Below are 144,179 nucleotides of genomic sequence, written 5' to 3' on the forward strand. Positions count from 1 at the left end.
CACAAGTGCCATACCACCACCCTTGCACTTTACCATTGATGGAATTCACTTCATTTAAGGTTACAACCAACTCCTCTTTGTTAGTGTTCACCTTGTCCTCATTGTTGTGGCTCTTTTAAAACCTAAAATACCTTGCGAAATGACCACTCTTGCCACACACAAAGCAAGGTCATTTGGAGCTCTTGAATTTCCCTTTATTCTTCATGGCCCAAGGGTTTTGTCACTTTTTTCCATGGGGCTTCTTATGCCCTTTTCCCTTGTTGTAAGGAGGTTTGGCCATAACATTAGCTTTGGAGGTCCCACCAATGGACTCATCCACATGTTTATCCCTAGAACAGGACTTCTCTTCAATTCTTAGGTTCATGAGAATCTTTTCTTAAGAGATCTCCTCATTCGTGTGAAGAATCTTCTTCCTATAGCCCCTCTAAGATGGAGGCAACTTGCCTATTATTGCACCTACAAAGAATTGCTTTGGCCACACAATCTTAAGGGTGGAGAGCTTGTTCATAGTGATTTGAAGTTCATGGATTTAGGGGAGGAGGGGTTTATCATTAACAACTTTAAATTTCATTTATTAAGTAAAAAGGAATTTCTTTGTACATTCTTCCTCAAATTTGTAATTTTGTAGAGACGATCCGGGGGGCGTTGAGGATGTGACCCCGACAAATGAGCTCATCTTCTTCATGTTTCTTCCTTTGTTTGATGACCTCTTGAGTGTTTTTCTCCTTGGGTGGATCTACGACCTTCAAATCCTTATCCAAATGTAATAGACATTGAGAGTAGTAGAAGAAACCTAATGTTATCTTGACAACACACAAAATAGATGAAGATTCATCTATGGTGATGTAGAAAACATGAAACAAAGTGATATAGAAAATTTGATTGTTGGGCAGAGTGAACTTACACCAACTACCTAAATAGATTCTAGATGAAACTTGCAATATAGAAAGCCAATGTTGACGCATTTTTTCAAAAACTTAGAATAAAATATAATTAAAAGAGTTTAGGCTTGAATAAACCGAATTAAAGAAAAATAATTAAACAAACCCATAACTTTTACGTGGTTCAGTGGTTTAAATCCACCTAGTCCATGAGTCAATATTATTTTTTAGTATTTTTCAAGAGTTTTAGGAACAATATGTCTCCATATGAGTTATGGAGAAGAAAAAAGCCTAACCTAGGCTATCTTAAAGTCTGGGGGTACCTTGCTTATTGCAAGAGCATGGACCATAAAAGGACCAAGTTGGGTTCGGGATCGTTAAGTGTGCATTTGTTGGCTATGCCTAAAATATCAAAGCCTATAGATCATTAGACTTGGAATGTAATGTTATAATTGAATCAAGAGAAGTGGAGTTCTTTGAGAACATGTTATATTGTGATAACAACTCTGAAGAACCCACATGTGTTGGAGAATCTCTTGAGGGGAAAGATCCAAAGGTTGATAAGTAACCTATAATACCTCGGAAAAGCCAAAGGCTTAAGTCAAGCTCACTATGTTGAGAAAGTGCTTGACAAGTTTAGTCCTCTCAAAATCAGAGAGGCAACACACCATTTGATTCAAGCATAAAGCTTGAAAAGAAAAATGGTAGAGTGGTGGCTCAACTTGAGTATGCAAGTTCATTAGGGAGTCTAATGTGTACCACTCATTGTACAAGAGCAGATATTTCATATGCATTTAGTAAACTAAGTAGGTATACTAGCAATCTAAGTATCGAACATTGGAAGACAATTGAGATAGTTCTAGTGTACCTTAAAAGGACCAAGAAGCTAAGCCTCCAATATTCAATGTGCCACACCCTGGATAGCCAAGACCATTACACTATGTATTTTAAATAGTGCAAGACTTGCTAATCAAGTCGTTTGGACATAAACGTGTCACTAAAGTCAACTAACGGGTTAGGGTTAAAAGATTTTGATCATAAAATAGTTGACTTTCATTAAAAATAAGAGTTGGTACATGGGATCCAAAAAAATAGTGTTTATAAGGCAATTACAACCTTTAAAAGTAAATACAACTGAAGCCAGCCTAAGTGGCAAAATACAATTTTGGCTCTAGTCCCTCTCAATCCCTTGGCTGTGGCGGCCGAGCAGCTGATGATGTACACACCGCCCCCAAAGCTCTCCAACTCACGTCTGGTCCAGCTATCCATTTCCCTTACCTGCACCACATAGCACCCGTGAGCCAAGACTCATCAAGAAAACTTAATTCACATGCAAAAATTAATAACATTACATATGCAGTAAACTCAGACCGATCAAGTCAATAATAGCAGCACATCATCAACAAGCTAGGAAATAATAAACAGTTTAATCCAACATGTAATTCAATCTCAACATCCAGTACAGTTAGTTAAGTGTCAGCACTCTTAGGTCGAGCCCTCTAGTTATTTAGCTGATCTCGGCTCCCTTAGGCCGGACTTTTAGATCAAATATAATAGATAAATAGATTGCGAAACACGCAATCGAAAACATCACGAACAAACATGCTTATCCAAATATTCTTAGACATAGATATATTTACAATCTCACATATATTCATTTACAGGGGGTCTCAGCCCCATTCATAACCCGGGTGTAGTTTTCTTACCTCGAATCCTGAGCTGAAGATGTAGAGCGGTCCAAAGCACAATCCTCAATCCTGAGCCTTAAAGGTAACCTAGTCACAACACATCAATAGTAACAATCCATCAAGATCTAAACCAAATAAGAACTTCAAAATATTATTCTAGCCTCTGGGACCTCGAATCCTACTAAACCGGGTAGTAGGATCCTTCCCTAGCCCTTAAAACCCCACATTAGCCATAATTCCCTATTTGCGTCGCGACGCCCCCAATTAGAGTCACGACGCTCCAGCAATTAGGGTCATGACCCTCTCTAAGTCAAAGAGCAAAGTCTAAATTTTCGTGGACACGCGCCGCGGTGTGCCCTACCAAGAGCAGCAACGATAAGGGGATTCAGCGAATCCCCAATGCCTCTTGAGATCATGCAGGCTGTGACGCTTAAGAACAGAGTCGCGGTGAGATCCCGCGAACCTAGAATTTCCACCATTTTCATATTTCTAAACCTCCTACAAATCGATCCAAACATGTTCCAATGCCATAATTGAGTCCCAAATCAGTTATACTATACTCAGAGCAGGACATAAACCCAAAGAAACTGAACAAAACCTCATTACAACATTCAACCACTTAAGTTCAAAAACCCCAAAACACTAAAAACCTAGAGAAATTCATAAAATAAAAAAACTTCCTCTAATCCTTACTTCTGTGATGATCTCGAGCCTAAGCTAATCCCCACCACTTCTAGCCTTAATTCCTCAGCAATCATAACCTTGATTCTGAGCTTTACCTCCAAAATTTCCAAGTGCACCAAAGCCTTAGAGAGAGAGAGAGAGAGAGATGAACGTGAGAGTGAAAGAGCTGAGGGATTCTGGTTGTTTCTAGCTAACCCCTAAGATTTCCTAAGTATACCCCATAATACAAAGACCAAAATAACCCTAGTGCTATCTCAGCCCTTTATTGCCCATAAGGGCAAACCCATCATTTTACCGCATTTTCTCTAATCCTCAAGTGTTCATATAAGTTCCCAATTAATTCTGACATGCCCAACTAATCACCAAATAATTGTCCGTTAACCAATAAATCCCAAATACGCACTAAGTGGTCATTTCACCACGTTGTGACTATTCCGCTAATGCACTCACGAGGACCGCCTCGAGTCGAATACTACAAATATATCCACATAATAATGTGGTCTCAATCATTTACACACATCTAATCACATTTATGCCCTCAACGGGTAAAATCACAAATATGCCCTATTTAACAAGAACGAGCCCACATGCATATTTAATACTCATAAACATGCAAATATATATTCATATTATCATATAAATCATGTATGTTATGTAGTCACACATTTAATCAATTAATTTCATACATATATCCAATTAGGCTCTCCCGGCACACTAATCAAGGCACTAAGCCTTATTAGCATTTTTGGGACGTGACACAAATTATCCTAAAATACTTTAGGGATATTCTGATGCAAGTTGGATATCGAGTGTGTGAGGTAATCTCTCCACTATCGGTTGGGTGTTTATGTTCAAAGGAGGAGCGGTTTCTTGCTGTCAAAGAAACAAACATGTATTTCACACTCAACCATATAGGCCGAGTTTATAGCTCTTGTGGTAACCAGAAAAGAGCCCAAGTGGCTTAGGGTTCTCATATTGTATATCCCAATTTCCACGAATGAGGTATCGATGATCTCGATACATTGTGATTGTCAAGCCACATTAGTTAGAACCTATAATGGCATATATAATGGGAATTCTAGACATATAAGTCTAAGACATGAGTATGTGAGACAATTGATTCAAGAAGGAATCATTTCGATCTCGAATGTGAGAATTAATAAGAACTTAGCAGAACCATTCACCAAACCTCTTAAAAGAGAGTTGGTAAGTTCTACATCTAGAGGGATGAGACTAAAACTCTTAGAATAAGAGATTCACCAATGATGACAACCCAACTCCAAACTTGTGAACATCAAGGGAAAAAGTTCAATGGGTAAGAATAAGTAATTGATATGTGGATAGTTTAAACACTAACATAATTATGAGTCCCATCTAAGGATGGTTAGTGTTGGTTTCTAACAAATTGAGGGTTATGCTTAAGGTATTTGATGAAGTTTAGTTGAGCGCAACAAGCATCTCTAAATGTAGCAAAGATGTTGTAAGAACTTCATCTATGTGAACTTAGAGGTTGTGTCACCTCTCATGGGAGTTAAATTTTCTCCCTGGAAAGTTCATGAAATGGATGAGCACATGGCCATGATGGTGCTAAGCAAGAAAAGTGGGAAAATGAATGGTCAAGTGGAGGTGTGTGAGGTGTTGCCAATCTTATCACTAAGGATTACTTGGTTCAATCTACAGAGATTGGTTAAATATAATGGTTAAAGCACTTTATTTTAGGCGCCAACACTATATTTAAGCTAGAGAAAGAAGTTTGTATTTAACCAAGTGGGGGAAGTTAGGATTGGTTAAAATACAAATCCCAAGTGGTATTACACAAGCTAGGTGTAAATCCTAATGGTTTCACATTAAGAATGTGTGAAAATTAACTATTTGTTGTAGTCATGTAAAAAATGTAAATTTAGGTCCAGAGTGATACATTGAGGTATCTAAGGATGCCCAAAATGTTTGGGGGCATTTGGAGGTATTTAAGGTAACTTTGAGAAGTTAGATCTGTCTACCTTGCGTTGCATTTCCTCCTTATAGGTGATGCTTCACCTAAACCTTGAAATCTCTACGAGACGTGGCAGGCGATGCATTGTCTGCTAGTAGGCAACGCATTGCTTGCTAGTAGACGACACATTGCCTGCTAGTAAGCGAAACATCATTTGGCAAGTGATGTTTTGCCTATAGTCAAGCGATGCATCGCCTGAATAGTCAGCACGATTACATGTTTTAAGATCCAAATGATGTGTTCAAAATCTCTAATCCTATTGGTTAGACTTAATGACTGTTCCTACACTATGAAAGGGGTCTTTTAGAGTTTTGAAAGGATTAATCATACTTTCAACTCTCTCTCTCTCTCTAGCCTCCAAGATGACAAGTTTTCTCCAAGAAAATCATAAAGAAAGTGCTTGTCTTTATGAATTTTAAGGCTTGTTCAATCTCAAATCCCTTTACTACTAGAGAAATCGATAAACATCCATGAAGGGCTTAGAAATAGAGAATTTGGACAATGATACATCTCATGTGTAAACCTTGGTTTTGATTCTCCATCATCAAAAGGACTTAAGTGGTTCTCCATCCTAGGGTTTGCAGTTTTCAAGAATATCAAATAGTTTGTTCTACAACTAGGGTTTGCATTTCTCTACTCTAATCTTTTATTGGACTACGTTAAGCGGAATTGAGTATAGATTCTTATTATATTTGTGGTGTAATTTTACTTTCCTCCCAACAATCAAATTCTCTATTCTCTGGTTCGTGAAGTTCTATATCATTCTTGAAATTTACAACTCAAGACTTTGTTAGATTGGATAGATTTGATGGAACTAATTCTGTGCATTGGCAAGACAAAATTAGGTTTCTTTTGTTTAGTCTTAAGGTGTATTATGTTCTAGATAAAGAATTAAAGGCCCTAAATACTGCAAAGGAGGATGACACTTAAGAATTCATCAAGGAAAGAATGAAGTGCGAAGAAGATGAGCTAATTTGTAGGGGTCACATCCCCAATGCCCTCTCAGACTGGTTGTATGATATTTATACCACCACCAAGTCTGCCAAGGAGATATGAGAGGCATTGGAAAACAAATACAAAGTGGAAAAAGAAGGTACAAAGAAATTCTTAATTACTCGATACATGGAATTTAAGTTTTTTTTTTATGAAAACCCTATTCTTTCTCGAATTCATGAATTGTAAATCATTGTGAATAAAATCTATGCCCTAAAGATTGTATTTTCGGAATAATTCCTTGTTGGTGCTATTATAGCCAAGTTGCTTCCATCTTGGAGGGGCTATAGAAAGAAAATCCTTCATAAGAATGAGGAGTTTCCTTGGAGGAGATTCTCAAACATTTGAGAATCGAGGAAGAGTCCTGTTCTAGAGATAAGAATGTGGAAGAGTCTAAGGGAGAGACTTATAAAGCCAATGTGGTGGCTAAACCTCCAAACAAGAACAAAGGAAAATAAGTTAACAAGCCAAAAGACAAGTGTTACAAACCCTTGGGACCTAATAAGAATGAAGGTCAATTCAAGAGTTTGAAAGGGCATTGCTTTTTGTGTGGAAAAATTGGTCATTTTGCAAGGGATTGTAGGTTCAAAAGAGCCATAATAAAGAGCCAAAGGTGAATTCAAAAGAAGAAGACTTAGTAGCTACTATAAGTGAGATTAATGAAATTCATGGGAAGGTAAAAGGTGTTATGACTTTTCAACATACAAAGACTACATTTACACAAACTAGGTGTAAGACACTTAATAATTTCACATAGTGAAGATGTGAAATTTTAGTTTTTATCGTAGGCACTTAAAAATTGTGAGTTTGGGTCCAAAGGGATACAATTATGTATCTAAGGATGCGCAAAAAATTTCGAAACATTTGGAGATGTTAAGGTCAATTTCGTAAGTTTTGACCTGCCGAGGTGGCGTTGCATCGCCTGAAACCTAGGGTTTCGGTAATACCCAATAGGCGACGTGTCTCCTGATGTGTCTGTACATACACGTGTTTTAAGCTCCAAATGATGTGTTTTAAGGCTCTAATCTAATTGGTTAGACCTAATGACATTGCCTACACTATAAAAGGGTTCTAATAGAGTTTTGATGGACTTGATCACTCTCTCTAATCTCTCTCTAACCTTTCTCTCTCTATCTTTTAAGATCTCAAGTTTTCTCCAAGAAATTCATAAAGTCTTGTTTTGTGAATTTAAAGGCTTGTTCAATCTCAATTCCCATTTCCTCTTAGAATGGCCTCAAGCATTTATTAAGGGCTAGGAAATAGAGAATTTTGATAGCGATTCTCCTCGTGTATAAGTCTTTGTTTTGTTTTCATTGAAGAAAAAGAATTTCAAAGTGGTGTTCTAGCAAGGGTTTGAAGCTCTCAAGAAGATCCAAGAAGTTTGGTCTACAAACTAGGGTTTGCATCCTCTAACTCAATCTTCTGTTAGTCTTTGTGAAGGACAATATTGTGTAGATTCTTAATATTGTGGTGGTGTAATCTATCTGTCTCCCAACATTCAAGTTCGCTATTATTTGAGATACATCATCATGGAAGAATCATCTTCGATATCGGCCTTGAAATACATGACACAAGATTTTGTGAGATTGGATAGATTCAATAGGGCTAACTTTGTTCATTGGCAAGACAAGATTAGGTTTTTGCTAACCACTCTCAAAGTGTTCTATGTTCTTGATAAAGATCTAAAAGCTATAGAACCCGCTAAGGAGGATGACACTCAAGAATGCATCAAACAAAGGAAGAAACACAAAGAAGATGAACTAATATGTAGGGGTCACATCCTCAATGCGTTATCGTGTCAGTTATGTAACGCCCTAGTTACCCCAGAACAGATACGGTGAACCAGAAATTTAACTCGCTACCCGAGTCCTTTGGTTAAAAACGTGCTTCTAAGTGTTATTAACAGGCTAAGGTGGAAAACCAATAAAAAGGAAAGGATATATTTTGTTAAATACATAAAACTGTACATGGGACCATCAAAAACTTTTACAAGTTATTTACAACTCAAAATGGTCACTACTGTTTTAGATTTACAAACCCGCCGACCTAAGCGGCAAAAATAGGGTAAACCCCCTAGTTTCTCTGAGAACTCCTTGGCCTTGGTGGTCAAGCGGCCGCATATGTACACAACACCACCTAAGATCTCCACTCAAGGTTGGGTGAGCTTTTCTTTCCCTTTACTTGCACCACATAGGAACCATGAACCAAGGCCCAGCAAGAAAACACAATATAGCATGATATAATATCAACAACGATCATAATAATCATTCAGGATTTTCAGTCCAAAACAGGTAAGTGACAGTTGCAAAAGTCACTAAGGTGGGTACAGCTCCCTTTAGCCATGTGACGATAGGGTCACCGGGGCTTAACAGATAGGTGAATGTTTCACTAGCTTAAACAGGATAGGTGCATGATGACTAGTCACCAACATAACCTTCCTCATGACTCTAGAGTCATAACTATGGAACACTGTTCCCCAGCCATGTGACAAGCAGTCACCTAGGCCTTAGGCCCTGCTCTGAGTAACTAGCTTAGACTAGTCAAGCGCTTATAAGTTTCATCGACCTTAGGGTCGGTCCAGCGTTAATGCCTTAGAGTCATTCAACGCTGATATCGATTATATCTAATCTTTTATCGGCCCTGCGTTCAAGACACTTATGTTGTTTCTGACTCTCAAGTCAATAATATGCGACCAATGTCGTCCCTGACTAATCAGTGCCATACATAAGTAAGCAAGCTCTGCTAAGCATTTAATATGCAATCAATGTCCACATTTATCAACCAACATGCTTCAACAACAATCATGCATGTCATATACACAGGGTGTAGTTTCCTTACATCTGGTTCGAGTGAGAATTAACATAAGAACGACCCTTGAGAACGATCTGTCTTTTTGTCCCTTAGCGGTTACCTGGTCATAACCAATTATGGGATTCCATCAATAAAATGAATAATAAAAAATTCCCGGACCAAGACCTAGCCTCCGGGACATCGAATCCCACTAAACCAGGTAGTAGGATCAATCCCGAGGCCTAAGGTTTGAATCCCTAAGTCAAAAACACACTTTTGGCCAAGATGGCCCTCAAGCGTCGCAGCCCTTCCCAAAAAACAGAGGCAACTTGCCTCAAGCGCCGCGGCCCTTAGGCCTCTTCAGCACTACCTTCTTCTTCAACAAGCTTGGGTCGCGACACTCTGGAACAGAGCCGCGGCCCCACCCAAAATTCATCGAAAAACCTCTATTTTTCTCCTTTAAACACATTTCAATACCTTATAAAATCTCCCCCAATATCACTAAGCAATGCCACCAATTATTACCACAACTTATCCACCATATAACCATCAAAAACCAGGCTTTACACCAATCAAAACTTCCTCAAATTCCCTATTCAATTATCAAAACTACAAACTTTAAAACCAGCTCAAAAACAAGGAAAAACACTATAAAATAGGACTAGAACCTTACCTTAAGCTTGAATCTAAGTCATTTTCAATGGTTGAGCTAAGTCTATTACCTCCAAGCTTTGATTTCCTAGCTTAATTCTTCAATTTGGGATCAAGAACTCCAAGGAAGATAAATGAGAGATGATGAACATGGGGGAGGAAGCTTGGCTCTGTTTTACTCTATTCTTTCTACAGGTTACCAAGGTCATATATATCCTAGGGGTGAAATGACTATTTTGCCCCTAGGTCATTTAAAAGCTTCTAAAGACTCCCAAGGGTAAAACTGCCATTTTCAACCTATCTCGTTAATCAAAATTAACGCTCTCCAATTTTTGCTATTCTCAAATACCAATTATTCTTATCCTGTTGCCCTTTAATTTCCGGTAACACTCTAATCACCGAAATACCCCGAGACTCACCCCGAGCCCCGAGCTTAAACTTGTTATGACCAAACCGATAGTTTATATTCAGAGATCGTCTCATGCTGAATAGCTTGAACAAATCCACATTATAATGTGGCCTCAACAATTAATCACAAGCATGCATCAAAACATAGAAATATGCCCTCAATGGGCCAAATTACCAAAATACCCCTGTAATCAAATGTGGACCCACATGCATGCATTTAACATCATATTATAATATAATTCACATAACACATGCATATAATCATTTAATGGTGTAATAAAACAATTATGGCCCTCCCGGCCTACTAATCCAGTCATTAAACCACATTAGGGATGTTGGGGCATTACAACTATCCCCTCTTTACAGAAATTTCGTCCTCGAAATTTACCTGAACAGCTCGGGATACTGACTCTACATATCTGACTCTAGCACCCAGGTCGCTTCCTCGACCTTGTTGTTCCTCCACAATACCTTCACCAAAGGTATCGTCTTATTCCTGAGGACCTTGTCCTTTCTGTCAAGTATCTGAACTGGCTACTCCTCAAATGAGAGATCTGGCTCAAGCTCCAGATCTTCATTGCTCAAAATATAATTCACATCAGATACATACCTCCAAAGAGCTGAAACATGAAATACATTATGCACGGCTGACAACGCCAGAGGCAAAACTAATCTGTAAGCCACTTTACCAACCCTCTCCAAGATCTCAAATGGACCTACAAATCTAGGACTCATCTTGCCCTTCTTCCGAAACCTTCTCACCCCTTTCCATGGCGAGACTCTAAGGAAGACATAATCTCCCACCTGGAACTCCACGTTCCTACGCTTGGGATCTACATAGCTCTTCTGCCTACTTTGAGAAGCGAGCATCCGAGCTCTAATCTTCTCACTGGTCCTTTGAACTGCCTCATGACCCAAGTATCTCCTTTCACCTATCTCATCCAAATGAATGGGAGATCTACATTTCCTACCATACAACATCTCATAAGGGGCAACCCCAATGGTAGATTGATAACTGTTGTTATAGGAGAACTCTATCAAAGGTAGATACTTACTCCAAGATCCACCAAAGTCCAGCACACATGCTCGCAGCATGTCTTCCAATATCTAGATCGTCTTCTCAGATTGCCCATCTGTCTAAGGATGATAAGCAGTACTGAACTTCAACTGTGTCCCCATGGCCTTCTGTAAACTCCCCCAGAACTTGGAAGTAAAAGTAGGGTCCCGATCTGACACGACTGACCTCGGTGCTCCATGGAGGCACACGATCTCTCTCACATAGACATCTGCATATTGATCAACTGTATATGTAGTCCTCACTGGCAAGAACTGAGCTGACTTGGTGTAGCGATCCACTATCACCCAAATAGAATCATGTCGACCAACGGTCCTAGGTAAGCCCACCACAAAATCCATCGTGATGTCTTCCCACTTCCACTCTGGGATATCCAGAGGCTGCAATAACCCTGCCGGCCTCTGATGCTCAGCCTTGACCTGCTAACATGTCAAGCACTTAGCCACATATTCCACTACATCCCTCTTCATCCTCGGCCACCAATATAACGATCTCACATCCTGATACATCTTCGTGGTGCCTGGATGCAAAGAGTAAGGAGTAGTATGAGATTCATCTAGAATCTCTCGCCTCAAAGCAGTGTCTAACGGAACACATATCCGCCCCTTGTATCTCAACAAGCCTAACCCAGACACTGTATAATCTCTGGATGCTCCAGCCAAAACATCCTCTTTGATCTTGATCAGCTGTGGATCACTCAACTATCCTTCCCTGATTCTCTCCAACAGCGTAGACTGTAGCGTAATATTAGCCAACTGACCCACTAACAACTCTATACCAGCTCTGGTCATATCATCAGCTAACTCCCTGGCTATCACCCTCATACCATGAATCTATCCCGGACCCTTCCGGCTTAAAGCATTAGCCACCACACTGGCTTTTCCTGGATGATACGAAATCTCACAATCATAATCTTTTACTAACTCCAGCCAACGCCTTTGTCTCATATTCAAGTCTTTCTGAGTGAAGAAGTATTTCAAACTCTTGTGGTCTACATAGATCTCACACTTCTCTCCATAAAGATAATGCCTCCATATCTTTAAATCAAAGACCATAGCCGCCAACTATAAATCATGAGTGGGATATCTCTTTTCATACTCCTTCAACTGACGAGAGGCATAGGCAATTACTCTCTCTGACTGCATCAGAACACAGCCCAAACCCTAATGAGAAGCATCGCAATAAATCACAAACTTCTCTTGATCTATCGGAAGGCTCAGAATCAGAGTTGTAATTAATCTCTGCTTCAGTTCCTGGAAGTTGTTCTCACACTTATCTGACCACACAAATTTTTGACTCTTGCATGTCAGCTCAGTCAATGAAGTAGCAATCTTTGAGAACCCTTCCACGAAATGCCTATAATAACCTGCCAATCCAAGGAAACTTCTAACCTCAGAAGCATTCTTTGGCCTTGGCCAATCTCTGACTGCTTCAATCTTTTCTAGATCAACCTTAATCCCCTCCTTACTAACAATGTGCCCAAGAAAGGATACCTAAGATAACCAGAACTCAAATTTCTTGAACTTTGCAAACAGTCTGTGTTCCCTCAGTCTCTGCAGAACCAACCTCAGATGCTACTCATGCTCTGACTCAGACTGAGAAAATACCAGAATATCATCGATGAAGACGATCACAAACTAGTCTAGATAATCCTTGAACACTCGGTTCATCAAATCCATAAAAGCAGCAGGGGCATTAGTCAATCCAAAAGACATGACTAAGAACTCATAATGCCCATACCTGGTACGAAAAGCAGTCTTTGATATATCTCCCTCCTTGACCCTCAACTGATGATAACCGGAACGAAGGTCGATCTTTGAGAATACCTTCTTACCTTGCAACTAATCAAACAGATCATCTATCCTTGGCAAAGGATACTTGTTCTTAATTGTCAGCTTATTCAGTTCCCTGTAATCAATACACATCCTTAGAGAACCATCCTTCTTATTTACAAACAGAACTGGCGCACCCCAAGGTGAGAAACTAGGTCTGATAAAACCCAAATCTAACAATTCTTGCAACTGTACTTTTAATTCTTTCAGCTCAGTTGGGTCCATTCTGTAAGGTGCTCTGGACACTGGCTCCATCCCTGGTGCCAGTTCTATCATGAACTCAATCTCTCTATGCGGTGGCAACCCTGGAAAATCTTCTAGAAACACATCCAGGAATTCACAAACAAGTCTGGTATCTTCTGGTCTCACTGGCACGACCTGAGTGGTATCCACCACACTGGCTAAGAATCTAATGCAACCTCCTTGTAATAAATCCCTAGCCCTCAATACAGAAATCATAGGTATGCAAGGTCCATGCACAGTACCAACAAACACAAAAGGATCCTCACCTTCAGGCTCAAAGGTGACCATCTTCCTTCTGCAATCAATGGTTGCTCCATACTTCGCTAACAAATCCATACCCAATAACATATCAAAGTCAGTCATAACCAACTCTATCAAATCCACTGATAACTCTCTGCCCTCCACTATCACTGGCAAAGATCTGACCCATCTCCTGGATACCACTAACTCCCCAGTGGGTAACAAAGTTCCAAACCCCACAACATAAAAATCACAGGGTCTACACAGTCTATCAATAATACTACTAGCAACAAAATAGTGTGTAGCACCAGAGTCAATCAATACATTGTAAGGGGTTCCAGCACTAAGAAGTTGACCTGTAACAACTGAGGGAGAAGCCTCAGCTTCTGCTTGTGTCAATGCAAACACTCGAGCTAGGGCCGAGCTGTCCACTTTTTCGGGTTCTTCTTTTCTTGCCTTAGGGCAATCCTTTTTAAGATGGCCCACTGATCCACATGAGAAGCAGGCCCTTGCCCTACATTCTCCCAAATGACGCCTCTTGCATCTAGGGCATTCAGGATAAGACTTCCAGGCTTCATTACCACCTGGACGACCCATTGAGATACCACGGGGCCGCCTATCAGGACCTGGAACTGAGAAGGTGTCAGGAACCTTCCTCTTCTGCTCACTGGGGCCTACACCCCTACCAGAACCCACAAATGGAGGACCTGTCCTCCTGAAATCCTTTCTGGTTGCACTGTCTCGCCAGATCTTGTTCTCTGCACTCTCAGCTGTAAGTGCCTTCTCAACCACCTGTGCATAGGTAGTAACCCCAGCCACAGTGGTGATACACACATCACGGGCTAATCAGGGTTGTAGCCCTTGAAGGAATCTCTCTCTTCTGGTCCCATCAGTGGGCACTAGTTCCATGGCAAACTTTGCCAAACGATCAAATTTTAAGGCATACTCAGTAACTGAAAAATTTCATTGAAGTAGCCTAATAAACTCCTCATCTTTAGCTACCCCGATGGCATAATTATAATACTTCTCATTAAATAGAGTTTGAAACTCTTCCCAACTCAGGGCATTAACATTTCTGGTTTGGGTACTTACCTCCCACCAAATTTGGGCATCCTCCCAAAACATATAAGTGGCACAAGCCACTCTCTCGTTACCAATCACCCTCATGAAATCTAAGATGGTGGTAATCATACTCATCCACTGTTCTGCCTTGGCAGGATCTGCACTGCCCTCAAATACTGGAGGTTGCTGCTTCATGAACCTTTCATAAAGAGGCTCCCATTTATTTCCAACCTCAAGCAGCTGCTCTGCTGCTGGCACCGACACAGGAGGTGCCTCTGATACACTGGCCACTACAGGTGCTTTTTGTTGTCTCAGGAGACGAAGTTCTTCCCTCTGTCTCAACACTGTTGCCTGCAGGTCACTAACTATCTACTGCCAGTTTATAGGAGCTGGCTATGGAATCTGTGACTAGTCATTCTCCTGACCCTGACTATTATTATTCTTCCTTGATCACTCTGGCCAGCTGAAGTATCTGTCTACCTCGGATTCATTCTTATCACTGATACCTTGCTGAAATAATGATCAATACGGCCAGTCAGGTAGTAATAACTAAACCTCTTGCCGCCTTACGGTCCAAGAACAAGCAGACAATTATCATATTTCCACAGTCATACAAATATACAAGCAGATAAATGTTTATAGCATTTAGCACTTAGCATGTATCACATAATAATTCACAATCAACAATGCTAATAAGTATGTTCCAGCAATTCCAGTACTAATTAGCACACATTTGCTGAGGATATATTATTTCAGGGCACAGGTTTAACATGGTGTCTCATGCATACAGGTAAAGCATATATACTATATTTAAGCAGTTATACATATAACCAAACCATGAGTCGAGCTTAACTTCAGTGATGTGTGTACATGCTCAGCCAGTCTACAGGAACTCTATCCTTGGCACGCTCTGATACCAAGTTGTAACGCCCTGGTTACCCCAAAACAGTCGGTGAACCGAAAATTTAACTCGCTACCCGAGTCCTTTGGTTAAAAACGTGCTTCTAAGTGTTATTAACAGGCTAAGGTGGAAAACTAATAAAAAGGAAAGGATATATTTTATTAATTACATAAAACTATACATGGGCCCATCAAAAACTTTTACAAGTTATTTACAACTCAAAATGGTCACTACTATTTTAGATTTACAAACCCGCCGACCTAATCGGCAAAAATAGTGTAAACCCCCTAGTTCCTCTGAGAACTCCTTGGTCGTGGTAGTCAAGCGGCTGCATATGTACACAACACCACCTAAGCTCTCCACTCAAGGCTAGGAGAGTTTTTCATTCCCTTTACCTGCACCACATAGCACCCATGAGCCAAGGCCCAGCAAGAAAAAACAATATAGCATGACATAATATCAACAATGATCATAATAATCATTCAGGACTTTCAGTCCAAAACAGGTAAGTGACAGTCGCAAAAGTCACTAAGGTGGGTACAGCTCCCTTTAGCCATGTGACGATAGGGTCACCGGGGCTTAACAGATAAGTGAACCTTTCACTAGCTTAAACAGGATAGGTGCATGATGACTAGTAACCAATATAACCTTCCTCATGACTCTAGAGTCATAACTATGGAACACTGTTCCCCAGCCATGTGACAAGCAGTCACCTAGGCCTTAGGCCCTGGCTCTGAGTAACTAGCTTAGACTAGTCAAGCGCTTATAAGTTTCATCGACCTTAGGGTTGGTCCAGCGTTAATGCCTTAGAGTCATTCAACCCTGATATCGATTAGATCTAATCTTTTATCGGCCCTGCGTTCAGGACGCTTATGTCATTTCTGACTCTCAGGTCAGTAATATGCGACCAATGTCGTCCCTGACTAATCAGTGTCATACACAAGTAAGCAAGCTCTGCTAAGCATTTAATATGCAATCAATGTCCACATTTATCAACCAACATGCTTCAACAACAATCATGCATGTCATATACATAGGGTGCAGTTTCCTTACCTCTGGTTCGAGTGAGAATTAATATAAGAATGACCCTTGAGAACGATCTGTCTTTTTTTCCCTTAGCAGTTACCTGGTCATAACCAATTATGGGATTCCATCAATAAAATGAATAATAAAATATTCCCGAACCAAGACCTAGCCTCTAGGACATCGAATCCCACTAAACTGGGTAGTAGGATCGATCCCGAGGCCTAAGGTTTGAATCCCTAAGTCAAAAACACACTTTTGGCCAAGATGGCCCTCAAGCGTCGTAGCCCTTCCCCAATCGTCACAGCCCTTCCCAAAAAACAGAGGCAACTCGCCTCAAGCACCTGCCTCAAGCGCCGCGGCGCTCTAGAACAAAGCTGCGGCCCCACCCAAAATTCATCCAAAAACCTCTGTTTTTCTCCTTTAAACATATTTCAAAACCTTATAAAAACTCCCCCAATATCACTAAGCAATGCCACCAATTATTACCACAACTTATCAACCATATGACCGTCAAAACCTAAGCTTTACACAAATCAAAACCTCCTCAAATTCCCCATTCAATTATCAAAACTCCAAACTTTAAAAACAGCTCAAAAACAGGGCAAAACACTATAAAATAGGACTAGAACCTTACCTTAAGCTTGAATCTAAGTCCTCTTCAATGGTTGAGCTAAGTCTATCACCTCCAAGCTTTGATTTCCTAGCTTAATTCTTCAATTTGGGATCAAGAACTCCAAGGAAGATAACTTACAGATGATGAACGTGGGGGAGGAAGCTTGGCTCTGTTTTACTCTATTCTTTCTACAAGTTACCAAGGTCATATATATTCTAGGGGTGAAATGACTATTTTGCCCCTAGGTCATTTAAAAGCTTCTAAAGACTCCCAAGGGTAAAACCGCCCTTTTCAACCTATCTTGTTAATCATAATTAACGCTCTCCAATTTCCTCTATTCTCAATATTCTCAAATACCAATTATTCTTGATTGTGATGGCATGTTCAAACTTTTTACCTTCATTGATAATTTGAACAATAAAGCTTCTAGTTCTTCTTGTTATATGCTTGACTCAAATTCTATTACTTTGTGGCATGTTAGACATGCACGTATAGGATTTAGTAAAATTAAAAGAGCAATTAAATGTGGATTGATTGATTGTGATAATGTTGAGCATGATAAATGTGAACTATGTGTTAAATCTAAAATGGTAAAGAAAATTTTTCCTAGTGTTGATAGAAATTCTAAATTGTTAGATTCAATACATAGTTATTTATGTGAACTAAATGGAATATTGACTAGAGGAGGAAGTAGAAATTTTATTACTTCCATAAATGATTGCTCTAGGTTCACATATGTATATTTTCTTAAGAACAAAGATGAAGCGTCTAATGTGTTTAAAGCTTATAAAGTGGAAGTTGAAAATCAATTAGAAAGGAAAATAAAACTGCTTAGAAGTGATAGGGTTGGTGAATATTTTTCAAATGATTTCAACTTTTTTTGTGAAGAGCATGGAATAATACATGAATGCACTACCCCATATACTCCACAGAAAAATGGTATAGCGAAAAGGAAAAATAGAACATTTCTTGAGATGATTAATGCTATGCTATTACATTCAAATTGAGTTTTAATTTGTGAGGTACAGCCTTGTTGTTCGCATGTCATATTTTGAATCGTATTCCCATGAAGAAAAACAATGTATGTCCATATGAGTTACAGAAATGAAAGAAACTAAACATTGGTGATCTTAAAGTGCGGGGGTGTCTTGCTTATTGAACACAAATCCTAAAAGGACCAAGTTAGGTCCAAGGGCTATAAGATGTGTATTTGTGGGCAACTCCTCAAATAGCAAAGCTTATAGATTATTAGACTTTGAGTTCTTTGAGAACATGACATGTGATGACAACAAGTTAATAGAACCTAAAAAAATTAGAGAGCCTCCAGAGGAGACTCCTAACATGGTTGGTGAGCAACCTCCATTGCCTATAAGGATTCAAAGGCTCAAAGATTTGGGATCAAGTGATAAGTGTTCTCAAATAGAGACACTATACCTTATAGAAGGAAATAATGAGGAAGTCACTTGGCAACATCCAATAGTACTTCAACTAGAGGATTATCACAAAACTTTCAAAGAAGCTATGTCCTTAAGGGACTCCGCTTTTTTGAAGGAGGAAATAAATGATGATATGAATTCAATTATATCTAACCACACTTGGGAATTGGTTGACCTTCCCAAAAGGTCTAAACCAATTGGGTACAAGTGGTATTTAGAACAAAATACCATACCAATGGCACCATTCAAACATTTAAGGCTAGATTAGTAGCCAAGGGATTCAAACAAAATGAGGGAATAAATTACTTTGACACATATGCACTGGTAGCAAGAACCACTTCTATTCGATTGTTATTTTCATTATCATTTATATATAATCCTTATAGTCACCAAATGGATGTGAAAACGACATTCCTAATTGGAGATCTCGAGGAGGAGGTCTATATGAAACAACCGGAAGGTTTTTTCTTCAAAGAAATGAACATAAAGTGTGTAGATTTGTTAAATCAATATATGGTTTGAAATAAGCTTTAATACAATGGCATAAGAAGTTTGATAAAGTCATTGTTTCAAGTGGATTTAGACACAAAAATGCGAACAAGTGCTTATACTCTAGAACTTGTGATGACTATGTCATATTAGCATGTCTTTATGTTGATGATAGTTGATTTTGAGTAATGACGTGAGAGTAATAATGGAAACAAAGAGGTTTCTATCTTCTACAATGAAGGACCTTGGAGAGGTCGATACCATTCTAGGTATCAAAGTTAGAATAAATAGTAGGGGTTTTGTCTTGAGTCAAACTCATTATGTCGAGAAAGGGCTTGAAAAATTTAGTCATCTCTAAATCAAAGAGGCAAATACAACATTTGATTCAAACATGAAATTTGAAAAGAATGAAGGAAGAGCGGTGGCTCAATTGGACTATGCAAGTGCAATAGTGAGCCTAATGTACGCCTCTCATTGCACAAGAGCGAACATTGCATATGCGTTCAGTAAACTTAGTAGGTTTACTAGAAATCCAAATATCAAGCATTGGAAGGCTACTGAAAGAATTCTAGGATCCCTTAAGAGTGCCAAATAATATAGCCTTCACTATTCGTATAGATTTCACATTTCTCCCCATAGAGATAATGTCGCCATATCTTAAGAGCAAACATTAATGCTGTCAATTTTAAATCATGTGTCGAATAACACTGCTCATACTCCTTTAGCTACCTAGATGTAAATGTGATCACCTTCTCTGCTTGCATCAATACACAACCCAGCCCCTGTTTCGACTCATCATAGAATACCACCAACTTTTCATTATCCGTCTAGAGACTCAACATAAGTGTTTTGATGAACTTATCCTTCATAAACTCAATCTCTTGATGTGGTGGTAATCCTAGTAAATCCTCTAGAGAAACATCTAAGTAATCTCGTATTATTCTTGTGTCTTCTGGCCTTGGTGTTCCAGTTTCTGCAGTGTTAACCACACTCACTAGAAATCTGATACATCCATGTTGCAACATTTTCCCAACTTCCAATGCTGAAATAATTGGAATCCTCAGTCCCGTTGCTGTCCCCATGAATGTGAAAGGCTTGCCCATTTTGGGCTTAAACACCATTATTTTCTTCTTACAATCGATGGTAGCATTATACTTAGTCAACCAATCCATTTCGATAATAACATCAAAATAAGGCATACTAAGCTCAATCAAATCTACATACAACTCTTTATCATCTACCCTCATAGGAAAAGCTCTAATCCACTTCCTAGATATTACCACCTCCCTAGTTGGTAACTTTGTCCCAAATCTTGTAACATGCATATCATAAGGTCTATTGAACCTGCCCTCTATTCTCTTAAAAAAAATGAATGAGTGGCACTAGAATCAATTAAAACACAACAATCAATTTTGGCAATAGAGATTTGACCTGAGACCACAGAAGTGTTATGTAAGGCCCTACTAATCCAAGATTGTTACACTGTGTGACTAAAATAGTGTTTAACTTGATAAACGAGTCATTTTGACTTAAGTATAAATAAAATTACATACAGATTTAGGTATTAAAAATTTTCGTCAAAAGATTAATCTTTTCACTAAATCATTTAAAAAAATTACATGGGATCCCGAAAAGGTTTATCAAAATACAATTACATTCAGAGTTTAAAAAAGTAGTTGACCTAAGCAAAAAAAAAAAAAATTGTCTTGTACCGTAATTCCCTCCAAATCCCTCAACCGTGGCAGCCGAGCAAACCGAGCATGTAAGTGCCACTCCAAAGCCCTCCAACTCATGGTTGGTCGACATTTCCCTTGCCCTTACCTGCACCATAGAGCACCCGTGAGCCAATGCCCAGCAAGAAAATTTCCACAAGACATACACAATAATCTCAGCATGAATATATAACAATTCATATAGATAACAGTTTGCATAACCCATTAGTCATACCTACCTATATTCAATATTCATATTGGCATTCAATATCAACTATACCAAGTAATTCGCATTATTAGAACCATATGTACGGTCGATGCCTAGAAAAATATGTCTCTCGGCACTAAGATTACGGTAATAACTGCATACTTCGCATCACCAGCACCATATGTACGGTCGATACCTTGTAGAGTGTGTCTCCAGACACTAATATTATAGTAATAATTGTGTGCCCATTACCAAATTAGATACTATTAAGCATAATAAACAAAACATGCAATAAGAATACACCACCCTAGCTCATTTCAATATTATATGGTTATAATCGATTCTAGACATTATATGGCCAATGCCCACTCTACGTGCAATGTCAATTTTTTCTTACCTTGAGTCCTACTCGGAAGCTGAAACGACCTCGAGTGCGATCCTTTTTCCCGAGCCTGGCAAAAACCCTAGTCACAACATGAATAATCAACTTATTAGGGATTAAATCCAAATCCTAAGTCAAAACCAAAACCCTAGCTCATGGGCTTTCAATCTCACTCAACATGGGAGTGCAAATCATTCCTTGAACTCCCAAGCCGGCTCCCAAAACAGGTTCTAAAACCCCGAACTAAATCTCAAAAATCACAGAAAACCACCACTTCAGGGCACTTGGCACGGTCGTGCCCCCAAAAATGTTTGGGTTCCTGGGGAACTAGTGCGGTCGCACTGGTAACTGGAAACCCAAAATTGAAATCAATATCCCCTACATTATGGGACACTAGCGTGGTTGCGCTAGGTCACCAGAAACCCCAAACGAGCCCACAAATCATAGTGTTCTTCCCAAATTTAACCATACGATTTCCCCTGCATTCTTAGCCCGAAAATCTCGACCTAAACAAATTTTTCAGCAGATTATAACCAAGATTATTCCCAAACTAGTTAAAACAACTCATATATTACCTCAAGAACCAATAAAACTCCAATTGCATACCAAAATCCCAATCTTGAAAATTTAGAGTTCAAAACTCAAATCTTGCCTCAAAATGAGAACCAGGCCTCAAATTTATGGCCACAAAAGGTGATTGAAACTATATAACAAGTTATACGCCTACACGCAACAAAAATCTATCCATTAAAGGAACTTAACAACCTCAAATCCAAAAATTAACTAAAACCCCAATTTGCATCAAGAACTAATGAAGAACACTAAGAAGAGCTTGAGAAATTCTTACCTCGTTTGTAAAATTCAAAATCCAAGTTTATTGATGATGACCTTAGCATCTCCTAACCTCAATTAAGCCAACGCTTTCACTAGAAATCTTCAAGAACTCAAGATATGGCTACTTTGGAATGGACCTTAGTGCAACATGAAGAAATGCCTAGAAAGTGAGAGAGAAAGGAGTGTGTTAAACGTGATAGGCAGTTGCACAACAACACTTGGCCATTTCTCTATTCCCTTGACCAAATGACTAATATACTCCTTCCCTTCTAAAAGTTTCTTAACCGAACCCAAGGGCATTTTAGTCATTTGGCTATAAATCCAATTACATCATTAATCTCCAAATTAATAATTCAACCCACTAAACACAATAAATTTTCCCAAATATTTCATATTCCAATAATTCCCAAAATATGTGAAATTTCCAATATTCTCCTTGGCTCACCCTGAGCCGAGTATTTATTCTCGTTGTGACTTTTCTGCTAAATAGCTCGAAAGGATCCACTCATGTCGAATGTCACGAATATCTACATAATAATGTGGTCCTAAGCACATAACACAAAAATTACAATAATACCCTCAATGGGTCAAAATTACGAAAATAACCATTTTTTTTATCAAAAACGGGTCATAAAACACATTTAATACACATAATCATGCATACTCAATTATATAATAATATAATCTACATAAATTCCACTCATGCCCTCCCTGCATTCTGATTAAGGTACTAAACCTTATTATAAGTTTTGGGACGCTATAACTATCCCCTCCTAATAGAAACTTCGTCCTCAAAATTTATTTGAACAAATCAGGATTCTAGTGTTGCACATCCGACTCTAACTCCCAAGTCGATTCCTCTACTTTTCTATTTTTCCCTAACACTTTCACTAAAGTGATAGTCTGATTCTATAAGAATTTGTCTTTTCTATTCAAAATATTTATCAGCTTCTCTTCACAAGATAAATCCCCCCTGTAATTATAGGGTCTAATAACTTAGAACATGTGTAGTATCTGACACATATTTCCTTAGCATCGATACCTGAAACGCCATATGAATCACTGCCAATGCTGGGGCAAGGCTAATCCGTAAGCCACTTGCCTAATTCCTTCCATGATCTCAAATGCTCCAACAAACCTAGCGCTTAATTTCCCTTTCTTTTCAAATCATTTTATCTCTTTCATCTATGAAACTTGAAGAAACACATAGTCTCCAACCTAGAATTCCACGTCCCTATGTTTGGATCAACGTAGCTTTTCTGTTCATTCAATGAAGCGACCAATCACACTCTAATTTCCTCAATGGTCTCACTGGTCCTCTGAACTACCTCCGGGCCAAAATACTTCCTTTCATCCATTCCATCCGAAGAAAGGGGTGGTCTACATTTCCTATCACGTAACATCTTGTACGAAACCACTCTGGTTATTAACTAGTAACTTTCGTAGGAAACCCAATCAAGGGAAACGTACTCCAGGGTCCCTCGAAACCCAATTCACATGCCCAAAGCATATCTTCTAATATATGAATCATCCTCTAAGATTGCCTATTTTTCTAAGGACAATAAGTTTTGTCGATCTTCAACTGGGTACCCATAGCCTTTTGCAAGCCACCCCAAAACTTGGAAGTAGATATAGGATCTTGATTCGACACTATAGACTTTCACGCCTCATGGACCCATACGATCTCCTTAACATATAATTCAACATATTGATCTACATTATAATTCATTCGCATAAGCAGAAAGTGTGCTGATTTGGCATGTCGATTCATAATCGCCCATAAGAAATCCTACTACCCGACAATCCTAGGAAATTCGTCCATAAAACCCATGGTTATATCTTCCCATTTCCATTTTGGAGAGTTTAAAGGTTATAATAACACTGATGGCCCCTAATGTTTAGCTCTCACTTGTTGAAAAGTTAGGCACTTAATCGTCGATATAAAGATTTTAGATCTTGATACATCTTTGTAGTGTATGAGACTCATCTAGAATCTCTTTCTCAATACTAGCATTTATCGAAATCACGTATCCAATCTTCATATCTCCACATATCAATAACAAAATAATAAAGTCCTTAGCCATTCTTGTTAAGACTTTCTCTCTATACTTCACCATCTGTGAATCACTCTTTTGCGCCTCTTTAATTCATTCCAGAAGGGTAGATTGAAGGGTTGTATCTGCCAATTTACCAATCATGAACTCTACACCATCACTAGTCATTTCCTCAGCTAACTTTGTTGTGATCTGTTTTGAACTATACACTTGGTCCGGACCTTTCCCACTTATGGCATCAACCACCACATTAGTTTTCTCTAGATGATAAAGGATTTCACTATCATAATCCTTCACCAATTCTAACCATTGTCTCTATGTCCTATTCGAATCATCCTAGGTAGCAGAATATTTTAAATATTATGTTGATGTGTATCTCGCACTTCTCCCTATATAAGTAATGTCGCCACACCTTAAGTACAAATACCATTGTTTCCAACTCAAGGTCAGGTGTAGGATATCTCTATTCATATTCTTTCGGCCAACTCAAACGTAAGCTATGACCCCCCCCCCCCCAACTTGCATAAGGACACATCCTAGTCCCTTTAGTGTCGCATCACCATACACCACAAACATCTCATTTTCAAACGACAAGTTAAGCGTTGTTGTAGTGATCAGTCTCTATTTCAATTATTAGAAGCTCGGTTCACCTCTATCAGTCAACACAAACCTCAGGTTCTCTCATATTAATTCAATTAAGGGTATTAAAATCTTTGAGAATCCCTCAACGAAACCTCAGTAACACCCAACCATTGCAATGAAACTTCTACCTTCTGAATCGTTCCTTGGTTGGCCTAGACCAATCTTTTATCGCTTCTATCTTGGTCAAATCTACCATAATCCCGTCCTTACTAATGATACGACCAAGAAACGTCATGAAAGGTAAGTAGAACTCATACTTCTTGAACTTAGCATCCAACTTGTAACGCCCTACTACCTTAGAGCCGTTACTTAGTGAGTTTAAAACAGAAATCATGCACCAGACTGACTCTACGTGGTTTCTAAAACCAAAAGTGTGACTAAACCAGAATTTAAGGCTGTACTCTTTGAAAATGTTTAGTTTCATTGAAAACATTAAGTATCAAACATCTGGGATCCCAAAAATAAGGTTTACAAAATATTTACAACTCAAAAATAGATTTACACCAGGTTAACTATCAAAAGAATAAGTTAATACAGCCATATACAAAATGCCCCCAACCAAAGCAGTCGGGCAGGCCGAACATGTACGCGCCGCCCCCACGCTCTCCATACTCATGGCCGGTTGACTGACTCCTTGCTTTTACTTGCCACACATAGCACCCGTGAGCCGAAGCCCAGCAAGAAAACCCAAACAGTATATAACATATGCACAGAATATAGCTGACATATACTCCATTGATAAATAGGAAAACCATCAGACTGATCAAGCACGGCCATGCCGCCCCAGAGGCCTTACCAAAGCCTAGGGTCTCGGTCCTCACCGTAAGGATAACTCATGTATCCCTTGGGTCCCACCCTGGCTATAAGCACCCCATGTGCTGAGTGTTACTTCCGGCCCCAAGGCCGTACCCGGCCTTCGCCGCTCTCGGCCTTAGCCGTTCATTTCATTATAATCACAGATATAGTACATTTTGAAATAATCATTCAAACATATAATAACTCATTTAAGGTTATACATTTGCACATAATACAATCTAGGGCCATGCCCTGCAATAGCACTGTGGGCCCATGCCCTGATCTCGGGTGTTACGGTTTTCTTACCTTTAAATTCGATAGCCTCGATCACCTGACTCCTTGAGCACGATCCTACTCGAGCCCTAGCGCTTACCTAAGAAAAATCCACAAGTCAAAGTCATCACCAAACCTCAAGTCCAAAACCCAGCCTCAGGAACAATCCCGAGCCCCTGGGAAGTCCTAGATCCCCAAAACAAAGTGGTGGAATCAAGCCCCGAACCCTAGGTCAAAATCCCTCAACAAAAACCCAAAAATCCCCTTCTGTGAACAGTGCAGTGCTACAGCGCTCTAAAGAGGGCGCTGTAGCTCTACAAGCAGAACCACCCCCCCAGAAACAGGGGCTAGCGCTACAGCGCCCACTGACTAGCGCTGTAGCGCTAGTTGCAGACCAGCAAAACCCAAAATCGCTTCTTGCGATTTCCTTCTACCATTTCAACCCCAAACTTGTCCAAATCTTTCCCAAGCCCAAAAACAAACTTATCAACACCTCACACTCATCCCAAGAACTCATACCCCAAGCTCAAGCAACCCAAAACTCAAGATCTACCATAATGAACCCAAAAACCAGAAATTCATTCAAACAACAAAGATAAAGTCTTAGAAATCATAACGTGGATAGAAATTCGACCTTGAGTTGAACCCTAGACCTCCTTAGCTTGCACCTTCACAACCTTGACCTGATTTCCCCAAAAATCCCATCTATTTAGCTCAAATACACAGCTTAAACCAGTCAAGCCCTAAAACTGAAATCTCCAAGAACTTACCTCAAATTTCTGATGTGATCTTGCTAATCCCTTGCCAATCCTCAAGTCTAGCTTAGGATCCTTGATGCTCAGCCTACCCTAGCTCTCCACTGAGCTTAACTCCAAGAAAAATGAAGGAAAATGGTTGGGAGAGCCACAAACCGATTCTTTGGAACAAAACCCTTCAGGTTCTCTCTCTTTTCCTTTCTCTTCCTTCTTTCTTTCTTTTTCAGCCTTGACTCTTTTTCTACAAAATGCACTAAGTATAAAGCTCCCTTTAACTTATCTCTAACAAGCCTAAAGACCAAAATGCCCTCCCTAATAATTCTAAACCTTTTTGCCCATAAAGGGACATTTTAGTCATATTACCCAAATTCTCACTAATTCCTCAAGTGTTTCTAATAATTCCCGCTCGCTACCCAATACCTGATTAATCACCAAATATACATTCTTCATTATCAAGATTAACCTCAATATATTTTCCAAATTCTCATTTAAACTCCCCAGGCTTAACCCAAGCCGGGTATAGATTCCCGCTTTGACTTTTCCGCTAACCCGCTCATTCTAGGATCGTCTCAAGTCATAGATCACAGATATCAACACAGCCATGCCCAAAATGGCCAAATTACAATTATGCTCTTTCTAAGATAATCAGGTCTACATGCATACTAATTCACATAGTCATGCATCTCAAATAATCAAATAGTCATATAACGTGCATTAAATCATAATCATGCATTAAACTCATTAAAGTCACACACAAAATCCCATTATGCCCTCCAGGCACACTACTCAAGGCCCTTAAGCCTTAATGGCGAATTTGGGTCGTTACACAACTTGTGTTCCTTCAGCTCTGTAATACCAAACAGAGATGTCGCTCGTATTTTGTCTCTAATTGGGAGTAGGCCAATATATCACTCATAAACACAATCATGAATTGTCCAAATAATCCTCGAACTCTCTATTTGTCAGATTCATGAAGGTTGCTGGAGCATTGGTTAGTTCCGGAGACCTCACCAAAAATCCACAATGTCCATACCTTATGCATAATACAGTCCTTAGAATATCTTCTTCCTTGATCCTCAACTGGTGATAACCAGATCGAAGGTCAATCTTTAGGAACATTGTCTTGCCTTGCAACTGATCAAACTAGTTGTTAATCCTTGGCAGTAGATACTTATTATTGATAATCACCTTTTTTAATTCTCGGTAGTCGATACGCATGCGTATCGATCCATCTCTCTTCCTCACAAATAACATCGCTGCATCGCACAGTGAAAAACTCGTTCTGAAAAAACCCCAAACCCAGTATCTCTTATAACTGAACCTCCAATTCTTTTAACTATGTCGGTACCATTCAGTAAGGTTCTGTAACGCCCTGCTAATTAGGGTCTATTACCAAGTGTTTTGGAAATTAGTGCTAGACTCGCTAAATGATTCATTTGGACTAAACATGTGATTACGCCACTAAGGGTTCAGGTATTTAAAATTTTGGTCGAGTTATAAACATTTTCATTAAACAAAACTTTAGTCTTTACATGGGATCCCAAAATACAAGTTTAAAATTTGGTTACAACCCTAAGGTTACAAAATAAGTCAACCTAGGCGGCAAAACTGGGCCTAACCCTAGCTTCCTTGAAATTTCTCGGTCGTGGCAGTCGAGCGAACTGCATATGTACACATCAGTGCTATCGCTCTCCAACTCATGGCTGGCCAAGCTTCTCCTTACCCTTACTTGCACCACAAGCACCCGTGAGCCAAAAGCCTTAGCAAGAAAACATATTCAAATAATTCACAGAATAATACAATAGGCTTAGCAGTAATAATTGGAACTAAGCATAAACATTATTCTGATTAGCAACCATAGGGCTGCACAAATGTGTGTTGCACTCCCTTTTTATTCTTATGACATACGAGCCTGTCAAGTGCTTAGGGCACTCCCAAGGTGGCCCAGCCATAGCGACCTGCTCTCAATGCGCGTAATGCTGGTCTCAGCTCATAAGCCTAATCTTATAGATCCTTGACTTATATGTCGAGCCTCACAGACCCCCGACTTATAAGTCGAGCCTTAAATACCCTTGACTTATAAGCTGAGCCTTAAAGACCCTCGACTTATAAGTCAAGCCTTAGAGACCCTCTACTTATAAGTCGAGTGCCTTAAATCAAGTATGCCCTTGACAAGTAAGTCGATCTTTAACCAGATACAACAACAAATCCTCGGCTTATAAACTAAGCTTATTTGCCATAGCAGACAATCACATAATATGTTTATCACACATACAGATACAATGCATTGCAATACATTAAAACATATATACACAAGCATAATCATCATCATGCGCATTTACAGGGCCAACGCCCAAATCAAGACTATGTTCAGCATTCGGGCCAAGCCCTAATCATGTATATCATATTCTGGGTGTAGTTTTTTTTACCTTTGGTCCAAGTACAAGCTACCAATGAACAACCCTTGACTATGATCCCTGATCCGAGCCCCTGGTGATGACCTAGTCACAACCATGATAAAGAATCCCATAAAAACGAGTGACTAAAGGCTTCTGGACTGAGTCCTAGCCTCCATGACATCGAATTCCACTAAACTGGGTAGTAGGATTGATTCCAAGCCCTTAGGGTTGAGTTCCCGCACTCAAAAACCCTCTCAGGATCCAAAACCCCTTAAGCATTGTGGCCCTATGCCCTTGCGCCGTGACCCACCCCAAGTCAGAGGCTCAGCCTCCTTTTTTACTAAACACGCACCCCGGCGCTGCCTAACAGGCGCCGACGCAGGCCCTCATGACAGAACCCTCCCTGGCTCCTTGGGTTCAAGAGGGTTGCGACACCCCAAGAATAGGGTCGCGGCCCGACCCCTTCGAACCCATAATTCTTGGGGTTTCCCATAGCCAAACACAATCAAAACTACCCCATATCAAACTTAAAAGTTCAATTCAATTCCCATAACCGATTTAACACCTCTCTAGCAATAAAACCTAACTTAGAATTTGATTGAAAACTTATCAAAATCCAAACTTTAATCTTTAAACCCTCCCACATGCAAACTCTAAACTTCCTACAAAAACAACAGAATTGACATAAGGAATTCAACTTCAAGTCCTTACCTCTGAGCTATACTCTGCCCTGAGCAAAATTCAAAGCTCAGCCAATCTTAAACCTTCAAGTTCATAGTTTAGAATCCTCCAAATTTCTTCAAATCACCAAGCACCAAATGAGGGAGAGAGAGAGCTGAAATCTTCTACTTCTTTCTGAGTGTTTCTAAAGTCTCAGCTAAAACTCAACTTAACATTTATGCCAAAAAGTCCAAAATGCTCTTATAACTAACTTAAATCCTCTAGTGACCTCAAGGGAAATTCCGTCAATTTCCACTTCTCGTAAATCCTCTAGTGTTCCTCTAAATCCCCAACTATCTCAAAAATAATAACCATTTAACCTCCCATTACCCGATAAACCCCAGTAATGTACTAAATTACCAAAATACCCCTGGCCTCACCCCGAGTCGGGTATTTAACCCTGTTGTGACTTTTTCACTAACTTGCTCACCAAGATCGCCTCGTGTCGAGTAACCCAACATATATCCACATAATAATGTGGTCTCAATCATACACACGCATATTTACAATTATACCCTCAATGGGTCAAAATTACTAAAATGTCATTCTTTTAAGAAATGGGCCCACACACATATTTAATATTTCTAAACATGCAAGCATAATTATATTATAATATAATTCACATAAGACATGATCATAATACATTAGCACACAATTAAAACAATTATTGACTCTCGGCCCCCTAATTCAGGCACTCAGCCATATTAGGGAATTTAGGATGTTACAACTATTCCTTCCTTACAGGAATTTCTTCCTCGAAATTTTACCTGAATAGCTCAGTATACTGATCCCGCATGGTTGATTCCAACTCCCATGTCGCTTCCTCGACCTTATTGTTCCTCCATAATACCTTAACTAAAGGTATGGTTTTATTCCTCATGACCTTGTCCTTTCTGTCTAATATCTGGACTTGCTGCTCATCAAAGGATAAGTCTGTTTGCAGCTCCAAATCTTCATAGCTCAGTTCATGAGTCTCATTAGATACATACTTCTGCAACATCAAAATATGGAACACATTATGCATGGCCGACAGTGCCGGAGGTAACGCCAATCTATAGGCCACCTGACCGATCATTTCCAGGATCTCAAAAGGTCCTATGAACCTAGGGCTCAGCTTGCCCTTCTTCCCAAACCTCCTCACCCCCTTGAGTGGTGAGACTTTAAGGAAGACATAGTCTCCCACCTGGAACTCCACATTCCTGCGCTTCAAATTCGCGTAACTTCTCTGTCTACTCTGTGATGCGAGCATCTAAGCTCTAATCTTTTCAATAGCTTCATTGGTCCTCTGAACTTCTTCAGGACCCAAGTATCTACGTTCATCCATCTCATCCCAGTCAATAGGTGATCTACATTTCCTACCATACAACATCTCATAAGGAGCCACTTATATGGCCGCCTGGTAGCTGTTGTTGTAGGGAAACTCTATCAGGGGTAAATATTTACTCCAGGACCCCTCAAAGTCCAGGTGACATGCTCTCAGCATGTCCTCTAGTATTTGGATAGTCCTCTCAGACTGACCATCGGTCTGAGGATGAAAGGTTGTACTAAACTTCAGTTGTGTGCCCATTTCCTTCTGCAAACTTCCCCAAAACTTGGAAGTAAATGTGGGTCCCGATCCGACACAATCAACCTTGAGGCTCCATGAAGATGTACTATCACTTTTACATAGAGATCTGCATACTAGACAATGGTATAAGTTGTCTTTACTGGTAGAAAGTGAGTCGATTTGGTAAATTTGTCTACAATCACCCACACTGAATCATGCTGACCCACCATCTTGAGCAATCCCACCACAAAGTCCATTACGATGTCCTCCCATTTCCATTCTGGAATGTCTAAGGGTTGTAGCAGCTCTGCTGGTCTCTGATGTTTAACTTTGATCTGCTGACACGTCATACACTTGGCTACTTACTCAGTTACATCACCCTTCATCCCCGGCCACCAATACAAAGTTCTCAGATCCTGGTACATCTTCGTGGTACCGTGATGCAAAGAATACAGAGTGGTATGAGATTCATCCAGAATCTCCCGTCTAATAACAACACCCATCGGAATATAGATCCGACCTTTATATCTTAGCAAACCCATATATGATACTGTATAATCCCTAGCCACTCCAGCTAGGACGTTGTAACGCTCTACTTCCTTAGAGCCGTTACTAAGTGAGTTTAAAATGTGCATTTAACTCGCTAAGTGAGGTTTTAAGACAAAAGTGTAATTAAACCATAAATAGAGTCATAAACTTAGAAATAACTCCATTTACTGAAAATCATAAAGCGTTTAATATTTGGGATCCCAAAATACTGTTTAGAAATATTTACAACTCAAAAATATAACTAAAGTCGGCTAAACGAAAAAATCTAGGTTTAGTACAACCATCTCCCAAAATACCCCTGGTCGTGGCAGCCAGGCAGGTAAAACATGTACGCGCCGCTTCACGCTCTTCGTACTCATGGTTGGTCGACTTTCCCCTTGCCCTTACCTGGACCATAGAGCACCCGTGAGCCGAAGCCCAGGAAGAAAACCCTCACAAGGAGATAACATATGCATATCAAACACTTAACATATAAACAAGCCATCATCAGGCTATATGCGTACGGCCATGTTGTCCCAGGCGCTTTACCAGGCCCTGGGTTTACGGTCCACACCGTGAGGATATCCCAGGTATCCTTTAGGGTCTCGCCCTAGCAACTCGCACGCCGCGTGCTAAACGCTACTCCCAGCCCCTTGCTGTTCTCGGCCTTGTCACTCTCGGCCTTCGTCATTCCCAGCCTTCGCCGTTCTCGGCCCTCGTCATTCCCGTCTCTTGCCATTCATTCTCATATATACACACATAGAAAAATAAAGCAAATACTTAAACATGAATAAACTCAATCAAAGGGCTACACCCTGCAACACAATCATATAGGGTCGTGCCCTGCAACACAAGCTCTACGGGTATAGCAATTTTCTTACCTGTATCCCGAGCTTTCTAAGCACCGATGTCCCGAGCACAGTCCCCTAGTCCGAGCCTCGCTGAAATCCTAGTCACAATGCACCAACAATATCCATCCATCAAGTTCTAATCCATTAAATAACTTTGGGTCATAATTCTAGTCTCCAAGACCTTGAATTCTATCAATCCGGGTGATAAAATCCATCCTGAGCCTTAACCTTTGAATTCCCAAGCCTAAAACCTCTTAAGAGCCCAAAAATGCACTAAGAGTCGCAGCCCCAAGAGGCTATGCCACGGCCCGCCCCCCAAACAGAGACCAACCCCAAAATAGGGCAAGCACGCCGCGGCCTAAGCTAGGGCATGCAGCGGTCTGCCCTTCTTCCAGGCCGCCATTTTGTTCCAGAGGGTCGCAGCTCAGCAAGAACAATGTCGCGGCCCGACCCTTCAAACTCAGATAAATCCTCCATTTTTACCACGAAAACCAATCCAATTAACCCCAAAATCAACCCAACAACTCAAGCTAACCATCACAGAAGTTATACCATGAACTCAGCAACAAAACCTAACGAGAATTCTAGCTCAAAACCTCATCAACCTCAAAGATGATTCTTCACCCAACACACATGTAATACTCTAATATTCCAGTAGAAAACCAATATAATTCACTAAGTTAAGAGCTTACCTTGAGCTGAGTTAAATCCCTGGTTTAGTTCTCTAAGTTCCAAGTTTCTAGCTCCAAAAGTCTCAGCTTCAAATCCTTAGCTTCTGGCTAGTTTTCAGCAAAATTCACCAAACTCCCAAGAGAAAAAGAGAAACGATAGATAGAGAGAGGAAGGGTCGGTTTAGAGAATTCTGAGTGGTTCCTATATTTTGTTTTATTTAACTTAGTCTCTAAAGTTACCTCAAGGCTCGAGGTGCAAAAAATGTCCCCGAGGGAAAAATGGTAAATTTTCCCCATATTCCCTCCTAAACATTCAATCCTCAAATATATCTCCAAATATTTATTTCCATAACTCGATAACCCCATAAAACACCTAGCGCCCGAAATACCCCTCAACTCGCCCCAAGTCAGATTTTTGACCCCATTGTGACATTCCAGCTAACCGCTCTCTAGGACTGTCTTGGATCGTGCAACACAGATATAACACAAGTATATCAGAATATTACAATTTTCACATTTATGCCCTCAAAGAGCTAAAATTACAAACATTCCTCTAATAACCAAGCAGGGCCCACATGCATATGTAATTTACCTAAACATGCATGACTAATCACATATTCACACAAATTCACATATTTTAACAACAAATCACTTATTGCCCTCTAGGCATGCTAATCAAGGCCCTAAGCCTTATTAGCAAATTTGGGTCATTACAGATGTCCTCCCTAATCTTCACCAATTGTGGCTCTTGTAACTGACTCTCCTTTATCCTTTCGAGAAGAGTAGACTGCATGGTAATGTTGGCTAACTGGCCCACTGTTAACTCAATCCCTGCTCTGGTCATATCCTCTGCCAACTCCTTGGATATCTGCCCCGAACCTCTCCGATTTAGGGCATCTGTCACCACGTTGGCTTTCCCTGGATGATAAAGGATATCACAATCATAATCCTTCACCAGTTCCAACCAATGCCTCTGCCCCATATTCAAATCCTACTATGTAAATAACTACTTGAGGCTCTTGTGGTTTGTGTATATCTCACACTTCTCTCCATAAAGCTAATGCCTCCATATCTTTAATGCAAAGACGACCGCTGCCAACTCCAGATCATGGGTAGGATACCTCTTCTCATAATCCTTCAACTGGCGTGATGCATAAGAAATTACCTTCTTTGCCTGCATAAGGACACAGCCTAACCCTTGTCTCGAAGTATCACAATAAACCATTAACTTCTCCTGATCTGTTGGAAGACTTAGGACTGGGGTGGTAATCAGCCGACGCTTTAACTCCTGGAAGTTGTTCTCACATCTGTCTAACCACGTAAACTTCTTATTCTTACGTGTCAGTTCTGTCAGTGGGGTAGCTATTCTTGAGAATACTTCCACAAACTTCCTATAATAGCTTGTCAATCCAAGGAAGCTTCTAATCTCAGAGGCATTCCTTGGCCTCGACCAATTCCTGACAGCCTCAGTCTTAGCTGGGTCTACCTTTATCCCGTCTTTACTAACAATATCACCCAAGAAAGTCACCTGAGGTAACACAAACTCACACTTTTTTAACTTCGCAAATAATTTGTGCTCTCTCAATATCTGCAAGAACAACCGGAGGTGTTGCTCATGCTCTTCCTTTGACTGGGAATATACCATGATATCTTCAAAGAAGATAATTATGAATCGGTCTAGAGAGTCCTTGAACACTTTGTTCATTAAGTCCATGAAATTTGTCGGGGCGTTGTCAAACCAAACGACATAACAAGGAATTCGTAGTGCCCATATCTATTACGGAAGGTTGTCTTTGGTATGTCTTCTTCCTTAATCCTCAACTGGTGATAACCAGATCAAAGATCTATCTTTGAGAATACCATTTTACCTTGCAATTGGTCAAATAATTCATCTATCCTTGGTAGAGGATACCTGTACTTAATGGTCAGCTTATTCAGTTCCCTGTAGTCTTACACATCCTCAATTGGTCAAATAATTCATCTATCCTTGGTAGAGGATTCCTGTTCTTAATGGTCAGCTTATTCGGTTCCCTATAGTCTTACACATCCTCAGAGAATCATCCTTCTTCTTCACAAATAGAACTGGTGCACCCCACGGCGAGAAACTGGATCTGATAAAACCCAGATCCAACAACTCCTGTAACTATACCTTGAGTTCCCTCAACTCTGTTGGGGCCATCATGTAAGGTGCCCTAGACACTAGCTCTGTCCCCGGTGCCAGCTCAATAACAAACTCAATCTCCCTGTGTGGCGGCAACCCTGGTGACTCCTCTGGGAACACATCTAGGAACTCACAGACCAACCTACTCTCTTCTGGTCCCACTGGCATGACCTGAGTGGTATCCACCACACTGGCTAGAAATCCTATGCAACCTCCTTGAAGTAGATCTCTAGCCCTCAATGCTGAAATCATAGGCACTTGGGGTCCATGCACATGCACAGTGCCAACGAATACGAAGGGTTCCTCACCCTCAGGTTCAAAGGTTACCATCTTCTTCTTACAATCAATGGTTGCCCCATATCTAGTCAACTAGTCCATTCCCAAAATTATATCAAAGTCAGTCATAACCAACTCTATTAGGACAACTGACAACTCCATGCCGTCCACCATCACTGGCAATGATCTGACCCATCTCTTGGAAACCACTAACTCCCCAATGGGTAGTAACGTCCCAAACCCCACAACATAATAATCACATGGCCTACACAGTCTATCGATAATCCTACTAGAAACATAAGATTGTGTAACACCATAATCAATTAGCACAGTATATGAAATGCCAGCACTAGAAAGCTGACCTGTGACCACTGAGGGCCTAGCCTCAGCCTGTGTCAATGCAAACACTCGAGCTGGAGTCAAGCTATCTACCTTCTTCGATTCCTCTTTCTTCATTTTTGGGCAGTCCTTCATGAGATGCCCCACAATCCCACATAAAAAGTAGGCCTTTGCCCAACACTCTCCCAGATGACGTCTTCTACATCTGGCACATTCTGGATATGTCTTCCAGTTCTCATTACCTCCCTGGCGGCCAATCTGTAGACTCTGTGGCCTCTTATCAAGTCTGGGAGCCAAAAAAGTATATGGGGTCTTTCTTTTCTGATCACTGGGGTCTCCACCCCTACCTGATCCTGTGAAGGGAGGTCATGTCCTCCTCGTATCCCTTTTGGCTACATTCTCGCGCCAGATCTTGTTCTCCGTGCCCTCAGCAGTAAGGGCTCTCTCTACTACCTGAGCGTATGTCGTCACTCTAGGTACTGTGGTAATTCTAACATCCTGGGCTATCATAGGTTGTAGCCCCTGAAGGAATCTTTCCTTCCTTGTCCCATCAGTGGGCACCAAGTCTGCAGCAAACTTGGCTAATCTGTCAAATTTCAAGGTGTATTCGATCACCATCATACTCCCTTGTAACAGTCTACTGAATTCCTCGGCCTTTGCAGCTTTAATGGCCTCACTATAATACTTCTCGTTGAAGAGGGTTCTAAACTCTTCCCATTTCATTGTGGTTACATCCCTAGTCTGGGACACCACCTCCCACCAGATTCGGGCATCCTCCTGAAACATGTAAGTGGCACAGGCCACTCTCTCATTGCCCACCACCCTCATAAAATCTAGGATGGATGTAATCATAGCCATCCATTTTTCTGCCTTGAGTGGATCTGCACTACCCTACAAAATGGGAGGGTGTTGTTTCCTAAACCATCCATACACTAACTCCCAACGGTTGTCTAATTTTGTCTGCTACTGTACGGCCAGTACTGGAGCAATAGATGGGGCCTCTAATGCAGTGTTCCCTGCCGAAACCTGTTGTTGCCTCAACTAGTGAATCTCTTCATCCTGTCTCTACAGCCTATCTTGCATGTCAGCAAGCATCTGTTCCTAGTTCTCAGGGATTGGCGAAGGGTTTTGACCCTGGTCATTACTTCCGACCTTATTCTCAGCGCTGGCTGGCTCATTAGATTTCCCTAGAAGCATACTTCCAAGTCTATCTTTAATCAATGATATATAGTTATTTAGTCTTCTTTTACACTTGTTTTTTTTTAAGAAAAGAGTGTTGAATTGAGTCTTTAATCGTGAATGTTTTAGTTAATTTGATCTTTGTGTCTTGTGTAGTTTAATTTTAAAGTTGAGTTTTTTTCAGCTATTTTGGACGTAAATAATTATTTTGCTTTCATTTTCTGTGGCAAAGAAGATCAAGCTATTTTAGGAAGCAAAAGGAGTGAAAAAGTTGGCAAGAAATAGTGGAAACATGCTGAAATATGTAGTTTTTCTAAGAGAATTGTTGCAGCATTCTGGAGCTACGTGGTCAACTATAGCCCAGCTGGAAAAAGTCACTGCTAAGTGGCTTTGCCAGCTAGCTTAAGGTGTAAAAATAAAGAAAGGTGGGCCTAAAAGGGGAAAAGTAGTGGATTGGGCTTACTAATTTTAGAAAGGAATTGTACCCTTGGGTAAAAGGGAGCATCACGTCAAAAAAGAGGATAGCCTCCATTACTGAATTTTTTTCAGCCAATTTTTTTTTTTGAGAGATTAGAGAGAGCTAGAAGGACAGGAAAAAGGAGGAAGGAGAAGTACAAGAAGTCCAAGAAGAGGAATTTTACATCTCCATTGAAGAAATTTTGTTCTTACTCTCTCCCTCTCTCTCTAGATTTGTATTTCCTCTTTTTTATTTGTGAATTTTGATACACATGAGCATAATTGAAAGTGGATTTATGCTCTTTAAATTAGCCATGAACTAATCTTTTGTTGCTTGAATTGTTGATAAACTCTATGTCTTAATTCTAAATTTCTAGCACTTTATTTTAGTAATTTACCCATTGTTCATTCAATTTTACTTAATGATGAATTCTTGTTATTACTTGATCACCAATTACAAGATATTGAATTGTTTTTTTGCTGGGAAGTTTGAATATAATGGATAGATTTGAATGACACAAGTGGATAATCTTGTTAGATTATATTTGTGAATAGCATAGGAATGTGTTACTTGCCTTGTGTAACAATGATGAATCGATGCTTCATTCTGGGTTCTTTAACTTGATTGGCATAGGAATATGTTAAATTAGGTGGAAGAATTAATATCATGGGTCTTGGAAAAGTTTCATGAACGTGTTTTGAATTCTTGTTAACTCTGGGTAGTTTGCTGAGATTTTGTTGTAGTAAAACGTACAGGTCAATTAACATTGACGGATTTAATAATTCAAGCCTATTTTAACCAATCGATTTTATCTCACTTTTATATTAGCACTATAGTTTATTTTTTAGCATTTTTAATTGATTCCAAGTAGTGTTAGCTTACAAAAATCAAAAAAAATTAATTTGGTTACTCTTGTGTAATTGTTTGGTAATTAATTGACGCATTTAGTTTTAATTTGCAATCCTTATGGAGAAGATCTTGTATACTTATCACTTTATTACTTGTTTTGTGAGTGTGTACACTTGCATATATTTGATTAAATATTACAACTACAATACCACAAACTTTTCTTGACCTAATGGAAGACTCAACACTAGAGTAGTAATCAATCATTGCTTCAACTCTTGGAAGTTGTTCTCATATATGTCTGACCATACAAACTTTATATTCTTGCATATCAACTCTGTCAATTGTGTAGCAATTCTCACGAACCATTCCACAAAACACCAGTAATACCCTGACATTCCAAGCAAACTTCTAACCTCCGAAGCATTCCTTGGCCTTGGCCAATCTGTAATTGCCTCAACCTCAGTTGGATCATCTTCAACCCCATTCTTACTAACAATGTGACTAAAGAATGTCACCTGAAGTAACAAGAACTTGTGCTTCTTGAACTTAACATAAAATGTGTGCTCCCTCATTCTCTGTAATATCAACTAGAGATGATGCTCATGCTTGATCTAGCTGAGAGTTAATCAGGATACCATCGATGGAGATCATCACAAATCATTTTGTATAACCCAACACTCTATTCATCAAATCCATGAAAGCTTGTATGAAAAGTTGTCTTCGACATGTCTTTCTCTTTGATCTTTAGCTGGTGATAACCAGATCGAAGATCAATCTTCGAGAACCCTATCTTACCTTGCAACTGATCAAATAAGTTATCAGTCCTTGGTTTACTCTGGATGGTCAACTTGTTCAACTATCTATATTCAACACACATCCTCAATGTCTCATCCTTCTTTTTTCTTCACAACCTAAATTGGTGCATCTCAGGGTGAGAAGCTAGATCTGATAAACCACACATCCAGTATTTCTTGTAACTGTACTTTCAATTATGTCCATTCTGCTAGAGCTATTATGTGTGATGCTTCAGATACTAGTTCTATCCATGTGTTAGTCTCGTAGTAGAATCAATCTCCTGACGTGATAACAATCCCAGTAAATCCTTGGGAAAACCAATCTGAAGCATCATTGACCAATCCAATTCTCTCTCATCTGCTGATACAACCCTAGTGGTATCCACCACAATAGCTAGGAATCTCGTGAACGCAAACAGGTTCTTTCTTTCAAACTCAAAAGTCACCACCTTTTTTCTTACAGTCTATGGCTGCCCCATACTTGGCTAGCCTGTCCAGGCCCAACATCATATTAAAATCTTCTATAACCAGCTCAATCAAATCCACTGATAACCCTCTACTAGTAATGATGTGACCCATCTCATGGAGACTACCAATTCCAAGTAGGAAATCAGGTCCGAACCCCATAACGTGATAATCACATAATCTACACAATATATTTCTGCCTCTACTAGATACAAAGAAATACATAATACCAAAACTAACCATAACTAGAAAGTTGACCTGTCACTACTGAGGGGCTAACCTCACCCTCTGGCTGTGTTAGAGCGAACACTCGAGCTAGAGTCAAGCTGTCCGCCCTCTCTGGTTCTTCCTTCCTCAGTCTTGGGAAATCCTTCCTGAGTTGCCCAACCACTCCACATAAGAAGCATGTCCTTGCTTGAAATACTCTCAAATGACGCCTCCTGCACCATGCACACTCTGGGTAAGTCTTCCAGACCCCACCCTCGCCCTGACGGCCTATCTGAGCGTCTCAGAACCCCTTCTCTTGTCTAGGAGTGCTAAATGTATCTATAACTTTTATTTTCTGGTCACTAGGGCGTCCGCCCCTGTCCGGTCCAGTAAACAGAGGCATCACTATCTGAGCCTCATGCCCCATGGCGGTCTCTCTCCATATCTCATTTCATGTTCCCTCAAAAGCAAGGCCCTCCCTACCACTTGAGCACAGGTAGAGATCTCATGCACTAGAGCAATATTGATGCCCTGAGTTGTCCCAAAATTCAATCCTTGGATAAATCAGTCCTTTTGAGCCACATCCGTCACCACCAAGTCAAAATCAAATTCGGTCAACCCATCAAATTTATTAACATACTCAGTCATTGTCATTTTCCCCTAAACCAGATTCATAAATTCATTCGTCTTCGCAGTCCTAGCTGAATCACTATAATATCTCCCATTGAACAATTGTCTGGATTCTTCCCAGCCCATCATAACAAAATTTTGAGTCTGGGACACCACTCCCCATCAAGTTCGGGCATCATCCCACAACATATAGGTGGCACATATCACTTTGTCGTTGCCTACCACCCCCATATAATCGAGGATGGAGCTAATCATGCCCATCCACTGCTTAGCCCTGAATGGATCTAAGCCTCCCTCAAAAGCTGGAGGGTAATGTTTCTGGAATCTCTCGTATAACAATTCCCCTCTGTTCTCAACCCCCGGTTGAGCCAAAACTCGTGCCATATCTACTTACACCTGTTGCCAATTCCAAGGGGCAGACAGAGGTTTCTGGCCTTGATTATCATTTCTGACCTCAATATAAACACCACCTGGTCCAACTGACTTCCTTGGGTACATAACTTTCGAGTTCATCTATAGTCAATGACTTGACCTATCATTCATGATAACAGATTCCAGAAACTGTCCCCATGGTCCACAACCAAACCAATAGGAAAACACTCACAATCATAATGCTAATAAATAGCTCACCCACAGCAATAATGCTAATAAGCATGCATTTTCATAATCACATAACATTCAAGGACCAGCCATTTCTGTATATCTCATGCTTCCTATCCTAGCATGCAAATAAGGCATATGTATCCTAGGTAAATAGTTAAACACATCTTTAACACGTAAGTTACCCAACTGTGAGTTGAGCTTATCTTTAGCAGAGAGCGTACACACCCAGCCTACCTTCTTGAACCATTAACCTTGCCAGCTCTGATACCAAGTTGTAACATCCTATTATTCTAGGATCATTACACCATGTGTTTAAAACAATTCTTAACCCGATAAGCAAGTCATTTGGACTCAAACGTGTAACTAGAATTAAACGATGGTTTATGTACTAAAATTTTTGGTCAATAAACTTAAAGTTTTTATTAAAAAGGTCTTACTAAATACAAGGGATCCCAGAGGTTTTAGAAGTATCTCGTATGTGGTGGATGAACATGCTGAGTATGTACACACCACTCCTACAACTCCCCAACTCATGGCTGGTCCATCTTTTCTTTACCCTTACCTCCACCACGAAGCACCCGTGAGCTAAGGCTCAGCAAGAAAACCCAAACAAGTAAATAGATATCCAGATAGACATTAACATGTATTGAATACTTTATAACCACTATAGGTTCACATAGATTTTCTAATCATTATACAACTCATGCAAAGTAGATGGATATCACACCCCCACAATGGCCCCGCCACTACGTCACCCCCACAATGGCCCCGCCACTACGTCACCCCCACAATGGCCCCGTCCCCTAGGGGTAGTCAACCTAAGTCGGCCCAAGAGCCCTAGGAGTGGTCGGCCTTACCCCTACCCCAGGGGTGGTCAACCCCAATGTGTCTAAGAGCCCATAGGAGTAGTTGACATGACCCCTACCCCAGGGGGGTCGGCCCCAGTATGCCCAAGGACCCCTAGGGGTGGTCGACCTGACCCCAACCCCTAGGGTGGTTGGCATGACGTGCTCAAGAACCACCTGGGTGGTCAACCTAAACCCCCAAGTACACTTCACTAAGAAATACTCACTCTCGTTCAAACTGAAATCAACAGGCCTAACACACAGAAGGTCACAGGCCTAGCATCTAGAGGATCAACAGGTCCAACACCCAGAAGGTCACAGGCCTAGCACCCAAGCTCGGGTCGTCAGGCCTAGCACCAAAGTCTCGTATACCAACAAAGACTTAACATCTTCCCAGAGGTTTCTATCGTGCATTATCCACAACAATCTAGAGCAACAATGAGAAGACCCGTGATCTCATAATCATGGGGAGGTGGACACGTATCTCCACTACTTGATAATCGTTTACCAAACCACGATCCCAGTATTACTAGTCATGTAACAGCCCCTGGGTACTATAAATAAAGGACCCAGGGCTTCATTTCAAGGGATCACTTCATTTCACATATCCATATAATCATATAATCATGCTTATCACATAATCATGCATTTAATCCTTTAAATCACACATAAACCAATTATACCCTTCCGGCATACTAATCAAGGTTCTTAAGCCTTGTTAGTGATTTTGGGTCGTTACATTTCTCATTGACTTACAATGTAGTGCTCGAGAGACCCCTCCTGATGGCGTTACATGCAGCAATATCTATCTGGCATCTATCTTTGAAGTTCCCCATAAGCGCAAGGCAAAGATGCGTATAGGGTAACCAAAGAGAGGCATGAGAATGCTATAATGCATCAGTGGTCAAGGAAAAGAAAGGACCATGCGTATTCAACATGGTAGTAACCTTCTGCGAAGAGAAGGAAGGAACCGATGAGGTCGTCAACATGGAAGTTGACGTTGAAAGAAATACTCTACCGGAGTTAGGGGCTCCTTTTAACAAAGATTTGTTATTATATAAAGTTTCCCAAAGTGAGGGAAATGACATTGATCCTCGCTTTGGGGATGACGTCATGGGGGTAGGACCAGTCGAAGATCTGGAGGAAGTCCTACTAGATGAGGAGGACTCGACTAGAGTAATTAAAGTTGGGAAAGAGCTAAAGATGGTACTTAAGGCACGGTTGGTAGAATTTTTGAAGAAGAACCAGGACGTCTTTGCCTGGTCAGATAAGGACATGGTTGGAATTTCTTCATCTGTGATAAGCCATGTCCTCAATATGGACATGAACTACCCACCAGGGAAACAAAAGAGGAGACTACTTGACAAAGACCGATCTCAAGCCCTGAAGGAGGAGGTCGAGCGGCTCAAGGAAAACTGTTTTATAAGGGAGGCCTACTGCCCATATTGGGTATCGAACCCCGTGCTGGTCCCAAAGCCAAATGAGAAGTGGAGAACATGTGTGGACTTCACAGATCTGAACAAGGCCTGCCCCAAAGACTGCTTCCCATTACCCAGAATACACCAACTAGTCGATGCAACTGCAGGACATGAAATACTCTCTTTTGTGGATGCATATTCTGGGTATATTAAAATAAGTATGCACCCTCCTGACTAGGAACATACCAGCTTCCAGACAGACAAGGGATTGTACTGTTATAAGGTGATGCCATTCAACTTGAAGAACACAGGAGCCACCTACCAATGCTTAGTGAATGGCATGTTCCGAGACTTGATCGGCAAAAATATGGAGGTATACATCGATGACATGTTGGTCAAGTCCAAAGAAGTTGGAGGGCATGCTCGAGACTTGGAGGAATGCTTTGTAGTACTTATAAAGTAGAGCATGAAGTTAAACTCTCTCAAGTGCTCATTTGGAGATGGTTCTGGTAAGTTTCTCAGACACATAGTCGATTCACGTGGAATCGAGGCTAACCTTGAGAAGATCAAAGCATTGATCGACATGAAGTCACCTACCACAATCAAAGAAGTGCAAAGCTTAACAGGGACTGTAACTGCACTAAGTAGGTTCATATTGAAGTCAACGAACAAGTGTGTCCTCTTCTTTAACCTACTGAGGGGCAGCAAGAAGATCCGACGGACCAAGGAATGTGAAGTAGCATTCCAAGCCTTGAAGGAGCATCTCGCTCAACCTCCCGTCCTAGCTAAGCCAATATATAGTGAATTACTATTCATCTATTTGGCAAAAGCAAGCAATCAGCGTTGCTTTGGTAAAAGAAGAGAACAGGGTACAACACCCTATGTACTATATCAGTAAAAGGCTAGTAGGTGCAGAGTCTAGGTATCCCCCTCTTGAAAAGCTAGCCTACTATTTAGTAATCGCCTCTCGAAAGCTGCGTCCATATTTCCAAGCTCACTCGATCCGAGTCCTGACCGATCAACCACTGAGACAAGTTCTTCAGAAACAGGAGACCTCGAGATGATTACTCAAATGGGCAGTGGAACTAGGACAGTTTGATATCACTTATCATTCGAGGACGGTAATAAATGGACAAGCATTGGGAGACTTCATAGTCGAAGGCACCAACCTTGAAGACCCTTCCTTCCAATCGAAGAATGGAGATACTGTGAAGGAAGGAGAAAATCCTATATGGAAGCTATATGTTGATGGAGCATCCAATGAACACAACTCAGGCGCAGGAATCATACTGATCACTATGGAGAATCACTGAATCCATTGTGCTCTCATATTTGGATTCAACGTTTCAAACAACGAGGCTGAGTACGAGGCATTATTAGCAGGATTACTGTAATGACCCAAAATCACTAATATGGCTTAAGGGCCTTGATTAGTGTGCCAGGAAGGCATAATTGGTTTATGTGTGAATTTATTGATTTAATGCATGATTACATGATAAGCATGCTTGTATGATTATATGTATATAAATGTGGTTAAATGTTATACTTGTGAGAACCACATTATTATGTGGGTAAATCTACAGTGGGCGACTTGAGGCGATCCTAGGGAGCTAGATAGCGGGAAAGTCACAACGGGGCTTAATGTTTGACTTTGGACAAGTCAAGGGGTATTTTAGGTATCGGGTGGTTATTTAGATTATCAGGTTATGAAAATAAATAATTGGAGATATATTTGAGGTTAGGAAGTCTAGGTGGGAATATTGGGGAATTTTACCATTTTGCCCTCGGGGACGTTTCCGGTACCCCGAGCTTTGGGATCAGCTTAATTGCCTAAGGATAGACTTAGGAAGCTTTAGAAAATAGTAGAACATAAAAATAGACCGACCCTCTCTCTCCCTCTCTCTCTCTCAAAGGAATCTAGAGGTCTTGGCTTGAATTCAGAGGATTAAAGTTGGGATTTAGAGGATTAGCTCAAGAATTATCAAAGGAACTCAACCAAGACAGAGGTAAGCATTGAATTCCATTTTCTTTGGTTGAAATTATGTGTTTTTGAGTGTGTTCTAAGAGGTTTTGGGTTTTTGGGTTTGAAGATTAAATTGAGGCTAGAACCTTGGAAGTTAGGCCAAAAAGCTCTTGGAGGATTGGTTCTGCAGCTGAGGTAAGCTCTAATTTAAGGTTTAATGGCTGAGTTATTGTGTTTCCATGGCTGGGTTTTGTGTTCTTGAGTTAGAAAGTTTCAATGATTGAAATGGGTTTTTGATGGGTTTCTAGTTTAGGTTTTAGCCAGGTTGTGTTGCTGGAATCTTGTGGGAAGTCTTTGGGTAATTGAGTTGTGGAATTGGGGTTGTTTTGGGAGAGTTTCCATGAGGTTTGAGAGTCAAAAATGGAGGTTTTTCTGGGTTCGAAGGGGTCGGGCCGCGGCATAGTTCTTGGGGAGCCGCGGCCCTTTGAAGCTGATGTGTGCTAAGGAAGGAGGGCGGGCCGCGGCATGGTCTGAGTAGGGTCGCGGCCCTTGTCTGTTTTTTAGCATTGGGAGGCCTCTGGTTGGGGCCATGCTGTAGCATGGGTGGCTAATGCTGTGGCCCTTAAGGGATTTTGGGATTTTGAGATTCTAGGCTTGGGAATTTAACCTAGGGTGCTCGGGATTGAATCTTTTACCATGTTTGGTGAAGTTCAATGTTCCAGAGACTAGAACTTTGTCTAAGCTCTTTTAAGATTGTTGATGGTATCCTTTATCTTGGTTGTGACTAGGTGCTAAGCTAGGGCTCAGGGATCGGATCGCGCTCAAGGAGCATCGGTCGTAGCTAGTACACTTGGAAGCCAAAGGTAAGAAAACTGCACCCGGTTGTGTATTTGTAATGGGACTAAGGGTTCCCTAATATGTATGCTTTGAAAAGGATGGTATTATTCCATATAAATAGTAAACTAATGGACCAAGAGTGCCAAAGGTTACACTTGCGCACCGGGCGCGGCTCGGCCACTAGTAGCCGAGGACAGCTTATTATGCACTGAGCTCGGTTTAAGCGGGCCGGAGTCAGTGGGGTATACAGAGGGTGCGGCCTAAGTTGTCGGCCCTAGTTATTATGTGATTTGATTGTTATTAATTATTGGTAGCATCTTTGATTCTGATTACATGCTATGTGATTAACGTGGAATGTTAAGTGTTTGATCATGCTTAAAAGATTATACTCTTGTTATGATTGTTGAGATGTGTATTTTGTTTTCTTGCTGGGCCTTGGCTCACGGGTGCTACGTGGTGCAGGTAAAGGCAAGGGTAAACTTGATCAGCCCTGACTTGGAGAGCTCTGTGAGCAAAATGTACATGATCAGCTGCTCAGCCACCACGGTTGAGAGGATAACAGGAACAGAAGAGCTATAAATGTTTGTTTTGCCTTAGAGTAACTGATGGTAGTCGATATTGTGGAAAATTTTGTAAACCAACTTTTAAGCACTGTTCCTTTCTGGGATCCCATATGTAAATCTGTTTGAATATATGAAATGTGTCTTTTGAGACCAAAACCATTTTAACCCTAGTACATTTATGGTTTAGTGACACGTTTTGACTAAATGACTTGGTTAGCAAGTCCTGCACCTTTATAAGTACACAGTGTAGCGGTCCTGGCTATCCAGGGCGTTACAATTACGCTTGTCTTGGGATGTGCATGCACAGTCCCTGGAGATATTCAGTGATTCCCAGCTAGTGGTGTACCATGTACTGGGGGAGTATCAAGCCAAGGGACTTAGGATGGTGCAGTACCTGAACAACGTGAAGGACTTGTTGGCGTAGTTCAAGAAATACTCAATTATACAAGTCTCGATGGAGCAAAATGCCAATGTTGATGCCTTAGCTAAGCTTGCTAGTGCCAAAGATCTGGAGACCTTGAATGTCATTCCAGTCGAATACCTAGTGGAAAGAAGCATAGCCGAGCAGAAGGCAAATGTATTATTTTTTAATAATCAATGTAACAGCCATTGTGCTTCAATGAATGAATGAATTTAATTTCTTAAATTTCACTTAATAAATTTCTTTCAACAAGGGACTTGTCCTATAGACTTGTCAACCCCATCAGATCATGTTCGACTCTGGTCCTTGAGGGACCTATCGACCCATAAGATCCAAATAAGAGACTAGTCTGAGGACCTTGTTGCTAAATTATGGATTATGTTCAATCTTGGTTCTTGAGAAGTTTTTCGACCCATACGATCCAAACGAGAGACAGGTCCTAGGATCTTGTCGCCAAAATATTGATCATGTTCGATCTTGGTTCTTGAGGAGTCTATCGACCCATACGATCCAAACGAGAGACAGGTCCTAGGACCTTGTCACCAAAATATTGATCATGTTCGATCTTGGTTCTTGAGGAGTCTATCGACCCATACGATCCAAACGAGAGACAGGTCCTAAGACCTTGTCACCAAAATATGGATCATGTTTGATTTTGGTTCTTGGGTAGCCTATCGACCTATACGATCCAAACAAGAGATAGGTCCTAGGACCTTGTCGCCAAAATATGGATCATGTTCGAACTTGGTTCTTGAGGAGCCTATCGACCCATACGATCCAAATGAGAGACAAGTCCTAGGACCTTGTCACCAAAATGTGGATCATGTTCGATTTTGGTTCTTGAGGAGCCTATCGACCCATACAATCCAACTGAGAGACAGGTCCTAGGACCTTGTCGCCAAATTATGGATCATGTTCAATCTTGGTTCTTGAGGACCCTATCGACCCATACGATCCAAACAAGAGACAGGTCATAGGGCCTTGTTTCCAAATTATGGATCATGTTTGATCTTGGTTCTTGAGGAGCATATTGACCAATACGATCTAAACAAGAGACAGGTCCTAGGACCATGTCGCCAAATTATGGATCATCTTCGATCTTTGTTCTTGAGGAGCCTATTGACCCATAAGATCCAAATGAGAGACTGGTCCAAGGACCTTGTTGCCAAACTATTTGATCATGTTCGATCCTAGTTCTTTAAGAACCTATCGACCCCATCAGATCATAGGGCCTTGTTGCCAAATTATGGATCATGTTCGATCTTTGTACTTGAGGAGCCTATCGACCCATACGATCCAAAAAAGAGACAGGTCCTAGGACCTTGTCGCTAAAATTATTTGATCACGTTTTATCATGGTTCTTGAGGAACCTATTGACCCATATGATCAAAAAATAAGAGACTGGTTCGAAGATCAGTCGCCATCATCGAATCATTATCAAATCTGGTCCTTGAGGGACCGATCGATAATTTGATCTAAGACTCGTTACAGGCTCGATTAGCCCATGTAGACCTGGTTGGTCCAACTTAGACACTTCAGTCTACAATCATTATAATGAGTACACGAGAGATTATGTCGATCGTGATCGACACTTGCTACACAATCTGAATCTGTGTATAGGTATCATTACTACTGAGTATGAAACCATCACCTGACTACCAATAAGGGACAAGCATTTGCTGCTTGCATCATTGGGGTGAAAAGGATAGCACTATGTGTCTAAATACTCGAAGCAAGGCATGGTCAAGTAGCAAGTGACCAAGGCTTTTAAACCCATGATATATTGGGGGGCATATAGTACATACCGATCAGGGTATACACAAGCAATGAGGGCGTGACCTTAAGTACTAAGAAAGCTCAAGTTTTTCTAGGACATTTGTTCAACATATGTTTCGAAAATGCAGAAAACAAAAACAAAAAAGGCATTGGTAGGGAGACTCCTAGCCATGTCCCTTATAGGGTGGTCGGCCAAATCATCAACCCTATAGGTTAGTTGACCTATCACCCTTAGGGTGGTCGACCTGTTTTGTTCATGGAACTTGGTGAAGTATCATACTACTCACATTACCATGGTTGTTAGCATGAAAAACGTAAAGGAGTAAGGTTAGTATGGCAGATAAAATACATGTGTTTAGAGTATACTGATACCTGAACCAATGAGGTTTGTGAGTTGATATACTTAGTAAGCATTGGAAATAAAAAATTTCAATCAATACATTGGGTACTCATAACAAAAATGCATAAAGGCATAAAATGTCATATGAAAAATTATCAAGTACAAGGTGTCCCATCAATGGCATGGAAGGAAAGACAAAGTAAAAGACCAAAATAAGACTAACTAGGGCAAGGAGTACCATATAAAAGACCACCCTGAGCCTCATAAGCCAGACACTTCCTAAGATTCTTTGCTTGAGTCTTCTCAGGAAGGAAATCCAAGTTCAGATCTTTGTTGGACTTTCAAATCAAGTAGAAGCAAGAGAAAGTTGTCTCTGAATACTCCTCTCAGGCCTTGTCCCGAGCAGTTTTGACCACTTGCTCCTTCTCGACAAGGGAATCCTTCCGCAATTGCTCCATGTCAACAATCAACTTCTCTTTCTCAGCTTCAAATTGTTGGAGCTGATCGGCAAGTTTCCCCTCCATCTGGGTTATCCTAAGAGTCAACTCGATCACTTTCTACTGCTTGAGCTCCATGGTACTATGGAGGGTGTTCATCGTTTGAAGCAATGTCAGCATCCCTAGAGCCAAGAACGCGCCTAAGGTCCAGCACCTCTCGACGGATAGCTTCAAGCTCAGAACGAAGGTTGGAGAGCGTAGAAGTATACTCCACAGACCTATCAGGGACATGAGAGACCAACATTAGTGCCTGCAAAAAACATACCAGTGTTATATAAACGTTAGAACATGAGCTAACGAGACAAGAAGAAGACTGTAAAGGACTCACACTCTGAATGTCTAGGAGTGACTTCATTAGAATGGTGCTCAAGTCCTCATTCTTAATCCCATTAAAAGTTCTTGTCGTTTGCAACAGATTAGATGCATGGTCCATGAGAGCACCTAAGTTCCATATAGCAGGTTGATGTGGCTCAAATAAGGGACCAGGCACAAAACTGGAAGACCCCCAAAAAGATCAGTTGAGAGGAGAAAAAATTATTTTTAGGGTCTCAAGTGGTCAGCTTATGCTTTGGCCGACCACCCTGGATCCCTGAAAAATCGCCCAACGGCATGGTGGTCGACCTATGAGGTACACACTACTCAGCCCATGATGAGCCCTAGGGGTAGTCAGCCCTAACCTTAATCTTAGACCTGGAAATCGCATAAGGCAAGGGAAAGGAAGCCCTGGAGGTACTCAACCCATGATTGGAAACTCTAGGTGGTCAGCCGTAACCCTAATCCTAGACCTGGAAATCGCATAAGGTAAGGGAAGGGAAGCCCTGGAGGTACTTGGCCTATGATTGGAAACTTTAGCTGGTCGGCTCTTACCCTAATCCTAGACCTGGAAATCGCACAAGGTAAGAAACCCTGCAGGTGCTCGGCCTATAATGACACCTTAGGAGTGCTCGGCCCATGAGGGAATAGACATCCCTGGAAATCGCCTATGCTAGGGTTTGGAATTCTAGAAATCACCAGGCTAATGAGGTTGTTGGCCTAAGGTCTTACATCCCTGGAAATTTCCCATCCTAGGGTTTCATAAACCTAAAGTTCCATGTGCTAGGGTTGTAACCCTGGAAATCGTCCAGGCTAAGGAATTTTATAGAGAAATCTTAACTTGATTCAAGTAAGTCAATTATTTTGGATCAAAATAAAACAGAACAAGAAGATTCAGACAAAATTCCTCAAAGATTCAAAGTGTTTCTTCTAAATCTAAGCACATTTAAATTAAATGGTGTAAGATTAGAAGAAAGTACTTACCAAAGATCTGAGTTTGATGAGGAACTGTAAAAATCAGGCTTGGAACTCGTTTGGGAGAGGCACATAGAGCAAGAATGAGAAGAGAAGCCCTACTTATAACCTCTCAGTCAGAGAAGATAATTTTAAGAATTAAAATTTTCTTGAAAAATGTCTGGTACGATTAAAATTTCAAATTCCTTGAAAAATATATGTTCTTTTAGGAATAAAATTCCTTGAAAATATCTATATTTTTAGGAAATCAAATTCCTTGAAAAAATATCTTATATTTTTAGGAATTAATGTCCTTGAAAAATATATTATATTTTTAGGACGTCAAAACTCCTTGAAAAATATGTTATAATTTTAGGATTCCAAATTTCCTTGAAAAATATATTAGGTTTTTAGAAAATTTATTTTCCTTGAAAAACCTAATTATTTTTAGGAAATACTAATTATCGGTAGTTAAAAAAGTACTATGTAATGTCCCGAGGGACTTGACTATTTAAGTACTGCTACGGTATGTTTCTCGGGCCAGGATCAAGTTTACCGTAATGTTAAAAACATTAAAATAAACTTTGGGGGCAAATGTTATACCTCAAAAATACGAGGATGATGTGGCAAATGAGAATGCAACACTTGACATCACAAGTCAGGGAAAAACGACGAAGTATTGAGAAAAGACTGATGAGCAAAAAAGATAGGTCCAGTACCTATAGGGGAATTGACCTAGCCTAAACCCCCTAAGGGTGGTCGGTCTGACCCCTACCCCTAGGGGTGGTCGGCCTAAGCAGGCCCAAGAGCCCTAGGAGTGGTCAACCTGACCCCTACCCCAGGGGTGGTCAACCCCAGTGTGTCCAAGAGCCACTAGGAGTGGTCAGCCCAACCCCTACCACAGGGGTGGTTGGCCCCAGTATGCCCAAGGACCCCTAGGGGTGGTCGGCCTGACCCCAAACCCTAGGGTGGTCGGCCTGACGTGCTCAAGAACCATCTGGGTGGTCGGCCTAAACCCCCAAGTACACTTCACTGAGAAATACTCACTCTCGTTCAAACTGAGATCAACAGGCCTAGCACCCAGAAGGTCACAGGCCTAGCACCCAAGCTTGGGTCGTCGGGCCTAGCACCTAAGTCCCGTATACCTACAGAGGCTTAACATCTTCCCAGAGGTTTCTATCGTGCATTATCCACCACGATCTAGAGAAACAACTAGAAAACCCACAATCTCATAATCATGGGGAGGTGGACACGTATCTCTACTACCTGATAATCATGTACCAAACCACGATCCCAGTATTACTAGTCATGTAACAGCCCCTAGGTACTATAAATAAAGGACCCATGGCTTCATTTCAAGGGATCGCTTTTTCTGGAATTTTTGAGATCTAAAGAATATTTGGGGGAGAAACTCTGGGAAAATTAGAAATGAGTGAATACTTTTGTTCATCAGTGTAATTGTCGAGTGAATACTTTTGTTCATTAGTGTAATTGTCGAGTGATTCAATACTAAAAGCTAAGTGGATTAGGTCATTACTGTTTATTAGAACAGGGCTAAACCACTATAAAATTTATGTGTGTTTACTTAAGATAATCATACTCTGTCGTTTCTTCTATTTATTTTGTTCAAGAGGTGTCGTATGTTGTACATACAACCGTTGGCCAATTTCACAGGTCAATGAACTCTGCCAAGCGGAATTGTGTATAGATTCTTATTATATTGATGGTGTAATTTAACTTTCCCTCAACAGATGTGTGAGGTGTTACTGGTCTTATCACTAAGGAATTCTTGGTTCAATTTGTTGAGATTGGTTAAATATAATGGTTAAGTTGTTTACACAATGTGGTGTAAAACAAGTAACGTTTTTCACTTAAGTTGAAGTGAAAATATTAGTTTTTGTTGTAGGCATTAATAATTGGCTTTTATTGGTCTAAAGTGATACAATGAAGTATCTAAGCTTATCCTAAAAGTTTGGAGTCATTTGGAGGTGTTGAAGGGTAATTTTGGGCACCCTAGGCTGTAGAGAGGCGACATGTCGCTAAAAGGCTTAAGCTGAAAATGTCGCCTATGACTGGTGACATGTCACCTGAAGCCTTCCGGGAAAGGTTAAATTGACTTAAAATAAAGAGTTTAAATGGCATAATCCTATTTGTTTAGCCTAATGACGATGCCTACACTATAAATAAGGGTTATTAGAGTTGTAAAGTTTTGATAACACTTTTCAATTCTATCTCTAACCTCTCTCTCTCTCTCTAGCTCTCAAAGATCATAAGTTTTCGCCAAGAAACTCACCATAAATTTCTTGACTTGTGTGAGTTTCAAATGCTTATTTAATCCCACTTCTCATTCCATCTTGGAAATACTTCAAGCAACTTTAGGAAGGTTTGGAAAAGAGATTTTGGACAGTGATACTTCTCGTGTATAAGCCTATGATGTTTCCCCAAGTTTTAAGACTAAATTGTTCAATCCAAAGGTTGCATCTTTCTGAAACCCTATCAATCGGAGATAGACTATTTTGATTTCATTTTTGAGTTTCCCATTATATTTTATGCTTCACCTTTGGTAGTTCTATTATATTTAATGTGAGGATTTCATTTATCTAGGAGGTGTAATTTCACTCTCCATTTTACATCATTTTCTAGATCTTGTTCTAATCTTTGAATTTTCAAGATTTGCCTTCATACTATGCATGTGATTCTTGATTAGTCTCTAGGGTTTGTACTATTGAATTTATTCCTATTATTCATTATTGATTTAGAATGTGTAAGCCATAAATTCCCAACACATTCTTTAAGGCATTAATCACTTCAATAAGGCTTTGTAGCTCTTTTACTAAGGTGAAGTTCAAATCGAAAGATACTTTACTTTATGAACCAATATTTTTTGAGTTAAGAAGAGAGGAATATATTTTACCAAGTTGGAGAATGTTGAGATTGATTAAATATAATGGTTAAGTTGTTTGCACAATGTAGTGCAAAACACTTAATGGTTTCACTTAAGTTGAAGTGAATATAAGTTGTTGTTGTTGTATGCATCTATAATTGACTTTTATGGGTCTAAAGTGATGCAATGAGGTATATAAGTTTACCCTAAAAGTTTGGAGTCATTTGGAGGTGTCTAAGGGTGATTTTAGGCTCTAATTCTATTGGTTAAACCTAATGGTGGTGCCTACACTATAAAAAGGGTCATTTAGAGTTGTAAAGCCTTAATCACACTTTTCAATTCTATCTCTCTCTTTAAACCCATTTCTCTCTAGCTCTCAAAGATCATAAGTTTTCTCTAAGAAACTCACAAAGAATTGCATGAATTGTGTGAGTTTCAAAGGCATGTCAAATCTCACTTCTCATTCCATCTTGGAAAGCTTCAAGCAACTTTGGGAAGGCTTGAAATATAGATTTTGGACAGTGATACTCCTTGTGTATAAGCCTTTTGATGTTCCCCCAAGTTTGAAGACTCAATTGTTAAATTCAAAGGTTGTATTTCTCTAAAACTCTAACTATCTGAGATAGACTATTTTAACTTAGTTTTTCAGTTTCCCATTATATTTTATGATTTTATCTTTGATAGCTCTATAATATTTTATGTGAGGATTCAATTTATCTAAGAGGTTGTAATTTTACTTTACCTTTCACATCATTTTCTAGATCTTGATTTAATTTTTGAATTCTCAAGATTTGTCTTCATACTATACACGTGATTCTCAATTAGTCTCTAGGATTTGAATTGTTTAGTTTATTACTATTATTCATAGTTGATTTAAAATGTGTAAGCCATATATTCCCAATAATTCATGCTCCTTTTGAGTAGCATGCAAGGTTGAACTTCCTCTCGCGCCGATCGCCTAATGGTCACAAACATTTTCCATAAAAAATTGTTTGCAGGGAAATTAAAATTAATCAAGAAAATATAGCATAATGTTGTTGACGCGGTTTTTCGGCAACAGGGGATTTAGAAATCTTACAATAGAGAGACTAGACTTTTAATAACCGAATAGAAAAAATGACAAATAAACAAGAACACAAAATACTCACACGATTTTACATGGTCAGTGGTTAAAATCCACCTAGTCCATGAGTCTCTCTTATTGATCTGTTTTGGACTCTTGGTGAAATTGTATATGGAAATTTCAGCAGAGTTTTGGCATACAGAAAGTTGATCGCTTATTCTGTCCATTCCCTTTGTATTTATAGGAGATCATCATGGACAGTTTTGGGCAACCGTACATTAGTATGGTAACTTCTCATTTACATAAATACATGATTTCCTATTAATTCTATACATGTTATATTGGGTAATAAATACATAGTAAAATCTAGGCATTTATTAGGCGTATAAGGAATCTACGAGCCTTTTGGGATCCTTTACTCTGTGTCATAGTTAGGCTTTCCTAAGCTAAACATACTCCTTAAGCTGGGTGTTGTAGGACCAATGCGAACTGACGCAGGTCATGTTTGGAGTTTCACAAGGGAGATCTGGATGATGTGTTCCTCGAATGAAGTTGTTGGTGTAAGAGGTGAGTGGAAGACTCTAGTTGTCATAGGCTGTCAAGTAAGCTCGAGCTGATCACTCTAGAGTTAACAAGATACTCTTCATATGTACATTTTCTTCTTACACTTGTCTGCTAGGTGTACCTCGTGTTGAGTAATTCAGCTCGCCTTTTTGGGGTACAACATTTTCCCCCAAAGTCCTTGCTCATGCATGATGTCATGCTTGACATACACAGTAGGGGCTTTCCTGCTTTTGTTATGGGAAATTGTGCCCACCCAACTACTCAAGTATGGGACACGTGTTTGCTCTTCACTAGCACATGTTCGGGTTTTGAGTGCTGAGACATTTGTCATGTCACCCTTTTGTTGTTGTTCGAGATATTTAACTCGGGCCCTTGGTTCTCAAATAGATCTAATCGTGAGTGTTGACGGTGAGAACTCGTCAACTAAGTTGAGTTGGAAAAATTATCAAATCAAGATCACTAATCGGAAAGCTGTAAAAATTTGAACAATAACTCAAGAACAATAATAGAACAATAATGGAGAATTCAGTCTTTCATTCACACTTAAGCCTCTGCTACAGTAAAATTTCCAACCCCCTTTCAGGTGGTCTTAGAGTTCATTTTATAGTAGGCTCTAATGGCCTTAGGTACATAGTGGTCCAGGGGACCAAGTGGTACATATGTACTGTGTCAGGGGAGTGGCTTCAGAGGTTGTGGTCGTACATCCCGTACAGGAGCAGATGTCAGGAGGATGTCTCCACTACTTGTCTGTACCCATGTCTGATGCGTGGTGGCAGGCGTAGTGGTGCAGGTGGTAGTGGTGTCAACTCTGACTCCTGGCGTTCCCACTACTTGTCTGGTAGGGGTACCATATCCGTACTCTGACTTCTTTAGGTTTGTAGGTACATTCCATATTATATTCATGCGTGTACCTTGCCCCTTATGAGTATTCTCACCTCCAAGGCCATGGGCACGGGACCATGAGGCCGAGATCATGGGCGTGAAGCCATGGGGCGAGGCCATGGGGCGAGGCCATGGGGCCGAGGCCGTGGGCGAGGCCATGGGGCAAGGCCGTGGGCGAGGCCATGGGCGAGATGGGTCTCGTGAGGCTACTGAGCCTTGGCACCTATGCCTTGCCAACGTGGGCCACTTGGCATCGACTCCACGAGAAACGAACCCAGACTCGTGTTGTGATGGCACGATGGCTTCCCGAGACGACGGTGGCCTAAGGGCCTTGCCTCGGCCTCATACTTTCTCTTGATGAGATTATGAGCATCAACACTTGCCCCCCAGTCTAGGAGAGTACCTTTAGGTGCTCTTGTAGACTATTCACCTTGATTCCTATAAATAGGCCCTCATGCATGGCTTAATATTTTCACCTTACTCCCTTGGCTTATTGATTTGGAGAGCCCTTCTTTCAAGAGGTAAGGGGTTTAATCCCCCAGCACCTCACTTTTTCCATAGTTTTTTTTTTTTTTTTTTAAGTATGGGCTAATTTCTTGGGGTATCTATTTGGATACTAATACATCCTTTTGGTCTATTTTTGTAGGCCAATACTGTGGCTCTACGGTTTCCCGACTCGTCTAGCAACCTCTCTGCGTCTACTGCTGAGAGGGACTGCCTTACAGCCCGGGTCCAGGAGCTTGAGAAAGAGCTTGAGAAAACCCAGTCTGAGCTAAAGAAGGTTCGGGCCGAACTTGCCACCTCGTCGAGGAGGAAGCTGAAGGCGGTTGCCAAGGCCAAGGAGCTGAAGGACCAAGTTGCCATCCTGAAGAGCGAACTCCAAGCGACCAAGGATATCGTGACGGTGTCGCAGGAGAGGGTTACTTATTTAGAGGCTGAAGTCGAGTCTATCAGGGTCGAACTCCAGACTGCAAGGGCCGAAGTCGAGGTTACCAGGACCCCTTGCAGGAGAGAAGTGCTTCCTTGGAGGCAAAGAAGACTGTCATTGAGTACAGGTCCATAAATCGCGCCCTTTACAACGTATGGAGGCAGGATCCCAGTTTTGATTTTTTCTTCTTTTGGTGAGCATGCCGTCGCTCGAGCGGCCATGTGGGGTGTCTTTTATTCTACTACATCTGAGGCCCTTTTGAGCCTGTATGATGGGGTTTGGTTGGTTCCCCTCTTTTATTTACCAGGCTGGAGGTCCTTGGGAGCCCATGTGAAAGGGTTCACTGGGACCTCTTTTGGTGCCCCTTGATTACTCTTATAAGGATATTTTGACCCCTTGGGTCCTAGCTATCCTTTTATATATTCTTGTGCGCGCTTATTACTTTTTTGCGAGAAGCGTCCCTCTCATCATTATGCATAGTACTATTTTTGCAAGGGTCTCTTTTAGGACCCTTTTTGGCTAGATGGCTTGGTGGCCGCTCTAGACTTATTAGTGTTGTCACTATATATTTTTCTTTTGTAAGACCTTTTGGCCTCCTTGATGTTCACAAGGGTAGCTAATCCTTGTAAACCCAAGGGATGCCTTGCAAGGTCCTCTCCCTATTTTCTGTATTTAAGGACTTTGCCTAAGGCCCCGATATAAGGGGTCCTTCTAGGACCTCCCATTAAAGGGTCCTTTTTAGGGCCATGGTTCCTTTTGGGTCCTCCTGATGGAGGGCCCTTTTTAGGATCCTCCTGGTGCATAGGATCCTTTTTAGGATCCCGGTGCAAGGGGTCCTTTGGGTTCTCCTGCTTGTTGCTTGCTTTGTCTTCACAGGCCACTTCCTCCTGATGGAGGGCCCTTTTTAAGATCCCCTATTAGAGGGTCTTTTTTAGGAGCCTCTTTTTTAGGAGGGCGAGGGGTCCTTTTTAGGATCCTCCGTTAGAGGGCCCTTTTTAGGTTCCCCTTGCTAGCTGCATGTTATTGCCTCATGTCCTGCCTCCCTGTCCTGCCCCCCAAGTGTTTGGTGAAATTTATTTCGGCTGACACTTTGGCTGATGCCCGCGTAGCGAAGAAAAATAACACATGAAGTTGCAAACAGTTTCATTCATAACACGCGGTTTACAACTGACTTTGTAAATAAAAAAGGGGGCTACATCTAACTAGGAGGTTACCTAGGTAGCCTCTTTGATTCTTACTTGCTTAAGCTAAAACAACGAAAAACAAACTAAACATAGGTTCTTTTGGCCCTGAGAGCTGAAGCCTTGCTGGTAGTACTTCTTGAGAGGCTTCGTAACCCGTGGGTCCAATCTTGTGCGGATCTAACTTGTGTGGGTCGCTCCTTCATACACAGCCATCGTCATTGGTATAGATGGTTTGGTGGCTGCGTGGAGGGACATGTTATAGCATTCCCTCGCTTCCTTCTGCTCCCCTTTCACGCATGCTACTCCTCCAGGGGTTGGGAATTTCATAGCTAGGTGATACACAGAAGTTATCGCCTTCAATTCTCTCAGAGAGGGTCTCCCTAATACCGCATTGAAGGCTGAGGTGCACTCCACCACGACAAAGTTAGCCATTATGGTGGTTTGCTTGGGTTGCTCCCCCATGGTGAGGGCTAATTCGATTGTCCCTAGGGGTTGCATCGAATCTCCCGTAAACCCATACAAAGTCGTAGTGCAAGGTTTTAGGTGACGGAGGCTCAACCCCATCTTCTCCAGCGCTGGTCAATACAAAATGTCCACAGAGCTCCCGTTATCCACCATGACCCGACGTACCCTCATGTTAGCAAGCTGGGCGGTTAGCACCAGGGGGTCATTATGAGGGAAACGCACCCCCTGTGCATCTTCTTCAGTGAAAGTTATTGAGTCATTCTCGCCTTTGAAGCTCTTCGGGGGGCGCTGCTCCAAACTTAAAACACAAGGTGGTGGACTTCATCTGGCCTCCTTGGCGTACTTGTCTCGCCCCTTCCTTGAATCGCCTTCGACTCCTGGTCCTCCAAAGATGGTCCTGACCTCTCCCTGCACTTCTGGGGCCACCCCTCGTGCCCGCGGAGGGGACTCTCCTTCTTCTGGCCTTTGGTTCTCCTTGCGCACATATCTGCCCAAATGTCCCCGGCGGATGACCTCCTCGATTTCCACCTTCAAATGGTCGCACTCCGCGGTGGTGTGGCCGATATCCTTGTGATATTGGCAATACTTGCCTGGGTCTCTTTTAGACCGATCCTTTTTTATTGGCGGGGGCCTTTTAAAAGGGACCCAGTTTTCGTTCGTAACCAAAATATCCCCTCTCGCATGGGTGAGGTCTGTGTAAAAAGTGTAGGGGCTCTGTATGCGGTCGCCAGAGCGTTGGTGCTTCCAGGGACGATCGTCCCTCATTCCCTCATATACACCCTTCTTCTTGGCACGGCTTTGGTTTTCCTGGGCAGAAGGTTTCGGGGGCGATGGGCCTTTTCCAACTTTAAGGTTTTCATGACCATCCTCCACGCGAATGTACTTTTGTGCCCGCTCGTAGAAATCATCCAAGTCCGTGACCTCTCTCTTGAGCATGTTATCCCATAACTTGCTCCCTGGGCGTACTCCAGCAGTGATGGCCATTTTCAGCTCTCGGCGGGTCAAGCTCCCTACCTTAGCCGCCTCCATATTGAACCGGTGGATATAGCTCTTCAAACTCTCATTTTCTCCTTGTTTCACATTGGCGAGGCTGGTGCCTGGCATTGTGTAATCTCGTATGGCGTGGTGCTGCTGGAGGAATTCGTCAGAAAGTTGCTGCCAAGATCGAATGGACCCCGGTCTAAGCCTCCTGAACCATTTGTAGGCAGGTCCTCTTAAGGTGACAGCGAAGCAATGACATCACGCCCCACAGCCAATTCCCCTCAGCTTCATCAGGTCATTAAATGTATCTAGATGATATTTTGGATCCGTATCTCCTTCGTAGGGGGTCATGTGGGGCTCTTTAAAGTTGGCAGGGAGCCTGATGGCATGGATCTCCCTGACGAAGGGTGACTCATGGTCGATTTCTTCCTCAAAGACATGGCCGCCTGATGCGGTGACGATCTTGCTTCGCAGGCTCCTCATCTCCGCGTCCAGGTCCTGCCTCCTCTTGCTTAGAGTGTCCCTCAGAGCGGACGGGTTAAGATCCGCCTTTCCCTTGCCTTCTCGAGGCGCCACAGGGGGCGTGGTCCCTTTACCCTTCCTCTTTTTATTGAGCTCCTCCCGTAAGTCTGAGGGTGCTCTTTTGGAGGTGACCTCATCCTCATTGCGAGGGGCTGCGTTGGTCCTCGGCGCTGGCTTCTGGGTCTGCTTAGGCGGTTCAGGGTGATCACATTGCTTCGCTCGGGGGGTGTTACTGGTTGAATGTCGGGTTCTCCCATCATCTACCGGTATAGTGGTCTCCACCCCATCCTTGCCCTTCTCCTTCCTCTTAGGCAAGGTTACGTTTGACTTGCCCTGCAGCAGGCCGTTTAGGACCTCTTGCATGTTTTCCAAGGTGGTTTCCAACCTTTGGTTCTTACAATGGAGTTCATGTATTTCCTCCTCGTAAAACCGGGATTTCGAACTCGAGCTCACGGAGTGGACCCGGGGGTGCTTATCATGCCTACGGGTAGAAGGGCCCGGGTCTTGCCGGCCGGAGTTCGGTGCCTGCGGTGGTTTTGGGGGAGGGAACTCGTCAGCGTTTACCGATGGTGCTCTTTGAGGACTTCCTCCAGGTGGAGCGGCTGGTGATGAGGCCACCCTATCACCTCCGTGAACTTCAGGGTCTTTCGGGGGCTCCATGTCTCTAGGTGGAGGAGCGTCCTTCATGGAGGCCTTTAGCTGGACTCCGTTCAAGTGAACCTCTACCTCCTGTGGCTCCCTCAGTCACTTTGAGCGTCTTGGAATCTTCTTCTTGCCGGAAACAATGGTGGAACAGTAGCTTGAAACTAACATTCCCACAGACGGCGCCAAACTGTTGACGGTGAGAACTCGTCAACTAAGTTGAGTTGGAAAAATTATCAAATCAAGATCACTAATCGGAAAGTTGTAAAAATTTGAACAATAACTCAAGAACAATAATAGAACAATAATGGAGAATTCAGTCTTTCATTCACACTTAAGCCTCTGCTACAGTAAAATTTCCAACCCCCTTTCAGGTGGTCTTAGGGTTCATTTTATAGTAGGCTCTAATGGCCTTAGGTACATAGTGGTCCAGGGGACCAAGTGGTACATATGTACTGTGTCAGGGGAGTGGCTTCAGAGGTTGTGGTCGTACATCCCGTACAGGAGCAGATGTCAAGAGGATGTCTCCACTACTTGTCTGTACCCATGTCTGATGCGTGGTGGCAGGCGTAGTGGTGCAGGTGGTAGTGGTGTCGACTCTGACTCCTGGCGTTCCCACTACTTGTCTGGTAAGGGTACCATATCCGCACTCTGACTTCTTTAGGTTTGTAGGTACATTCCATATTATATTCATGTGTGTACCTTGCCCCTTATGAGTATTCTCACCTCCAAGGCCATGGGCACGGGACCATGAGGCCGAGATCATGGGTGTGAAGCCATGGGGCGAGGCCATCGGCGAGGCCATGGGGCGAGGCCATGGGGCCGAGGCCATGGGGCGAGGCCATGGGGCTGAGGCCATGGGCGAGGCCATGGGGCGAGGCCATGGGGCCGAGGCCATGGGCGAGGCCATGGGGCCGAGGCCATGGGCGAGGCCATGGGGCCGAGGCCATGAGCGAGGCCATGGGGCGAGGCCATGGGGCCAAGTGCATGGGCGAGGCCATGGGGCGAGGCCGTGGAGCCGAGGCCATGGGCGAGGCCATGGGGCGAGGCCATGGGGCCGAGGCCATGGGCGAGGCCATGGGGCGAGGCCATGGGGCCGAGGCCGTGGGGCCGAGTGCATGGGCGAGATGGGTCTCGCGAGGCTACTGAACCTTGGCACCTATGCCTTGCCAACGTGGGCCACTTGGCATCGACTCCACGAGAAACGAACCCAGACTCGTGTTGTGATGGCGCGATGGCTTCCCGAGACGACAGTGGCCTAAGGGCCTTGCCTCGGCCTCATACTTTCTCTTAATGAGATTATGAGCATCAACAGTGAGATTAGTTCCCAAAGTTTATGTATAAATAGGAGAACCAAACCTAAACCTCACCACATTTGCATTCGACATTTTCCTCTTCTTTTTCTTCTTCTCCAAAACATTCAAAACTCCCTACATTCCTTTGTTTCCAAGAAACTCTCACTCTCAGATTCTGCTTGCATTTCCTGTTCTTCTCTCAGTTTCTTCACTTCGTCGAAACCAAATTGTAAGTATTTTTCTATCTGGATTAAATTTCGTTTCTTATTTTCCAATAAGTTCTTATGAAATTTTCCAATATGTTTTACTTGTTTCATTCTGGTGAGAGTTTAGTTTAGGTTTTATATATGGCCAAAACTAACAGCATTAGGAACCGCTAGGGATAATGCACAAAAAATGGGTCAATTTCTAGGTTTTCTGGGTTTGAATGTTTAAATATCTGGGTTTGAAGATTTGAGAGTTTTTAGGTTCAATTCTAGGTAGCTTAAGAGTCTGGTATTTAGAGTGGTTTTGCACTAAACCGCTTTCCAAAGAGGTACTAGGTATTACACATGAATCCCAAAGTATCAGGGTTTCCGGAGATTATGGGGCGTGACTCCTGATCACGCGTGAACCCCTGCAATAGTATCAAGTGAGGATTTAACTCGTAGGTAACATAGGTTAAGTAGACTGAATCTAAAACTCTAAGTTGCCCTTACTATTACTATCGAAGCTAGGTTATATTCTAGGTCGCCTCTACAAGGCCGCTTTGTCACCAGGCAAACTAAATTATGGCTAGTCTGAAGAAGAAGTCAGTAGCAAGCTCCTCTTCCCAAGATAAAAATAAAGACAAGCATGTCGCCTTCGAGACCCCCATTCCCCACTTTGGTTTAGTGGTGGAAAGGTAGTCGAATTTGGACCTGACGCCTTCTTTGAGGCCGAGTACATCGATTCTCAAATAAAGAGTTAGAACAAAGTGAACAAAATCTTGCTGAGTTATAGGATTGAGATGGGTCCCAAAATACTTATTGCCCGCCCTCCATTAGATGGAGAGCGGAGCTGCACCCCACTCCAGGATGACTTCGGAGCGTGGAGTGATGAGCACCTGAAGGTAGATGCCTTCCTTCCCCTGGACTAGTACTTCGTATACTTTTTAAACTACGTCGAACTGGCACCATTCCAGCTCCCTCTGTACTTGTATCGACTCCTAGCGGGGTTGAAATACCTATTTTTGAAGCACGAGTGGGAGGTCCCCACTCTTGCTGATTTTATGTATTTTTTCTGCCTCAAGGCCCATCCAGAGACAAAGGGTTGAGGTGATGGTTTCTACTACCTCACTATATTCCCCAACATAGCCCCTATCATTGACCTCCCGAGCCACCCGAGTGACTTTAAAGATGCATTTTTTATGTCCAACGGGCTCAAGAACTGCGTGCATAGATTTTTCAACCATCCTCGTAAGTTTCCCAGCCCTGTGAATTCTTTATTAGAATCCCTTATTTTTGCTAAGTTAATCATTATTCATGATCGAGTTATTGTCTTGTGTAGCTATTTACAAGAGGATGGAACGATCTGTGACCTTGGGAGGTCAATATGAAGCAATGGCCAATCGCACTGCCCTAGAGAAGGAGTGCATGGCGGTTGTAAATGATGCCATGATGGTGAAATGTGGTCTGATCAAATAAGGTCATACCTTGAAGTTGAGAGCTCAAGCTCCAATTGGTGAGGTGGTCGAGGAGGAAGAACAGGAGGAGGCCGCATCCTTGGTGCACAAGAGGCTTGTTGAGGTGGCCTTGAGAATTGAGGGAAGACAAGGGCAAGCAGAGTCGGGGGTAGCAGCCGGCACCTCCAGCCAAGGTAATGATGATAAGGACATAAACTGAGATGCTGCTGAATTTATTTTGGCTCGGCATGACCCGAGATGGGTCGTGAGCCGCAAATACAAAAACCTGGACCTAGATATCACACTTCAACAATGTACGGATCATCTAGTATTCTGCCACGACCTGGCTCTCCTTAAATACACTATAATAGTAGACAACACCCTTAGATTTAGGTCAACTATTTTTAAACAGTATGGGACCAACATTCTGACCTAGGAGTCCATTCGCCAAGGTAGTCATGCCTTTGGCGTCTCCCATCCCGAATATGAACCTAGCCTGGTTGAGGTGCCCGGGCCTAGTGAGCCTCGTGAGATAATCCTTTTAGATTCACCCTCACCTTTTGATGTTTGTGAATTAGAGGATGAGTCCAGCCAGATTAGAATCTGGAGTTGGTTATAGTCGACTCCCCCTCTAGCTTGGAATGTAGGATTTTCTCTTTTCTTTTATTTGCATTATCTTGAGTCATTCCTTGGATCTAATTCTTTTGCTCGTTCTCTTTCAGACAAAAATATGGACCTCAAGAGTGCCTTCAAGCATGCTAGGGCCGGAGCTAGACCTGTCGTCAGGAGGTAGAGAGTATCAAAGAATACCATATTTGGAGCCGAAGCTGCAATTGGATCCCTTACAAAAGATAAAGGTTCCAGCTTCATCTAGAAGCAGTGGCAACCAAAGCAACAGCAAGCTCGGGTAACAATAGTTACCACTCGAGAAGGCCCTCCGCCTACTCTGATTCCTCAAGTTATTCACGGTGAGGCCCAACCTGTGCATCTTCTAGCTATGTCGCTCGAGGTCGAAAGGATGCCGAAAGCACTTTGTGGGCCCCTCCATGAGGTGGAAAATCACCTAGCGGGCCACGCCAATTAGGTGAACATCAAGGAGCTAAGAGCTATAGAGGAGCATCGCTCAGAGAATATCCTAGACTTTACCTTGGGAATGTCTCTAACTGTAAGTTATCTTTTTTACTTGCATATTTTTTTTGCTTAGTTTCCCTCCTTTTCGCGAGCGAACCCTATTATATTTTTTTTTATTGCAATCTTATTTAGCCCAAATTTGTGGCATCACCCGAATTTGAGCTGAAAGGGATGAGGCTAGGGCCACCCTAGAGGAGGCTAAGAATGACCTGAAGGCATCATAGGACAATGAGTGAATTGCCAAGGAACTGGTCATGGAGATGGCCAACGTCGAGACCAGCTATCTGAGGAAGTCGGTGTACTTAAAAAGTGGTTATCTGAGGTCTAGGAGAAAGCCAAATAGGATGCTTAGAAGGCCAAGTAGGAGGTCGATGAGGCAACGTGCTCTCTGGAGGAAATGCTTTATCGGTGTTGGGCGTACAACCAGGAAGGATACTTCTCATTCTTGGAGATGGAACTTTGGGGGCGATACCTTGCCAAGTTCTAGGACCGATTATCGAAAGAGCCCTCCGAGACTGTGGAGACTTCTGGGGCTGCTGATGGGGGTGATGAAGAGGTGACATCACATGAGCAAGTTATCAGAGCTCAGTGATGTCTAGACTGTCCTCTTCTTTTTTTTCTTATTTTTATGTTTCATTTCTGGTTCTTTGATCCCTTTGTAATCAGGCTATAAAAGTCGAGACAATTGCCTTGGGCTTAGTTCAAGTTTATTTTTCCTCGAGTCATACACATACTTATGTTGGTACATGTTTTATTAATTTCTGATCTATTTTTTGTTCCCCTTTATCTATTATTTAGCCATGTTTATGAACTTTAAAATGTCCTTGTACATTTGCATAGTTATAGGGGTTAACTTTAGATCGAGATAAATACCTGATGGCTCGACCAGTTAATTCTGGTTGATGACCTTGTTATATCCAACAGTTTGGTCACCTAATAGCGTTATACCTGTTAAGAATCAGGCCTTGGACCTGTTTATATCCAGGATTCTTGTACTTAGCTAAATTCTAGGTTTTATTTTACTTTGAATTTTCTTAACTTAGTTCGTATTCGGAATTTCTTTGAAAAGTCGAGCTTTAAAGAGTCATAGAGTAATTAGTTTTCCAAATCCTAAGTTGCAAAAATTTTATCTAAATTTGTTGAATACTTCAAAGACTCTTCGAGGGTTATATGCCCTCTAAGAAATCATAATTTATGAATATTCTAGATCGCTTTTACAAAATAAACTCGTGATAAATTATAGGAATAAGATGTAAAATATTGGTGCCACGTTTAAAATTCGTTGCAACCCTGTATTATTCGATTAAAATAAAACGGTTTTTATAACCATGCCTTACAAGGAATAAAAAATGCTAAAAATATTAAAATCTAACAAATCCAACCTAATACTGATAGTATTTTTTTAGATGTAAAGAAATCTAGGAAAGTGGGACCAATTCTCCACTTAATTGTGCTAGTTTGAAGGTTCCTTCACACAAGATTTCCATGATCTGGTAGGGTCCTTCCTAGTTCGGTCCCAATGCACCATCTTTGGGATCCCTGTTAGCCAAAATCACCCAATTCGAGTCTCCGTCCTTTGACTTTCAAATTAAAGTAGCGAGTAACTCTCTGTTGGTAATGGGAAAGCTGCAATAGAGACTCCTCCCATCGCTCTTCGATTAAGTCCAGAGATGCATTAAGTAGGTCATGATTATGATCCTCCTTGAAAGTTTTATGCATGTGTGACATCACTAAGGCCTCGACTGGGGCATAGCCTCACTTCCAAAATTTAAATAGATGGAGTGTGCCTACTAGACGTGTGATGTGAGGTCTGGTAGGCCTAGAGTACTTGAAGGAGCTGCTCGTGTCATAGCTTGTAACGTCCCAAATTACCTAATAAGGCTCAGGGCCTTGATTAGGGGGCTCGGATGGAAAATCATGGAAATTATGTGATAAATATGTATTTATGTGATATATATATGTGTATCGTTATATGATTAAGTGAGTTATATTACAATATGACTAGATTTGCATGTTTAGGTGTATTAAATATGCACCTAACATTATGGGTATATTTGGAATATATGTGCATATATGTGGTATATGTATGAGACCACATTATTATGTGGATATATTTGGATTACTCGACACGAGGCAATCCTAGGGAGCAAGTTAGTGAGAAAGTCACACTGGGACCTAATACCCGACTCAAGGAGAGTCGAGGGGTATTTTGGGTATCTAGTACATTACTGGGATATCGGGTAATGGGAATAAATATTTGAGGATATAATCGGAGTTAGTGAGATTAGGAGGGAATTTCGAGGATTTTGACCATTTTACCCTGGGGACGTTTTTGGGTACCCGAGCCTCGGGATATGATTAACGTTACTTGGAACTTAAGTAAACCACATATTACAAAAAGAAAAAAATAGAAAAAAAAAACTCTCAGCTCTCTCTCTCTCATGCGTTTCTCTCCCTTTCTCTCTATGCTGGTTCGGGTTGAAGAGGAAAGAAATAAAAGATTGGAATTCATTTGCTAAGGGAATTAAGGAGTTTGAGGCAAGTTTGGGAACTGTGGAGGCTTAAAGAACAACAAGGAATTGGATTGATAGAGGTAATTCAAATTTTAAGCTCTGAGTTATTCTTGTGGATTTTGAGTTTTAGAGTTCCTTTGTGAATTATGAGTTTTAGTGGTGTTTTGGCTAGATTTTTGGGGTCTATAAGTGGTATAAGATGTCTAGATGTGGTTGTGAAGTATAGTTCTGATTCTGGGTTGAAGCTGTTGTGATTTTTCTGAGGATTAGCTCTGAGAAATGTTGGGAAAAGTTGGGTTCATGGGGTCGCGCCGCGACCCTCATGAACCCAGGACCTTGGGCGGTTCCCTGATTTACCATTATGTCGTGGCCCGTGTCCAAAAAAAGAGAGGCTTGGCTCTCTAACTTGAGGAGAGTTACGGCGCCTGTGTCGGGTGTCACGGCTCAAAATAGAAATTAAGGCCAAGTTAGGTTTTGAGTGACGGGAACTCAAACCTAAGGGCTCGGGAAGGATTCTACTACCCAGATTAGTAGAATTCGAGGTCCTGGAGACTAGGACTTGGTCGGAAGTCTTCATTTACTCAATATTGATGAATATCATTTATTATGATTATGACTAGGATATCGCTAGAGCCCAAAAAGGAGCATGCTTGAGGGTCGTTCTTAATATAAATTACACTCGGACATGAGGTAAGAAAACTGCACCCGGTCTGCACTTAGGGCTTGGCCCGATTATAGTATACGATTAACGTTATATTGAGAAAGTTTTATTAACATATTAAATGTGTTGTGTTTACCTATGTTATGTAATAACTGTTGGTCTGTATATCTTATTGGGGAAGCTCAGCTTATAAGCTGAAGATTTATCTATGTTATCGGATGAAGGGCTTTGCTTAGTAGTCAAGAGTATAGTCAGTTCTAAAGACTCGACTTATCAGTCGAAGGTTAAAGACTTGACTTATCAGTCGAAGGTTAAAGACTTGACTTATCAGTCGAAGGTTAGGGACTCGACTTATCAGTCAAAGGTTAATGACTTGACTTATCAGTCAAAGGTTAAAGACTCGACTTATCAGTCGAAGGTTGAAAGACTCGACCTATTAGTTGAAGGTTAAGGGACTTGGCTTATGTGTCAAGAGTTTAAAGGCTTGGCTTAGAAGTCAAGGGCAGAAATAGCATGCTAAATGCTAGCCGATACGGTTAAGCCAACCTGGAAGCGAGATATACGCTTGAACGCCTCTAGGGTCATCTAGAATGTTAAGCATCAAACCTGCTCGCCAACTCTAAGGCTGGTTATATGGAAGATGGGCACTAAGCCCTAGTGTGACTCTATCACTTTTTTTAGTCAATTGCATGCATGAGTAGGGTTATTACTGCTAGGCATGCTGAATATGAATCTGTGAACTAATAATGAACTGCTTATAATCATGATTATGTTTTCTTGATGAGCCTCGGCTAACGGGTGCTAAATGGTGCAAGTAAAGGAAAGGAAAATTTGGATTGGCCATGAGTTGGAGAGCTTTAGAGGCAGAGTGTACATATGTGGCTTGCTCGTCCACCATGGCCGAGGCTATCAGTTAGAACTAGGGTTGGACCCTGATTTTTCCGCTTAGGTCGGCTTTTGTATAAATTTTTGGGTTTGTAACCGATTTAAACTATGTTGGGATCCAATGAATTGAAGTCAAACTCTTTTAATGAAATGGTTGACTTTTGACAAAAATATGTAATACCTAAACCTATGGTTAGTTTTAATTACACGATTTAAGCTCAAATGACTCGTTTAGCGAGTTAAGCGCTATTTAAATAACACAGTGTAATGGTCCTGGATTAGGAAACGTTACAACTTGGTATCTGAGCAGTTTAGGTTTATTGGTTCCTAAAAATTGGATGGCCATGTACACTCGTCGCTGAAGACAAGCTTGACTCAGGGTTTGGTAACTATTTATGTCAATTTTTGTTTGACATATGAATGTCTTATATGCATGCTTTATTAGGAAGCATGTGTTACACTGATAGGGCCTGGCCCTTGACTGTTATGTGTATGATAAGGATGTGCTTAGTAGCACCCTATTTTAGCATAGATATAAACTAACTTGCTTATTAGCATGATTGTTGTATGTGAAAGTTATTGAACTGCTTATTTGCACTGTTATTGCATGTGTATGCTTAATTTTCCGGTTTTGGACCATGGGACTGGTGTTGGGCACCATTATTTTTTCTTAATGTGATGAATCATTGATTGTAGATAGACTGGGAAGTATGCTTCCAAGGCAATCAAACTAGGCAATCAGCGCTGGAAGTCAGGCCAGAGACAGCAACTAAGGTCAAAACCCTCCACCGGCTCTTGAAAACTAGCAACAGGGCTTGTTGATATGCAAGCTATGATACAGAGGCAGGATGAAGAAATCTTCCTATTGAGACAGTAGCAGGTTCCAGCAGGGAACATTGCACCAGTTGTGCCACCTGTTGTGGCTCTAGTATTACACCAACAGCCAGGGGCTGAAAATAGGTGGGAGCCTCTCTATGAGCGCTTTAGGAAACAACACCCTCCTACCTTTGAGGGAGGGCCAGATCCGCTGCGAGCTAAATAGTGGATGGTTATGACCACCTCCATCCTGTATTTTATGGGGGTGGCAGGTAATGATAGAGTGGTCTGTGCCACATTCATATTTCGGGAAGATGCCTGAATCTGGTGGGAAGTGGTATCCCAGACCAGAGATGTGAAGATCCTGAGCTGGGAGGAATTTAGAGAAATATTCTATGAGAAATACTACAATGATCCGGTAAGTAATGCAAAGGCTGATGAGTTCAGCAATTTTGTGCAGGGCACCATGACTGTTACAGAGTATGCCCTAAAATTTAATAGGTTAGCCAAGTTCATTGCAGACTTTGTGCCAATTGATGTGATAAGAAAGGAGAGGTTTGTTCCAGGAATAAATGTTATGATTGACCGGGATGTTAAAATTACTTCAGTACCTAGAGTGACGACTTATGATTAGGTAGTGGAGAAGGCCCTTACTGCTGAGGGCGCTCAAAACAAGTTCTGGCGTGAGAACGCGACCAGAAGGGACATTAGGAGGGTGGGAAATCCCTTTATTGGAGCCGGGAGGGGCAGAGGCCCTAGTTACTAGAAGTGGAAGACCCCAGATACCATTACAGTTCTAGGCCCAGACAGGAAGTCAATGGGTATACAAGTTGGTCGTCAGGGCGGCAATGAAAGCTGGAGGACTTATCTAGAATGTTTCAGATGTAGGAGACGTAATCTGGGAGAATGTCTGGCAAAGGCCTATATGGTATAATTGGGCACCTTAAGAAAGATTGCCCAAGGGTGAAGAAGGACGAACTAAAGAAGGCGGACAGCTTGGCTCTGGCTCGAGTGTTCACATTAACACTATCAGAGGCTGAGGCTGAGGCTCGACCCTCAGTAGTGACAGGTCAGCTTTCTAGTGCTAGCACTTCTTATTCTATTTTGATTGATTATGGGGCTACACATTCCTTTGTATCTACTAGGGTGATTGATAGGTTGTGTAGACCATGGGAGTACTATGCAATGGGTTTCGGAACTTTGTTGCCTACTGAGAAGTCAGTGGTTTCCAGAAGATGGGTCAAGTCGTTACCAGTGGATGGTTGAGAGTTGTCAATTGACTTGATAATGTTGGTTATGACCTACTTTGATATGATCTTGGGTATGGATTGGTTAGCCAAGTACAGGGCGACAATAGATTGCAAGAAGAAGATGGTAACCTTTGAGCCTGAGGGTGAGGATCCCTTTGTATTCGTTGGCACTGTGCATGGACCTCGTATACCTATGACATCTGTACTTAGAGATAGAGACCTATTGTAGGGGGATGCATAGGATTCCTAGCTAGTGTGATGGATACCACTCAGGTTGTGACAGTGGGACCAGGACAAACTAGATTAGTGTGTGAGTTTTTTGATGTGTTTCCAAAGGATCTGCGAGGATTACCTCCACACAGGGAGAGAGTTTGTGATTAAACTGGTGTCAGGGACAAAGCCAGTGTCTTGGGCACCTTATAGAATAGCTCCAGCAGAGGTGAAGGAACTAAAGGTTCGATTACAGGAGTTACTAGACTTGGGTTTTATCAGGCCTAGTTTCTCGCCATGGGGCGTACTAGTTCTCTTCGTGAAGAAGAAAGATGGTTCTCTTAGGATGTGTATCGATTATAGGGAAATAAATAAGTTAACTATCAAGAATAGGTATCCTCTGCCAAGGATTGATGACATGTTTGATTAGTTACAAGGTAAGACGATATTCTCCAAGATATATCTTCGATCAGGTTACCACCAGCTAAGGATCAGGGAGGAAGATATAGCGAAGACAGCTTTTCGCACCAGGTATGGGCATTATGAGTTTTTGGTGATGTCATTTGGATTAACTAATGCCCCAACAGCATTTATGGATATGATGAATAGAGTGTTCAAGGATTTCCTGGATAGCTTCATGATCGTCTTCATCGATGATATTCTGGTATATTCTCAGTCAGAAGCAGAACATGAGCAACATTTTAGGTTGGTATTACAGAGTCTGAGAGAGCACAGACTATGTGCGAAATTCAAGAAGTGCGAGTTTTGGTTGCCACAGGTGACTTTCTTAGGTCACATAGTTAGTAAGGATGGAATTACAGCAGATCTGGCGAAGATTAAAGTGGATAGAGACTGTCCAAGGCCGAAGAATGCTTCCAAGATCAGAAGTTTCTTGGGATTGGAAGGTTATTACAAACGCTTTGTGGAGGGATTTTCCAAGATTTCTTCACCACTAACAGAGTTAACACGCAAGAATCAGAGGTATATATGGTTAGACAGGTGTGAGGACAGCTTCCAGAGACTAAAGAAGAATCTGATCACCGCTCTAGCTCTGAGTCTTCCTACAGATCAGGACAAGTTTGTTGTTTATTGTGATGCCTAGAGATAGGGTCTAGGTTGTGTCCTTATGCAGACAGTGAAGGTGATTTCCTATGCATCACGTTAGCCAAGGGAATATGAGCAGAGGTACTCCACACATGATCTAGAACTTGCAGCAGTGGTTTTTTCACTAAAGGTTTGGCGGCACTACTTGTATGGTGAGAAGAGTGAGATATACACTGATCACAAATTGAATTACTTCTTCACCCAGAAGGACCTGAACATGAGACAAAGGCATTGGTTAGAGTTGGTGAAAAATTATGACTGTGAAATCCTTTACCACCCGGGAAAAGCCAACATAGTGGCGGATGCCTTAAGTCGGAAGGGTCCGGGACAGTTATACAATCTTAGGCAGATATCCAAAGAGTTGGCTGAGGATATGACTAGAGCATGTATTAAGCTAGTGGTGGGCCAGTTAGCCAACACCACCCTGCAATCTACTCTTTTAGAAAGGATCAAGGAGAAGTAGTTGAGTGACCGACAATTGAGAGGGATTAGAGGGAACGTCCTAGCTGGAGTGGCTAGGGATTATACAGTGTCAGACATGGGTTTATTGAGAAACAAGGATCGGATTTGTGTTCCGATGGACACTGGGATCAGACAGGAGATTCTAGATGAATCTCATACTACCATTTACTCCTACATCCAGGCACCACGAAGATGTACTAGGATCTAAAAGCTTTATATTGGTGGCCTAGGATAAAGAAGGACGTGACTAAGTACGTGGCAAAGTGTCTGACCTGTCAGTAAGTCAAAGCCAAGCATCAAAGGCCAGCAGGCTACTATAGCCTCTGGATTTCCCAAAATGGAAGCGGGATGACATCACGATGGATTTCATGGTGGGGTTGCCCAGGACAGTGGGACAGCATGATTCAGTCTGGGTCATCGTGGACCAGTATATGAAGTCAGTTCACTTTCTATAAGTGAGGTCGAATTACACGGTTGACCGGTATGCAGATCTCAATGTGAAAGAGATAGTACGCCTTCATGGGACTCCGAGGTCTATCATGTCAAATAGGGACCCTAACTTTACTTCTAAGTTTTGGGGAAGTTTACAAAAGGAAATGGGTACACAGCTGAAATTCAGTACAGCTTATCATCCTCAGACCAATGGTCAGTCTGAGAGGACTATCCAGTTACTAGACGACATGCTGAGAGCATGTGTATTGGACTTTGAAGGGTCCTGGAGTAAATATTTTCCTCTGATAGAGTTTTCCTATAATAACAGCTACCAGTCGACTATTGGAGTGGCGCCTTATGAGATGTTGTATGGTAGGAAGTGTAGATCGCACTGGGATGAGATGGGTGAGAGGAAATATTTGGGTCCTGAGGTAGTTTAGAGGACCACTAAGGCTATTGAGAAGATTAGAGCTCGGATGTTCGCTTCTCAGAGCAAGCAAAAGAGCTACGCTAATCCTAAGTGTAGAGATGTAGGTTCCAGGTTGGGGACTATGTCTTCCTTCACGTTTCACCATTGAGAGGGGTGAAGCGGTTTGGGAAGAAGGGCAAGCTAAACCCTACGTTTTTTGGACCATTTGAGATCCTGGAGGGGATCAGTCAAGTGGCCTATAGGTTGGCCTTACCCCCGGTATTGTCTAGCATGCAGAACGTATTTCATATTACCATGTTGAGGAAGTATGTATCTGATGAGACTCATGTGTTGAGTTGTGAGGATCTAGAACTGGAGACAGATTTATCCTATGAGGAGCAGCCAATTCAGATTTTAGACAGGAAGGACAAGGTCCTGAGGAACAAGACTATACCTTTAGTTAAGGTATTATGGAGGAACAACAAGGTCGAGGAAACGACCTAGGAGCTAGAGGCAGATATATAGAATCAGTATCCTGAGTTGTTCAGGTAAAATTTTGAGGACGAAATTTCTGAAAGGAAGGGATAGTTGTAACGTCCCAAATTACCAAATAAGGCTTAGGGCCTATATTAGGGGGCCAGGATGGCAAATCATGGAAACTATGTGAAAAGTATGTGTTTATGTGATATATATTTGTATCGTTATATGATTAAGTGAGTTATATTATAATATGACTAGATTTGCATGTTTAGGTGTATTAAATATGCACGTGGGCCCATTTCTTATTAGAAGGGCAATTTGCGTAATTTGGCCTATTATGGGTATATTTGGAATATATGTGCATATATGTGGTATATGTGTGAGACCACATTAATATGTGGATATATTTGGGTTACTCAGTACGAGGCGATCCTAGGGAGCAAGTTCGTGGGAAAGACACATCGGAACCTAATACCCAACTCGGGGAGAGTCAAGGGTTATTTTGGGTATCTAGTACATTACTGGGATATCGGGTAATGGGAATAAATATTTGAGGATATATTCGGAGTTAGTGAGATTAGGAGGGAATTTCACGGATTTTGACCATTTTACCCTCAGGGACGTTTTTGGGTACCCCAAGCCTCTGGATTTGCTTAAGGTTACTTGGACCTTTAGTAAACCACATAAGAAAGAAAGAAAAAAAACTCTCAGCTCTCTCTCTCTCTCTCATGTGTTTCTCTCCCTTTCCCTCTACGTTGGTTTGGGTTGAAGAAGAAAGAAAGAAAAAATTGGAATTCAAGCTTGGGAATTCATTTGCTAAGGGAATTAAGGAGTTTGAGGCATGTTTGGGAACGGTGGAGGCTTAAAGAACAGCTAGGAATCGAAATAACGGAGGTAATTCAAAGTTTAAGCTCTTAGTTTTTCTTGTGGTTTTTGAGTTTTAGAGTTCCTTTTTTATTTATGAGTTTTAGTGGTGTTTTAGCTAGATTTGCGGGGTCTATAAGTATTATATGATGTCTGGAAGGGTTGTGAAGTATAGTTTTGATTATGGGTTGAAGATGTGGTGATTTTTCTGAGGATTAGCTCTGAGAAATGTTGGGAAAAGTTGGGTTCACAAGGTCGTGTCGCGACCCTGCTCTTGGGCGTCGCGGTCCTCATGAACCCAAGAACCTGGGCGATTCTCTGATTTGCCATTATGTCGCGGCGCCTGCTGGGCTGCACCTCGGCCCGTGTCTAGAAAAAGAAAGGCTTGGCTCTCTGACTTGAGGAGTGTCGCAACGACAGTGTGGGGTGTCGCGGCTCAAAATAGAAATTAAGGCCAAGTTAGGTTTTGAGTAACGGGAACTCAAACCTAAGAGCTTGGGAAGGATTCTACTACCCGGTTTAGTAGAATTCGAGGTCCCGGAAACTAGGACTCGGTCCGGAAGTCTTTATTTATTCGATATAGATGAATATCATTTCTTATGATTATGACTAGGATATTGCTATAGCTCAAAAAGGATCAAGCTCGAGGGTCATTCTTAATATACATTACACTCGGACCTGAGGTAAGAAAACTGCACCCGCTCTGCACTTAGGGCTTGGCCCAATTATAGTATACGATTAACGTTATATTGAGAAAGTTTTATTAACATATTAAATGTGTTGTGTTTACCTATGTTATGTAATAACTATTGGTCTGTATATCTGATTGGGGAAGCTCAGCTTATAAGCTAAATATTTATCAATGTTATCTGATGAAGGGCTTTGCTTAGTAGTCAAGAGTATAGCCGGTTCTAAAGACTTGACTTATCAGTCGAAGGTTAAGGTCTCGACTTATCAGTCAAAGGTTAACGACTCAACTTATCAATTGAAGGTTAAAGACTCGACTTATCAGTCGAAGGTTGGAAGACTCGACCTATTAGTTTAAGGTTAAGGGACTCGGCTTATGAGTCTAGAGTTTAAAGGCTTGGCTTAGAAGTCGAGGGCAGAAATAGCATGCTGAACACTGGCCGATACGGTTAAGCTAACTCGGAAGCAAGATATACACTTGAAAGCCTCTAAGGTCATCTAGAATGTTAAGCATCAGACCTGCTCGCTAGCTCTAAGGCTGGTTATATGAAATATGGGCACTAATCCCTAGTGTGACTCTATATTGAATTATTTGAGTTAATTTCATGCATGAGTAGGGTTATTACTGCTAGGCATGCTGAATATGAATCTGTGATCTAAGGAACTGCTTATAAGCATGATTATGTTTTCTTGCTTATCCTCGACTCACGGGTGCTAAATGGTGCAGGTAAAGAAAAGCAAAAGTTGGACCGGCCATGAGTTGGAGAGCTTCAAGGGTAGAGTGTACATATGCGGCATGCTCGTCTGCCACAGCTGATGTAACGCCCTACTTCCTTAGAGACGTTACTAAGTGAGTTTAAAACGTGCATTTAACTCGCTAATCGAGGTTTTAAGGTAAATGTGTAATTAAACCATAAACAAAGACATAAACTTTGAAAATGATTCCATTTACTGAAATTCATAAGATAATTAACATTTGGGATCCCAAAATACTATTTATAAATATTTACAACTCAAAATATATTTAAAGTCCACTAGACGACAAAATCGGGTTCTTTACAACAATTCTCAAAAATACCCCTGGTTGTGGCAGCCATGTAGACCACACATGTACGCGTCGCGTCACACTCTCCATACTCATGGTCGATTGACTTTCTCTTTGCCTTTACCTGCACCACAGAGCACTCGTGAGCCGAAGCCCAGCAAGAAAACTCCACATAAATATAACATATGCTTACAAACCACACAGCATATAAGAAATTCACCAATAAGCTAAACACGTACGGCCAAGCCGTCCCAGGCGCTTTACCAAGCCCTGGGTTGCGATCCACACCGTAAGGATATCCCAGGTATCCTTTAGGGTCTTACCCTGGCAACTCGCACTCCTCGGGCTAGATGTTGCTCCCGGCCCCTTGCCGTTCTCGGCCTTCACCGTTCCCGGCCTTCTTCGTTTCCGGCCTTCGCCGTTCCCGGCCCTAGCCGATCATTCACATATATGCATACACAGCATAATTTAAACATAACTTAAACAAAAACTAACATAATCAATGAGCTACACCCAACACATAATCTTATAGGCTCGTGCCCTGCAACACAACTAAGGGCCTCGCCCTGCTCTACGGGTACAGCAGTTTTCTTACCTGTGTCCCGAGCTTCTAGAGCATTGAACCCTCGAGTACGGTCCTCTAATCTGAGCCTCTCCGAGAACCTAGTCACAACACACAAATAGCATCCCCATTACTAACCAATTCATAAAGCGTCTCTCGGAACCAAACCCGAGCCCTCGAGACCCCTCGGAACCCCACACAAAGTGGCGGAAGCGTCCCCCGAGCCCCTTGGGCAAAACCCTAAAAACCACAATTTTCCCCTGCCCAGAAATGGCCTAGCGCCGCGGCGCCACCCTATGAAGGCCTCGGCGCCCAGAATGGCCTTCATCCTCTGCTCCAACCTAGCGCCGCGGCGTAGAAGAACAGGGCTACGGCGCCCCTTCGCGAACCCAGAATTCTGGTTTCTCCAAATGTTTTCCCCGAGCCAAAACACTCCCAAATCATTACCAAGACTTACCCAAGTCCCAAATTCAATTCAAAACCCCACATAGACCATCTAACAACTCAAAAACATCAACAATAAGCTCAATCACACAATCAAACCTACAATTCACAATTTGGTTTAAAACTTTAGAAACTTAAACCAAGCCTTTCAAAACTTAAACCAGAACTTGTAAAACTTAAACCATCCCTCATAATTCTTAAACCACACCAGCAATGGACCAAACAGAGATGCATGGAACCCTTACCTCAAATGGAGATTCGAACCTGGGCTGTTTTCCCAATCAAATTCCAAGCTTACTTCCACAAAATTCAAGCTGAACCTAACCACAATTCATCCCAAGAATTCACCAAACAAAGCACACACTTCAATTCTCAAACCATGATATTCTTAGCTGAATTCTACAACATAATTACACAGAATTCCCTTACCTCAATATGCTGAACAATCCTCTAAGTTCTCTAGCCTTAACTCCCTTCTTGATCACAAGAGGTTTGCCCTTCCTTCCTTCCCTTCTTGCTCTTAGCCTTTCCTTCACTTTCAACAAGAGCTGCATTTGCCCCAAGTATAGAAAACATGAATAACTTTCCCACTCAGCCATAGCTATCTAAAACCCTGCCAAAAGACCCATTTACCCTTTCATCTAACCCATATTCTAACTAATCCTCAAGGGCATCTTAGACCTTTCCTATCCCCTTACAAATATACCATTTTCTCACTTAGAGTAACTATCCTCAATGGTTACCTATGGTTACCCAAGTTACCAAAATGTCACTAACCATTACTTACAAATTCCCAATCTCATGTTATAATATTCCCAAAATACCCCTAGGCTCCTCCCGAGCCGGGTATTTAATCCTGTTGTGACTTTAAGCGGAATGGCTCTCTAGGACCGTCTCAAAACGTGCATCACAAATAATTCACAATTATATCAACAATATTACATATATTGCATTTATGCCCTCAATGGGCTAAAATTACCAATTTGCCCCTAACAATCAAATGGGGCCCACATGCATATTTAATCACCTAAACATGCACTCTAATCACATATTCATTAAATTCACATAAATTATCACAGTATAATAATTATTGCCCTCCAGGAATACTAATCAAGGCTCCAAGCCTTATTAGCAAATTTGGGTCGCTACAGCTATCCCCTCCTTACAGAGATTTCATCCTCGAAATTACTTGAACAACTCGGGATACCACTCCCGCATGTCTGATTCAAGTTCCCATGTCGCCTCCTCAACTTTGTTGTTCCTCCACAGCACTTTCACCAAGGCGATGGTCTTGTTCCGCAAAACCTTATCTTTCCGGTCAAGAATCTAAACCGGCTTCTCCTCATAGGACAAATCCTGGTCCAGCTCCAAACTCTCATAACTCAGCATGTGAGTTGAATCTGATACATACTTTCAGAGCATGGACACATGAAAAACATTATGAACCCCCGATAAGGTTGGAGGCATCGCCAACCTGTAAGCTACCTCCCCAACCCGCTCCAGAATCTCAAAGGGTCCAACAAACCTAGGGCTCAGCTTGCCCCGAACACCGAACCGTTTCACTCCTCTCAGAGGTGAAACCCTAAGGAACACATGATCACCAACCTGAAATTCTACACTCCTGCGTTTCAGGTCTGAATAACTCTTCTGGCGACTCTGGGAGGTGAGCATTCGTGCTCTAATCTTCTCAATCACCGCCTTGGTCCTCTGAACCATCTCAAGACCCAAATAACTTCTCTCACCCATCTCGTCCCAATGGATAGGTGATCTGCACTTTCTCCCGTATAGCATCTCATACGGAGCCACTCCGATAGTCGTTTGATAGCTGTTATTATACGAGAACTCAATCAGAGGAAGATACTTACTCCAAGATCCCCCAAAGTCTAATACACAAGCTCGCAACATGTCCTCCAATATCTAAATCGTCCTCTCAGACTGTCCATCTGTCTGAGGATGATAAGCGGTACTAAACCGTAACTGTGTGCCCATAGCCTTCTACAGGCTCTCCCAAAACTTGGAGGTGAAGGTGGGGTCTCTGTCAGACACTATCGACCTCGGAGCTCCATGAAGTCGAACAATTTCCTTCACATATAATTCAGCATACTGCTCCACGGTATAAGTCATCCTGACAGGCAGAAAGTGGGCCGACTTGGTATACCTATCCACAATCACCCATACTGAGTCATGTTGTCCAACAGTTCTCGGCAGACCAACCACAAAATCCATAGTAATATCCTCCCATTTCCACTCTGGAATCCCTAGAGGCTGCAGCAACCCCGCTGGCCTCTGATGTTCAGCCTTAACCTGCTGACACGTTAAGCACTTAGCTACATAATCCACCACGTCCCTTTTCATGCCCGACCACCAATATAAATCTCTCAAGTCTTGGTACATCTTCATCGTACCTGGATGCAAAGAGTAGGGAGTGGTATGCGATTCATCCAGAATCTCCCGTCGGATTACAGAATCCATTGGAACACAAATTCGGCCCTTGTACTTCAGTAACCCCATCTCTGAAATAGAAAAGTCCTTAGTCGCTCCGACTAAAACATTCTCTCTGTGACCTCTCAACTGGGAATCTTTCCCCTGCGCCTCCTTGATCCTCTCAAGGAGTGTAGACTAAAGAGTGATGTTGGCTAACCGGCCAACCGCCAACTCTATTTCCGCTCTAGTCATCTCCTCAGCCAGCTTATCAGATATCTGCCTTGAACTGAACAACTGTCCTAGGCTTCTCCGACTCAATGCATCAACCACTACATTAACCTTCCCAGGATGGTATAGGATATCACAGTCATAATCCTTAACCAATTCCAACCACTACCTCTGGCGCATATTCAGGTCCTTCTGAGTAAATAAATACTTCAGGCTCTTATGGTCGGTGTACATCTCGCACTTCTCACCATAGAGATAATGTCTCCAAATCTTAATTGTGAATACCACTGCTACCAACTCCAAATCATGTGTGGGATATCTCTGCTCATACTCCTTTAACTGTCTCGACGCATAGGCTATCACCTTACCAGCTTGCATCAACACACACCCCAAACCCTGTCTGGAAGCATCACAGTTGTAAATGTGGGAATTCTTCCCTTATGAATTCCATTCAAGTGAACCTCTGCATCACGAGGCACCCTGAAGACTACGAGACACATGCCAGTGGGATGAAGGGGCGAGAGCCTCACTTGGGTACTTACCACATGCACAAAGGAACAAGGGCGTCACATGGCATCGGAGGTGTTCGGCTAAGAGAGTCACCCTCACTATGCGAGGGTCCTCGGCCGTTGACCAACCCAAACGCCATCCTCGCTATGTGAGGGTCTTCGGCAGGCATCCCATGCGTGCCACGTGGCCCTCGCTGTGGGCAGGTCCTCAGCTGGCCACTCGCGTGCACCGCGTCTACGGAAGCATCGTGCCTCGCCTCCATGTGACTGCAACAGGCCAGCCTCGCTATGCGAGGGTGCGGCCTTGTTGCATCTCGCCTGTCCCGTGCCTTGGTGCATCTCGCGCCCCCTCGCCTTGCCTCCGTGCGATCAAAGTAGGCCAGCCTCGCAGCATCGCCCGTGTCCCTCGCCTCGCCTCCATGTGACCATAGTAGGCCAGCCTCGCTATGCAAGGGTGTAGCCTCGCAGCATCGCCCGTATCCCTCACCTCGCCTCCATGTGACCACAGTAGGCCAGCCTCGCTACCTCTCATGTGTGCACCTTGTTCTGCCACAAGCCTCGCAGCGCCTTGGCTTCTCATGACACGTATAGTTTGGAGCCTCCATGATATATGCATAAGGAACACTTGGAAACACCAAATGGGTATGTCAAATGAACATTAGGCGCCAAACATGAATTGATGAGGACGGCTGGGTGCAAGGCACGTGTACTGACATGAGATGTACGGTTGTGAAGAGGATAGAGGCGTGGCTCTGCCATCAGCATCTGAGGAGTAGTGGTGGTACGAACCTGTATGGAGAGTGGAGGCACTACCTGAGCACCCCCGACAATATTCCAGAGTCCACAGTACAATGTCCTGCACCACTACTTGGGCATTGTCAGGGCATACACCACTATGTCCTGAGCCACTATCCTAACCCTGTACCTGCATACGTACACGTCCCCTGGGACCTACTTGTATCAGGAGGCCAATAGAGCCCACCTATAAATAGGTTTCGACCCCTCAGGTTAGGGTGTTGGAAAACTAATTGTATGAGAGACACTTAAGAGATATATGAGTTTGATTCCATGAGAGTTCTGGTTTTTCTGTGGATTCAAGTTCTTTCTATCTGGTTCTAAGCTAACCTTAGTATAAAAGTCTTAGTTTTTTAACCTTTAATCGTTGATGCGTTCTTACCGTCAACAACAGTAAACCACAAACTTCTCATTATCTATTGGCAGACTCAACACTGGCGCAGTGATCAGTCATCGCTTCAACTCTTTAAAACTGTTCTCGCATCAGTCCGTCCAGACATACCTTGTCTTCTTCCTTGTCAGTTTTATCAAAGGCATAGTTATTCTGGAAAACCCCTCAACAAACCGTCGATAGTATCCTGCTAAACCCAGAAAACTCCTCACTTCAGGAACATTGCTCGATCTGGGCCAGTCTCTAACTGCCTCAATCTTACTTGGATCAAGTAGAATCCCCTCCTTACTGACGATGTGACCCAAAAACGTGACTTGCGGTAGCCAAAATTCACACTTGCTGAACTTAGCATATAACTTATGCTCCCTTAACCGCTGCAAAACCAACCGCAGATGCTGCTCGTGCTCTGTCTCTGACTGAGAGTACACCAAGATATCGTCGATGAATACAACCACAAACTTATCCAGATAATCCTTGAAAATCCTATTCATCATATCCATAAAAGCTGCTGGAGCATTGGTTAATCCAAAGGACATAACCAGAAATTCATAATGTCCATACCTCATTCGGAAAGCGGTCTTTGGTATGTCCTCATCTTTAATCCTTAACTGATGGTAACCTGACCAGAGATCAATCTTAGAAAACAACGTGCTCCCCTGTAACTGATCAAATAAGTCATCGATCTTAGGCAGTGGATACTTATTCTTAATAGTCAGCTTGTTCAACTCCCTGTAGTCAATGCACATCCTAAGAGATCCATCCTTCTTCTTAAGAAACAACACTGGAGCACCCCATGGTGAGAAACTCGGTCTAATGAACCCCAAATCAAGTAATTCTTGCAACTGAATCTTCAACTCCTTTAATTCTGCTGGAGCCATCCTGTAAGGCGTCCTAGATACTGGCTCCACCCCTGGCGCCAACTCAATAACAAAGTCAATCTCCTGCTGCGACGGCAAGCCTGGCAGATCTGCTGGAAATAAGTCTAGAAATTCACACACCAATCTAGTCTCACCTGGTCCAACCGACTCAACCTTAGAGGTGTCCACAACATTTGCTAGGAATCCTATGCAACCTTCCTGCATCAGGTCTCTAGCCTTCAATGCTGAAATAATAGGTATTCGCGATCCACCAGACATCCCCACGAATACAAAGGGTACCTCCCCTTCTGGTTCAAAAGTCACCATCTTGCGCTTGCAGTCAATCGTTGCCCCCTATTTCACTAACCAATCCATTCCTAAGATCATATCAAAGTCATCCATCTCAAGCTCAATCAGATCAACAGACAATTCCCTACCACCTACCTCTACTGGTAATGCCCTAATCCATCTCGTAGAGACTACCAGTTCCCCAGTTGGAAACAAAGTCTGAAAATCCCTAACATACACAATACTAGGTCTACACAGCAGATCTATCACCATAGCAGACACAAACGAGTGGGTAGCTTCCAAATCAAACAATGCAGTATACAAAGACTCAGCACTAGAAATCTGACTTGTCACAACTGAGGGGCTAGCCTCCGCCTCAGTCTGAGTCAAAGTAAACACTTTGGCAGGAGCGAGACTGTCTCCCTACTTCGGCTCCTCCTTCCTGACTTGTGGGTAGTCCTTCTTCAAATGATTGGCACTCCCAGAAACAAAGCAGGCCCTGATCCTACACTCACCCTGATGTCGTCATCTACACCGAGGACACACTAGGAAACTCCTCCAATTGTCACCACTGCCCTGACGGCCACGAAAAGCACCCCGTGCCCTCCTATCGGAACTGGGAGGAATGAAGGAATCTGGGGCCTTCCTTTTCTGCTCACCAGGGCCACTACCCCGACTGGATCCAACAAAAGGAGGCACTGTCCTCCTAGCATCGCGCCTAATAGCACTCTCTCTCCAGATCTGGTCCTCAGCCCCCTCAGTTGTAAGGACCTTGTCCACAACCTAGGCATAAGTAGTAGTCCCTGGATCCAAGGTGATCTTCACATCACGGGCAATCATAACATTCAACCCTCGAACAAATCTGTCTCTTCTTGCCGCATCAATCGGCACTAAATCTAGCGCAAACTTCGCCAATCGATCAAATTTCAGAGAATATTCTGTCACGATCAACCGGTTCTGAGTCAGGTTGATGAACTCATCAACCTTTGCAGCTCGGACTGCCACACTGTAATATTTCTCGTTAAAGATATTATTTAATTCTTCCCAGGTCATAACTGCCACGTTCCTTCCCTGAACCACAACATCCCACCAAATGCGGGCATCCTCTCTGAACATATAACTGGCACAGGCAACCCTCTCATTCCCCTCAACCCTCATGAAATCCAGGATAGAGGAAACCATATTCATCCACTGCTCTGCCCGCAGTGGGTCTGGTCCACCCTCAAAGGTGGGAGGATGCTGCTTTCTGAATCTTTCATACAGAGGTTCCCACCTGTTCTCGACCACAGGCTGAACCGGCACTGGTGCTGCACCCTGCTGAATTGGCAGCCCAATGACCTGTGGAGGGGCTTGCTGCCTCAACTAACGTAGTTCTTCTTCTGTTCTCTGCAATCTCGCTTCCATTTTAGCAAAAATTTCTTGCTAATTCTGTGGGGTAGGTGGAGGGTCCTGACCCTGATTGTCATCCTCGGCCCGACTGCCGCGGAGTCTAGATGATTGCCGAGGCATCACAACTATATGCCTGCAATCAATGACCCTGCTCATCAGGCATGATAACAAAGTCCAATACCACCTCCCAATCACAACAGCCAACCATGAACAGCAATCCAGATAACATACAGATAGCACATAACACACATCGGCCATGCCCTGGCATCATGCATATGTTAACTCATTCATCCTGCTCTATATGAAATAAGCAGGCAAATAGTGCATTCAAACACATATTCCAGCATATTATTTAACCATACCAACCAACCCTGAGTCGAGCTTGTCATTGACTGCGAGCGTATATGTTTGGTCAATCTCCAGAACCAATAAACCTTGGCTCACTCTGATACCAAGTTATAACGCCCTACTTCCTTAGAGTCGTTACTAAGTGAGTTTAAAATGTGCATTTAACTCGCAAATCGAGGTTTTAAGGTAAATGTGTAATTAAACCATAAATAGAGACATAAACTTTGAAAATGATTCCATTTACTGAAATTCATAAGACAATTAACATTTGGGATCCCAAAATACTGTTTATAAATATTTACAACTCAAAATATATTTAAAGTCCACTAGACGACAAAATCGGGTTCTTTACAACAATTCTCAAAAATACCCCTAGCCGTGGCAGCCAGGTAGACCACACATGTACGCGTCGCGTCACGCTCTCCATCTCATGGTCGGTTGACTTTCTCTTTGCCTTTACCTGCACCACAGAGCACCCGTGAGCCGAAGCCCAGCAAGAAAACTCCACATTAATATAACATATGCTTACAAACCACACAGCATATAAGAAATTCACCAATAAGCTAAACACGTACGGCCAAGCCGTCCCAGGCGCTTTACCAGACCCTGGGCTGCGGTCCACACCATAAGGATATCCCAGGTATCCTTTAGGGTCTTACCCTGGCAACTTGCAATCCTCGGGCTAGACGTTGCTCCCGGCCCCTTGCCATTCTCGGCCTTCACCATTCCCAGCCTTTGCAGTTTCCGGCCTTCGTCGTTCCCGGCCCTAGCCGATCATTCACATATATGCATACACAGCATAATTTAAACATAACTTAAACAAAAACTAACATAATCAATGGGTTACACCCAACACATAATCTTATAGGGTCGTGCCCTGCAACACAACTAAGGGCCTCGCCCTGCTCTACGAGTACAACAATTTTCTTACCTGTGTCCTGAGCTTCTAGAGCACTGAACCCTCGAGCACGGTCCTCTAATCCGAGCCTCTTCAAGAACCTAGTCACAACACACAAATAACATCCCCATTACAAACCAATTCATAAGCGTCTCCCGGAACCAAACCCGAGCCCTCGGGACCCCCCGGAACCCCACACAAAATGGCGAAAGCGTCCCCCGATCCCCTGGGGAAAAGCCTAAAAACCACAATTTTCCCCTGCCCAGAAATGGCCTAGTGTCGCGATGCCAGCCTATGAGGGCCGCGACGCCCAAAATGGCCCTCGTCCTCTACTGCAGCCGAGCGCCGCAGCGCAGAAGAACAGGGTCGCGGCGCCCCTTCGCGAACCCAGAATTCTGGGTTACTCCAAATGTTTTCCCCGAGCCAAAACACTCCCAAATCATGACCAAGACTTACCCAAGTCCCAAATTCAATTCAAAACCCCACATAGACCATCTAACAACTCAAAAACATCAACAATAAGCTCAATCACACAATCAAACCTACAATTCACAATTTGGTTTATAACTTTAGAAACTTAAACCAAGCCTTTCAAAACTTAAACCAGAACATGTAAAACTTAAACCATCCCTCAGAATTCTTAAACCACACCAGCAATGGACCAAACAGAGATGCATGGAACCCTTACCTCAAATGGAGATTCGACCCTAGGCTGCTTTCCCAATCAAATTCCAAGCTTAATTCCACAAAATTCAAGCTGAACCTAACCACAATTCATCCCAAGAATTCACCAAACAAAGCACACACTTCAATTCTCAAACCATGATATTCTTAGCTGAATTCTACAACATAATTACACAGAATTCCCTTACCTCAATATGCTGAACAATCCTCTAAGTTCTCTAGCCTTAACTCCCTTCTTGATCCCAAGAGGTTTGCCCTTCCTTCCTTCCCTTCTTGCTCTTAGCTTTTCCTTCACTTTCAGCAAGAAATGAAATTTGCCCAAGTATAGAAAACGTGAATAACTTTTCCACTCAGCCATAGCTATCTAAAACCCAGCCAAAAGACCCATTTACCCTTTCATCTAACCCATATTCTAACTAATCCTCAAGGGCATCTTAGACATTTCCTATCCCCTTACAAATATACCATTTTCTCACTTAGAGTAACTATCCTCAATGGTTACCTATGGTTACCCAAGTTACCAAAATGTCACTAACCATTACTTACAAATTCCCAATCTCAAGTTATAATATTCCCAAAATACCCTTAGGCTCCTCCCGAGCCAAGTATTTAATCTCGTTGTGACTTTAAGCGGAATGGCTCTCTAGGACCGTCTCAGAACGTGCATCACAAATAATTCACAATTATATCAACAATATTACATATATTACATTTATGCCCTAAACGGGCTAAAATTAAAAAGTTGCCCCTAACAATCAAATGGGGCCCACATGCATATTTAATCACCTAAACATGCACTCTAATCACATATTCATTAAATTCACATAAATTATCACAGTATAACAATTATTGCCATCCAGGCATACTAATCAAGGCTCCAAGCCTTATTAGCGAATTTGGGTCGCGACAGCTGAGGCTATCAGTTGGATCTAGGATTGGACCCCGATTTTGCCACCTAGGTCAGCTTTCTATACATTTTTGGGTTTGTAACCGTTTTAAACTATGTTGGGATCCCATGAATTGAAGTCAAACTCTTTTGATGAAATGGTAGACTTTTGACCAAAATTTTTAATACCTGAATATGTGATTAGTTTTAATTAAATGATTTAAGCTCAAATGACTCGTTTAGCGAGTTAAGCACTATCTAAATAACATAGTGTAACGGTCCTAGATTAGGAGGACATTACATAGCCCCTTAGCCTCTTTTATTCACTTTTTTAATCTCGCCTTTAGGGTTTTGTTCACTGCCCCGAGATGTCCATTAGCTTGAGGGTATGCCACTGAAGAGAAACTATTGTTTATACCGTACTTCTCGCTAAAATTTGTGAAAAGGTCTCTATTGAACTAAGTTCAATTGTCGGACATGATCTTTTTGGGAGTCCAAAATGACATATTATGTTCTTCACGACAAAATCTAGGACTCTCTTTGAGGTTATAGTTGCCAGGGGCTCGCCCTAAACCCACTTAGTAAAGTAGTCGATGACAACAATCGCATAGCAAACTCTTCCATTTCCAGTTGGCAATGAGCTAATTAAGTCGATCCCCCATACAGCAAATGGCCAAGGCGATGAAATCATGGTTAGCTCCATGGGTGCTGCTCGAGCAATAGTGGCAAAATGATGGCACTTATCGCACTTAAGGACATATGAGGTTGATTCCTTCCTGAGTGTAGGCCAAAAATAGGCTTGCCTTAATACGTTTAGAGCCAAGTTTTTCCCCCAGCGTGGTCTCCACAATACCCTTCGTGTATTTCTTAGAGGATGGTCTGCGCTTCCTCGGGCAGAACACACCGTAGGATGGGTAATGAATGGCCTCGCCTGTTGAGAATTCCCTCGACCATAACATACCGTGGGACCTGGCACAATAATTTGCTTGCATTCTTTCTTTCTTCTGGTAGTTTACATGTCATAAGGTACTCTACAATAAGAGTCATCCAGGTCGTTTCTGTACAAATCATTCTGACCTCCACTAACTCTTCCTTGATACTTGGTTGTTCCAAGAATTCTATGGGGACCGCATTTAATGTGTCTGCTTCCTTGGTGGTGGTGAGTTCAGCTAGAGCATCAGCATTTTTGTTATGTTCGCGGGGGACCTACTCGATGGAATAGAACTCAAATTCAGACAACTCATCTTTAACCTTAGCTAGATAAGTCGCCATTTTGATTCCTCAAGCTTGATATTCCCTAAATATTTTATTAACAATGAGCTGAGAATCGTTGTAGCACTGAATTGCCTTTGCTTTAAGCTCTTTTGCTACTCGAACTCCTACCAACAATGCCTCGTACTCCGCTTCATTGTTGGATGCATTAAAACCAATCCTCAGAGTTGTATGGAATCGGTGCCCTTCAGGTGAGATTAGAATTATCCCAACTCCAGATACATTCTCATTGGACAATCTGTCAACGAAGAGTTTCCACAATTCCTCCACCGGTTCCCTCATTGGCTCGTCCTGATAACTCGTGCATTCTGCCACAAAATTAGCAAGCGCTTGGCCCTTGATCACTGTTCGCGGCTTATATAATATCTCAAACTGACTGAGTTCAATAGCTCCCTTTAACGGACATCCCAATGTTTCAGGTTTTTGCAAAACCTGCCTTAAAGGTTGATCAGTTAAGATGTGGATAGTGTGGGACTAGAAATATGGCCTGAGCTTTCTCGAGGTCAGGCTCAAACAAAATGTGAGCTTTTTTATTAGAGAATATCAGGATTCAACTCCCAGAAGTCTCATGCTCAGTAGTATATCAATTTTTGCGCTCGATTTTCCTCTCAAACTAATACGACCCTTACCCTATTTTCTATTAATGCTAGGTATAAGAACAAACAATCCCCAGCAACTAGTTTTGATAGTATAGGGGGTTTGACCAAGTGGATCTTCACGTTCTGAAATGCATGTTCTCATTCTTAGGTCCACTCGAACCATTATTTCCCCTAAGTAAATTATAAAAGGGAGATACTTGTCTGCGGATTTTGAAACGAAGTTGTTTAGAGCTATGACCTTTCCAGTTAGACTATGTACATTTTTTTTGCGACCTAGGCAAAGGCATTTCCAACAGAGACCTGATCTTTTCTAGGTTTACCTCGATCCTTTTTGCATTAACTATGAAGCATAAAAACTTCCTAGATGAAACCCCAAAGGTGCATTTCTGGGGGTTGAGTTGTAACGACCCAAAAATGCTAATAGGGTTTAGTGCATTGATTAGCATGTCGGGAGGGCATAATTGGATATGTGTGTGATTACTTGATTAAATGTGTGACTATGTGGCATGCATGATATATATGATGATATGAATATATTTATATGCATGTTTATGAGTATTAAACATGCATGTGGACTCATTCTTGTTTATAAGGGCAAATCTGTAATTTTGGCCCATTGAAGGTATAAATGTGATTATATGTGTTAAATGGTTGAGACCACATTATGATGTGGATATATTTCCAGTATACGAATCGAGGCTATCCTAGTGAGCGCACTAGTGGAATAGTCACAGTAGGGTATAATACCCAGCTCGGGGTGAGCTTAGGGGTATTTTGGGAAGTTTAATGTATATTAGAGGTTTTTCGAGTAACGAGTAAATGTTTGGTGATTAGTTGGGCATGTCAGGATTAATTGGGAATTTGTAGGATGACTCGAGGAATTAGCAGGAATTGGGATTAATGATCATTTTTCCCTTAAGGGCAATTAGGAAGCTGGGTTAGTACAAGGGGCATTTTGGTCATTCTAATTCAAGAGATATAGTTAGGAAATATCAGAACTTATTATAATAGGTTAGAAATCTCTCAAGCACTCTCTCCCTCTCCCCATTACACGTTCACTCTCTTTCCCTCTCTTGTGCTTTGAGGCTAAAGGAAAACTTTGAAGAGAAGCTTGGATTTAGGCTGGGAAATCTGGAGAATTGAGGCTAGGAGTAGACAAGGAACAGCTGGGGGATTCAAGCCACTAACAGAGGTAATGGTTGAATTCTTATCATGTTTGAATATGCTTGGGGATAATTGGGTTAGCTATTCAGTTTAGGATTTAAGGGAATTTGAGTTAGTGTTTTAGGTTATATGGATTGTTTTTGAAGTAATACTGAGAATTATGAACTTGGTTTTAACTAAGGTGTATATTAAGGATAGATTTTTGGGTCGAGAGTTGGGAAAAAATGCTAGAAACCCAGGGATTTCTGGGTTCGCGGGGGAGCACCGCAACCTAGTTCATGGGCATCGTGGTCCGCGTGCCCAGAAAGCCCTGGGAAGGCTTGCTAATTTGTGGGCTCGCCACGACCCTAGGGAGCAAGTCGCGGCCCGCCTCCCCCCATGAAGCATGAGGTTGGCGCCTTGGACTTGGGGCGCACCGCGACCTTTAGGGCCAGGTTGCGGCACGCCTATGCATCCATAGCCTAGTTTAGTTTATAGGCTCGGGGAGGCTCAAGGATTTAAACCTAAGCGCTCAGGACGAATTCTACTACCCGGTTTAGTATAATTCGAGGGCTCATAAGGTAGTATTTATTTCCAAAACATTTAATTGGATTAGAATTTGACAGTTATCCATTCTTTCTTATGACTAGGGTTACCGTTAAGGCTCAGGACTGAGGATCGTGCTCGGGACCGCTTTTTATCCTACGCTCGGGACTTGAGGTAAGAAAATTGTACCCAAGTGGTTGTGAATGGGACTGAGATTCCCTATAATTGAACATATGTGTTCTATGAATTATATATCTATTATGTGTAATATGAAAGTACGACCTAAGGGAGTCGGGGCTGATGATAAGCGTACTAAATGCAGCTCGACCTAAACGAGTCGGGATCAGCTAAATAACCAGAGAGCTTGGCCTAAGGGCGCTGACACCTAAATGTTTGTATTAAAGATTAATACTTGTATATGTTAATCATTGCCTAGCTTAATACTTGTATTCTGTTGATTTATTGAACTAATTGGACTAAATTTGTTATATACACTTGTTTTTGTCTATGCTTGTTAATTATGATTTTCTTGCTGAGCCTTGGCTCACAGGTGCTACGTGGTGCAGGTAAAGGCAAGGGAAGGTTCGACCAACCATGAGTTGGAGAGCTTTGGGGGTGGAGTGTACATCACCAGCTGCTCTACCACCATGGCCAAGGGAACTATAGGAACTAGAGCTAAAAACTGTATTTTGCCATTTAGACTGGCTTTTGTTGTACTACTTTTGAGGGTTGTTTCCCCCATGTAACCCTTATTTTTGGGATCCCATGTATCAAACTTTTATCTTAATGAAAATCAATCATTTTACCATCAAAATCCTTTAACCCTAACTCGTCAATTGAATTTAGAAACAGAATTATGTTTAAATGACTTGATTAGCGAGTCTTGCATTATTTTAAACACACAGTGTAACGATCTTGGTTACCCAGGGCGTTACAACTTGGTATCAGAGCGGTCTAGGTTTAAGGGTTCCTGAAGATTGGCTAGGCATGTACACTCACCGCTAAAGACAAGCTCGACTCAGGGTTTGGTAACCAAATATGTGATTATATGTTTAAATGTTTAAACGAAATATAAATTCTTTATATGCACGATTAATAGGGAGTATGAGATATACTGATAGGGCCTAGCCCTTGATTGTTGTGTGAATATGATAAGGTGTCCTTATTAGCATTGCTACTGTATGTGAATACTTGTTTAAATGCCTGATTACATTATGATTGTGATTTGTTGGTTGAGTTTCGACGTTGGACCATGGAATGAATATGAATCTGTTATCATTGCTTGATCAGTCGAGTTGTTGATTGCAGATAAACTTGGATAGTTATGCATCCAAAGTGATCAATTCGACTAACCGGCACTAGGGTCAAGGCTAGAGATGATGAGTAGGGTCAGAACCTTACGACAGTCCCTGAGAACTGGCAGCAGTTGCTTGCTGACATGCAAGCTAAACTTCAAAGTCAGGAAGAAAAGTTCCACCTTCTGAGGTAGCATGCTCCGTCAGAGAGTGTTGCACCCAATTTTCCACTTGTTGTGGCACCAACTATACAACCACCTGAGATTGGGAACAGGTGGGAGCCACTTTATGAAAGATTTAGGAGCCAGCATCCTCCAATCTTTGAGGGAGGACCAGATCCACTTAAGGCTGAACAGTGGATGAGTATGATCACCTCCATATTGGATTTTATGAGGGTGGAAGGTAATGACAGGGTGGCCTGTGCCACCTATATTCTTAGAGAGGATGTCCATATTTGGTGGGAGGTGGCATCACAGACTCGAGATATTTCTGCTATGAGTTGGGATGGGTTCAGAGATCTATTCAACCAGAAATATTACAACATTGTCGTCAAGGCAGCGAAGGTGAATGAGTTCACCAAGTTGGTTCAGGGCAGCATGACAGTTACTGAGTATGCCCTGAAATTTGACAGGCTAGCGAAGTTTGCACCAAATTTAGTGCCTACAGATCCAGCTAGACAAGACAAGTTTGTTCGAGGGCTTAATGCTATGATAGCCCGAGATGTGAGGATCACATCAATATCTGGGGAGATGACTTATGCCCAGCCTATTGAGAAGGCCCCCACAGCTGAGGAGGCGGAGAACAAGATCTGGAGGGAGAACGCTGCGAGACGGGATATTCGCAAGGTAGTGCCTCCATATACAGGTTCCGGTAGAGGCGGAGGCCCCAGTGATTAGAAGAGGAAGACCCCTGACACCTTGACCACTAATGGTTCTGATATGAGGGTCCAGGGTGCTCGGGATGGCTACCAGGGAGGCAGTGAGACATGGAGGAGCAATCCAAAGTGCACTAGATGCAAGAAGCTCCATCTAGGCGAGTTTCAGGCAAAGGCTTGTTACTTGTGCAGGGTGGTTGGACACTTCAAGAGGGATTGCCCAACATTGAAGAAAGAGGAGCCAGGGAAGGTGGACAGCTTGACTCCAGCTCGAGTGTTCGTCTTGACACAGGCAGAGGCTGAGGCTAGTCCCTCGGTAGTGACAGGTCAGCTTTCTAGAGCTGGTTCTTCATATACTGTATTGATTGACTCTGGTGCTACACATTTGTTTGTTTCTAATAAAGTGATTGATAAATAATGTAGACCTAGTGAGTATTATACTACAGGGTTTGGGACTATATTGCCTATAGGGGAGCTGATAGTTTCTAAGAGATGGATTAGAGCACTGCCGGTGATGGTGGATAGTAGGGAACTATCAATAGATTTGATTGAGTTAGGTATGGATGATTTTGATATGATTCTAGGGATGGATTGGCTAGTCTGATACAGGGCCACTATAGATTGTAGGAAGAAGATGGTAACTTTTGAGCTTGAGGGGGAGGATCCCTTTGTTTTTGTGGGCACTATGCATGGACCCCGCGTTCCTATGATATTAGCATTGAGGGCTAGGGACCTATTACAAAGAGGTTGTATAGGTTTTCTAGCTAGTGTGGTGGATACCACTAGTGTTACGCCAGTGGGGTCGGGAGAGACTAGACTGGTATGCGAATTCTTGGACATGTTTCATGAGGACTTACCGGGACTACTGCCGCACAAGGAAATTCAGTTCATCATTGAGTTAGCACCAGGTACAGAGCCAATGTCGAGGGCACCAAATAGGATGGCTCTGGCAAAGATAAAGGAGTTGAAGATACAGTTGCAGGAGTTTCTAGACTTGGGATTTATCAGACCTAGCTTCTTGCCATGGGGCACTCCGGTTTTAATTGTGAAGAAGAAGGATGGGACTTTGAGAATGTGTATAGACTACATGGAGTTGAACAAGTTGACCATTAAGAACAAGTACCCCCTACCAAGGATAGATGAAATGTTCAACTAGTTGCAGGGTAAGACGGTATTCTCGAAGATTGATCTTCGATCTGTTTATCACCAGCTGAGGATCAAGGATGAGGATATTCCAAAGACGGTCTTCTGTACGAGGTGTGGGCATTATGAGTTCTTGGTCATGTCGTTTGATTTGACCAATGCCCCAGCAGCATTTATGGATCTAATGAACAGGGTGTTCAAGGATTTCTTAGATCAGTTTGTGATTGTCTTCATCGATGACATTCTAGTTTACTCTAATTCAGAGGCAGAGCATGAGCAGCATCTCCAATGGGTATTACATAGATTGAGAGAGCATCGATTGTATACCATGTTCAAGAAGTGTGAGTTCTGGTTACAAAAAGTGACATTCCTTGGACACATTGTTAGTGAAGATGGGATTAAGGTAGATCCGACCAAGGTAGAAGTAGTTAGAGATTGATCATGGCTAAGGAACGCCTTGGAGGTTAGGAGCTTCCTTGGACTAGAAAGATATTACAGACGGTTCGTGGAAGGGTTTTCAAAGATTGTCACACCATTGACTGAGTTGACACGGAAGAATTTGAAGTTTGCCTTGTCAGACAAGTGTGAGGGTAGCTTTCAAGAGTTTAAGCGACAATCGATTATTGCTCTGGTGTTGAGCCTCCCTTCAGAGGGAGGGAAGTTTATGGTGTACTGTGATGCATCGATAGTGGGATTGGGATGCGTGTCGATGCACAATGAGATGGTTATTGCCTATGCGTAGTAGCAGTTGAAGGATTATGAACAGCGGTATCCTACTCATGATTTGGAATTAGAAGCGGTGGTGTTTGCACTGAAAGTATGGTGACACTATTTGTATGGGGAGAAGTGCAAGATATACACCGATCCTAAGAGTTTGAAATATTTCTTCACCCAGAAGGACTTAAACATGAGACAGAGATGTTGGCTAGAATTTGTGAAGGACTACGACTTTGACATCCTCTACCACCCAGGAAAATCCATGTAGTAACAGATGCGTTGAGTTGGAGGGGCCCAGGATAGTTGTTTAGTTTGAAGCAGATATTGAAGGAATTGGCAAAGGAGATGGCTAGAGCGAGGATAGAATTGGTGGTGGGTCAGTTGACCAATATTACTTTACAGTTTACCCTCCTAGAGAGGATAAGAGAGGGTCAGTTGGATGATGCGCAGTTGTAGGAGGTTAGAGGGAATGTCCTACCTAAAGTGGCTAAGGATTATTCTATTTCAGAGATGGGTTTACTGCGGTAGAAGGATCAAATCTGTGTTCCGATGGATATGGGTATTAGATGAGAGATACTTGATGAATCACATACCACACCATACTCGCTCCATCCAAGCACCACGAAAATGTATCAGGATCTACGGACTTTGTACTGGTTTCCTGGGATGAAGAAGGACGTGGTTATATACGTAGCTAAGTGTTTAACCTATCAGCAGGTAAAGTTTGAACATTAGCGACCAGCGGGGTGGTTACTGTTTGGGTATTCCCGAGTGGAAGTGGGAAGACATTACCATGGATTTTGTGGGAGGTTTACCCAGGACGGTGGGGCAACATGACTCAGTGTGGGTGATTGTAGACAGATACACCAAGTCAGCTCACTTTCTGCCAGTGAGGATGACCTATACAGTAGATCAGTATGCAGAGTTATATGTGAGGGAGATTGTACGTCTCCATGGGGTTCCTAAATCTATAGTATCGTACTGGGATCCTATATTCACCTCCAAGTTTTCGGGTGGTTTGCAGAAGGCTATGGGAACTCAGTTGAAGTTCAGTACAACCTTTCATCCTCAAACAGACGGACAGTCTGAGAGGATAATTCAAATATTGGAGGACATGCTTAGAGCATGTGTGTTAGACTTTGAAAGGTCTTGGAGTAAGTACCTCCCGTTGATTGAGTTTTCGTACAACAATAGTTTTCAATCAACGATTAGAGTAGCTCCATACAAAATTTTATATGGAAGGAAGTGTAGATCATCCATTCATTGGGATGAGATGGGGAAAAGGAAGTATTTGGGGCCGAAGATGGTTCAAAAGACTAATGAAGCTATTGAGAAGATCCAAGCTCAAATGCTCTCTTCACAGAGCATACAGAAAAGCTACGCTGATCCTAAGCATAGAGACATAGAGTTTCAGGTAAAGGACCACGTGTTTCAGCGAGTTTCACCATTGCGAGGGGTGAGGAGATTTGGGGAAAAGGGCAAGTTGAGCCCTAGATTTATAGGACCTTTTGAGATCCTGGAGAGGATCGTGCAGGTAGCCTATAGATTGGCTCTGCCACTGTCATTATCAAGAGTTCACGACGTATTCCACATCTCTATGCTTCGAAAGTACGTCTCAGATACGACTCATGTGTTAGGATATGAGGGTCTAAATCTACAAACTGATTTATCGTATAAGGAGCGACTAGTTCAGATCCTAAATAGGAAAGATAAAGTTTTGAGGAACAAGATGATTCCTTTAGTCAAAGTGTTATGGATGAATGGCAAGGTGAAGGAAGCGACCTAGGATCTTGAGTCGGCTATGCAGGATTAGTATCCAGAGTTATTCAGGTAAATTTTGAGGACGAAATTCTCAGTAGGAAGGAATAGTTGTAACGACACAAAAATGCTAATAGGGTTTAGTGTCTTTATTAGCATGCAGGGAGCGCATAATTGGATATGTGTATGATTAATTGATTAAATGTGTGACTATGTGGCATGCATGATATATATATATATATATATATGATGATATGAATATATTTATATGCATGTTTATGAGTATTAAATATGCATGTGGGCCCGTTCTTGTTTATAAGGGCATATCTGTAATTTTGGCCCATTAAGGGTATAAATGTGATTATATCTATTAAACGGTTCAGACCACATTATTATCTGGATATATTTGTAGTATACGGCTCGAGGTGATCCTAGTGAGTGCATTAGCGGAATAGTCACAGCAGGGTATAATACCCGGCTCGGGGTGAGCTTAGGGGTATTTTGGGAAGTTTAATGTAAATTAGAGGTTTATCGAGTAACAAGTAAATGTTTGGTGATTAGTTGGACATGTCAGGATTAATTGGGAATTTGTAGGATGACTCGAGGAATTAGCGGGGATTGGGGTTAATGACCATTTTTCCCTTAAGGGCAATTAGGAGGTTGGGTTAGTACAAGGGGCATTTTGGTCATTCTAATTCAAGAGATATAGTTAGGAAATATCAGAACTTAGTACAACAGGATAGAAATCTCTCAAGAACTCTCCCCCCCCCCCCCCCCCTTACACATTCACTGTCTCTCCCTCTCTTGTGCTTTGAGGCTGAAGGAAAACTTTGAAGAGAAGCTTCGATTTGTGCTGGGAAATCTGGAGAATTGAGGCTAGAAGTAAACGAGGAAAAGCTTGGGGATTCAAGCCACTAACAGAGGTAAGGCTTCAAGTCCTAAATGGTTGAATTCTGATCAGGTTTGAATATGTTTGGGGATAATTGGGTTAGCTATTGAGATTAGGATTTAAGGGAATGTTGGTGTTTTAGGTTATATGGATTGTTTTTGTAGTATTGAGAATTCTGAACCGAGTTTTGACTGGGGTGTATATTAAGGATGGATTTTTGGGCTGAGAGTTGGGAAAAAACTCTGGAAACACAGGGATTTCTGGGTTCGAGGGGGCGCGCCACGACCTAGTTCATGGGTGTCGCGGCCTACGTGCTCAGAAGGCCCTGGGAGGGCTTGCGGATTTGTGGGCGTGTCGCGACCCTAGGGGGCAAGTCGCAGCCCACCTCCCCCCTGAAGCACGAGACTAGCGCCTCTTACTTGGGGCACGATGTGACCCTTAGGGCCAGGTCTCGGCCTGCCTAGGCAGCCATAGCCTAGTTTAGTTTTTAGGCTCAGGGAGGCTCGGGGATTTAAACCTAAGCACTCGGGATGAATTCTACTACCTGATTTAGTAGAATTCGAGGGCCCAGAAGCTAGTAATTATTTCCAAAATATTTAATTGGACTAGAATTTGATGGTTATCCATTGTTGCTTGTGACTAGGATTACTGTTAAGGTGCACAACTGAGGATTGTGCTCGGGACTGCTCTTTACCCTATGCTTGGGACTTAAGGTAAAAAAACTGCACCCGAGTGGTTGTGAATGGGACTGATATTCCCTGTAATTGAACATATGTGTTATTTGAATTATATATCTGTTATTTGTAATATGAAAGTACGACCTATGGGAGTCAGGGCTGATGATAAGCGTACTGGAACGAAGCTTGACCTAAACGAGCCGAGATCAACTAAATAACCAGAGGGCTCAGCCTAAGGGCACTCACACCTAAATGTTTGTATTAAAGATTGAGTTATATGTTTGAAAGTTTATGTTTATCGTTGCCAAGCTTAATACTTGTATTCTTCTGTTTTATTGAACTGATTGGACTAAAGTTTGTTATATACACTTGTTGTTGTCTGTGCTTGTTGAATATGACTTTTTATTTGAGCCTTGGCTCACGGGTGCTACGTGGTGCAGGTAAAGGCAAGGGAAGGCTAGACAAACCTTGAGTTGGAGAGCTTTGGGGGCATAGTGGACATCGACAGCTGCTCGACTGCCACGGCCAAGGGAACTACAAGAACTAGAGCTAAAACCTGTATTTTTCCATTTAGACTGGCTTTTGTTGTACTAACTTTTGAGGGTTGTTTTCGCCATGTAACCCTTATTTTTTGGATCTCATGTATCAAAATTTTATCTTAATGAAAATCAATCATTTTACCATCAATATCTTTTAACCCTAACTTGTCAGTCGAAATTAGAAACACAATTATGTTCAAATGACCTGATTAGCGAGTCTTGCACTATTTTAAACACACAATATAATGATCTTGGTTACCCAGGGCATTACATCAGCTTTATATCATATTTTCTCAATACACCAAAACATTCTTCTTGGTCGGATACATGGTGTTGACCTGTGAAATTGGCCAACGGTCATATGAGTATACGACACCTTTTGAACGAAATAAATAGAATAAACGACAGAGTACGACTATCTTAAATAAACACACAGGAATTTTATAGTGGTTCAGCCCTGTTCTGATGGAGAGTAATAACCTAATCCACTTAGTCTTTAGTATTGAACTACTCGACAATTACAAGTATGAACTGAAGAGTTCACTCCTCAGAAAGATTTTTCTCCCAAAATTCCAGAAAAAAAAAAAAAGATCCCTTGAAATGAAGCCCTGGTCCTTTATTTATTGTACCCAGGGGCTGTTACATGACCAGTAATATTGGGATCGTGGTTTGGTACACGATTACCAGGTAGTGGAGATACATGTCCACCTCCCCATGATTATGAGATCGTGGGTCTTCTTGTTGTTTCTCTAGATCGTGGTGGATAATGCATGATAGAAACCTCTAGGAAGATGTTAAGTCTCTGTTGGTAGGTGAGACTTAGGTGCTAGGCCTGATGACCTGAGCTTGGGTGCTAGGCCTGTGACCTTCTGGGTGTTAAGCTTTTGACCTTCTGGGTGCTATGCCTGTTGATCTCAGTTTAAACGAGAGTGAGTATTTCTCAATGAAGTGTACTTGGGGGTTTGAGTCGACCACCCTATGAAGAATAGGGTGGGCCAACCACCCAGGTGGTTCTTGAGCATGTCAGGCCGACCACCCTAGGCATTGGGGTCAGGCCGACCACCCCTAGGGATCCTTGGGCATACTAGGGCTGACCACCCCTGGGGTAGGGGTCAGGCCGACCACTCTCTTGGACACACTCGGGCTGACCATCCCTGGGTAGAGGTCAAGTCGACCACCCCTAGGGCTCTTGGGCCTGCTTAGGCCGACCACCCCTAGGGGTAGGGGTCAGGCCGACCACCCCTAGGGGTTTAGGCTTGGTCGACTTCCTCATAGGTCTTGGACCTATCTTTTTTGCCCGTCGGTCTTTTCTCAAAACTTTGTCATTTTTTCCCTAATTTGTGATGTCACATGTCGCATTCTCATTCGCCACGTCATCCTTGTATTTTTTAGGGATAACATTTGCCCCCCAAGTTTATTGTAATGTTTTCAACATTACTATACACTTGACCCTGGCCCAAGAAACATATAGTAACAGTACTTAAATAGTCAAGTCCCTCAGGGCATTACATAGTACTTTTTTAACTATCGATAATTTGCTCAGTACGAATTTTTTAGGGGCAATTAGAAATTCCTAAAAATAATTAAGTTTTTCAAGGAAAATTAATTTCCTAAAAATCTAATATATTTTTCAAGGAAATTTGAAATCCTAATAATATAACATATTTTTCAAGGAGTTTTAAAGTCCTAAAAATATAATATATTTTTCAAGGATATTAATTCTTAAAAACAAAAAATATTTTTCAAGAAATTTTAATTCCTAAAAATATAAGATAGCTTTTCATGGAATTTGACTTCCTAAAAATATAAATATTTTTCAAGGAATTTTAAATTCCTAAAAATATAGAAATTTTCATGGAATTTAAATTTTAACCATATCATATATTTTTCAAAGAAATTTGAATTCCTAAAAATATCCTATCTACCTGTGAGGTTATAAGTAGGTCTTCTCTTCTCATTCCTGCTCTATGCGCCACTTCCAAACAAGATCCAAGTCTGATTTCTTCAGTTCCTCGTCAAACTCAGATCTTTCGTAAGTACCTTCTCTAATACTCACATCATTTGATTTTAAATATGCTTAGATTTATAAGAAACACTTTGAATCTTCGAGGAATTTTTGTCTGAATCTTAATGTTTGGTGTATCTTGATCCAAAATAATCAACTTACTTGAATCAAGATTTCTCTGAAAAAGGGCGATTTCCAAGGTTATAAACTCCAGACTAAACGATTTCCAAGGATGCAAGACCCTAGGCCGACCACTCACTAGTTTTGGTGATTTCTGGGACTCCAAACTCTAATGCCTACGATTTCCAGGGATAGGATCAGGTTTGGGCCGAGCACCTCCATGGCACCCAATCATTGGCCAAGTACCGCTTGGCTTCTCCTTGTGCGATTTCAAGGCCTAGGAACAGGTTTGGGTCGAGCACCTTCAGAGTTTCCAACCTCTGCCTTAGGCGATTTCCAGGCTTAGGAACAGTGTTTGGGCCGAGCACCTCCAGGGCTCCAAATCCTTGCCTTAGGCGATTTCCAGGCTTAGGTAGAGTGTTTGGGCTGAGCACCTTCAAAGTTTCCAACCTCTTCCTTAGGCGATTTCCAGGCTTAGACTTAGGGTTAGGCCGACCACCCCTAGAGCTTCATGGGCCGAGTACTTCCTTTCTCTTGCCTTGGGCGATTTTCAGGGATTCAGGGTGGTCGGCCCAAGCATAAGTCAATCACCTAGGACCCTAAAAATAATTTTTTCACCTTAATTGATCTCCTTGGGGGCCTTCCTTGTACTGCAAAAATTACTTTTTCTGGAGACTTGAACGGTACTCTGGCATTTTTCTGAGGCTTGCATCCCCGCGGTGGTCGGCCTAAGGTGGTAGGCCAACCACCTATGCCCCATTTTTCTTGCTTCGCAATTTGATGGATTCATGGTGGTCGGCCCAGGCTTAGGCTCACTGGGCCGACCCCCTGTATAGAATTTTACTCCTGATTTCTTCATTTTTACTCCTTGGTTCATGTATATGCCTTCAGCTATTGGCTTCATTATGCTCATTTACTAACTTTAATCTTCATTTTTCTTCTGCTGCAGATGTCCAGCTCCTCTTCATCAGACAAGTCAGTAAGTGAGCGTACTCCCTAGGAGTTCTTGGAAAGGGTGAAAAGGATTCTCCCTTGCTCCACTTTATATTTGTTCAGCGAGGACAACTTCTTGAAAAGGTACTGTCCAATGGCGAGAGGAAAATAGACGACTCGGCAACCCTTTGAAGATGATCCTCATATTGTCAGGCACACACTCAGGGCTCCTCGCCTGGCTCTTCTCAGATTTCTTCTCAGCACAGTACGCCCTGTAGCTCCCAAGGCACATCTCAGTGGAGTCATTGTTCTCAGCGGGATAGGTCAGGTCAGCTAGAGTCATCGCAACGCCCTTTTCACCGAGGTACTAGTCGGGTTCCCCATCAATCTTCTTCTCAGCAAGAACATGCCGAGGGTTCTCATCGCTATGCTACTCATTCTCAAGAGCGTTCTATTCATAGGTTCTGGCCTAAGGTGGTCTGCCCTCCTTCCAAGAGCAAGACGGTCTCGCCAGCTGCGTAGCAGAAGAAGAGACGACAAAAGGAGTTCAATTCATAAAATTTTGGGGCCACTTTCACCAGTGAAATCATATGACATTTTATGCCTTTATGCTTTTTTGTTATGAGTACTCAGTGTATTGATTGAAAATTTTAATTTCCAATGTTTACTAAGTATATCAACTCACAACCCTCATTGGTTCAGGTATCAGTATACTCTGAACACATGTATTTTGCATGTCGTACTAACCTTACTCTTTTATGGTTTTCATGCTAACAACCATGGTAATATGAGTAGTACGATACTTCACCAAGTACCATGAACAAAACGATCAGGTTGACCACCCCATGGGTGATAGGCCGACCACCCCATAAGGGACATGGCTTGGAATCTCCCTACCAATGCCCTTTTTTTTGTTTTTTGTTTTTTGTTTTTTTGCACTTTTGGAACATATGTTGAACAAATGTCCTAGAAAAACTTGAGCTTGCTTAGTACTTAAGGTCACGCCCTCATTGCTCGTGTATACCCCGATCGGTATGTACTATATGCCCCCTAAATGATCATGGGTTTTAAAGCCTTGGTCACTTGCTACTTGACCATGCCTTGAGCATTTAGACACATAATACTATCATTTTCACCCAATGATGCAAGCAGCAAATGCTTGTCCCTCATTGGTAGTCGGGTGATGGTTTCATACTCAGTAGTAACGATACCTATACACAAATGCATATTGTGTAGCAAGTGTCAATCACGATCTACGTAATCTCTCGTGTACTCGTTATAATTATTGTAGAAAGAAGTTACTAAGTTGGACCAACCAGGTCTAGATGGACTAATCAAGTCTGTAACAAGTCTTAGATCAAATTATCGATTGGTCCCTCAAGGACCAGATTCGATTATGATCCGATGATGGCGACTGGTCTTCGGACCAGTCTCTTCTTTTGATCGTATGGGTCGATAGGTTCCTCAAGAACCAGGATTGAACATGATCAAATAATGGTGATTGGTCCTCGGAACAGTCTCTTTTGTTGATCGTATGGGTCGATAGGTTCCTCAAGAACCAAGATCGAACGTAATCAATAAATTTAGTGACAAGGTCCTAGGACCTGTCACTTGTTTGGATCGTATAGGTCGATAGGCTCCTCAAGAACCAAGATCGAACATGATCCATAATTTGGCGACAAGGTCCTAGGACCTGTCTCTCGTTTGGATCGTATGGGTCGATAGCCTCCTCAAGAACCAAGATCGAACATGATCCATAATTTGGCGACAAAATCCTAGGACCTGTCTCTCGTTTGGATCGCATGGGTCGATAGGCTCCTCAAGAACCAAGATCTAACATGATCCATATTTTGGAGACAAGGTCCTAGGACTTGTCTCTCGTTTGGATCGTATGGATTGATAGGCTCCTCAAGAACAAAGCTCGAACATGATCCATAATTTGGCAACAAGGTCCTAGGACCTGTCTCTTGTTTGGATCGTATGGGTCGATAGGCTCCTCAAGAACTAAGATCGAACATGATCCATAATTTGGCGACAAGGTCCTAGGACCTGTCTCTCATTTGGATCATATGGGTCGAGAGGCTCCTCAAGAACCAAGATCGAACATGTTCCATATTTTGGCAACAAGGTCCTAGGACTTGTCTCTCGTTTGGATTGTATGGGTCGATAGGCTTCTCGAGATCCAAGATCAAACATGATCCATAATTTGGCGACAAGGTCCTGTGACATGTCTCTCGTTTGGATCGTATGGGTCGATAGGCTCCTCAAGAACCAAGATCAAACATGATCCATAATTTGGCGACAAGGCCCTCGGACCAGTCACTTGTTTAAATCTTATGGATCGATAGGTCCCACAAGGACCAGAATCGAGCATGATCCGATAGGGTTGACAGGTCTACAAGACAAGTCCCTCATTGAAAGAAATTTGAAGAATTAAGTGAAACTTAAGAAATTGAATTCATTCATTCATTGAAGCACAATGGCTGTATATAGATAATTCGAAAAATAATAAATTTTCCTCCTGCTCGGCTATGATTTTTTCCGCCAAGGATTCGATGGGAACGACATTCAGGTGCCCGCATCTTTGGCACTAGCAAGCTTGGCTAAGGCATCAGCATTTGCATTCTGCTCCCTCGGGACTTGTGTTATCGAGTATCTCTTGAACTGTGTCAACAAGTCCTTCACCTTGTTTAGGTACTACACCATCCTAAGTCCCTTGGCTTGATACTCCCCCAGCACCTGGTACACCGCTAGCTAGGAATCGCTGAATATCTCCAGGAACTGTGCATGTACATCCCAAGACAAGCGTAATCCTACTAATAATGCCTCATACTCAACCTTGTTGTTTGAAGCGTTGAATCCAAATCTGAGAGTGCAATGGATTCGAAGATTCTCCAGAGTGATCAGTATGATTCCTACACCTGAGTTGTGCTCATTGTATGCTCCATCAACATATAGCTTCCATACAGGAGTATCTCATTCCTTCTTGGTATCTCCATTCTCCGATTGGTAGGAGGGGACTTCAAGGTTGATGCCTTCAACTATGAAATCTGCCAATGCTTGTCCTTTTATCGTCGTCCTCAAATGATAAGTGATATCAAACTGTCCTAATTCCACTGCCTACTTGAGTAATCGTCTCGAAGCCTCTGGTTTCTGGAGAACCTGTCTCCGCAGTTGATCGGTTAGGAGTCGGATCGAGTGAGCTTGGAAATAAGGACGCAACTTTCGAGAGGCGATTACTAAACAATAGGCTAGCTTTTCAAGAGGGGAATACCTAGACTCCACACCTACTAGCCTTTTATTGATATAGTATATAAGGTGTTGTACCCCGTTCTGTTCCTTTACCAAAGCAGCACTGATTGCATGCTCGGTGATCGCCAAATATATGAATATTACTTCACCATATATTGACTTTGCTAGGACGGGAGGTTGGGCGAGGTGCTCCTTCAGGGCTTGGAAAGCTTCCTCACATTCCTTGGTCCATTTGATCTTCTTGCTACCCCTCAATAAGTTAAAGAAAGGGATACACTTGCCTGTAGACATTGATATGAACCTACTGAGGGCAGTTACTTTCCCGGTTAAGCTTTGCATTTCTTTGATTGTGGTAGGTGACTTTATGTCGATCAATGCTTTGATCTTCTCGGGGTTAGCCTCGATTCCACGCGAATTGACTATGTATCCGAGAAACTTACCAAAACAACTCCAAACGAGCACTTGAGAGGGTTTAACTTCATGCTATACTTTCTAAGTATTGCAAAGCATTCCTCCAAGTCTTGAACATGCCTTCCAACTTCTTTGGACTTGACCAGCATGTCATCCATGTATACCTCCATATTTTTGCCGATCAAGTCTCGAAACATGCAATTCACTAAACGCTGGTAGGTGGCTCCTACGTTCTTCAAGTCGAATGGCATTACCTTATAACAGTATAATCCTTTGTCTGTCTGGAAGCTGGTATGTTCCTCATCGGGAGGGTGCATACTTATTTGATTATACCCAGAATATGCATCCATGAATGAGAGTATTTCATGTCCTATCGTTCTTCAAGTCATTGCATCGACCAGTTGGTCTATTCTGGGTAATGGGAAGCAGTCTTTGAGGCAGGCCTTGTTCAGATCTCTGAAGTCCGCGCATGTTCTCCACTTCCCGTTTGGTTTGGAACCAACACGAGATTTGATACCCAATCAAGGTAGTAGGCCTCCCTTATAAAACGGTTTTCCTTGAATCGCTCAACCTCCTCCTTCAGGGCTTGAGATTGGTCTTTGTCAAGCAGTCTCCTTTTTTGTTGCACTAGTGGATAGTTCTTGTTTATATTGAGGACATGACTTATCACAGATGGAGAAATTCCAACCATGTCCTTATGTGACCAGGCAAAGACGTCCTGGTTTTTCCTCAAAAATTCCACCAACCGTGCTTTAATTTCCACCTTTAACTCCTTCCCGACTTTGATTACTCTAGTCGGGTCCTCCTCATCTAGTAGGACTTCGTCAAGATCTTCGACTGGTCCCACCCCCATGATGTCATCCCCAAAGCGAGGATCGATGGCGTTTCCCTCACTTTGGGAGACTTGATATAACAACAGATCTTCGTTAAAATGAGCCCCCGACTCCAGTAGAGTGTTTCTTTCAACGTCAACCTCCATGTTGACAACCTCATCGGTTCTTTCATTCTCTTCGTAGCAAGTTACTATCATCTTGTTTACACATGGTCCTTTCTTTGCCTTGACCATTGACGCATTGTAGCATTCTCATACCTCCCTTTGGTTACCCTATACGCATCCTTGCCCTGCACTGGTGGGGAACTTCAAAGATAAATTCCATATAGATATTGTTGTGTGTAACACCATCAGGAGGGGTCTCCTGAGCACTACATTGTAAGCCAATGAGCAATGTAACGACCCAAAATCACTAACAAGGCTTAAGAGCCTTGATTAGTATGTCGGAAGTGCATAATTGGTTTATGTGTGATTTAAATGATTAAATGCATGATTATGTGATAAGCATGATTATATGGATATGTGAAATGCATGTTTACAAGTATTAATATGCATGTGAGCCCTGTTTAGCTTACAAGGGCATATTTGTAATCTTGGCCCGTTGAGGGCGTATATGTGATTATTTGTGGTTAATTGCTGAGACCACATTATTATGTGGATGTATTTGCAGCTTGTGGCTCAAGACGATCCTAGTGAGCGATTTGGCGAAATAGTCACGGCGGGGATTTATACCCAGCTCGGGGGAGCCTGGGGGTATTTCTGGGAATTCAGGAAATGTATTGGACATTTTTAGACATTGGGGAAAAATAATTGGTGATTAATTAGATGACGGGATTTAAGTGATAAATATTAGGAAGACTCAAGAGATTAGCGGGAATTGGGAACAAATGACCAATATACCCTTAGATTAATTAAAAGGCTTAGTTTTAGGTTGGGAGGGCAAAAGAGTCTTTTGGTTATTAGAGGGGATACCTGATATAATATGTTTTCCTTAAACTATAGTAGAAAAAAGTAGAAGCACTGAAGGAAAGAAAGAAAAACAGAGAACACTCAACTCACTCTTTCCCCTCTCTCACGATTTCTTTCTCTCTCACTCTCCCTTGAGAATTTTGAAGCTGAGAACTTAAGAGAAAGTCTAGGCTAGGTTTTGGGGCTTTGATCCTTGGAGTAGCTAAGGAGTTCAGCTAGAATTAGCTTCCAAATTAAGGTAAGGTTTAAGGTTTTATCTGAGTTTGCTAAGCTTTGTTGAGAATGATTTTTGAGTTTGGTTTTGGATGGAAATTTAAGGATTTAAACTTGGGAATTGGAGGAATCAAAGTTGGGAGGAACATTGAAGGCAACCTAGGGTCAGATTCATTCATCAGAGGTAACAATTTCTGACCTTGATTATCTGGGTTTCTAGTTTTAGATGGTGTTCTTGAGCTTCAGAGCTGAAGTTTGAATTTTGTGTTTGATGAAGTTGTTAGTCAATGTTTGGTGTTATGTGGGTGTTTTGGTTGAGCTATAGTGAATTGTAGGTTCAATTTTGAGTTTAGTTGAGGTTTGGAGTAGGATTTTGGAGCTTTGGCTGGGGAAAGTTCAATGAGAAAAACCCAGAATTTCGCATGTTATGGTTGTAGCGCTAGGTTGAGAGCACTACAGCGCTAGGCTGTGTTTTCTGTGGGGCTTGGGTTTCTGTCTATAGCATTGTAGCGCCCACCTAGTAGCGATGTAGCGCTCCTCAGCCTTTTGAACTTGGTTTTCGGGAATTTCTTTAGGGTTTTTGCTTGGGGGCTCGGGGGTCGATTCCACCACCCCATTTGGTGGAATTGGTCCCGAAGTTGGGTTACGGAATTGAATCTTAATGAGGTTTCTATTTTATGATTTGTGACTAGGTGACCGCTTGGTTTTGGGGACAGGATCGTACTCGAGGGGGGGGGGGCGACTCCTGGAACTAGTGCAAGTATAAAAGGTAAGAAAACTGCACCTTTTTGTGTGGTTATGATGGGACTAAGGGCTCCCTATATTTGAATACAATTGTTGTATGATTATGATATGCCATGAGAGCATGAAATAAACAGCCTAAGAGTGCTAGAACTGGTATTTGCGCACAGGACGCGGCTTGGCCATTGGTAGCTGAGGACAGCTTAATAGTCACTGAGCTTGGCTTAAGCGGGCCAGAGTCAATGTAAACACTGGGCTCGGCCTAAGTGAGCCAGAGACAATGGGTTAAATAGAGGGTGTGGCCTAAGGGCATCGAGCCTGAGTATTGTATGATGAATATTGATATGTTATTATTGTTGTATGTTGATTATAACTTGTTTAATATTGAGATGAATGGCTTATGAATAACTGTTTGACCTCTCTGAGTAGATGACTTTTATGGCATGCTAAATACCCGGTTAACATCATTATGGATTATTTGTTTGTCTGTATCATTTATGCTCTGCATTATGGTTTTCTTGCTAGGCCTTGGCTCACGAGTGTTACGTGGTGTAGGTAAAGGCAAGGGCAAGATGGACCAGCCCTAAGTTGGAGAGCTCTGGGGCAAAATGTACATAGTCAGCTGCTCGTCCGCCACAGTCGAGGAATAATGCAAGGACAAGAAAACCTTAAATGCGTATTTTGCCATTAGAGTGGCTTATGGATGTATATAATTCTGAAATTTTGTAAACTGTCCTTTAAAACCTATTTTTGGGATCCCATGTACTAAACGTTTATTTAAATGAGAAATTTCGCGTTTATGACCAAAACCTTTTAACCCTAACCTAATTATGACTTTAGGATCACGTGTTCAACTATATGACTTGATTAGCAAGTCTTGCACATTTATAATCACACCATGTAATGGCCTTGGTTATCCATGGTGTTACAAGCAATCTACCACTAGGAACTTTGTCATCATAGTCTCGTGCCTGGGGGCATCCCCCACCGTGACTGGTAGTTTGATAGTTCCTGCTAGTGCTAAGCATTCTCCTGTGAACCCATATATCACTTGGGAACACGGTGTCAGGTCCTTGACCGTGAGCTTCATCTTCTCGAGGGATAATTTGTAGATGATATCTATTGAGCTTCCCGCATCCACCAAGCATCTCTTTACTCGAGCATTGGCAATTTGAATGGTAAGGACCAGAGGGTCATTGTGGGGGTACCTCACGTGCCTGGTGTTATCCTCTATAAAAGTGAGAGTTTCACTTTCATACTTTGGATTTTTTGGAGATCGCTCCTCAACTGCCATACACTGGGAAGACTCCCCTACCCATGTATGAGGATCCTTGCATATCGCTCATGAGCATTGTTACTGTTGCCTGCTATGTGGGGCCCTCCACATATAGTATCCAGTGTGAAGTCTACAGCTGCTGACTCCAGTGGTGGACTCCTCTACCTTCGAAATTCTGAATTCCTGCTTGGGGTTTCGGTCTTGACTCAGTACCTTAAGAGTTTTCTTGATCGAAGAAGAAACTCTATCTCATCCTTCAATTGTTTGCACTCGTTTGTGTCGTGCCCATAATCATTATGGAAATGACAAAACTTGTTCTTGTTCTTCTTTCCTTCTGAACGCAAGGGTGGTGGCTTTCGATATGGTACCTCATGGTATGTTGCCAAGTAAATCTCAGCCCTTGATGTAGTCAAGACGGTATAATTTGTGAACCTGGGTTGGTAGGGCTGATGCTTAGGCTATTTGTCGGCTGGTGCTGACTTGGCTTTCTTCTCTCCACCCTGCTCAGCACCTAAGGTATTCCTCTTCTAACCGTTGCCCCCACTGCCGCCCTGAGGGTTTGTGCCGTTCTTATCTGCCTTGACAGTGGTCGGATGGTTTATGCCTTTTTCTTCCTTCATGAAAGCATCATCTAGCTTCGTGTATTTGTCGGCTCGGTCCAAGAACTCTTGCAAGGTGTTGATAAGGTTCCTATGTATACTATCCCACAAGGGACTATGATAAATTATTCATGTTGAGATGGCAACGAACTTCCCTTCATCTTCTACCGTGGATGCTCAGTTTTCCTCTCTCATGAATCTTTGAATGTAGTCTTTCAGGGATTCATCTTTCCCTTGCTTAATGTCAGCTAACTGAATGGCATAAACTGGTTGAATTTGCCCGGCATTAAAGACCTTGCAGAATTCCTTCCTGAACTGCTCCCAGGAAGTGATGGATCCAGGTTTGAATTTCCAATACCATTCCTGAGTCAAGTCAGAGAGAGTGGTAGGGAATACCCTACACCTATAATCATGCTCCACATCGAGTAACACCATCTGATCCTCAAACTTCCCAATGTGTCGTACTGGGTCCTCATTCCCAGTGTATGTTGGGAGTTTGAAGGTCTTGTATTTCGGTGGTGGTTGAGCAGCTTGGATATTAGCACTGAAGGGACTCCCACTTCTATGTGCCAACTTGATATTGGAAGGTTTCTTTGTCAGACCCTGGACTGCCATGACGAATGCATCTATTTGAGCGTGCACTGCTGGTGGGATCATTGCTCCAAGTAGGGTAGACATCCCTAGTACCCCCTCCTGAGCGTTGGTCCTCCTGTTGATGACTTCCCTCAAATCCTGAGGTTGCGCGTCTTTCCTCAGCCTATCGAACATAGTATTGGTGTTATTCATTGGTTCCTTTCCCTTGCAAGACTGAGGGTGTAGAGGTGGTAGGTCTGCCTTGCCCCTGTCGGTGCGACCCTGTCCCTGGACCTCTCCTCCTACATGACTTTGAGACTTTGAACAGCCATTTCCATTCTTGTCATGCCTCTCAGATGTTTGACCCTCATCTCCTACGTTGTTTCGTCGGTCCCCCTAGGAAGGGGCCTTCGGGTTGGTAATACTCCTACTTTGAGATGAAGTGTTATTCTTCTTAGTCATGGAGGAGGTAGTCTTGGACTATGCCTCATCATCCTGTCTCTAGGAAAGTGGTTCTGAGAGTGTCCTTGGGGTCCTACTCCTCCCCTGGGACTCTCTGTTACTGTTGTCTCGCATTCCTACTGCTTTGGCCTAAGCTTTGGCCTGAGCCTCCCTCACCGCCTCTGCAGCAACTTCAACATTAGCTCGGGCTAACTGAGTAGCTGCCTCCAGGGCAACAGCAGCCTCCTGGTGCCTCCGGTCAACTTCCTGCTCCCTCTGGATCATCCTCTGGACCTGCTCATCTATCTCCCGTTGTTGTCGTTCCATAGTCGCCCTCTGGAGGGCAATTTCTGCAGCAAAGTCCTCCTACCTCGCCAGAAATTGCACCATCTCCTCCTGGTGAGTATCCTGTGGATCTTCTGCATCAGGTTGGTCTCCAACCTCCACCTGAGGTTCGTTAATGGGATCGATGGGATCCTGAGTGTTGGAATCCCTGGGAGTTGTCTTCTTTGTCTGACTGGGTTTTGGAGGCATCGTAAATTGGTAAAAGTGTGTTTCTTGATTTTGTACTCTCAATGAAAGCACCAAAATGTTGACATGTGAAATTGGTCGATGATCGTATGTACAGTATACGACACCTTTTGAACGAAATAAATAGAATAAACGACAGAGTACGGCCATCTTAAATAAACACACAAGAATTTTATAGTGATTCAGCCCTATTCTGATGAACAATAATAACCTAATCCACTTAGTCTTTAGTATTGAATTACTCACAATTACAAGTATGAACTGATGAGTTCACTCCTCAGAAAGATTTTTCTCCCAAAATTCTAGAAAAAGAGATCCCTTGAAATGAAGCCCTGGGTCCTTTATTTATAGTACCCCAGGGGTTGTTACATGACCAGTAATACTGGGATCGTGGTTTGGTACACGATTATCAGGTAGTGGAGATACATGTCCACCTCCCCATGATTATGAGATCGTGGGTCTTCTTGTTGTTTCTCTAGATCAAGGTGGATAACGCACGATAGAAACCTCTGGGAAGATGTTAAGTCTTTGTTGGTAGGTGAGACTTAGGTCCTAGGCCCGACGACACGAGCTTGGATGCTAGGCCTGTGACCTTCTGGATGCTAGGCTTGTTGATCTCAGTTTGAACGAGAGTGGCTATTTCTTAGTGAAGTGTACTTGGGTGTTTGAGCCGACCACCCTATGAAGAATAGGGTGGGCCGACCACCCAGGTGGTTCTATAGCATGTCGGGCCGACCACCCTAGGGGTTGGGGTCAGGCTGACCACCCCTAGGGATCCTTGGGCATACTGGGGCTGACCACCCCTGGGGTAGGGGTCAGGCCGACCACTCTCTTGGACACACTAGGGCCAACCACCCCTAGGGGTTTAGGCTTGGTCGACTTCCTCATATGTCCTGGACCTATCTTTTTTGCCCGTCGGTCTTTTCTCAATACTTTGTTGTTTTTTCCCTGATTTGTGATGTCACGAGTCGCATTCTCATTCGCCACATCATCCTCATATTTTTTAAGGATAACACATGGTTATTGGAAGTCTTTAACTTAACGAGCATATCATTGACATACACCTCCATGTTTTTCCCGATCTGGTTGACGAACATTTTGTTGACCAGCCTTTGGTAAGTTGCATCAGCGTTCTTCAGCCCAAGTACATAACTTTGTAACAATATATATTATGCTCGGTCATGAAGGTGGTGTGCTCTTGGTCCACAGGGTTCATCGTGATCTAGTTATATCAAGAATATGCATCCAAGAAGGACATGAGCTCGTGACTGGCCATTGCGTCTACTAGTTGATCAATTTTGGGTAGTGGGAAATAATCCTTAGGACATGCTTTATTGAGGTCGGCGAGCTAATTCTTCTTCTAGAGCTTCTCCTAGTTCTTTTTCCAAAAGCCTTTATTTTTGCACCTTCATAGGAACATTTATGTCTAGGTTTAATGTGTGCATCATTACACTTGGATTGATTCCCGCCATATCTTCGTGTGACCAGGTAAAGACATCCAGGTTCCTTCTCAAACACTCGACCAGTTCCTTCTTTCTTTCAGTTCTAAGATTTCTTCCAATCTTTACTACCCTCGAATGTATCTCTGGGTTGATAATGATTTCCTCGAGCTCCTCTAACACTCGAAGCTCATATCTGTCTTTGCCTAATCTTGGATCGATGTCCTTAGGTCAAGCGACCTCATTTCCTTCTTCGTGTGGTTCTTCCACCTCTCCAGCAATTACCATTGCCCGAGGTTCCTCATTCTCCTCAGTTATCACCATAGCTTGCTGCTCGGGTTGTGATTTTCCTTTCATGGCAATGCTATAGCAGAGTATCAAGATGTTGTATCAAGCTCTACGATATGTTATGGTTGAAGGGATTCTATATCTACGAGGGCATTCGCTACCTCTCCTACGGTGTGTTCTGTCCGAGGAAGCACAGACTTGTTGGGGTTTTATGCCCTAATTAAAACACAATTTCTTTGTAATCTCATTTTATTATCAATAAAATAATAGAAATCATTTTTTGACTTGGTCAATCACTTTGCTCACATGTTTTATTTTCATGATTATTTGTTTAATATAAAGTTCTATTAAATCCCGAGCATATTGCTAATCATATTTATAGTGACATAATCACAGTGGAATATAAATATGATTATATGTTCAAAATAAGTTAGTCCTAAGATTAGTCAGTGCACAGGATTTACACTGACTTGCCAATCTACGATATAATCTACTTACACATCGCAGTATTATATTCTTTCCAGAACATTAACAAAGTAGATTAGATCGGATGTATTTGTTACATCGGACTGGACCGATATTGACAGTTGATAGGATAAGTAAATTGATAACTCTACAAAATAGAGTTATTTTACCACATTTTTTATACTAATTGTTGCTTAGTCTTTGAGTTTTAAATTAATTTATTAAGTTTTTTAAAGTAATTTTGAATTTATCAGTCTTATTGTAATTTTATAGATTTTTGTGTGTTTTTATAGATATTTTATTATAATATGTTGTAGTTTAATTATTTGAAATTAGTGTTGTTAGATTAAAAGTTAAAACTGTGATTTTATTGAACTTAATTGCCAAAGTAAATTAACATTTTCATGGACTTAATATGATTTGTTTTATAATTGAAAATATTTTATTATAATTTAATGTTTGCTTATTTTTTGTAGGATGTACTTTGCATTTTTGTTATGCTTGAAAATAAAGAAGAGAAAAGAAAATAAAAGTGTCAGTTTTGAAAGAAAAGAAAGACAAAATGGTGATTTTGAAGCAAGGCCCAAACCAGCTGTTTCACCCTGCCACAAGGCCCGAAGCCCAGCCCAGCCCAGCTATTTCCCTCTTTGCCCAGACGCCAGGCCCACACCACCTCACAGCTCCACATGGGCCCGCCTGCCAGCTCTTCCTTCGGCCCACCTCTGCCTCAGCCATTCGGCCCAACTGCCCCAGTTTCTACTTAGCCTAGGCCCAGCCGCCTGCCTGTAACGACCCAAATTCGCTAATAAGGCTTAAGGGCCTTGATTAGCGTGCCAGGAGGGCACGATGGGAATTATGTGTGATTTTATGAGTTAAATGCATGGTTATGATTTAAAGCATGTTATTTGACTATTTATTTATCTTAGACGCATGTATATGTGTATTAGTATGCATGTAGGCCCTGATTGTGTTTGAAGGGCATAATTGTAATTTTAGCCCGCCGAGGGCATATTTGTGATAATTGTATTCCGTGATTTGTACCACGTGAGTGTGGTGTTATTTTGTGATGCACGTGCCGAGACGGTCCTAGAGAGCAATTTAACTTAAGAGTCACAACGGGATTTCTATACCCGGCTCGGGAGGAGCCTAGGGGTACCTCGGGAATTTTATGGTTAAGTTGAGATTTAGCGGGTAATGGTTATTGGAGATTTAGTAACCTGGGTAACCATTAGTTACTGCTGAGAGTAACAAGTTCTAGGTAGAAAATGGTAGAAATGAAATAGAAGTAAAAGGACTTAAGTGCCCTTGAGGTTTAGTTGGGAAAGGATAGGCAAGGAGGGGTAAAATGGTCATTTGGCTGGGAAATTGATTTATGGCAGCTGGGTTATAGGGGGTACACGGTTTGGGGCTTGGCATTGATTGGTTTTGATAAAAAACCAAAGAGAAGAAAAACCAAAGGGAAGAAAAGTTAGGGCAATGAGAAGAAGAAGAAGAAGAAGAGAAGTGAAGGAGCTGAAATTTTGAGACTTAGGAGATGAATCAACGGAGCTTGGGGAAGGGATTCTCTACTTGAGGTAAGGAGTTTATTCACATTTAAGACTTGATTATGTTATGGGTTAAGAGATTTGAGCATGGTTTAAGTTTGAACTTTGAGTTTTTAATTTTCTGAAATTTAAATCAAGGATGTGGATTTTGGGGATTTGATTGTGTGTTTGATTGCTTTGATGATGTTTATGGGTTGTTAGATGGGTCATATGAAGTTTGGATTTGATTTTGGGGTTTGGGTATTGGTTTGGTATGAATTGGGAAGGTTTTAGCTCGGAGAAAACGCAGGAGAAAACCCAGAATTCTGGGTCTGCGAAGGCGTGCCGCGACACAGCTTTTTCGTGCCGCGGCGAGGAGCCCCTGTCTGATGGGTGCCGCGGCACAACTTTCTTGTGCCGCGGCACAAGGCCATTTTCAGGGCACCAAAAGTTGCATTTTTGAGCTTTTGCTCCGGGGGTTCGGGGGATGTTTCCGGTGAATTGTTTTAGGGATTTGGGAGTCCCGAGAGTGCGGGATTGGTCTCGGGAAGTGGTTTTGGGTTGATTAGTATTGAGGGATGTTTCTTGTGTGTTGTGACTAGGTTGTTGGTGAGGCTCGTGCTTGAGGACCGTGCTCGCGGCTTTAGTGCATCAGGAAGCTCGGAATACAGGTAAGAAAACTATAACACCCGTAGGATAGGGCGTGGGCCCGTAGTGTGATGGTCGGGCATGGCCCTTTATTGCATGTTGCATGATGAGATGATTGTAGGGCGTGGCCCCGGATTGTATTATGTGTAAATGTTTAACCTGAAATGAACCATGATGGGTGTGAATGTTTATTTCGAATGTACTATATATGTGATTATGATGAAATGTACGGCGTAAGCCGGGGCGGCCGTGGGCCGAGTACGGCGTAAGCCGGGGCGGCCGTGGGCCGAGTACGGCGTAAGCCGGGGCGGCCGTGGGCCGAGTACGGCGTAGGCCGGGGCAGCCGTGGGCCGAAAGTAACACCTAGCACATGGGATGCTATATATATTCAGGGTGGGACCCAAGGGATACATGAGTTATCCTCGCGGTGAGAACCGATACCCCAGGCTTCGGTAAGGCTCTGGGGCGGCTTGGCCGTGTTTGCTTAGTCTAATGATTGACTTGTTTATTGTGGATTATCTGTTATGATAAACTGTATACATTGCATATGTTATGTTCTGCATGAGTTTTCTTGCTGGGCTTCGGCTCACGGGTGCTCTGTGTTGCAGGTAAGGGCAATGACTGAGTCAACCAACCATGAGTACGGAGAGCGTGAAGCGACGCGTACATGTTTGGCCTGCCCGACTGCTTTGGTTGGGGGTTTATTTGAAAATGGCTGTAATAATCTATGATTTTTATGATTTATCAACTGTGAACTCATTTTTAAGATGTAAATAGTTTTCAAACCTTATTTTGGGATCCCAATGTTTAATATTATGAGTTTTATTGAAACAACGCATTTTTCTAATATTACAGCCTTAACTTTTAATTAGTCACACTTTCGTTTCAAAACCTCGGTTAGCGAGATCTTTGCACACTGATTTGTCTTAAAACTCACTAAGTAACGGCTCTAAGGAAGTAGGGCGTTACAACTTGGTATCAGAGCGAGCCAAGTTTTATTGGTTCTGGAGATCGACCGAACATGTACGCTCGCTGTCAGTGACAAGCTCGACTCAGGGTTGGTTGGTGTGATTGATTGATATGCTGAACATATGTTTGAATGCCCTGTTTGCCTGCTTATTTATATGGAGCATGAGGAATGGGATGACATATGCATGAGATACTGATAGGGCCTGGCCCTTGACTGTTGCATGTTGAGATCAATGTGTGCTGAATAACATTATTATGCATGTGGATGAAAATTGGCATAATGGTTCGCATATTGAGCGTATGTGGTTAGTTTTCTGAATTAAATTCATATGTATATCATGGTGGACTTGACCTAGTATATGCTTGGGTGTGCATTATACCTGTGGATATTTGGACCTAGTGGTGGTTTGGTTCAGAGTAGGAACCCCAGAGTTCAGGTGTTGGGTCAGTTTTGACAGGTGGAATTGTGTTGTTGGTTCCTAGAAGGGTTTGGGGACCTGATATTGTGTTGAAAAGGGGGTTTTAGATATAAGTTGGAGTTGAAATCTCCAGTTACCCCTGAGTGTAGCAGCAGAGGGTCACTAGTGTGTGGGTAGCTGTGGAGTTGTTAGTTGAGACGGGATAGAAGAGCAGTAGATTTCTCTGGGGAAATAGCTGATTTCGATGTTTTAACAGTAAGGTGGCCAGTGTTGGTCTACTGTGAGGTATGGACAGATAAGGGTATTACATGAAAGGCTTAAAGGGTGTTAACCTCGGGTTTTGAGGAGAGTTCGAGTTGACAAGGAATTTATCAATAGATGAGCAAAGTTAATTCCACCCTTGGTTAAGAGGATGAGAGATCCTGATTAGAGGGTTGTGTTAAACATTGAGGCAGGGAGATGCCTGGATTTGGTACTCGGGCGGAGGTACTGGCTTAATGGGTTGGAAAGAACCTAGTTGATGAATGGTTAGAAGAGATTTTAAAGACATGATTAGAACCGTGGAGACGAGCAAATGTGTGAGTCTGGTTTGGACTGTTAGGGGTAACAACAGCGTAGATCAATGGGTTTGGTGATTTGGATAGTTCATTTCGGAAATTTATACAGATGGATGTATCTGGGATTGGTGGCGACCCATTTAAGGGCATGAGATCTGAAATAGCCTAAGGCATTTGGGCTGCTTTGAGGAAAGAGTTTTTGTCTGCATGTGGATGGCGGAGAGGGCCATATTGTTTGAGGAACTGATGGTTGATGTATAGAGCATGAGTGCTAGAGCCGCAAGGGCGGTGCTTCCTTTGATGGAATTAGTGAAGATAGATTCGTGATAATCAAGTTGAAAGAACCCCGGATAATGTTGTGGCTTTTGGATTGCCAAGAAAAAGGGGAAAAGTCTGACTGATAAGACGGTACTTTTGTTGATAGAACGCAGCGAGGTTGGATTCTCGATTGTTGAGATAGAAGGACCCCAGACAGTGCTTGGGCACCTAATTTGAGATTTGAAAGAAGCCTGATTGAAAAGGTAGATATCGAGATGGCGACAGGAACCAGGAGGTTAATTGGTATGCATATGAGGAAGAGGATGCCACCTGAGAGGAGGTCAGGTGAGGGCATGACTTCTACGTAGAATGACTCGAGATGTTGGGATGGATTTCCCATGGTGAGGGAACGGAGAACCAGAGTGCAGCGATACATTCAAAGTTCGAGGCCGAGTCCTCAAGGGTGAGTATGTATCTGACGAGCTTATGCTTTGGTCATGTAACGAACTGGAAGGATTCGGTGTTTCGAATGCTCCGAGAGGGTGATGGACATAGAGAGGGTGCCTCTATGGTGCCATTCGAGAGGCTGAGGACAGTGATACTTATTGAGAAGGAATTAGAAACTCTGGCAGATGGATTGTTGAGGATGTCATCCGGAGTACGTAAAGGAGACGGAGCTGATCAGTGGGAAAATTATGTGGGTATGCAAAGGAAGATTTAGGGAATACTTCAAGGTCAGACTACGGATAGGATTGGTATAGGGAATGTTGTAAAAGACGGTTTTGGACGACAGAAAGTCTATCGAAGCAATTGAAGGAATCTGAGCCTGGTGTAGCCAGTGTGTTATACTGCGGGGATTGTTGGCATCGTCGGGTTTGAACGAAAAGTACAATGTTGGGTACCAGTGGGGACGATGTCTCCAAGAGTTGATCTACGACCTGGTTATTGCCAGTTGGAAACCAAGGATAGAGACATTTCGGAAAATTTTCTATTCTGCACCGGGTTGGGAGTGAGGAGTTGGTAACAAAGATTCTAGAATGGTTCAAGCTACAGCAGCACAGGTAAGTTCTTTAGGCTGAGAATGCGTGAACGGTATGGGTAAGTCCCTTCAAGCTCACGAGCAGTACATGTGGATTACTCCCAGACGGAAATGGTGAGCAATGATTATGCGAAAGACGTTTGTACCCAGAAGGCAGAGTCTCAGGTAAGGTTCTACGGATTGTTGGTTGAGAGTCGTCAGGAGTACTAAGATTAGAGCTACTAGGAGGAAGGACAGGTAAGAGAAGAATTGATCTGAAGCCGCAAAGAAGCTAATGAAGAACGTTCGAAGAATTGAAGGCATAACAAGACTGGTAAGCGCGTCATCTACTGCACGAGCATCTCCGGGAGACAACTACATCAGAGACGAGGGGAACAGTAAACTCGAGGTTAGACGGACTGAGTGGTATCAAATCAGAAAGAAATTCAGAAGACAAGGTGTGATTGTTTAGTATCTGCTAATGCGGGAGTATGCGTGTGATTTGGTTAAGTAAAGAGCGATTTCATAAAGGACCTGATCCATGGTAGGGTTATGGAAATGTGGGAGTGCATCACGGATTGTGCACGCCCAGGCGCAGTTGGCGCGAGGGTGGATCGAACCTTGCGGGAGGCGACAGAATGGATCATGGTTGATACACTTGGAACGTTAAGTCGACTGTTGTGTATGGCATAAGGTACTTGAGTTTTGGGTATTAGTAAGAAGGTTAACGTTGAGGCCCAGTTGTGGTGAAAAGTAACAGACTGATGATCAGTGTTTGAGTCTCGATTGGACGAGGGGAAATTTAATTGGAGGCGGAACTCCTAGCGGTAAGGCGCGTGTCAGTCGGGGAATAGCGCCATAGATGGTATTGGGGTGGTCAAAGCAACGACTGAGATTGGCATGATGTTAATAGGTAAGGGTTAGCTGGTGAGCATCACTGAGCTATGGAACCCGAAGTGTCGGCTTTGGTTGAAGCAGAGAAGGACCCTGCTAAGGTGGTACAAGTTGGAATACCAGAAATGGACGAAGGATCCAATTAGATTCGGGTTGTGAATGAGAATTCTGAATGGACATCATTCCACCTCCTAGGGTACGTCGTACCGGGAGGGTCGAGCGGGTGCCGGAATATAGCGTTTTCCTTTGGACCCTGAGGGGTTAGGTGATGTGGTAGTGTATCATGGGAATAGACCACTTTAGACCTTGAGTAAATTGTTTGGACATGAAAAGTTTTAACTCAGTTGAGGGAGTTAATGTTGTTGGGTCAAGTGAACTGGGTTCGAGATAGAACGTCGATGATACGGAATTGAGAGCCTATAGTATTTTAAATTTTTGGAATGGATTTAGAGGACAAAAAGAATAGAGTGGGAACCTGGAACTATCAGTTGATTGGAAGTAAAATGCCAGTCTGAAAGTTTATCAGATATCTTAAGGGATTGAGCGCTGAGTAGGCGAATACTTGAGGTATTAAGGGAAGTGTAATCCCTGAGGAATTAGCCGTGGTGGCAGTTGCTGGTGTCTTGTTAATGTAACGCGACCTAGGACATGGTAAAAGGTGAAGGATAGTGGATACTACTATTTGGCAATGGCTCAGAGAGGAAGCCAGAGAGGCTGTTGGAATTCTTAAGGCAGGAGTGTCTGCCTATCTGAAAGAATAAAGAGCTTGTGAATTGTTAAATTATGAGGAAATAAAGCTCCGGGAGGAAAGAATTGTATCTCTGCGTAATAACAGACGAGGATCTGTAAGGTGTCCAGAGAAAGAAGGGAGAGTTCGGACTCTTGATTCAGCATAAAATTTCGAAGTGGTACTAAGTGTTAGGCCAGCGGAGCCTACAAGCTGATCCCACCTTGTAGAGGTGATGACGTTTGAGTATCTATGGAATCAGGAATAAGACAATGAATTGGTCATTGTAATCTAGGCAGACCCTGAGGCTTCAGCAGGGTTGCGGTGTAAGCGAGAGGCTATCGAGTGTATGGCCGTTAGACAAGATCTTGTGGGGCAAGATTGTTGTGCCTAGAAGAGAGTTGTTGGAAACTAAAGTAAAGGCGGTGGACCTTGGGATTCAGGGTCAGAGTTGCGGGTTTGCTGACTGATGTGTTTGGATAAATTTCGAGGACGAAATTTTTATGAGGAGGGGATAGTTGTAACGACCCAAATTCGCTAATAAGGCTTAAGGGCCTTGATTAGCGTGCCAGGAGGGCACGATGGGAATTATGTGTGATTTTATGAGTTAAATGCATGGTTATGATTTAAAGCATGTTATTTGACTATTTATTTATCTTAGACGCATGTATATGTGTATTAGTATGCATGTAGGCCCTGATTGTGTTTGAAGGGCATAATTGTAATTTTAGCCCGCCGAGGGCATATTTGTGATAATTGTATTCCGTGATTTGTACCACGTGAGTGTGGTGTTATTTTGTGATGCACGTGCCGAGACGGTCCTAGAGAGCAATTTAACTTAAGAGTCACAACGGGATTTCTATACCCGGCTCGGGAGGAGCCTAGGGGTACCTCGGGAATTTTATGGTTAAGTTGAGATTTAGCGGGTAATGGTTATTGGAGATTTAGTAACCTGGGTAACCATTAGTTACTGCTGAGAGTAACAAGTTCTAGGTAGAAAATGGTAGAAATGAAATAGAAGTAAAAGGACTTAAGTGCCCTTGAGGTTTAGTTGGGAAAGGATAGGCAAGGAGGGGTAAAATGGTCATTTGGCTGGGAAATTGATTTATGGCAGCTGGGTTATAGGGGGTACACGGTTTGGGGCTTGGCATTGATTGGTTTTGATAAAAAACCAAAGAGAAGAAAAACCAAAGGGAAGAAAAGTTAGGGCAATGAGAAGAAGAAGAAGAAGAAGAGAAGTGAAGGAGCTGAAATTTTGAGACTTAGGAGATGAATCAAGGGAGCTTGGGGAAGGGATTCTCTACTTGAGGTAAGGAGTTTATTCACATTTAAGACTTGATTATGTTATGGGTTAAGAGATTTGAGCATGGTTTAAGTTTGAACTTTGAGTTTTTAATTTTCTGAAATTTAAATCAAGGATGTGGATTTTGGGGATTTGATTGTGTGTTTGATTGCTTTGATGATGTTTATGGGTTGTTAGATGGGTCATATGAAGTTTGGATTTGATTTTGGGGTTTGGGTATTGGTTTGGTATGAATTGGGAAGGTTTTAGCTCGGAGAAAACGCAGGAGAAAACCCAGAATTCTGGGTCTGCGAAGGCGTGCCGCGACACAGCTTTTTCGTGCCGCGGCGAGGAGCCCCTGTCTGATGGGTGCCGCGGCACAACTTTCTTGTGCCGCGGCACAAGGCCATTTTCAGGGCACCAAAAGTTGCATTTTTGAGCTTTTGCTCCGGGGGTTCGGGGGATGTTTCCGGTGAATTGTTTTAGGGATTTGGGAGTCCCGAGAGTGCGGGATTGGTCTCGGGAAGTGGTTTTGGGTTGATTAGTATTGAGGGATGTTTCTTGTGTGTTGTGACTAGGTTGTTGGTGAGGCTCGTGCTTGAGGACCGTGCTCGCGGCTTTAGTGCATCAGGAAGCTCGGAATACAGGTAAGAAAACTATAACACCCGTAGGATAGGGCGTGGGCCCGTAGTGTGATGGTCGGGCATGGCCCTTTATTGCATGTTGCATGATGAGATGATTGTAGGGCGTGGCCCCGGATTGTATTATGTGTAAATGTTTAACCTGAAATGAACCGTGATGTGTGTGAATATTTATTTCGAATGTACTATATATGTGATTATGATGAAATGTACGGCGTAAGCCGGGGCGGCCGTGGGCCGAGTACGGCGTAGGCCGGGGCGGCCGTGGGCCGAAAGTAACACCTAGCACATGGGATGCTATATATATTCAGGGTGGGACCCAAGGGATACATGAGTTATCCTCGCGGTGAGAACCGATACCCCAGGCTTCGGTAAGGCTCTGGGGCGGCTTGGCCGTGTTTGCTTAGTCTAATGATTGACTTGTTTATTGTGGATTATCTGTTATGATAAACTGTATACATTGCATATGTTATGTTCTGCATGAGTTTTCTTGCTGGGCTTCGGCTCACGGGTGCTCTGTGTTGCAGGTAAGGGCAATGACTGAGTCAACCAACCATGAGTACGGAGAGCGTGAAGCGACGCGTACATGTTTGGCCTGCCCGACTGCTTTGGTTGGGGGTTTATTTGAAAATGGCTGTAATAATCTATGATTTTTATGATTTATCAACTGTGAACTCATTTTTAAGATGTAAATAGTTTTCAAACCTTATTTTGGGATCCCAATGTTTAATATTATGAGTTTTATTGAAACAACGCATTTTTCTAATATTACAGCCTTAACTTTTAATTAGTCACACTTTCGTTTCAAAACCTCGGTTAGCGAGATCTTTGCACACTGATTTGTCTTAAAACTCACTAAGTAACGGCTCTAAGGAAGTAGGGCGTTACACTGCCCCCTTGCACTCCACGGGCCAGCTGCCAACAGCAACCACCAAACCCAAGTGCCTCCTCTCTGGAGCCCATAAATTGTCCCTTTGTCCAAAAATGCCAATTTTTCTACAAATTTTACTCCAAAATCATCATTACACCTAAAATTTACCTCTACATGCCATATTTACCTTATTTAGTTAATTTAATCAATTTAATTAATTTAAATTGATTATTTTAATAATCTCATTTTGGCTATAAATATGTAATTTTAAGACCATTTTTTGGTGCTTAATTTTTTGTTACCATTCTCTCTTCCATTTTAGTGTTTTTCAATAGCATTTTTCAAGTATGTCTTCTCTTTATTTTTTAATTTCTATTCTAGTTGTGAGTTTCTAATCTTTTTAAGATTATTAAGGTGATGATGAAACAATATGTAACTAGATAGTATTTATTTTGTATGTTGATTTCTCATTTGTGCAACAAAGTTTATGGATTTTACTTCTTCAGATATCTTCTTTTATCTTAAATATCATGTATTTTTTATTATTAGCACATATTTACACTTTGTTCTTCATTAGTGCAAAATCATAATAGTCTTTTATTAGGGTGTGCCATTAAATTGTGCACATCAAATGCTTAGAACAAAAATATTATGTTTTGTCTTATATATAATATTCATTGATTTATTTGTTGTTTCTTTAGATTGATTCACACTAAATACTTTGAAATTATATCTTAAAAAGTGAAGATAAATCATATATTTCTAAAATAACTTGTGCTTAAATAGAATATCTAATTTGAATAAGTGATGGCTTGATTAATTTCTACTATTACTAAAACTTGGGAATCAATGTGCTTATAAATATTATTGAACTTATGTTTTGTGGATTCTATTATCTTAATAATCTTTCTTCTACCATCTTGTTTACAATTATTAATTTATTTATATATATTGTCTTTAATATCTTTATTATTATCTTTTATTTTATTTTCTTGATACAAAAATCTCATCAATCTTTGGAGCTAGGTTAGAATTTTATTACTTTTGGTTTAAAATAGTTTTCTTTTTCATTTTAGACAACTCATTTGGGTTCCACATCCTTGCTTATACGATCACTATTCTATATGAATGATTCGTGTGCTTGCGATATAAATATTTAAAACATACCCATTTTGGGTCCATCAAGTTTTAAACATACCGTTATTATCTATTCTAGCCATATCATATAGTTGACCATAGGTCAATTCAATCTCAATTCTGAGTGGTTAGTATTCTAACTAATTGTATTATTTGAGTTCTTTGACTTGTTCGTTACCACCTTACCCTACGGACTAGCCCACACTTACATCTTAGGAACTCGATAGTATAATTGAGTGGGAGTGTTAATCATAGATATGAACATCTGTAGCTTGTGATGAAGAAGTGAAATGATGGTTTTCTTTTAGTTTGGTTCAAGGTGCTAAATGATAGAAATCTCATTTCAGTAAATAATATTAGTTTACTCAAATATCATTTACAAGAAACTAAGTGTTTTATGGAAAAAATACAATGAGGGGTGAACAGTATTTTAATCCCATCTCATTGTAGACCATCTATAGAGGATTGAGTGATAATTATGGTTGTAACAATGGATAATTAATAATGTATCTGTATTACTCATAGAGCGTTCTATGAATTCAAGAGTGCAATTCTGAGTCTTTAGTGGAGTCTTGAGGAATTAATAAGTTAGTAAATTTATTTGTTAGATTTATGATAAGTTATTAGAGTTTGATTTCATAGGCCCATGGTCCCCACTATACCTTGGATAAAATCGTCTAGATAGTCTCAATTAATTGATTTAATTATCAATTAGAATTATCAAAGTTGACCAGGTCAATTTTGGATAGTTTCACAGAGTTATGTAATTTAGAGAAGAAAAGAGAAATTATGGCAGATTTATAATTAAGATAAATTTGTATCCAAAATAATAAATAAGTTTAAATCAAGGTTCAAAATATAAATAATTAATTTGATAAATTATTTTAATAATTATTAAATTAATTAATCAATTGAAAATAATATAGGCCTTGATTTTAAGTTCAACGGGCTTATAATTAAATGGGAAATTTCACGGACCTAAAGCCCATGATAATTTCGACCTATGGCTGATATTATCTATTATTTTATTGATTTTTTAATTAAATTAAATGGCCTAATTGAGTCTATAAAATGAGTGCTAAGTGAGAGATTTTTTAAAAACAAGTTTCTGAGAAGATCAGAAGATCTAGTAGGTTTTAGATTCTCTTTACAGCATAAGTCTTTTTCTAAGCCTCAATATTATTCTCCTCTTCTCTCTATATCTATCTCATGTGTTGAGAATTACCCACCCTAGTCTAGGTGATTCTAAAGATACTTTGGAAGGTTATGTAGAAAATTGAAGAACGGTTCAGTTTCTTGGTAATACTCTACGATAGAAAGGATACAAGTAAGAGAAACTGAATGAAGGACTCTATCATTCTGCTGCGTATAATGTAAGTGTTCTTATCATTATTTCTGTTTGAATTCAATTTTAGAAACATGTTTTAGGTTTTCTTATATTAATTCATTTAATATAAGATCTACATGAAAATAAACAAGAACTTGTATAAGTTTTCCCAACAACTGGCCTCAGAGACTTTGATAATCTTTATTTTCATGCATGAACATGTTAAAAATTGAATTATTTGATGTGTTTGAGTAATTGGATGGATTTCATGTTTTTATGTAGCATATTGATTTCTATGTGATTATTAGAAATATTTAGGTTATTTTGTTGTGTTTTCTATGCCATTAATTTTTATAAATACTTCATTTTGTGTAAAAACATGGTAAAAAATTAATTAGAAAACGTTTTTGGTTTCAAAAATTGCACACAAAAAAATTTCGAAAAAATTTGGCCTGACTGCCCACACGCGCGCGCACCAACACGCGTCACCCCATGCGTGCGCACACCCTCGGCAGCCAACCCCCCCTCGTGCGCGCGCGCGCACGCCCACACTTGTGCACACAATGAACAGTATCCATAATTTTTTTAAATTTTTTTTTAAGAAATTAAAATTGTGAAATTGATTATTTATAACAAAGCCAAAAATCTTTGATTTATTTTATCATTTAAAAATGTTTTTTAAAATAAGATATGTTTGTTGTTTGAGATTTAAATAATTAGATATTTTCTATAAAGATTCAAATTCAAATTTAAAATAGGCTAACAACTTAATTTTAAATCTTTTAATATATTAAAATATTAGAATGAAAATATCATAGATTAAAGATATTTTCTTTTAAATACTTGTTATTTTTATTAAATCTTTATTTAAAAATATTAATATATGTTTATTCTATAGTTTTTAATATTTAAATTATTTGAAATTTGTTAGTTAGATATTTTTATGGATATTTGAATTGTTTAACTGTTTTGAGATATTTTAGGGTTGTTATAACTATTAATATTTTTTTTAAATGGTTTAAATATTTACTTATAGTTGTAACAAAACAATATTTTTATAAAAACAGTTAAGATATTGATTTTAAAATTTAAAATTGATTAAATTTTTAAAAATATCATTTTTTTCAACCAATTATTAAAATATTTTTTTAATGGGATTTAAATTAGCTATGTTTAATTGTTGATAAATCATATTTAAATTAATTTTTTTTTTTTCAAATTGATCTAAGCCAAGTTGATTGTTGATAAATAATTTAAATTAACTATTGTTAATTGTTGATAAATTTCATTTAAATTGACTTAATTTTTCTGAAAAGAATTAAGTAATTCGAATTTTTATAAATTTTAGAAAATTAATTGTGGTATTTTTGCAAATGAAATAAATTGTGGTTTTTTTGCATATATTCATAGACTTGCTCATATAGTAACATAATTATCCAATTATAACATGTCTGTTTGCACTATATGTGGTATTTTTGCAATTGGACTTAGATTCATATAGTGGCCCATATGTTTACTTCATATATGGCTTTTGTCAAATAAAATATTCATAAAATGATAGGTTTTATTTAGGCCCATTAGAAAATGTAAAGTTTAAATTCCTCTCTTGTTGGTGATTTCACTTGTGAATGCCCATTTGTTTTGCATAACTATAGTGGACCTAATCAATTAATAACAATTAATAAAACGAAGGTTTAAATTCCTGTCTTTTGGACCTTGTATGGATGGATGTGGGCCTTAGCAGTGGGAACGACATATTGGACTCAGCCCTCCTCCATACAAGCCCAATTGTTAAGGCTCATTTGCCTGAGTTGGACTTAATTGTATAGGTTCATTATAATAGTTAAATCTAAATATTGATTAGCAACAAAATAATTCTAATTTAATTGAATTTGTTTTAATGAGACACTTTAGAATTAATAGAAGATTATAGGACTTTGGTTTTAAAAAATTAATTTTTTGGAGAACCAATCATTAATTTTTTAAAATAAATAAATAATAAAAAATACTATTTTTAATTTTATAATGAGCTTATTTTAAGAATTATATTCGATCTCCACCGTTGGTTTAACAAGGTCAATAGCTTAATGGGGCCTCGAGACACTTTGATTCGTCCCCCTATGAAAGGTGTTCATTAGTTATTTTGACAATGTTAGATTTTGAAAGATAGATAATTATAGGTCAAATTCTACTAGACTCACCCCTGTGGTGACTACTAGGACTAAATTTATTGATTATCGAATAAAAGATTTTGTTTTCTTATTTTGATCGAATAGTAGGTTGTTAATAATGGTGTCCACTATTAAATAAGTTTACAACTTTATTTAACTAGTGGTATTTTTTACTCTCGCCAATCGGGACAAGGATATCATAGATTAGTTAAAAACCTAAAGAAATAGAGATATGATTATTTTTAGTATTTTTTATCATATCTTACATATTTATGATATATGCTGTGCTATTTCTTGAAATTTGTGTGAATAGGAGTTTTATTGAGCAAATGTGCTTGATTTCTATTTTATTGATAATTTTTAGTATCATTATGGATGTGTCTACTCCCATCCTTTCTTAACTTTCTATGGAGAAACTCACTGGAGAAAACCTCCTTAAATGGAAGCAAAACATCAACATTGTGTTGATTGGTGACAACTCCAAGTTCATCATGATTGAGGAATCCCAAAAAGTTCCAGCTGAAGGAGCCACCAAATCTGTGAGGGATAAGTATGAGTGTTGGCAGGCGGCTAACAACAAGGCATGGTACTACATGTTGACTAGTATGGTCGACACTCTTAAGACAAAGATGGAGAATGTCGAAACGGTCTATGAAATCATGGATCAAGTCCAAGACATGTTTGGTGCCAAGTCAGCGCAGACTCGTTTTGAGGCCACCAAGAAATATGCCAATGCTCGGATGGCACCTTTTCAACATGTCTGCGATCATCTGATCAAAATGACAAACTACTTTCACGAAGTTGAACTGCATGGTTCAACAATAGATAAGGAAACTCAAGTCAACTTGATCCTCAACAGTCTCTCTCCAGCTTTCCTGTCATTCACCACCAACTATATATTGAATAAACTCAACTATGGTCTGACGCAGCTCATGAACGAGCTTCAGACTTTTGAGTCTATCATGGGTGGACCAAGTAAGGGAGGAGAAAAGAAGACAACTACTACTACTGTTGATCCAGCTAAGGCTGAAGCTAACCAGCCTTCGTCTTCGAAAGCTGGAAACAAGAGGAAAGGTGGACAAAAAAGACAACCCCAAGCCTGCAAAGGCTGAAAAGACGAGTGCACAACCAAATGCACAGACGCCTAAGGGGAAAAACACGAAAAACAAGAAAGGTAAAGGTAAGTGTTTTCACTGCAAAGAGAAAGGGCATTGGAAACAAGATTGTCCCAAGTTTCTAGCAATTGAAAACAAAGCTTCTTGAATCGTGGGAGAAAGTGGACAAAGGCGGCTTAAAGCTTAGAGTTGGGAACAGAGCGTTCGTTGCGGTCCAAGCTAGAGGAAGAGCTCATCTGAAGTTTGGAAATAAATTTGTAATTTTAAATGATGTATTTTTTATTCCAGATTTAGTAGAAATTTAATTTCAGTTTGCATGTTGCAATTAGAACAATTTGTTATGATTTTCACAAGTTCTAATATATCTATTTCTTTCAGTGGATCACAATTGTGTATTGCATGTTTTGAAAACAGGATTTATATTTTGTGACCAAACGAACCCCTCGCTCTTAACAATGATTTATTCAAAGTAGATAAACCTAGGACCAATAAACGTCAAAAGACCAATAACGATAACATAACGTATGTATGGCATTTGAGACTAGGTCACATTGGCTATGATAGAATCCAAAGACTTACAAAGGACGAGCCTTTGAGGGAACTCACCTTAGGTGAATCACCTGTCTGTGAATCTTGTCTAGAAGGCAAACTGACTAAGCGTCCATTCTCTACAAAAGGTGAAAGGGCCAAAGAACCACTTAGACTTGTTCATTTAGATGTTTGTGGCCCTTTGAATGTACAAGCCAGGGGTTGTTTTGTGTATTTTGTCACTTTCATTGACGATTACTCTATATACTCATGTCTTTACCTAATGCATAGGAAATCAAAAACATTTTCAAAGTTTCAAGAATTCCTAGCAATTGCTCAAAACCAATTAGGTAAAACGTTAAAGATCTTGCGATTTGATAGGGGTGGAGAATATTTGGATATGCAGTTCCAAGATCATTTAACTGAACTTGGGATTTTATCACAACTTACTGCCCCAGGTACTCCGCAACAAAATGGTGTAGCAGAACGCCGAAACAGAATTTTATTGGAAATGGTTAGATGCATGCTTAGTTACTCAACTCTACCAACTTCATTTTGGGGACATGCAATTGAAACCGTGAACGACATTCTCAATGTCGTGCCGTCTAAATCAATCCCCAAAACACCTTTAGAACGCCGAAATGGTCGTGAACCTAGTTTAAACCATTATAGAATCTGGGGATGTCCCGCCCACGTCAACGCGAGTTAATGATGAAATTCACACTCTTCATGTCCAATCGACTCAAGTCAATTTAAATGAAGAAAGTACCACTATTTCTAAGCAAACAGTCATGGAGCCTCGTCGTAGTGGCAGGGTTTTTAGGAACCCAGTTCGCTATGGTTTGGATGGTGAAACCAATATGGTTGTTGGTGACACTAGTGATGATGATCCATTATCTTTCAAACAGGCAATGTCTAGCCCTAAAAAGGAACTATGGCTCGAAGCCATGAAACAGGAAATGGATTCCATGTACTAAAATTCCGTCTGGGATCTTGTGGAAGCACCTAGTGACTTTAAGGTCATTGGGTGCAAGTGGATCTACAATAAGAAACGAGGTGTTGATGGAAATATCAAAATTTATAAAGCTCAATAAGTGGCAAAGGGTTATACCCAAAGAGAAGGCGTGGACTATGAGGAAACTTTTAGTCTGGTAGCCATGCTCAAGTCCATTCACATCCTCCTATCCATAGCAGTCACTCTCAACTATGAGATCTGGAAAAGGGACGTCAAGACAACTTTTCTTAATGGAAAGCTTGATGAAGTAATTTATATGGATTAGCCAGAAGGATTTAAAGTAGCTGGACAAGAAGGAAAAGTTTGCAAGTTGAATAGGTCCATCTATGGACTTAAGCAATCTTCTCGTTCCTGAAATCTTAGCTTTGATGAAATAATCAAAACCTATGGCTTTGAACAAAATATTGATGAGCCTTGTGTTTACCAACTGAAGGCAAATCAAATAGTGGTATTCCTGGTTCTTTATGTAAATGATATCTTACTCATTGGAAACAATGATAAGAAATTGTTAGAAGTGAAGAATGGGTTGAACACTCTATTCAAGATGAAAGATTTGGGTGAAGCAAGTTATGTTCTAGGTATCCAGATCATTAGGGATAGAATGAACAAACTCTTAGCTCTATCTCAATCAGCTTACATAGATAAAGTGCTTGAACGTTTTGTCAATGAAAAATTCCAAGAAAGGACGTTTACCGTCCCGCAATGAAATTCATATTTCAAAGAAGCAGTCTCCCCAGACTCCTGAAGAAGAAGATGTAATGAGAAATGTACCTTACGCATCTGCAGTTGGAAGTCTGATGTATGATATGTTGCGTACTAGACTGAATATCTGCCATGCAGTGAGCAGGTATCAGTCAAACCCAGGACCAGAACATTGGATAGCAGTTAAGCATATTATGAAATATTTAAGGCGAACTACGGATTATATGTTAGTCTACAAGGGTGGTGTTCTGAACCTTGTAGGATACACCGATTCAGATTTTCAGACTGATGTCGATGACAGGAAGTCTACTTCTGGAACGGTGTTTACTCATGGGGTGGAGCTATGATATGGAGAAGCGTAAAGCAGTCTACAATCTCAGATTCCACCATGGAGACTGAATACATAGTTGCGTCAAAAGCAGCTAAGGAAATAGTCTGGCTAAAGAAGTTCTATTCGAATACTTGGTGTGATTCGAATAAACCGCTTGTATTGTTTTGTGACAATACAGGAGCGATAGCCAACTCGAAAGAACCCCGTAGTCACAAGAGGAGTAAGCATATAGAAAGGAAGTATCACATTATTCGAGAATATGTGGCCAAGGGAAATGTGAAGGTTATGAAGATTACATCTGAAGACAATCTTGCAGATCTATTTACGAAGACACTACCAAAAGCTACATTTGATAAGCATATCAAAGAAATGGGATTAGTAAAATTAAAGCATTAGTTTCAATTAGTGAAAGTGGGATTTTGTTGGAATTTTATGCCCTATTTAAAACTCAATTTCTTTGTAATCTCATTTTATTATCAATAAAAGAATAGAAATCATTTTTTGACTTGGTCAATAACTTTGCTCACATGTTTTATTTTCATGATTATTTGCTTAATATAAACTTCTATTAAATCCCGAGCATATTGCTAATCATATTTATAGTGACGTAATCACAGTGGAATATAAATATGATTATATGTTCGAAATAAGTTAGTCCTAATATTAGTCAGTGCACAAGATTTACATTGACTTGTCAATCTACGATATAATCTACTTACACATCGCAGTGTTATGTTCTTTCCAGAACATTAGCAAAGTGGATAAGATCGGATGTATTTGTTACATCGGACTGGACCGATATTGACAGTTGATAGGATAAGTAAACATATCATTATTATCTATTCTAGTCATATCATATAGTTGACCATAGGTCAATTCAATCTCAATTCTCAGTGGTTAGTATTCTAACTGATTGTATTATTTGAGTTCTTTGACTTGTTTGTTACCACCTTACCCTACAGACTAGCACATACTTACATCTTGGGAACTCGATAGTATAATTGAGTAAGAGTGTTAATCATAGATATGAACATCTATAGCTTCTGATGAAGAAGCGAAATGATGGTTTCCTTTTAGTTTGGTTAAAGGTGTTAAATGATAGAGATCTCATTTCAGTAATTAATATTAGTTTACCGAAATATCATTTACAAGGAACTAAGTGTTTTAAGGATAAAATACAATGAGGGGTAAAATGGTATTTTAGTCTCATCTCATTGTAGACCGTCTATAGAGGATTGAGTGATAATTATGGTTGTAACAATGGATAATTAATAACGTATATATATATTGCTTATAGAGTGTTCTATGAATTCAAGAGTGCAATTCCGAGTCTTTAGTGGAGTAACGAGGAATTAATAAGTTAATAATTTTATTTGTTAGATTTATGATAACTTATTGAAGTTTGATTTCATAGGCCCATGGTCCCTATTGTACCTTGGATAAAATCATCTAGACGGTCTCAATTAATTGATTTAATTATCAATTAGAATTATCAAAGTTGACCAGGTCAATTTTGGATAGTTTTACAAAGTTATGTAATTTAGAGAAGAAAAGAGAAATTATGGCAGATTTATTAATTAAGATAAATTGGTATCTAAATTATTAAATAATTTTAAATCAAGGTTCAAATTATAAATAATTAATTTGATAAAGGATTTGAATAATTATTTAATTAATTAATCAATATAAAATAATATAGGCCTAGATTTTAAGTCCAACAAGCTTATAATTAAATGGGAAATTTCACGCGCCTAAAGCCCATGATAATTTCGACCTAGGGCTGATATTATCTATTATTTTATTGATTTTTTAATTAAATTAAATGGCCTAATTGAATCTATAAAAAGAGTGCTAAGTGAGAGATTATTGAAAAACAAGTTTCTGAGAAGATCAGAAGATCTAGTAGGTTTTAAATTCTCTCTACAACATAAGTCATTTTCTAAGCCTCAATATTCTTTTCTCTTCTTCTCTCTGTATCTATCTCATGCGTCGAGAATTTTCCACCCTAGTCTAGTTGATTCTAAGGATACTTTGGAAGGTTGTATAGAAAATTGAAGAACGGTTCAGTTTCTTGGTAATACTCTGTGACAAAAAGGATATAAGGGTTAGAGAAACTGAAGGAAGAACTCTATCATTCTGATGCGTATAATGTAAGTGTTCTTATCATTATTTCAGTTTGAATTCAATTTTAGAAATATGTTTTAGGTTTTCTTATATTAATTCATTTAATATAAGATCTACATGAAAATAAACAAGATCCTGTATAAGTTTTCCCAACAAGACTATCTTGCAAGAAATACACAAAGGCTTCTACAGAGACCATGCTGGGGGGGCAAAACTTGGCTCTGAAGGTACTGAGACATGGCTATTTTTGGCCCACTCTGACAAGGACTCGATCTCGTATGTGTAGAAATGTGACAAATGCCAATGCTTCTCCATAGTTTCCCGAGCGGCTCCCATCGAGCTAACCATGATCTCATCCCCTTGGCCATTTGCAGTATGGGGAATTGACTTGATTGGTTCTTTGCCAATAGGAAAAGGAGGAGTTCATTATGTTGTTGTCGCCATCAATTACTTCACAAAGTGGGTGGAGGACAAACCTCTAGCAACCATCACCTCGAAGAGAGTCCTAGATTTTGTCGTAAAAAATATCGTATGTCGATTTAGGCTCCCAAAAAATATTGTGTCTGACAACGAAACTCAGTTCGATAGTGATCTCTTCACAAAATTTTGTGAAAAATATTGCATAACCAAGAGTTTTTCATCGGTAGCATACCCGCAAGCTAATGGGCAGGTCGAGGACGTAAACAAGACCCTAAAGGCGAGCTTAAAGAAGTGGTCAGATGAATCCAAGGGACTATGGCCCAAGCAGCTGTCGTAAGTACTCTGGGCCTATAGAACCTCACATCGAACCTCCACGGGCCATACCCCTTTCTCTTTGACCTTCAGAAGTGAAGTTATGCTCCCGATTGAGGCGCTGGTGATGACCCACAGACAAAAGACCTTTGATCAAGATCAGAACCACAAGCTACTTAGTTCATCTCTTGATCTAATCGAGGAAAAACGAGAAACATCACAATTATAGCTCACCCATTATCAGCATAAAATCACTCGTTATTTCAATTCGAAGGTAAAAGGACGCAGACTTGTACAAGGATATTTGGTTCTCCGAAGGGTATTTTTGGCAAGTAAAGATCCCAAGGACAGTGTGTTAGGGCCGAACTGGGAAGGACCATACCAAATCATGGAGATCCTGTGTGAAGGGACTTTCAAGCTAGCCCAGTTAAGTGGAGAAATAGTTCCACGGACCTGGAATGCCCTACACCTCAAAAAGTACTATCAATAACTTTGTTGTCTTTAATGCTTTTGGAATCACTGTTTATGTAAGGCTTATCTATAAAAGTCATTTCATTTTAATAACAATTGGATTATTACATAATCAATTTTGTTGTTTTATTATCGCGGGCTCACTTTGTAAAAGCAACCTAGAACATTTATAAGTTCTGGTTGCTTGGGGGCACATAACCGAAGAGAGCTTTTAAAAGAGTTCAGCCTATTCGAATGAAATCTGAAACTTAGAGTTTGGAAAAATTGATTATTCAACGACTTTTTAAAGCTCAAATTTTCAAAATTCTGATCACGAACTGAGTTTGAGAAATTTCTAAAACAAAACCCCTAGAAACAACCAAGTTTGAGGCCTGATTCTGAACAGGTACAATGCTATTAAGCAGACTAAAAACCCCTGGACACGACCAGGTCCAAGGCCTGATTCCTAACAGGTATAACGCAATTAGGCAAGCAAAATCTTGGATACAGCTAAGATATCGACTAAAATTAGTTAGTCGGTCCATCAAAAATCTACCCCGATCTAAAGACAACCTCTAAGATTTCAAGTGTACAATAATCCAAGAATTCACAAACATGAGAAAACAATAGACTGGGGGGAACATGAATAGATCACAAATTAAATATGTATTCAAAAGCATATTATTATCTCAAGGAAAGAAAAAACCTCGATCTGAGCCTGAATACGATTGTTTTAGTCCCCAGGGACTTAGTTACAAAATGTAAAATAAAGAAAAAAAAAATCATTGAGCTCTGTCGACTCGCTCGGAGCAAGTCACTTCCTCACCATCCCCTTCAGCAGCTCCAGAAGCCTCGACAGTCTCAGAGGGTTCTTGTGAGAATTGCATATTGAACATGGCAAGATAAGGTTCCCAAAACCCTGGCTGCATGAAAGTGAAGTTACCATCTTGGTTGAAAGCCCAGCATCGGTAAAAAAATCTCTTCCATTTGATTCGATGACTCTGCAATCTCTGCCCTCGTCCTCTCAGCTTCCTCCTTGGCTTTGGCCTCGACCTCGTCAAGCTTCTTTTTTAGCCCCTCATTCTCGGCCTGCAGCTGGTCCAGGCAACAGCTAACTTCCACAACCTAATTCTTAGCAATTCAATCGCCTTCCTCTGCAGATTGCTCGCTCTCCTAGGTGGAAACTAGAGCGGCTTTGGCAGACCGCTCGCTCTCTTGGGCGGTGCTCAGGGCAGTTTGGAGCTCATCATTCCTAGCTCGAAGCTGAGCAATTCCATGGAGTTGAGCCAGGACAAACTGCAAAAAGAAAATGCAAGTCAAGGTTAGTTTTAAAAAAAAGAAGAAGAAGAAAAGAAAAAGAAATGCTAGAAGAATGAAAGGGGGTCATAGTGAGGTTCATATCCATAACGGACTAAAGAACATCTTTAGGAGTACGCTCCGCCATGGCCTTCAGATCCTTGACGTTGGCTCTATAAGCATGGCCCACCATGTAGCTCGCCATCTCATATATAGTCCCCCGAAATGCCTCGAGGATCCTTGCCAGCTCGAGTGGCTTTACCAGGATCTAAATGGAGGGAGCTTCGCCTAGGATCACTTGAGGAACCGAAAGAGATACATGTTGAGGAAGAGGAGGTGGAGCCTCGAGAATTGTGACTGTTATCACTGGAGCTGGGGGTTGAGTCTGTTGTTGCTATTCCTGAGTGGAGCTAGCACCTTTTTCTTTGACTGGAGACTCGGTGGACGTCCCAGTCTTGGAGGCGTGTTTCTTTGGCAGTCTAGGCCTCTTCACCACGGGACCAGCTCTGGCCTCGCCAACCTTAAACCCGAGGCATCTGGCAAGTCCATCTCTTCACCTGAAAAGGAACGAGCAGAAGATTCAGATACAAGGTATAGTTAGTCAAAGTAATGCAAAAGACAAGAACAAGAGCAAGAACCCTACCCTCCGAGCTAGGGAAGGAATCTACTACAATCAGCTCGGGGTTATTGAATGGACTAGGTATAACCTCTAACCCTTGGACTAATGGAGGTGGGGGAGGGTCTAGAATTATTACATCCCGGGTCCTAAGGGGTCAGGGTCTTCGTCCGATCTAGACTCATCTACAGACTTCCTAAAGTCGGGGGCGAATACACCCCGACATAAGGAAGGTCATGTCCTATGATTTGTCTCATATTCCTCAAAAATGGAGGACCTAAAGTGGAGGGTGTTGTCAACCATAATGGTGCATCTGGGGTAGCTATGGTCATAGCATATCACCAGATGATCCACACACTGAAGGAGTGTTGTGTTCAAGTCTGGGTCAGTAGGATGTCTGCTAATGGGGGTTGAAGCGAATTAGCCTAAAACTAGCAGCAGGCCGATCTAATTCTTTATATGGGTTACCTTGGCCAGAAGTGCTGGCTACTGCCCTGGACGCAGCTCGCCTGGATCAGGATCCTGATCATCAGGAACTCTTCTCTTACGCACCAGCGATGCCACTTCTTCTTCCTCCTCGGTTTCTTCAATGGCTGGCAAGAATTCTTGAGGAGGGAGCATGGGAAGAATGGAAGGTGGACCTTGGGTTCTGATAGCCAGTGTCTAGCCTTTGCTTATCAGGTTGCAGGCCACCATGGTAGCATCGTTCACTACCTAATGGAAGTCCTTCTCCTTCGAAGGAAGACGAGACAGCGTCTCGTATTGACCCCCAAGGGTCTCAGACCGCTCTGTCCTCGCAAATATAGCTACATAAGGAATGAACTCAATTAGAATGATTAAACAAAAAAAATTGAAAATGATAAAAGAGTTCACATACATAATTCATAAAGTTAGAGGAATTACGAGGGCGGTTGAAGTATCGGTGAACCCATTTGACATAAAGAACTGGTCTTTATAGTCATTTGGGTGGCTGGGGAGGTCAATGACGAATGCCGAGTTGGGAAGCGAGTGAGGTAGTAAAAGTCGTCACCTCACCCCTTCTGATCAAGACTGGCCTTGAGGCAGAAGAAGTACATAATATCTGTCGGGGCGGGGACCTCCCACTCGTGCCTCAAAAACAGATATTTTAACCCCGCCTAAAGCTGACACAAGTTCAGGGGGAGCTGGAACGGAGCCAGTTTGACGTAGTTCATAAAATTCACAAAGTACTGGTCTAAGGGGAGGAAGGCACCTACCTTCAGGTGCTCATCACTCCAAGCCCCAAAGTCATCTTCCAGAGGGGCACAGCTCCGCTCTCCTTCCAACGGATGAAGGGCAAGGAGGCCATCGATTCCCATCTCAATCCCATGGCTCAACAGTATTTTGTTCACATTCCCCTGCGACGTTATTCGAGACACGATGTGCCCGGCCTCGAAAAAAGCATTGGGGTCAACAACAAGTTCCCTCTCCACCACTAGACCAAAACGAGGAATTGGAGATTTAGACATGATCTGCTTGTCTTTGTTCTTGTTCTGAGTAGAGGAGCTCGCGATGTTTTTCTTTGGTGGGGCCAAGATCTATCTCGCCTGACGACAAAGAGGCCTATTAGTGGTGACCTAAGAAAATTACTAGCTATGGTGATAAAGGTATGGTGCTCCGAGGGTTTCAGTGGTTTACTTTTGGTGATTCAAAATTTACACGAGCTAAGATGTGTCCTAGCATCAACACGCGGTTCCTCGTGTAGTCCTAGGCCACACGCTATGAATTCGTGAAATTCCCTGATACTTCGAGATTCATGTGTCAGATCCGTCAAACCCACTACTTTTCTTTTGAAAGTGGTTTAATGCAAAACTGCTTAAAGAATCATGACCCTTAAGCTACCCAAGGTCAAACCTAAAAACCACTTAATTTTTACATCCAAACAGGTATCCTAATTTGATCATCAATGACATTTTTTCTTGCAAAACCCAGAAAATTTGCCCTGTTTTCGAATATCTTATTTCTAAACAAGTCTAGTACCATTATTTTAGCCTAAACTGAACCCTATTTAAACTCAGACATGGCCAGAACACGAAACGATATTGAACAAAGAATGTTTTTCAAAGTAAAAAACTCACTGGAAAATAAATAAATGAAAGATTCAAACCATATGAGGAAATACTTACAGTTTATAAGTTTATTCGATGAGAATTTCGATGCGTCCACAAGCAGAAGTTGAGAGCTTCTGAGAGACTGAAGGGTGATGAAGGTTTTTGGAAAAAATTTGAGAGAAAAAGGGAACTTTTGTTTCTGAAAGGAAAATTTTCGAATGCAAAGGTGGTAAAGTTCAAGTCTGATCTCCCTATTTCTACGTAAACTTTGGGAACTAATTCGGGCCATCCGATTGGGTCAGCTCGAGATCCAAAGGCCAAGATTAACTGACCCATGCAGCAGCAAAAAGTTGAGAGGACAATTGTCACAGTCCTTGAAACCCGAACAAACGCCAATTACAAACGGCCACATGTTCAATACTCGAGTAGTAGGCAGGCACAATTTTACATGACAGAAGCCTAAAAGCCCCTACTGTGCATGTCAAAAAGTGATGACGTCAAGCACGAGTAGGATGTTGGGGGGCAAATGTTGTACCCTAAAAATTAGCGCGAGTTTAATCACTTAGCTAGGGATACAGTTGGCAGATGAATATATGGAAAAGCAAACAAGTAGAACATCTAGCTAATGATGATGTGAGCAGCTCGAGTTAGGATGACATTCAGGTAATTATCAGGTCGCCTCTTAGGATGACGGTCTAGTTCGAGACATATAGTGGCCAGATCCCCCTTATGGCGCTCTGAAGTTAATCCTAACTAAGATTCGGATAATCTTCGATCACCAGTTCAATGAAGATGTTCAGCCAGTGGAAACCTGGTCATGACGCATACTGAAGGATCCCAAGAGACTCAGAGGCTCTTTATACACTCATAAATGCTTAGGCTGTATTGCACATTTATCATTTATTATCCAAGATAGTAGGAGTATATTTTGTTATGCAATCATATCCCAATGTAAATGGGAATTATATGTATTAAATGTATACCATATTTATGCACACGTTTACCTAAACCTGTCCAGGAAATTCCACTATAAATATCAAGGATAATGGACAAGAAAAGGGACATCCTTTTTATAATATTGAAACTTTGCAGAAATTGTGAGAGAGCAACAACATTGTCTCGTGGACTAGGTGGATTTTAACCACTGAACTACGTAAAATTGTGTGTGTGAGAAAAGGTTCATGTAAGTTCATTACGGTTTGCAAATAAGCACTAATACACTTATTAGATTTCTAAATCCACCGTTGGCTAAAAATCGCGTCAACAATTTCCTTAATAAAAAAAAAATAATAAATATGATAAAGATGACAACCATCCTCCTTCCCATTTTAACCATTGTCGACAATTTAATTATTAAATTGACAAATAAAATAGGAAAACAAATCCCCTCTTTCCCACTATGTCCACACGCCCATTCCCTCCTTTCCTCTTCTTTTTATTTTCTTTTTAATTCTTTTAATTAAATAAATAAATCAAGTATAAGGAAATAATGTGTAGGAAATCTATTGCATGCTCACCATGTAACCATGCACATACACACACCCAAGTGTTAAGGTGCATCACTACCTACATGCACCTTAGTGCATTCAACCAAAACTCATTTTCTTACTAATTAAATTAATAAATAATTAAAACAACTAACAGTTAAATTCACATAATTCCTACCAAAAAATTCAAACAATAAAAAAAATCTAACACTTAACAATTATTAATAAAACAAAGCACAAAATTAATAAAATAAAATAAAATAAAAAATTTGGTGCACTACAATATACCCTCCTTAAAAGGAATTTCGTCCCGAAATTCTTTCTTACCAAATAACTCAAGGTATATTTCTGTCATGTCTTCCTCCAACTCCCATGTTGCTTCTCATTTCGTGTTATTCTTCCACTAGACCTTAACTAATGGAATCTTTTTGGATCTCAGTTCCTTGATTCCCTTTTCGATAACACGCTCATGCTGTTCATGTAACTCAGGTCCTGCTTCAGCTGTAACAGCTCATAACTCAGAACACGAGAGGGATCTGACACATACTTACGCAACATTGAGATGTGAAAGATGTTATGTGTTCAACCTAGTGATGGGGGCTGTGCTAATTGGTACGCAACTTGCCATACTCTGTCCAAAATCTCAAATGGACCTATAAATCTCGGGCTTAATTTCCCTTTTGTCCCATTACGCATAACATCCTTCATTGGCGAGACTCTCAAAAACACAAACTCGCCCACTGAAAACTCGATGTCCTTTCTCCTAAGGTCAATGTAGCTCTTTTTCCTACTTTGAGCGGTAAGCATCCTTTGGCGAATTTTCACAATCGTCTCACTGGCTTCCCTAACTGCCTCAGGGCCTAAAATCTGCTTCTCCCCAACCTCATCCCCGTGTAAGGGAGATCTACATTTGCACCCATAAAGCATCTCATAAGGAGTCATCCCAATAGTGGACTGATAGCTATTGTTATAGGAGAACTCAATCAGGGGTAGATATCGACTCCAAGATTCCAAAAAAAATCCAACGCACAACATCTCAACATATTTTTTAGAATCTGAATAGTCCTTTCAGACTGCCCATCGGTCTGGGGATGAAAAGTGGAACTGAACTTTAACTTTGTACCCATATCTTTTTGTAATCCCTTCCGAAATTTCGATGTGAATACTGACCCTCGATCAGAAATAATCGACTTTGGAACCCCATGAAGTTTCACTATCTCACTCACATACAACTCTACATACTGGTCCGCCGAGTAGGTAGTCTTAATTGGTAGAAAATGGGCGGACTTAGTGAGCCTATCCATTATTACCCAAGCAGAATCATGTTGTTTTGTGGTCCTAGGTAACCCTACCACAAAATCCATTGTTATATCTTCCCATTTCCATTCTAGAACATAAAGCAGTTGAAGTAGCCCTGCTGACCTTTGGTGTTCTACTTTGACTTGCTGACATGTCAAACAACTTGCAATAAACTCAGCAATATCTTTCTTCATTCCAAGCCACCAATACAATGCCTTAAGATCTTGGTACATCTTTGTCAACCCTGGATGTAAGGAATAGGGTGTTGTATGCGCCTCCTTCATAATACTTTCCTGGATCTCATCATTGTTAGGCACACAGATCCTATCCTTATACTGGAGCAATCCACCAGTAGACATAGTGAAGTCGCCGCTATTACCTTTTTGTACCAATGCCTCCTGCTTTATTAGGGCTTCATCCACTTTCTGTCCTTCTCTAATCTGTTCCAGTAGGGAGGATTGTAACATGAGGTTTGCTAGGCCTCATGTCACGAACTCAATACCGACATTTATAATCTCTTTCTGTAGAGGTGCCTCTATTGTGCTCAAAATTGAGATGCTTCCATGTCCTCGCCTACTCAATGCATATGCCACCACATTGGCCTTGCCTGGGTGGTATAGAATTTCACAATCATAGTCTTTCACTAGTTCTAACCACCTCCATTTTCTCATATTCAATTTTTTTTCTAGGTCAAAAAGTATTTTAGACTCTTATGATCAGTGTAAATTTCACACTTATCTCCGTAAAGGTGGTGCCTCCATATTTTCAGTGCGAACACTACTGCTACCAATTAAAGATCATGCGTGGGGTTGTTGGGGTTTTATGCCGTAATTAAATCCCAATTTCTTTGTAATCTCATTTATTATCAATAAAAGAATAGAAATCATTTTTTGACTTGGTCAATCACTTTGCTCATATGTTTTATTTTCATGATTATTTGTTTGATATAAACTTCTATTTAATCCCGAGCATATAGCTAATCGTATTTATAGTGACGTAATCACAGTGGAATATAAATATGATTATATGTTCAAAATAAGTTAGTCCTTGTTAGGAACGAGTTTCCTAATACGCAGCGGAATGGTGGTGGGGTTAGCCCAGTGTACAACAAAAATTTTGTAACATATTTAAACTACCTTTAAATATGCGGATCCATTAATATACATACATTAATCATAAGCAAGATAATAATAGAAATCATACCTTTTGAAGCATATCAAGTGTCCTTGCTATCTTTTCGTATTTAGAACGATCTTCCTATCCAAGCTGCTCCCACGTACTCACACCAAGATCTTCCAAAGCGTTCTCTACACCTCAAGAAGTGTGTAGGCACTTACAGAATGAAGGATAGTTTATTTGTGATTCTACTTGATGTACTCAACACATGAGATCAAGAGAATAGACCTGAGAATTGGTTCTTTATTTTTCAGGGAGAGAAAACTATCGTTCTATTTTCACAGAGTGATTG

This window comes from Humulus lupulus, chromosome 6 (assembly GCF_963169125.1).
Source record: "Humulus lupulus chromosome 6, drHumLupu1.1, whole genome shotgun sequence".
In the NCBI taxonomy this organism is placed as follows: Eukaryota; Viridiplantae; Streptophyta; class Magnoliopsida; order Rosales; family Cannabaceae; genus Humulus; species Humulus lupulus.